The following is a 144,179-nucleotide window of genomic DNA, read 5'->3' on the forward strand; positions in this document are numbered from 1 at the left end:
AGAACAAGTCTGCAATGTCATGCAGTTGAAGGCTTGTAACTTTAAATGTAATTAAATGAAATAAAAAAAAATGTAAACATTTGTCAGATTTTGGGGACCGGTGAGGTAACAGTCTGCAAAGGACCGTGTCAGAGAAAAGGGGCAGATAGTTTGATTGTTTTCTTATAACTAACATCGTCATCTTATGTTATCTAACATCACGTTAAAATCAATGGCTCAATATATATTTGTGCCATTTAAAACCTGTTTTTATCTCCTTACAGTGTTCACATTTTCTATTAATAATCAATGATACTATTTTTTGTTTCTGTCAGGTACAAAGTCATGTTCTTTTTTAAAGGTAATTTTTTCAGTCCAATAGTTAGATCAAACAGGTAAATATATTATTATAAATATGGTTGATATTTGCTCAGTTCATTTGATTGCCCCGCTGCATGAGAGCCAGACTCTTACTTACTGCTAACTTTTATTAACCAAGGCTACAAGCATTCACATTACAATAAACACTCATCATTTTCTGTGTTTGATTACAGAGACACTGTTGTTTTATATATTACACCATCATATCATCGAGGTACTAATGCAACACTGCAGTTTGCTAGCAGCTGGCTGAAATCAGACAGGAGGAGCAGGATTGGGTCAGCTGAAGGTGGTGCGAATGCAGATTAGTTTTACAGTTAGTACATAATGTCACAACCAATAATCTCCATTAATCGCTGGCTTAAATAAAATGGGATGAAAGCTGCTTATGGAGCAGCAAAACCAAATTTTTACTATTTTCAGAGGGGACACATGTCCTATGGGTTTGGAGGTGAAATTGCATTTGGCTTTGTCTAATGCTCATCAGTATTATGGCATGAGATCATTTGGTTCCAGAGCTGCGTCCACAAGGCCTGAAAAAATATACTTTGTATCAAAGTAGTGGTGGCTTTTTTAATGTGGACTTTAAGAGATGACCTTGATATGATAGGGAGATGAAGACAGCTCATGTAAACATCTTGAAGCAGTTAATTTACCATGCTACTAAAATCCTTTTTAATTATGATGGATTATTGTGGTGTTTAACGTCATTATTGGATGGTTGTTTTGACATTTGATTGCTGCTATAAGTATGCCTTTAAATCACAGATGTCACAAATTCCATTATTTGCAACATAACACTAGGGTTAACATAATATTTCTGGAATATCTAAGCGTCAAGCTGTATTTACATCTATCCTTCCCTCTCGTCATTGCAGGCTCGGATAAACTGTTGAACAGGAAGCACTGTACCTAGCATCTATATTGCAAGAAATAAAATACATATATGTTTTGTTCAGAACTGAAATTGACGAAAATATTCTTAATCCTTTATATGGTTTAGCTATGTGGATGTTGTCCCCACTGTTACTACCATCGGCAAACGGCTGCTTGTTCAGTAACCAAACCTCCATTTACTAACTATAACTGTAATCTGAGATGACAAAGAAGAATTTACAGTAAATGTCGGACTAAACAGAACAACAGTCTAACAAAAAATATTCCAGTATTTGACTTTAGCCTCTGAGATCACAGTTTACACTCTGTCTCTCTGCGTTTTCAATAATTAGGTCTCCGTTTTTCAGCCCACTGAATAATGTTGCCTTCACCACAATGAGGCAGTATATGATCAGGATCAGGAAGCAGGAGAAACACCGAAAAGTTGAAAGGGATGAGTTCGTTGGGAATGTCAAAGCAGTTGTTAGACTCCCTGCCCCTGCGTCTGGAGCGGTGTCAAAAACACTCAAAAGCCCACAGTCACGGCACAGCCTGTGAGATATGCACAGGATAACAACTGTGAAAGCCACTGCCATGTGGATTGTATTTTGTTCCCAAAAGGAAGCCATCTTTCTAGTGTTACTGCTCTGCTTTTAATACTGCAGTCGGCCATAAGCCGGTGTGTTCTTTTGACTAAGCTAACCATAATGGTGTCCCTCAGGGAGAAGCCAGCATGTACAGCGTTGGACCGAGATCAAAAAGATGTCCAGTAATAACTTTGAGCTGTTGTGTCGATAGAAAACATCCTAGGCTGCTTCCAGTGCTGGATATATTAACCAAAAAAACAAAGGATCAGTAACTTTGAAATACTACAATATTAGATGAGATTGATAGCTTTCAAACATGATGTCCTGAATACAGTTTACTTTCTTTTTTTAATCACAATTAAACAAATAAGGCATGTGCCAACATTAAAATATAATTGTAGATTGTAGAATCACAAGAAACGTAAACGCTGAACACAAACCTGCATTATGGCCTTTTTATTTTCCCATCCTGATACAACTGTTCAGTGGGTTTATATTGGCCTGCTCTTTACGGCTTGTATCCTTCTGCTTCGTGAAGGCAGTTTAAGTTTACCCTGCCTTTTGAATCATTCAGCAATTTTCAGCTATCTTGGGCTGCAATACTCTTCCTTTACAGGCTGCAGCCAGTGCATGTCATTAAATATTTAAAATGTTTTTTTCTTTGCACAGCATGAAAGGTTGTTGACAAAATTAACCCTTTAAAGTCACAAATAGTAAGAAATTAAATAAGAAATCAGGGAAGTTAAAAATAGGCAAATGCACTGTACAACACATGTAGGTGAACACAGTTCAGCATGACCATAATTCGTCATTTTGCAACCAGAAAACAAATCTATCATTCACCTCCATTTATACAACATTATTTTCCATCTGTTTTGGCATGGAATCTGGAATGTGTTTTATTCAGAAAATAAAGTATTTTTATTCCCTAAATCTGTTGCGCATATACAGTATAGTATGTGACAGACAGATTTACTAATATTTTGTTTGAAACGCTGCCAATAATTTCTTTCAGGGCTATTAACATTCTTTCATATGCATTTGGCTTTGTTTACATCTATTGACCGCTCCATTATTAACCTTGTTCAGTCCAGTAATCCAGCTCTGGATCAATGCATGTAAATAGCATAACTCTGAAAAACCCGATCTGAAACCTGATTTAAGCCGCTTTGCTCCCTGTAATATTAAACTGGTTACTGTGGCATGTGACATCTTTTTCTACCCACTGGCGGGCTTGTTATTGCTGCAAACTCATACTGATGCAGGGTTAGATTCACAGTTGATAGATACTTTTTATGAACAGTATAATTGTCCATAACACCAGGCTTGTTGTCAGGACTGACAAGATCACACAAATTACTGTTGAGATCAACATTGTTTTGGCATGTTGTGTAGAAGTAACCTACTATTGCTCCATCCAAGGAGGAAGGATGAAGCTGGCGGGCACACATTTTCATGTTCTTTCACTTGTAGGTCTTTCTAGCTGTGGGCGTAGCACCACAGAAAACACATTCCATAATATTCCATAAACTGGTTTAAAGATGTCAACAGGGATCCTCAAACGCAGGGTATCAAAGGTTTGTGTAAACAGCTTAAGGTCGTCAATGTCAACCTCACCTTAATTTATTTATAGTGCAGTGTCACACAAAATTTGAAAGAATAAGTGCATTGTTGTATTGCCAATTTTAATGAAGGACACAAGTTAAAACTTGAGCAATGTTGCAATGTTGGTATGCAATGTGTCCACATTTGTTATGCGTGTTTGTGCATCTTATTTTGTTTGGTAAGAGGTGCTTGGGTGATTTGGTTTAAAAATGTTTGTAAGTTTAGAATATGAAGCTTGCCAAATAGATTTATTACAGCAGTTTGTGCATGAAGCCTGCTCGTCAGTTATTCATTTTGGCTTCCTCATTTCAGCGGCTCTTCACCAAGGTGTCAGGTAGATCCACAGGAAGCAGCGTGACACTGAAGGACAGTGCAGGAGATAGCCTTTCATTGCTGACTCGTTTTCTGGCATTCATTTGCCATAGGCCCCCAGGCCACGTCTTCACTCTCACCATGCACCAGTTTCTGTGTCAACTCCTGGTTTTATTGGCATATTTGAGAATGTTATGTTAACATCATGATTAGAATATCAGAAACGGCAGTTTAGGACATTTTTTAGGTCATGGTGTGGTAAGAGTTTTCCAATACAGGGAATCTGAGAAATCTGAGAATTTACTGCGACTGGCATACTACTTTATATTCAGTTACAAAACTATGTTTACCCACATATTATACCTTTACAACCTTTTTTTAAAACATACATACACTAAATCTAGTCTTTTTCAATTCTATTTGTCTGCATCAAGTTTAGCTTGAAGGTATAAGAACATTTCGTTCCAGGTCTCTAGACGCTTGCCAGTGCTTGGGTGTGTTTTTCTTTGGGTAATTGTCTAAATTTCAGTACATTCGCTATAATTCTGTGTCGGCAAGCATGTGCATGTTTTCCTGCGTCAGTGTTGAGATGGCTAGTTTTTCGGCATTTGCGCCGTGTTTTAAACATGATTAGCGCCATGTAGTCCTGAAAAAAATAATCATACGTTAAAGTGACTGTCCAAAAGTGTAATATAACTGTCTTTTATATGTCCAGAGAAAGCTGACAGTGCCCGTGACAGGAACTTCAACAAAACGATCGGGAACAAAAGGACCATGGGAAGGGCAACTGTGTTTGTGTGCAGCGTGCCGAAGTGTTGAAAAGAGGGGCTGCCGGCACTCCTGCTGGGCGCCTCCTGGTGTGTTTAAGGGACGTGTCCGGCCATGTTCACCCCACACACACAGCACATATCCTGAGAGAAGGTTTGTTTCCTCAGGTATGTTGTAGGTGTGGATTGATGTGTGTCTTAACATGAAAAGACTTTAAACAGAATGGAATGGCTTGTTAGCAGTGTTTGGAAGTGGAACAAGAGAAAATAATGTTTCCCTTAACAGTGAAGGGGTCTCCTACTTTGAGCCGGAGCTTTGTTTCAGCAGAGTTAAGAGAAAACATGCTTTCATTGTGGAGCAAAGATGAATTGCTTAATTCTGCGGTGCGCGATTGAGCGTTACCTTCCTCAACGTAACACAGAGGAGGAGCCGATAAAAGATTATGACACTGCTGACTCACAGAATAACTTGTAAACAACTCGACCCACATATTCCTGGATATTTACAGTATGCATGTGGATATTTAGACACATTTTGATTCACAGTCATCCCACTACAGGATGACCAGATACTTGACGCCCACAGTGACCCATGCGTGCTGTCTGTTCCTAAAAACTGTGACGCCATCAAGTTGTAAATCCTGGAGTTTTTCCAGAGTGAATAATTTGGGAATAATAGCAAAAATCCTCACAGGGGCTTCATCTTCATTCATAAGGGACATACTTTAACTTCACAAACAACACACTTGATGCTTCAATTCACATGGAAAGTACAAGGGACAAAATGCTGTTGCCAATTTAGACAATATCAAATTCTGATAAATAAAGATAAAAGCATACGTGTCTGTCTGTGATTACTCCAGCATGTATGTGTGCGGGGGTGTATGTTTTGGTCGAAGGCTGTTAGTTTATCCTTTACCCTTGCTTTCTTCTGACCTTCCACCAGTGCTTCTGCTCATTATTGTGTTGCTCTAATCTGGAGGGGACAGGACTGGGTGCAGAAGTGTATTTATCTTCCTGCACAAATAGGACCTCTTTCCGTCTGGTCCCTGCTTGGCTTGTTGTTGAAAGATAGTGAGCAGCGTCGAGCAAGCTTCAGTGTATGCGTGTGTTTGTGTGTGGTGGGTGCGTGTGAGTGTGTGCGTGCATGGGTGAACTGAGATGTGTCCCAGCTGGCCCACAGACCAGCACACTAACCATCACCTCACTGCAGCAAATGCAGACAAAAGAGGAATATATCTCCCTTGTGATATTGATAGCCCTTAACTCCGGGGGTGTTTTACCCTAAATGAGAAAGCAACATTCCTCACAGAGGTCTGTTGTACTTGTAAAAGCCAGTAAGATCAGTGTTACAGAAAGTCCCTGTAGTGTGAGCCCTGTAGCCCCGTTTCCGCTTTTCCTCCATCACATCTGTTGGGATGTGTACTTTTGCTACGCATTGTCTAGGCATGTTTCTTTTCATTCCCTTGTTGTCTCCATGACATTAGGATTGCAAGCAGGCAGTTATCATGCAGCCAAGGGCCAAGGGCCAGGAAACCGCTGTAAGCAAGCCAGCATTGCAAAAAAAGAAGAAGAAAGTAGCAGACAAAATAATACAAATGATGTATTCTCTTTTTATTCTGTGAAAAGTCTGTAATGCCATGCTGATAAAACTATTGGTCAACAGTTTGAGTTATTATTTTTTGCGGTCAACGAGTTACACTAACCTGTGCTCCACTCTGTCTACAAATATGGTTTAGTATTTATTACTGTATGCCATTTGACCAACAATTAATACTCTGTTGGCTAAAACTCAACTATTATATTTTAGGCTAAAGCTTTTGCACTGCTCCTCCTTCGCTAAGCTGCTCAAACTGGGTTGCCTATTTAGAACAATTACAGCTTGAGCTAGCTTTAACCTCCTTCTTAGTACCGGTGTTGTCAGTCACTGGTGCGCTTGGCGATGACTTTAAGGTGGCAAGGGTTTTGTGGTCCTGTGCAGTCATCCTGTTTGCTCTGAGATGACCCAACCACGGTTCTGGCTACTTGTCAGCCGCGCCTGACTTGCCAGAGCACAGTGGGAGGCCGTCCTGGCACCGTCCACTGGGGCCACTCTCTTGCCCACTTATCAAGCTCACTCAGTTTGAGACCACCTTGATCTGGGCTTATGCCGCCAAAGCATGATCTAAGCTTACACATGCGTAGTGGCCTGTTTTGCAGGAAAAGCCATTGGTGAAAAACAAACAAAGAGATAAGACAGACTGTTGATAGGCCCAAACTCAGCCATGAGAGGCAAAACGCAGAAATGCAAATGATTTGACCAAGAAGCTGCTTTCACTCTGTGTGAAACTCCTCACAATGTCCCCATCGTGACATGTTTGTGCTGCTCTAAAAGCACATTCTGGAGATAAAGGACAAGTGCAGAGCGCAGAAGGAATTTGATTTGATGTGAAGAATGCCAAGCAGAGAGCGGATGCACGCATGTTTTTGAAGGGGGGGAGGGGTTACTGATAAGAGCACAACCTTCCCTTTTTTCCCCTCGTAGTAATTTACACTTTTGCAGTTTAAAGTGTATTTTAGACATGTATGAAATGTTGATGGATGATTGCAGTGACATTTGTCATAGACTTATTTCAATCTACAATTTATATGTTTATTTACTATTGTAGTTATGGGTTCGCTCAAACTAATTTCGGAAGGTTGGTGAATCTTTCCAGAGATTTAGTCATTGGATTGTGAATAATACAGCGTCATTGTGTCCGAGTGTGCATGTACAGACAGTAGCAGACAGTAAAAATGATAACATTCATGGCTATACTGAACATTGAACATTATCTTTTAAGACGCAGTAGCTTCTTGGATTTTTATTCAGATATTTTTTCACACATGATATGCAATGACGACATGTAAGATGTATAACAAGCTTAGTCAGTTGGTTTTTGAATGACAAATGTGTGCGCAATGGAAAAAAAACTCACACACAACAAGCCCGGTGTTATGCTGTGATTCAGGCGTGGTGTCGTAAATGTCTGTTTTGCAAGTGAAATTCAGGGGAATGGTTTGTATTAGGTCCACTAGGAGTGGGAATCAGGTCCATTTTGAACGCATCGATGATCCATGTGCTTCTTCTATTTACTCGTGGATGCACCTGTGTGTTTGTCTGCGTATGCATATGTGCGTGTTTGAGGGGGTATGTTTGTGTTTGAGTGTGACAGTGTATACTTTGTCGGCCTGAGGACACTTAGATTGAGCGTGTGTTGTTCTCTCTGGTGAGAGCACACATATGTGTTTGCATGAAGACCTGGTTCTATGTGGGTGTGTGTTTGATAAACTGTGAGAGCATGTGGGAGACTGTTTGTCTATTCATCTGGGTAAGAAGAGCAGGAGAAAACGAGGAGAACAAGGAGGTGGACGAGATCTGCTTCCAGCCTCTATCTTCAAGTCAATCTGATCACAGTCACACAAACCTCTTTATCTCTCCCTTAGACTGAAGGGAGGGAGACATGCAGAGAGAGAGAGAGAGAGAGAGAGAGAGACAGACAGACAAAGAGGAAGAAAAATAAATAAATTTTAAAGAGGAAAAATACAGAGGGAAAGAGAGATTAAATCAGGCGGCCTTAAGAAGATAGAGCATATTTTTTGTTTCAGGGGATCATCAAAGTCATGCTCAGACAGCATCTGTCATTGAAGATGTTTGTGCTATTTCGGTATCACAGCAATAAGCTATTATTGTCCAAATGAGAGGCTCTTTGTTATCAGTGAAGAAATATGTAAATGAGCATGTAGCATGTCAACTTTGATACAAAGTTGTATCACCAATGAAATCAGCAAGCATACTTTGTTTTATTGTGTCTGCTACTTGAGCCACAGTAGAAGTTGAGTTTCAATTGACATCCTCTAGTGTGTCGTCACACACACATAGGGTGCATACAGGGCACGCTCAAACGCTCCCTCTGGCACACGCCATTACTCAACCATGACTGATTGCAAAAAGAGGCGTCAATTTTCAGTCCTAAAACTAAAAAGCACACACTTGTGTCTCAGCATGGGCGTGTCTGTCTCTCTGTCTGCAGAACATGAAATAAGCCAAAAAAATGTAATAAATCAACATGAGCTTAATTGCAGGTCTGACTCAAATGTATGGCTGTCATTGGTGATGCAGCTCTGGCAGTGGTCCAGACAAGGAAGACGATCAGTAAAAGTTTGGAGGTACAGAGTTCACACCGGGCAATGAGGCAATGGGGTCGTGTGTGTGTGTGTGTGTGTGTGTGTGTGTGTGTGTGTGTGTGTGTGTGTGTGTGTGTGTGTGTGTGTGTGTGCGTGTGTGTGTGTGTGCGTGTGTGCGTGAGTGCGTGTGTGTGTGTGTGTGTGCGTGTGTGTGTGTGAGGCTGCCGTGGCGCTGGCCTGTTATTGCAGTATCATGCCCCATTGGCTGATGAGTTGCTATGCTCATCTCTTGTTCCTCTCAGCCCCTATCAAACCTGTCACAATATGAGTCAGCGTGGCGGTAAGTGGGAAAGATGCCTCTTACCATCAGATCAATCAGTTATCTGACACATCAGTCAGATTTGATACAGCGCGGAGCCACATCTGAAGCAGGGTGAGGCGGTGTGATGTGCTCATGAATAGCTGGATAGTGACAGATGAAGGCTGGAATAGAGCTGGAGAAGTGAACAAACTGAGAGGCTAAAGAGCTGAAATCTAATTTTCTCCATGGCCTTGCGAGTGGAGCATGCTCAGTGCTGATGTTTGCCATGTCTCCCTCTCCGAGATGCTACTGCAGTGCTTCCCAGCAGGCTTGGCACAGGCTTACTCGTGGACATCTCTCTTATGGAGCGATACAGTGGCCAGGCTGCAGCTGCTCAGCGGATGCCTCTCTCTGTGTGTCTTTGTTTCGCTCTCTTGTTTCTTGGTTTTTCCTCTGCCTCTCTTCATCGCTCTCCTGTGTTACCTTTCTTTTATTTCTGCCACTCGCACTTCTTCCTCCCATTGTATTTCTCACACGTTATCTTCTACTTTCTCGCTTGCATCTTTTCTTGTCTCTCTCCGCCTGTTTCTCATCCTCAATCCGCCCTTCCACATCTCTCTCACATACTCTAGTTGCTACCCTTAAGACGGTGGTTACCATGGTGACAGCAATGTGCTGCGGAAACGTCAAAGAGCTGTATCCACCCAGGATCACTTCCTTGTTTAACACTTAAATGCTTTCTTGCTGTTTTCTCTATGATTTCTTCAACCAAACAGCCATGCTTGATTTGAATTCACCTATCCGTTTGATATTTTGTAAACGACACAGAGGATGTGATATTTGGTCTCTTTCTGAGCTCCTGATCTCAGCTGTTGCTGAGCAAAGTCATTAGTAACACAGATTTAGAATTTTAGTTGACCTTGGTACAGACGACCTTGAGAATAAAGCCCCTTCCTCAGGGCCTCCATATGTCACTGACATTGTGTCGTGTCTGTCTGTAAGGGGGCTTCACCAGCCTGCCCAGTGATACAAGTCCTCGGTTTCTCCTCTTTTTCCTGTTGTTCATACAGAAAGCCACTTGCACAGACTCTCAAAGTACATACATTTAAACAAAAAAACAAAAAAAAATGGCATTATCAAGCAGATTGTATTTATGTGTTTAACGCAACCCCCTGTCTGTACTACAACAGATACTGCTACGGGATGTGCAGGTTTTTATTGAAGTAATCGAGCAGCTTGCATGTGTTGTTACAACATCACACTTCAGTGCACGCTGAAGCAGATGCCTTGTTGAAAGGTGAATATTAGCAGGTGAGGCTGTTTGCTGTCATCTGAGGAAGAGGACATTATTTACATTCCCAAATCTCTTTTTCACACGTTTTACTCTCCGTCCTACCCATTCTTTTCCTCCTCTCTTTTTTTCCTCATCCTCTCCATTTATTTCTCTTAGAGGTTGTGACCCCATTCCCCCCTCTCTTCCCGCCCTAACCACACCTCTGATAGTCAAGACTTCAGGCGTGTGTTAAAAGCAGGCACTATACGCTCCTCTAAGCCTCCATCCCCCCACCCCCGCCCCTATACACTTTGTTGGCAAAAAGGCAGACAGATGTAAACAACACAACCTAATGGCTGTTTAGCCATTATGTCTAAAAAGATAAACTCTGGTGCCTGTGAAAGGGCAGGAGTGCTGTTGAGCTGTATCAACGTGATGATGTGCAGGTATGCTGTTGTTAGGAGAGAGCTGTTCAGCTCCATCATGCAGGAAAGCTGTCTCCCCTTTTTTGGGGGGCGGCGAGGGGGGAATAGGAGGCAGGCAGAGATGGGGCCTGTGGAGCATTTATGAGCAGAACTTATAGGGCTTGGCCTCATTTTTCTTTTCTCTTTTTTTGTGGATGTGCTCCTCAAGTGATGCTCCTCCCACACTGGCCCACTGTGCCCCTCCACCTCCAGATCCTGATCCAAGGACGGCCCACGGCTGTTGAAAAACAGCAGATGCTTTTCAGTAGACTTAAAAAAAAATTAGAACGAGATTTAGATGCACATGTCCATGACCATATTTGTTTCTGGGTGTGAAAAATGGTGTCCCTTTCAGTCACTTGTTGTACTCCAGAAGCTCATATACGAAAGCTCAACCTTTTTCAAGGCTCTTCACAAAATCTTGAGGACAAAAAAAAAACCTAACTTAATTTTACTACACAGTATAATACAATCCTTTTCTTGTGTATGTCCACTTTTTGCATATCCATGTTATATGTAACTGCTGTGGAACACAGCTGTGGCGAGTTGTGTTTGGAAAACTCACACATTTTCACATCCATACTGTTACAATTTTAGAATTTGCTCACAGTTTAGCAGCTCGCCAAGTTTGCAAAAACTTTGAGACAAGAGCTGAATATTGATGTCCACACTAACTTTGAGGTTAACCTGTTCCCAATGCTCCTACAGCTATGTGCAGTACACCCTTATAACGCATGTCAGCTGAGGTTACATTTCACTAATTTGCATCTTGTGTGGTTCTGCTTGAAGACACATGTGGGCTCCTCAGGAGCTGGTTGAGAAACGCTGTGAGCGGGACACAGACAGTCTAAATCAACATTCCATCATCCTGAAAGTGCCATTTCTTTAGCCCTGACGTCACAGATACTCACATTTCTGACACATACATACACCACACACCCACCCAGAGACATACAGGCCTGAGAACGAGTCTCTACTTGTTGAATAGAGGAGGAAGTGAGTGTTGAGGTTAGGGGGAGATAGGGTGGCAGAGGCAGCTCTCTGACACACCGTATAGCCCTTGCCAGCCATCAGCTACCTCTGCTGACAGATTAGATCATCGAGATCAACCACCGGGAGGTGAGGAGAGAGGAAAGAGCAATTTGTTTCTGGAAAAGGAAAAGCCCTATATTGGACCTGAATGGTGTGTTAAACTTTGGCCTCGGTTTGACCCCTCCAGTTTTGTGGCCCACAGATGAGGTTTATGCCATTGAGTGTGCTGACCTGCTAAGACATGACCCTTCTGCTGCCCCCTCTCCAATCCCTGCTGCTGCCGCCTCCACCCAAGAAACGTGAAGACTGAACTGAGACCAACCCTGGGAGGGCCCCGCAGATGACTCATCTTCAGATTTATTTTTTCACTCGGCTGTTGTTTCGATGCGTTTTTTTATTTTGTTGCCACTTAGGACAGCCGAGTTCAGTCAGCATGAAATTAGAAAGCCATACTTTGATACAGCATCTTAAAATAATACTGCGATCATCATGTAGTCACAGTTTGGGCTATGTCAAATACAAATAGGCCGCAGTGTTGTAGTTTAATTCATGTTCGCGTTAGATATTGTCTCACGCAAACCTGAGTCAAATATCCTCTTGCTGTGTTAAAGTCAGGCAGGGAGCCAACCACAGCTCTTCGAAAGTTCTGTTCTTAGATTTATTTTTTTTCCTCCAGCCACACATGTGCCGCTGCTGGCCTTCAACTCAGTCTTGCCCCACCTATATATGTGTCTCCCCTTGCCCTACTTTCCTCTGTGCTTTCAAACTGTCTATTGACGTACATAGAAAATAGAAAAAGTGAGAGGCCCACTGACTTGCAGAAGGCCATGGTCTGGTACCATATGCATAAAGCTGAGTTTTAAAAGATAAAAGCTTGTTTTAATGGTTGGTAATCCCTGCTGCTGCGTCGACATTGATGACACCTGGCTAACAGCTACAGTGAAAGAGCGGGATGCAACCGCAGACACGCTGCAACTCGTCTGTAGTACTGAGAGGGGGCTGACAGACAAGAAAGGTGAGGAAGGGGAGCAGCTCGGGAAGCCAGAGATGATTTTGTGTAATTTTGCAAGGAGCAGTCTGTCGCAGATTGTGATCTGACATTCGGCAGCTCACACACCGCTCTCTTGCACATATCCACAGAATCTGTGCTCGGCCAATCTGAACCAGATGTGAAGTGTTTTGGGACCCCGACATCAACCTGGCAAGGGCAGGTTTCCGCCTGAATTATCTGGGTGGGATCAGCAGTGCAGCGAGGACAACTTAAGTGGTCTCGCAGCACTTTTTTTGTATGGATCTTTAGAAAAGAGAAGATGCTCCCCCGTTAGGAACTAGAAACAGAGTTGGCTACAAGCAAGGCCAGGGAGCTTGAATGGGGAGACTTCATATTTCTGTGTGGACCGGGTTTCTCTCCGCCCTCAGCTGTTTCTGCAGGGCCTGGAAGAACCACTGCTTATCTGAGAGATCCAGTAAGGGAACAGTTGATTGCCTTAAAGCAATGGGAAATGCCTTACTTGCTCCCTCCCTCTTTCTCCCCCCCTCTCTCTGTATTCTCTCCCTTTTCTCCTTGGAGTTTCTTGAGCAGTGACTACCTTTCTCTCCCTATTTTTCTCCCCGCTCCCTCCCTCCCTTCCTCTCCCTCTCCCTCCCTCTTTCTCTTTCTCTCGCTCTCTCTCTCCTTTCCTCTCTCTCTCTCTCTCTCTTTCTCTCTCTCTCTCTCTCGCTCCCTCTGCCATGCTGTGAGTAGGTGGTTCCTTGCTTTATTTGATTGGTGTGAGTCTATATAGCAGGAGAGACGCTCTAACAGGCTCAGAGTCTGGTGGTGCCTACTTGCCACACATTCCCAATAGGACTACCTGTTTTTTTTTCTGTGTCTTCTCCTTTGAGGATTTACCTTCTTCTGACAGCATGACGGAGACCAAGAGGAAAGATAGGAAAGGGAGAAAGAAGGGGGGTAAGAAAGGACAAATGGAGAAAGTAGTTGATTTCACAACAGGTACAATTTAATTAAAGGTGTTTTTTGTTGAACATTTCATGTATATACAAATACATATATGTTATATGTTTTGTACACTACGTTTATGTGTGTGTGAGTGTTTGATAGATAGTGAGTTTTGGAGAGAGAATGAGATTAAGTTTGTGTTGCTGTATCACGGAAGTGTGGGACAAAGTAAGTATCCCCTTGGCTTGTCAAAGCTTGCCTCTTGGTTGTCACATGGATTGGTCTCACAATGTGGACAGCTTGTAGAGGCACATCTGGTTTTGGCAGCACTTTGGAATTGCAGGGAAGTGAAACGATTTGACTAAAACTGAAGTTTCAGCTCAACCAGCTCTGGATCTCACAGAGCCAAGGCACATTTGTAATATAAGCTCTCTGAAAAAGTAAGGACTGGCTAAAACCGTGCTTTAAAAGTTGTTTGTTATTTCATGGCATAGTTTTTACGAATGTTCTGCCACATATCACAGGTTTGAACATTTTTTTCTCCATAGAAGTGATGTATGTATAGTAGAATACAATATGTCAGAACACACTTTTTGACAGAGTTAACAGTTGCTCAGTTTCGTCTGAATTATATGTGGTGAGTCATCCAACATAAAAGTCTGTCTGTATATTAGCTGGAAGCTATTTGACTTTGAATTGTAGCGCTGCTTGTCTTTCAGACTGTTGAACGTAGCAATGTGCTGGCTCAGTGCTGGATCCTACAAGCTGCAGCATGTCATTGTAGTTTGACCTCAGGTCACGGGGAAGCCCAACCCCCGTTTCATTGACACTTTAAAGGACAATACCATGATTATCACTGCAGCTATGACTGCTCATTCTTGGTGTGAACAGATACTGTATCTTAGACAGCATCTCTTGATGTTGGTAGCCATTTTGTACCTGCTGATGTCACTACTGTCAGCTTCCAACAGATAACTCTCAAGACTGGGTTTAGCAGGCGTTCTTAAAAGTACATGACTCTTTTCAGTTTAAATGGGCTACTGTGAATGTGAATTGGCATCTGTGGTTAGTTTTTGTGTTTTATTGCTCATAAAAAAATGTATATAAATAATTGCTCTATGGATTGTGATCTATACGCATGTGAGATAAATATTTCCCAGAACTAAAAAGGACCCAGAATGCTCACAGAATATTTGTTCATGTCTTTGTTCATCAATGAGCACAGCTGCTGTACATAGAGAGAAGAGCCACGTGAGCTGTACTTGTCTTTTGTTGAATTTGACCAATACACATGTAACCTTGTAACTGTTGTTGTTCATCTGTCAGCTGACACTTTTAGTTTTAACAAGCTTTGAGAGCTTTTCAAAAAAATTGTTTTCTCAAAGTAGCTGTATTAACAGTATAGCCCCAGAGCTTTTTTCCCCAGATATATCAATAGGAACAGAGTAACTATTGGAGCATGGTGGATGGCAACTGTAAAATACCACAACGTCGATCTAAATCAGCTTTCTCCATAAAGATCTGTCAACACCTTATCAACTGAAATAAAATTAATTCCAGACATAAAATATGTTACTACAAAGGTTGCATGCTGGCTATAAGCAAACCAGGGCTGTACCAATGTTTAGCTAATTGTGCTGTAAATTAAAAAGGTGTTTTGTGGTTTTATGATCTGTATATTTTAATTTCACTGTACATGTACAAGCCCAACAAGGGACAATAGTTGGAAATTAGCAATAGCTATAAACTCTCTTTGCAGCAAACTTCTTTGCTGATATATGTTGTATTGCACTGTCCCTATCAAATAAAATACATTCAAATAAAAAAATATCCAGAGCATGATAATCTGAAAATGGGCCCTTTTTAAAATGGAGCTTTCAAAGTAGGCCATGATGACAACATGCTGATGGGTGATGCTTGTTGTGTCTGCTAGAGTGATACTTCACACGCGTGCATGACTGCATCAGGTGTTCTGGGCCTAAGGCTCCCAAAATGGGTCATCCAAATTAAAAAGTGATGAACCAAACACCAATTTTGAAGATGGATCCTCTACCCATGACTTCAGTTTGATCTGGCTCTGTAATAAATGTCGCCAGCCCGTAATTATCCACAAATTACATCCCTTTATTGAGGATGTGGTGTAGCTATGCATGATCTCTTTCTTAATTAAAAGAGTAGACATGTATACAGCGTCAGAACAGTATGCCAGCTTCCTGTAGATGGCCTTTGTTGTCGGCACTGTTCAAAAGATAATCAAAGATTCTTTAGCTAGCCAGCTTGCTTCACTAGTGTTCTGACGAAGCAGTGCAGACAAACCCAAATGTAGTGAATTCTGCTCAATTCTGCGGTTTTGCATAGACATTGTGTACATCCACCAAAATATATGATAGTTAGGTTTGGACAATTTTTCCATTTGTCTTTCAAAAGTGTTATATTTAAGCATGTGAAGATAAGTAAATGCAAATTAGAAAGAATATAAGATTACATTTGTTGTGTTTTTGCTGAATCTTCCCTGATTATACATTGCAGTCAAGTCATTGCAGTCAAGTTGTTTAGTACTCATTATGACTTTTAGTTTTCTAGTCGTGGCTGCTAATATGGCTTTCATATGCTTTAAATTCTAGGCTTGAGATTCATTGCAAATACAACTATCAAGATGTTATTTCAACAAACTTTTTGCATTAATACAACAGTCTGTCACATTGTAGATAATACGGTATACATTTATGCGTTCACATGTTCGTATGGAGGACATATGTCAAAGTATAATTTTATGTACTTTAGCCCATGGGCGCTTCGGTGAGGGTGTTAGGCTGTCAGTCAGCTATCACCGATGTCACAGGAACAAGACAGTATTGTCTATTGTACTGCACCACACTTCCCCGGAGAACTTAGTTTCATACCTTTATTAAAGAAAATTACACAGCAGGTATTTCTCAGCTATAATTGCCATTCCCTTGGCTATGACATCACCAGGATTTGGACCAGAAAGTACTTTAAAAAAGTGTTGATTCATGGATTTCTGCTGCCTCAATGTTACATGATAATTTACCCTCAAGTCTTTAATTTTCTTTACAGGCATGTGTATTGTGACTGAAAGTTGAGACTCTTTAAATAATGTTGCAGAACTTTTCTAATGAAGCAGGCCGAGGGTTGGACAGGGAAAACCTCTGCAGTGCCTAACAAAGACATCTCTGTCAAAATGTGGGTCCTTGTTGGAAAGAAAAGGGATGGAAAAACTTTGTTGTGAAGACAAGTCGAGCAAAATGCCACAGGCATTTCATCAAATCTGCCGTCAATACAATGCAACATGAATGTATATCTCTCTTTTATCAGAGTCAGAAAGCCCTGTACAATCTGCCTGACCTACATACCCTTGTGTTGGTGATCATTTCGTAATCCATTCACTTCTACCATCCATCTTATATTCAAGACAAAACTCAACAAGTTATTTTCTGACTGGGTTTGCGTGCGTAGTGACGGTGGTAATAATTATATGTGGAAATGGAGAATTGGCTCCTTCATTTTGTGCCAAATGCTTCTTTATCATCTACTAACAGCTACCACTCCTTTATAATTGAAATAAAACAACTAAATTATTCATCAATCAAATGTTTTGTAGAGACCAGTAATCAGAGGTGTGAAGCCTTAGACAATCTCAGTTTACAGTTCAGGTATGATCTTGCTTTATATAATTGCTCCTACAACATTGGCTTTTAGTGGGCTGATATAAAAAATAACTGGAAAACTATTCAGAATTCCAGCTCATACTACTTCAACTGGGCTTATACGTTCAGCATTATAGTTCCTAAAACACACCTGGAAATCCGTGCACGACGGTGAATGTTTTGTGTTAAGTTCCCTGCCATAGTCTCAACGTGGCCACTAATCAAAACCACGAAGCAAAGTCTCTTGAAAGGTGGTTCTCAAAGAAAATGTCAAGGGATAAATTATGACAAGCTTTTCATATGAAAGTTGAAATATTGAAATTCCTGTTTAACCAAAGAGCTTCCATGTAGTGTTGTGAGTGCATGTTATACACATTAGTTTGCAGTGCTGTTAGTGTTGACAATTCTAGCTATTTACTTTAAAAGTTCCCCTCACTTCACTATACTAACAGATAATAAATACACATCCGATGTAACATGTTTGGTGTGCCAATTTTGTTAATTTCCCTATCCCTCCACTTATGTTTGTAAATTAGTCAGCAGTATTACACAATAATGCCTGTTGACTAACATCAGAAGCCTGTGTCGGGGTCAAATGACTGTGTCAATCTGATTACACATCAAGAAACAGAGAAACAAGTGCACCTCTCTGTAACTGTAGAAGTTTGATACAGTGTTCTATCTGGTTTGATCTACCAACTCATGAGAAACATATCTCTTTGTCTTTCTTCACCAGACTAGAGTTAACATTGTCCCCTTGCAGTGAACATCCATTAAACATATAGCTGTTAATCTAAATGTTTTATTGATATTGTTTTACATAACCTGGCTGTCACTGAGAGGCAAGGGTCAAGGAAGTGATCATTCTTATACAGTATAATATATAATATATAATAAATTGGAAGATTTCACAGTGATGACAGTGTACAGAAATACTCAGAACATGTCCTGATTATGAAAGTCATGTACTAAGCAGTAAGACCAGGACACAGCAGATGATGGTTCAAATATGATGTTTTATTTGTTCTACTAATGCACTGTTTTTCATAAGAAGTCACAACAATTATTATTGCAAAAGAGCAATGTGCACTGAGACCACTAAAGGTCCCAAAACAAAACACTGAGACCACGAAAGGCTCTGATTTATACATTTGTTTCTACTTAGGTTGTGCAAAAGTAATGTTATTTTAGTCTTTTGACAGTTTGCAATGAATATTTATTTTGTTTTGGGCTGAAATAATATTGCTGTAAAATGATTGATTTTGTGATGGTAATTGAAGCAGACTTCAGTTTAACACATGGTCACTCTGGACTTTCCATATTGGTGGTTTTAGCACTACAAGACATATGATGTTCATATAGCTGACTGAAGCAAATGTGTTCTCCCCCTGTTAACAGAAATGCTGTTTATAGTGGCATCATGTTGGCTAAATGTTGGTGACAAAAAGATTTAAAAAAATGATTGAGGTCATGTGTATTATTGGGACAGGCCTAGTTGTACTGAATATTTAATTTACTTTAATATTCCAAAACATTCCAAAATAAGTTCACAGTTAAAACTGTAATATTGATTGCTTAACCAATTACAAACTCAGTATGGAGGAATACCTATTTCTCTATGTACAGAAACACGGTGATCATGCTGGATTGGTAATATTTTGGTTTCAACATGTTCATGGCACCGAACTGACCAGTTCTGCTGCTTGTATGCAAATACTAATTATTTGGCTTCTTTTGGCCCTTATTCACCCAAAGGGAAACCCTATTAGTAGCATGTCTGCAGAGTTTAGTAGGAGAGAAATAGAGTGTTTTGATTCACGTGTAAACAATGTAGCAGATCATTATTTGTATATTGGTTGCGGCGGGAGGCTGTTGAAATGATATCTTTGAGCAGATGTTGTGTTTCGGTGACTGCAGTATCTGAAGACCATTCCCACATGCAGAACCCATTTCTCTTGCTGTCTCGCCATGTAATTTGTCTTTTGACAACGTGCAGTGCAGTGACATAACACCAGAGTAATCAGGGATACTTTGTCTAGAAGGGGAAATACAAAGGCATGCCTCAGATTCCTTTTCTAAGCTCCTGGAAGTAAAACAGAAATGTTAACTCAATAATACGAGCAATCCATTGTTAATTCATCAAGTGACTTTGTTTTTTAACCTCTCTCTGGTCTGAGGCTTCCAACTGTTACCCAAGGCAAGAGCTGTTGACACGCCGGTTAGGCTTCTATTCTCAAATTTGGTTTTTATAGTCCATGTCTGCAGCTGCCCCTCCGCTTCAAAAAGAGAGAATTAGGCTGTTGTTCCGGCAAGGGTTTATCGTCGCTGCCTGACACTTTTTCCACTGGTGTAATGGAAAAGGAGATTACCATTTGTCTCAGGGAAATGATTCTATTTCCAATGGTAATGACGCTTTATTATGTTGTTGGAAAACATTAAGTGGACTTTGTCATTTTAGGATGCTTTATCTCGAGTGCAATGGACTTGATTAAGTTTTATCCGTCAAAATATCAACTTTATCATACTTTGTTTTTCACATCATTCCAAACATGGGAAACTACTGTATGTCACTGACCACGCTGTCACAGTGCATTCTTATATGATTTTTAGAAGTTTATGGATGTTGAGATGCATTTGTTTTTATTAATTTATTTTGTGGTACACAGATTAAGGAGCTGGAAATACTTGGCATGGCTGTGAAGACGAATCTTGATGCAGTATAATGTTAAACATCTGTATCTGAAAGCTGGAGTGTCTGATAGACTCCTGTGTCTTCATTAGAACTGCATACTGCAGATGGAGCAGACCCTCTTACACATCTGGCTCGCTGGGCTGATGAGAAGTGCAGTCCTGTGTTTCTGTAACTATTCCAAGCGAGGACACAGTTTGTTTAATTTGCTTGGCAAGGACAAAACTGTGTCCAGGAAAAACCATGTACAGATGGCGACTTGAGAGCGTGGATATTTCTTAAATCATTAGTTACAGAAGTATACTTTTTTTTTCCTTCTACATTAAAATAAAAGTTGTCTTACAAAATTAAGTTTTGAAACTTCAGAGCAGCTCATGAAAATGTGCGATGAAGATGCTTATCAAACATCTTTGTCATTATGTACAGTACAACAGATTCAGTCAGCCAGCCTAATGTGAAAATTAGGAGGATCAGCAGACCACAGAGCATTTTACATTCTGATCTTCATTTAACATCAAGTCCCATAGTATGTTGCATTTGTTAAATACCAGACAATGTCTAATGTAGAACATCTGGAGTATTAGGAGTCTCATGTTCAGTGCATGTTCTTGCTGGAGGCTATCGATAAACCCTCACCACGGAGAGTTGATTTGAAATGGCGATACACGGCATGTGTGCTGCCCATATCATTTTATGATTTCAGCCTTTTTTTATGTTATTGTCTCAAAACTCTTTTGGGACAATGAAATCTCAAACTAACAGCTGGAGCAATCGCAGCACAAATATCTTTCCTGATAATAAGGTTGATAATTAAGATTACTGAGTGTCTTGACACAAATGCACGTCTGTGTGTGAATCTTTGTCTTTGTCTTCCAAACTCCATGAATATCATCACTCACAATTTCCAACAGTAAGCTGCTCACAGATAAAAGTCTACAGTTTTACCAGCTGCAGAATAATTTTAGTAACAAATAGATGCTTTTGAACTAAGAATAGTCCATATTAAAATAATAATTCCATTGATCTGAGCTGTTTTGGAGCTATTTTTAATTTGACATCTTTGACTATCGTCAGTGTTGTCAATGATCAGGCTACTGTGAAACTTAAGCTAATTCCAATAATAGCATATGTATTTCTTCAATAATCTGGGCAAACATCTACATCTGTGGGCACATAAAGACAAAACATGTATGTGCAGTCCAAGATGGATTGTGATGGAAATGAATGTAGAATTTCCTTGAGAGAAACCAAAAGTATTCTAAGCTCATCTGTCTGGGGAAATTATAAAGAGGATACAAGTCATCAAACACGAGCCAACGAGTACAAACGTAGTCATAGTGTCCTATTCAGTTGGATAGGGACAGAGTTCTTCCACCCGGGTGGGATCAAGAAAATTTGACCAAGTTCTCGGTGTTTAATACACGTCAGAGAGACGCACTTTGACGCCCAGCAGGAGATAACGTTTACTTCCATGTTTGACTTGCCAGTTCATATAAGGAAGATGAACTTTAAACAAGAATGGAAGAACATGTGTTCTAGTAAGGCAAACACTGTTGACACAGCGAAATAGGTTCAAGCAATGGAGAAGTTACAGAGTTCATAACATTTATTTTTCTCTGACATGGATGATGTTAGATGTTTGATCTGCATCAACTGAAAGGTCGTTCAATGTCAAAGAGATCCACAGCTGGAACCTCTGGCTCCCATCAGGAGTATTAGTGCCAGGCGCCCAGAGGTGGCTGGTCTCACAAAGCACAGTACTTCATTGCAGAGCTCTAGAACAGACACATGTGCCAGACAAAGCTCTCTGCATGTGATCACGTGCGTGTGTGTGTGTGTGGCTGATACAGTGAGCTGAGTTAGGATCAATAATAAGCATGACATTAACTATTTCCCAATAGCTAACGTATCTGCTTCATTGGCACTTATCACATTGTAAAATGTGATGATTCTGTTTTAGATCCAACTGAACCGCAAAAAAATAACTCTCCCCTTAAATCCACAAAAAAAAGAAAAACGCAGCATCATATAGGTTTTTCTTTCCGTGCAGACGTGTCACCATTACCAGGTCAGTGAAGTAGGACAGCCTCTCAAAAAGGAGGACGACAGGGGATTATTTATGTGCACGTCTATTCCAATGTTTAATTGAAGTCATTACCTGTGTAAACTCTTCACTTTGCTTGTCATGCTTTGTTTGTCGCCATTATCCTTTAGTGATGATGCACAGCAAACAGCTGTAGCTGGTGGGACTGCTCAGTTTAACATATGCATGACATTGTAAATGTTACACATAAAGAGAGAGAATGTTTGTGTGTAAAAGAGGGGGGGCATCTTGGCCAGCCCCTGGTTGACCCTTGTTCACCCCTTCTCTCTCGCTCCGCCCTGGATGAGTCTTGTCCTAAACATGTGTGCAGCTGTCAGCTGGCAAGTGTTGGTGTGTGTTGCGTGTGCATGTATGTGTGCGTTTGGACAGAGATCCTTTTTCATATTTCAATTAGGTTTTTTATTCTGAGGAAAGAAATATATGGAAATTACGAAATATATGGTTTCTTTTAAAGACCTTTTTTTTCTCTCAAAGAGCATAGTGCAGTATAAGGTATGACCAAGCTCAAGAGAATATGAAAGTTGTAAAAAGTCACTGAATCGTCAAAATGTTTGAGAAAACAGGTTTATATCAGGTGTTATAAAATATGTTTCTCTTTTATGTTGTCATCACAACAAACTAGTTATTATAGCATCAATGTTTTATTGGCTTTTCATGCTTACCACTTGCCTTTAATTGCGCATCAGTTTCTGGTTGCAAATCTTCCTCATGAGCCAGTGGATGTTTGCTAAATATTGCTTCAGGTGTTTTTATAGCAGCAAAGATGGAGTGAAATGCAGCCTGTTTATTAGTCTGAGGCAAAGTTGATAATGTCTCTAGTGACAACATCTGGTGGTCACATGAGAGAGTTGTTGGCTCAGTCCATAGAGATGATGATTGCCTGCTCTGCTCTGTCCTTCTTTGTCTCGCTGTTTTTCCTAAAACACCAACACACACAAACCTAAATGTACTGTGCAAACCAAACAATAATCAAGGTTGTGTCTATGGTGGTTAATAACATTGACTATTTCTCTTTCTCTCCTTTTAGCTTCGGCTCCAAAGTTAAAACCAATGAAGAATCCAATAATAGTGGACGAGGGAAGCAAGCTCGTAGTTAAGTGTGAGGCCACAGGGAACCCAGCGAATCCCACCTACAGATGGTTCAAAGATGGCAACGAGCTGAAGAAAAGCAGAAAAATCAAAATAAAGAACGTTGGGTGAGTACAAGTCACCCATGTCCTGTGAACATAACACAAACAGTGTAAGATAAAAAGAGACTGAGGCAGTTTTCAAATTCAAAGATCTATATCAAGAGAGCAGTTAAAAAAATGCATGTGTCTATTGTTTGGTATTGCCACGGTGTATTCCTTATTGAGATGTACTCTCATGATTATTACTAAATCAAGCCAATTCATCAGCCCTCCTTATGCCCATGCGTCTTTCTCATACAAATAAAATGCAACATTTAGGGCACGGGTCACTAACAGGCGGACGACGGTCCGGATCTGGACCCAGACTCCGTTGTATCTAGACTCTAAACCTATGACCGATCGATAATTGAGAATTAATTCCAGCCTTTACCGGCACTCGTTCAGCAGTCCAGGAAACACACCGACCAATAACATGCATGTAAATCACATCACGTGATGCTACTCGGCCATGCATTCATGAACTGTCCAACAATGATGTCAACAGAGAGAATAGAGCTGAAACAAGTGGTTTCAATAACAGATATAGTTATAGCACACACATTTTAGAAGAGGATAATACCGTGGCTTTTTTGGTTGACATCACTAAATTAACTAAATGTAAAGCTACAGGCCTAAGACAATTAAGTTATATTTATTTTTGTAAAATTTGTACTTTTCCATAATGTTTTTTTCCATTTTTAAATTCCGCCTTTATTGTAATTGAAATGAGAGAATCCAGTTAGATTTGAAAACTGATAATAAATATTGTTGAGATATTATTTATTTATTTGATTTGACAGTCAGTTGTTGACTTCATACACATACAGACGTTGGAAGAACTGCTGGCTACTTCAATACATATGGGACTAAATCGTAGTGCAAGTTAGACATTACTGTGATGTTCCGGACCTTTGCATGAGGACATTTTCTCAAACTGGACCTTGTTGAACATTTGTTGAATACCCCTGATTTAGAGGAAAGAAAGCACATCCGCCCCCATTTGTTCTCCTGTTCCATGGATGTATTAAAAACTGGATACAAGATACAAAGATGGTGCCCATTCGTTTGAATAGCCAAACGAGCTGCTGTGGGGTTCACTGCTCAGCTACTCTCAGCCCACGGACTATACAATGGGATGACATCACAAATAAATTAGCCTTTTGCGCTTTAATAAGTCATAACATAAAGTGTCATAATATACCTTCTTTGCCGTTTGAGGTGATCTTTCTTTAATGATAAATATCTTTGGGCTGCAGAGGATTTATTTTGTTGCAGTTCTACAGTCGGCCAATGGGGAAACTTAGCAACACTGGCACCGTCATATTCAGCTCTCTTAATACATCCATGTGAGACAATATTCTGAAATGTTTTTTAGGAGAAAATATCCAGCAGCAAAAATAGTTTAATTAGACAGCATTATAGTAAAAAAAAAAAAAAAAGATATATATATATATATACATATATATATATATATATATATATATATATATATATATATATATATATATATATATATATATATATTATAATACAGAAAGCTAGGTAACAATTGTTGCTATGCTTTCTTATTGTAAGCTGTTTTTTTCCCCTCGTATTTGGCTCCAGAGTAAGAGATTATGTGTACCTATCAAGCAAAGAGTTGTTGCCATGCTGCTGCGTGCCCTGTTGTCTGCCTCTTTGTCCCCCATGTTTCCACTTGTTGCGTTTCCATGCTATTTCCTCCCTGCCCTGATTCCCCTGACTCAGCTGTACAAGTGTTGTCTCCCACAGGAAAAACTCCAGAGTCCAGATCAACAGAGCAAAACTGGAGGATTCTGGGAATTATACATGTGTGGTGGAGAACCCGCTGGGAAAGGACAACGCCACTGGCACTGTTAACGTCCAAAGCAGTGAGTACTGACTCCTAAGCAACAAGTGAAGAGGCACAGATGTACATTGTTGATGTTCTTATGACTGCTCTCTTGCCAAATGAGAGATGAAAAGGAGCCATTGCAAACAGGCGTGTGACAATGGTAACATGCATGCAGAGCAACTGTCCACACATGTGTCTGTGGCTCATTAATCAGTGGAACAGCACATCGTACTTGGAGATGAGTGGAATTTAAATGCAATCTATTTTTTTTTCTTCACTGTAGTCTGCTGGCAATATGAAATCCAATATAACTATACACACAACAAAAGCAGTAGACTGTGAAATGCAAAAAAAAGTATGAAAGTTGTATAAGAAAAGAAAACAGGAAGTGTCTTTGGAGTGTGTGATAGAATCTAACAGGCTCGTTCAGTAGTGGTGTGTGTGCATTGCTGAGTTTTGCAAAGTACTGTAGCAGATGAGAGAGTTTTGATAACAGCTGCTTCCATTTGGTGAGGTGTTGAGTTTTTGTTTGTTCCAAGCAGTGTGGGTAGTGAGTATGTAGCTGCTGTGGGTGGCTTGTTGTCTGAGTGGATGGAGCCAGAATAAAAGATACATATAAAAACATATATACCTTACAGAGTGGATACAATCCATGTAGCTTTGCTTCTTCCTGTATCAGGGGAGGACTTGATGCTATCTGGTTCAGGACTGTCAAAGAACTATCCGGCAGATTGTCTGGCACGCATGAGTCACAAATGAGATGTTCACCTGAAAGACCTGAAGACTACGTAATGTCTCAAGATGTTGATGCTGTGCAGACAGAAGTATGTGATGTTGAGCAGAGTTAGTGCAGATAGCGGTTCTTTTTTACCAAACTCAACGTGCATGACGACATTCATTTTGCCGCAGGTGAACCGTGTCTGAGTTGACTAGATTAATATATCCGTTACTTTTCCTGCTTATGGAGGAAATAAAGTGTCACGAAAGAGGAGATACTCTAATGCTCAATGCTGACCTTGACAGCACGAGGATTTAGACATCCCACATTGGCCTGAGTGGTATAGCTGCTAAGGAAAAAGAAAGGGGCTGGAGTTTAGCCATCACTCAGTGTCCTTGTATTTACATTCAGGCACAATAACCACTCCCCCTTCATCCTTTTTATTTGTCAGGGCCACCCTTTAGAACTATTGTTGACAGTTAACAGATTTAAGCTGAGCTGCATTATCAGAGTAGCAGCTTTTTTCAGATAAAGAAAGGGTCCATTGTGTTTAAAAACCCAGAGATTCTCAGTGCTTCCAACATCCAAGTTTGATTTTCAGCAAACAATAGTGCAGAGAAGAAGTCATCCCTCTTGTATTTAAATAGGGCTTCATGTCGCCTCTTTTTTTATTTCCCGACATCTAAAAAGCTTCAGCTGAATTTTATAGCTGGGTCGTGTGTATACTGTACGCTTGTTTTTACACTTGGCTTTATTCCAGTGCAGTGATATATTTCTTTTTACTCACGAGCCTACAATATTCAAAGGGTCAGAGACGCAAGATTCCAAGCCTCAGACATGCAGCGCAAACATTTATGAAAAATTAAATCACTGTAATCACTGAGTCATGTTTAATGGAAATTAAATAAAATAGGTCAATTTGTGCTGTACATCCTGCAAAGGTCGGGGGAATCCCTGGTGGTAGAACCTGTCTGCCTGAGTGTTTAATGAAGGCTTATGAACATATGACTGGTGGCCCATGAAACTCTATATGATGATCTTAGCGGGCAAAAGGGCTCGTACTGCAACGGTATGAAAGAAAATATAATATTACAAAGCATTGAACAAGTGGGCTGAGGCGTACAGTAGCCACAATGGATAAAACATGACTGAGCAATTTATACGGTACACTAGACACTGTTTCCACTTACAGCGCACATTCTTTAAAACATGATATCCTTAACTGCTAGTGCAAAATATCTGCTGATGTTAAAACCGTGTATATTTGTGCCACACATTTTTGCACATTCGTGTGCATTTTCTTTGCGTGGCTGTCTGTCAGCACTGGTGTTTTCTTAAGTCCCTCTCTGGGGTATTCAAACAATGGCATCACTGTATGTCCTATCATGTGCTGTGTTGTTTGTGTATGTGCGAATGTGCCTGTTCACTGTTAAATAAAAAAAGTCCCATTGTGTTACAGCAGCACGCCTAGTTCTGTCATGCTTCAGGGGAGAAGGCAAGACAGGGCGAAGCAGAGGTGGTATGTCCATAGGCAGGGGGAGGGCTTCACTGAAACTACATACGTCAATAAAAGGAAATAGCAGCAAACTGCATGTTGCTGTGATTGTCATATGCTGATGAAAGACTGAAATCAGCAGATGTTAAGCAAAGAAAGACACGTTTGCAGAGAATGAGTGTAACACAAATGGGCTCTCTCTGCCTACAGGTTGAATTTAAAAACATCTGTTTGAGCGAAATTTGCTATTTCTTGGATTTTGATGCAGAGGACACGTAATTAATTTCCACCAAGAGCTGCTTTTCATCCTAAGGTCATAAGATAAATGACTATTGTGTTAAAGGGCTGCAGTAGAGTACGCTTGCCTGCTGCAGTATGTTGCCGAAGCAGCATGTAGCCGCAGTATTATCTGTGTATGTGTGCCTTTTAGGGAGGGAGAGCAAGGGGAGGGGTGCAGATGTAGATGACAGAGAGAGCAAAAAGAAGAAGAGAGTGTGAATAAAGGCAGGGGGGTGGGGGGGGGGGGGATACAAAACGTGGGAATGCATGACAGGAAGCAGACAAAGACATTACGGTACAGAACAAGAGGGGGATACAGCTAGAGGAAAGAGAGAGACAGTAAGGGACACAGGGAAAAGAGTGGAAAGGAGGAAGACAAGATCGCTGTGTTGCAGAGGAGACTTTCACACACATTTTAGAATGCAGTTATTGCTTGCTAGCTTTGTGAGGCATCTACTGTATCTGACATGTCTACAGTCAGCTCCTAGAGCATGAGCTTGTTCTACCTGTTGTGCAAAGCATACTAACACGGCTTGAACCTGCTTCATCAATGTAAAATCTTTGAGGATATATCGGCTTTCCCACTGACTTGCACAAGACAGAAAGTGAAAGTCAAACAGGAGCATCATCCTCACCCTCACAGTGAGAGAGAACGTAGCACATGGCTGTGCCTGCCTTGCTGTCTGTTCTGGTAAAAGCAGACTTTGGCACTCAGCTCCACCACATGGTGAATGCAGGCCACCACAAGCTCAGCAGCTCACACAGACTGTACCAGTCACTGTTTTGAGTCCTTGTTGTGTTTGTCTAAGGTGGCGCGTGGAAGCTTAGCTCATGATTCATATTCAGGTTTGTTTTTTTCAGGGGCAGGGAATATTTCTGCATTTCTATGTTTTCCAGTAAATAGTCTAACAACAGTCAGCTGTACCAAATTCAGCAAAACTATTTTATTAACTAGTTTTAACATAGTCCCTTTAAGTTGATATGCATAACATTAATCACACCAGGAGTGCCAGGCAAACCTGACACGTAGCCCTGAGCGGTGATTAAATAGGAGTTGCCAAAAAATTCTTTGAATTCAAAGTGATCGTTCCACGTATTGCAAAATGTGTCACGTAAAGGAGTATATGGAGGCAAAGAATCACTGCCACTTGCCATGAAACATATAAACCCTCATTATTGAAACTACACGTAACAGCTGGTCATTACTCAGCCCAGCCAACAATATTTGTGTAACAGTGTAAGACAAATGTGACACCTTCGTAGCGCTGAGCTGAGACGTGGAGCATGGTGTGCAAATTGCCTTGGGCGGAAGAAATAACTAGTGTGTTCAAGGCTGAACCTATACTCAAAGTGAACCCCTTGTGCATTTTAAAGCATGCAGTACATTCTGGCGTAATGCCAGCCATGCAGTTTGCCAATAGCGTTGAATGATTGGACCTGTTTGGGGATTTTACTCATGTCTTTGTTGTTTGACCAGGAGAAGAGAAACACACTCTGTCACCCGGACAGTGCCAGTTGTACAATTATTCAGCACAGATGGTTGGATGTTCTGTTGAGTTGAACGTTTAAGTGGCTTCTTATCAATGTTTCCGCCTCGTTTTAATACTCTCTCCTTTTACTGTGGCTGCATTTGAGCTACTTTTGAAACATGATATGAGTCAGCGGAGCAATTTTTCATATTCTTTTCTGAATCCACAAGATTTTTCTCCCCCTGTTTTTATTGTTGTGTTTTGCCAACTTCGGCATTGTGAGAGAACACATACGGGTTTACAGCATGTGTGTGAGTGTGTGTTTCCTGGAGGTCTCGAATATCATATCTCCTATTAGCCATTTCTGTAACCATTGCTGCCTTTTCCAGAGCGGTGTTTCCAGCCTTATACTCAACCCCCAGTGTAGAGGACCAGGGGCCATTTGTTGTCCATTTGGTATGACCTCTACCCTGTAATCAGTCCAGCATGGTATGACCTGCTGGCCTTCTGCAGAATGGTATAGTATATCATCGACTGTTTTCTATAAGGCCAGTGTGAAGGAGCAACACAAGTCAAAGTTTGCTTGGCTCCACGTGGCTTCAGATTAAGGCCTCCCATTATCCTACAGGCTGCTGTGTTGTGATAAGCGCTTGTGAGGCAGCCATGTGTCTGCAGGCTGCAGGTCACATCCTTGGGGGGTGCTGTGCTCAGCTCCACTGAGAGAGTGTGTGAGCGTCCAGGAATGTGTTGATGGAAATCACAGCTGAACATATGATTGCTCCAACCTCAGCAGTCATGCTGGGGCCCACCAGCAACAATTCTGCGCACACACATGCACACACACACACACGCACACACACACACACACACACACACACACACACACACACACACACACATATATATATATATATATATATATATATATATATATATATATATATATATATATATATATATATATATATATGTACACATATACACACACAGACACATGTGCACACCTTTACATATATGTTTTCACTCCTCATCCTGAAGCCAAACACACACCACACACACACACACCTCATCACAAAACTAATGCTAACTCGAAATGACACAACTTGTATAACCAAGTGGACAAAACAATAGTTCTCAGCCTCAAGAAGTTGAGACTTCACAAGGTGTTGCATCTGTGTTGGTTGCTATAGTTGGATCTTTTCTCTCACATCCCATATGCTAAATTTGACTTCAGGCCACTGCAGGAAGCGGGATTCACATGCACAATGCATTGCATATCTTTCAGCTACAGAAAATCTACAAATCACAATTAAAAGGTATTTGTTGATACAAACCTAAAGAACAAAAGGATGGAGATGATTGATTGTGATTTTGCACTATGGTGTCACGCCATCAAGCGTATGCCAGAAAAACGGACCAATAGCAGAAAAACATCTGAAAGGGATAAAGAATCTGAACATTTTGCACTTTTAGTTTGCAGTAAACTCACCAATTGGCCATTACAACAAACAAAACAATAAAATCATAAAATTGTGCTTCACGTTCTGTACTTCAGAGGACACAGGTAGAAAGAGTCTATGACCACTATTTTCAAGTTAAGCTCGGTTAGACACAATGTGTTACACTTCAGACGTCCTTTGACTGATGTGATGACACTGACTCATGTTTGTAGATGATTCAGTAAACTTTTAGCCTTGAAATGGAAAGACATTACTTTTTTAATTGATATGTAATGTTAACAGAGGACATGATTCAACACAAATAAACACCAAACAAAAAACCTCCCACAGACTTTTCTGTTTCTTTAAGTAATTTGTCATATCAGTCCTACGTAAGTGATGCATTACAGTAAGTAGTACTTTGAACTAGATAAACAACAACTTCCTTCGCTCCTTCTATGTCTCCATTTAGTCTGCGTAGTAAAAACAAAACTCACTCACTCTTACTACGTAAGCGACAAGATAAACTAATTTAAAATGACGCAGAAGGATGTTGTGGTCGTGGCTGAATGTGGAGTATCTGTATGCCAATCAATTATATTGATCAGTGTGGGTAAGCAGCAGAAGGAGCAGACCTTTCACATCTGCCAAGCGTTCTGTATTTACAGGCCACAGGAGAACAGCGTGTCGGGTTCTGTGGATCAAGCCGCTGGGCTGTTAGTCATGCCCACTTTTTCAAAATTATCTTCAGTCCCGGGGTCTGGACAGGCATTCCTCCGAGGTGGCCGTCTGATTGCACCAAAATCCCAGGTCTTGACAGTTGGCGGGTTTGACCACAAAATCAGGATCCAATTTAGGCTTTGTGGAACAAATAGGATGTTGTAATCTAAAAGACACACATGGCACAAAACAAGTTGTTAAAATGCTGCTGAATGTGTGCTGTTTAAAGTTAACAAAGATGACTTTCGGCTTTGGAAGCAAAACAACAATATATCACAAAGTCTTCAGTTGTGCATGGTTTTCACAACAGCCTGCAGGCAAATCTGAAAAGATGTTATCCCAGAGATACATATAAAGTATATATATATATATATATATATATATATATATATATATATATATATATATATATATATATATATATATATATATATATATATATATATATCTGAAGTGATGATGCTCTAGCTTACAAGTGTTGAAAAAAAAGGATGATATTTATTGCAGCTGACCACAGCACAAACAAAAACTTTAAGAAGTGGAAAATAGCCTTGATGTAAAGGGATAAATGTTATATCTGAGTAAATGCAAAACAACGACCACACAAAACCAACAGTTTAAAATGCAATCAATTACTTTCACATTCCAAGGTAAAATGTCACAAACTAAAATGACGTCTTACCTCACAGCAGCTGGCGCGTGTCAGAGTTCAGACCGTGTTTAGCTTTTCATCCACAATAATGTTTACTTCTGGAGGCCGTCACAAAATGGTAACTTCACCCACGCTGCCACTTTGTTTTTGTTTATCGTCAGGGCCTTTCTGTATTAGCGGGTTGCATCCGGTACAGAGGGAGGATCCAAAGTAGATGGAAGAGTTTATGTCATGAGCGGATGAACACCCACAGCATCGTAAGCACGCATGGTGCATTATCGCTGAGCCGCCAGTGCACGGCATGGGATGTGACGAACGGGTTCAGTGTTTACATACAGCGCAGGACTGAGGAGGACTTAAACCAACACTTCAAATGTCATCCAAAGGAAAGATATATTACATTGAAATAGTAATTCATGAAGCTACCAACTTGATCAAACAAGGTTGTTGCGTGCTTGTTTTACCTGTAAGAACACCAACACATCCTTGTTTTGGCTATTTTTTTTTTTGGCATCTATGTATTTTTATAAGCTCATTTGTTTTGACTATATTTAGGGTCATTTTGTATGTCACATTTTGTGAACCCTTCTTTAAATCCCAGATCAGTTTTCAGGTGTATTCATGTATTTTCTCACGTAGCAACAGGAGCATAGTTTACTAAGAACTCCAACAATCTCAATGTATTGTCATAGAAGATAAGTAATGTTAGGTGGTTGACTCATGACACATAAATCAACCCCCTAATATATTGGTAATTGTATCGCTTTTTGAAAAGTGCTATGCCTGCATGGTATGAGTTATTAGCTTTGTACATATATGGTAATGTGGTTGAGAAGAGGCAGCTGCTGAATGCTATCGTTGTCAGAATCAGAGAAAAATAGTAGTACAATATTTTAAATAAAAAGAAACGTTTCTCAGAGCTTCATTACGTTTCGCTTGCTCTCTTAATTCACTTTAATCTCGTCGATCCGACGCGATAAGTGGCCGCCCTCAATCAAGTCTTTGCAAAAACAAGTAAGTCATTCAAAATCAAAACACATCTCACTTTGTAGGATATCCAGTAATCTAGCTGTGTTATGTGGGACAGTTAAGCCCTCAGTGTGAATGAGTGAGGATATTGCTATGTGTGTGGAAGGAAGCAGCTGTTACACTTGAAACGCTGAGTGATGTGAGCAGGAGGTGACATGAGGTATTACTGTGTGCAGGGCTTTGTTAACTCTTCCAGGGCCCGGGACACAACTTATCTGAGACTTAATTTAATAGCATTATAAAAGATTCCCTGTCAGGCCCCCCTCAGCTGTCCTGGTGGTCTTTCCCCGATGGTGACCCCAACTGTTGATGACTGTGCAGGATTCTGTTTTAACTTGCCAAACAACTAATAAGCACTTCTGTGTTTGTTAATACTTTGAAAGGGGCCAAATTCTGGCCCAAAATGTATTACATACGTCATAAAGGCTTGCTTGTACTGGGTAAGTAAGTCATAATTAGCAGTTTCTTGGAGGTCCTGTGAAAAAAGCCAACTCACTGAGAACTATTGTTCACCCACATCAAACAAGATCCCTGCTCCTCCTATTACTTAGCATTTTTCAGAATTGGACATCCTGTGTGTCTTCAAACTTTTTTTCAAACTTTTCTTTGAGCACAGGGGGAACATATACTTACCATTCCATTGCTTAAAGCTTAGAAGTGTATACTATATTTTGGTAACCACAGCTGTCTCTCATCCTAAACCTCCCATTACTCCATCTCGCTGCTTCCTTTTGTTAGTGATGTTGTATCTGTACTCGTCACATCACTACTGGCGAGGTGAGTAAGTCCTTTCCTGGTGACTCTGTATGGGGTGCGTCAGCAGAGTGTAGAGGCCATTTCCTTTTGAGTGTGTAGGTGTGAACTGTGGTTGGAATATGCCTCACTTTTATCACAGGTACACTCACAGGGAAATCATCCTTTAGTATACACTACAGAACGTACAGCGAGTGTGGGTGGTGTGTGTGTATATTAGTGAAGAAGGGCTGCGGCACACACACACAAGCAGACCGTGTGCTTTCTGGCTTTTGGGGAACAGCAGAGGGGAAACCTTTAGTAGCAGCTGGCCACTACTGTAACTGTGAGCACAAGAGCCAAATATGGAGCTGTGGTATATGTCTTCTGTATCTGGTACAAGGTTGCAAAGTATGCCTTTGCTTAGAAATGAGGGCCAGCTGTTGAAGATGAAGGGCAAAGAAAAGCTGTGGATGCTTCAGGTTTTGTCCTTTTAAAGTGATAAAATATGAAGAACCATTTTGCGAAACTAATATAATGATTACATTGTTGGCAATATATAGTTGTTTCTGTAGGTGACTTCTTTGTCTGTCCTGCTCACTAAAACTACCAAAGATGTATTCTTAAATTTCCAAACAAGCTTCTCTTGCTGCTTTAGTGTCCCATCTTTTGTATCCTGTTGACTAATCAGAGTTGTATGTGGAAGTAGACATGACTGACATAAGCTTGTTCTGCAATCAGAGACTGTATTTAAGAAGTGGATCTATCGAACCATTGGTTTGTGAACTGACGTTTTGAAGCCGTGAATGCGCCATCTCATTTTCCCAACCAGAAGTGACACTAGAGGGTGGACATACAAACTCTAAAATAAGGCATTTTCATGAACTGAAAACATACTGTGAAAAGCTTAAAGTTCAAAAGCAAAAAAACCTGAATACACTGTGATAGTGACCTGTCAATTACAAGGTAGCCACGCCCTAAAGCATATCCTGCTTTATGGTCTATTTCAATATAAATTGGATCCTAATTTACAAAATGAAAATCATGATGTATTAAAGACTTGATATTTGTTCACAATGTTTTCTGAGGTAATAAATCAAGTGAGAAATAGGGTCATGTTCTTTTAGACTTTTATACAATCAGACTTCTTTTTGCAACCAGAGGAGTCGCTCCCTAATGGCCGTTTTTAAGGCACTATCACATTGGCTTCACTTTTCAGAACCGCAGGCCGCCTGCTAGTAACTAATATTATCAAATTAATTTAATCAGGCAAAACAGTACAATATTTCACTGTAAAATGAAATGAAGTAATAGTATAAAGGAGCATAACGTGAAAATACTCAAAAACAGTACAAGAACCCTAAAATTGACACTTAAAACACCCACCACTGCATTTAGATCAAGGATTTGATCTATAAAACTTTACACTGGCTTAATGACAATATATCACTTCATGTCGCTGTATGAAGTGTGTACATTCCCCATGATAAATCCTTATCCCCCAAATATAAAAAAAAAAATCCAGATTAAAAAGTGGTAGACATCTGTTGTTGATCACTGACCTGCTTCAGATGTGCAACATCTTGCTAGTATTACTTCAACAACAGATGCTGGCAGAAGAGTGTGTTTTTAGAGTTTAACAAAATATGGCACTAGGTTCAGTTGCTCTATAGTGGATGATGTACTGTAAACATGTGGGGATTTTTTGTGATTCTGTGATTTGATTATTTGGTAACTGCGTGTTGTTTGTGATTCATTTCTAACATATGGTGCCTTTGGAAGTTTTCTGCAGAGTTGTCATCTTGCTCCTTCTCACTTTGTGCTGCTCATCTGTGACTGCAGTAGCCAGAGAAAGATGCAAAGATGCACGCACAAGGATGCAGTAAACAATAGTTTATCAGGTCAGTGTGGGAAAATTAAAGCAACAGGCATCCTCAGACTAAAAACGAGGAAGCGCAGTAACATAACACTGAGCCTGAGCTGCTTTTGAAAGGACAGTGCATGGAGCAGCCCTGTCTGGCACTGTGCCGCAGAAAAAACACCATGTGTCACATTGTTGCCAACTGTACACATTCTGGTGCCCGCCACGCCAGCGGCCATACCAGCACCCGTTTGTGCAACCGCACCATACTCTGCCTTTCCTAAGTGCACTTTGCTTCTTTGTCGTTCGCAGCTGTTGTGCAATCACACACTGGGCTGCTCTTTGATTTCACTTCAGTGCTGAGACAATTGAGGCAGGCAAGACCAGGCATATCAGCTATGTGACTGAAAAATGGTAATAGGAGACAAGAATATAAAAGAAGACACACTTGTTGTGGCAGTGTCAGTCTTGATGAAAAGTGGGTGGCAGATTAATGTTCCTGGCAGGCTCCATTTTGTTCATTTCTAAACATTCCTGTTTCATATTGAAGGTGTTTGAATTGTGGATATTTTTCTATTGAAAAAAAAAAGCCTTAAGTCTGCCCTCATTTATAATGGGTTCGTTTGTGTGTCCTACCTCAAGTAAATAGTAATTTAATTCCTCTTTGGGTATTTGTATGAAATTCTTCTTGCTCATTTTGAACTCTGTAGAACATGCTGGAAGACACAGATGCTGGATGTTGCCATTGATTGGGTGTGCCGACAGTATAGCGTATGTGTGGAAGTTGGTCCGTGCATGTTTTTTGTTGGCTTTGGCAAGCTGAAATATATTTTCCAACTTAAGATCCTGTCGACAAACCTCCTTTCTCAACCCATCTCTTCCCTTCATTACTCCTGTAGCCATCTCTTGTTTTCTTGTACTTCCTTCTCATTGGTTTCTGTTTTTTTCTTTCATCGCCGCGACATCTGTCTGGACTTGAGCTCCTGTCAAAATATGTTCTAAATCTGGAAATGAAAACATGTATTGTTCGCCCTTTATTATTTAATTAAGAACATTATAATAAAGTATACATATTTGATACATAGAAACGTGCAGCATGCAATGTCTGCAAACAAGGTCCAGGCATTTATCTTCTTTTTTATTGGTGCAATCTTTCTCTGTCTCCACTTTCTATAATATCACCATTGAATACCACTACTCTTACAATATAGCTAAAAAAACTGTCTCTTTTATGCAAGCATGATCTTAACCCTCAATGCACATCCTCTTTCACCACATCAGACCAGCTGTCAACAACTTCATATTGAACAAGAACCACACACATTTAGTCTTTTGTGCTTTGTAGTTATCTGTTTATCTTATTAATTCATTCTATCCTGGATAGACATTCTTGTCAGATTGGAGACATGGCCATAATGCAGTCCAAGTGTAGCAAGGAGGCATGCAATATGAATTAGCCTCTAGTACAGAGATAAAAGATCTTGGTCCCAGCTGTAACAGGAGACATGTCAGACATTCCCTGCCAAGTGTCGGGAGGGGAGGGGAAGGGAGTTGAGGGGCGCTCCCAACTTTTTTCTGCTACATAAAACTGTCTTGTATCTGTAATAGCTCTGCATATCTGGGTGGCAGAGCCATTACAGAAACCGTCCTCTTTATGCATCTCCTGAAGGTTCAGTACTTAAGACATTCATCACTTTCTCATCTGACATATTTTAATGGCTTGAGTTTAAAATTTTCGCCTTGTTTGAATTGTGTTGATGTATATTTTACGATGAAAGAAGAAGTTAAAGGCCCTGTGTGGTTTTGCTATATTTTGCCACCTGTTGACACACTACTGCCCAGTTTTCACCAGTTTATTTATTTTTTCAACTGTCAAGATCTTAATGGTAGATGTGCATTTTAATTTTTGGACCTTTGTGTCCCTTAATCTTCCATGCCTCACTGCAGAATTGTAGTACTGGCTGAGACAGACCTGGTCTGCACACTGTTCTCACTCACTGACAAACTCTCAATAAGCTACATAATTCATACATTGTATCCTGATAATATTGATTTTAAGAGTGAAAACACAAAGGCATAACAAAGTCCAGATGGAACCGATCCATCGTCGATTGAATAACTGGTCTTGGCTTTCTTCCTGCGCAGAATCAAATTCTGTCTCATGTTTTGAGATGGCTTTCTGTTCAATTGCAGCGCAGAAGTCAACAAGATTAAGCCAGCCAGAGGTAAATTATCAACATTTGTCATAAATTAGGGGCATATGTGTATAACTCCTCACATAGACAGGCCAATTGAAAATCTACTTAATTACCCAAATTCAGCATTATCGGGCTGGGTTGTGAGGTGCTGCACGGGGCTGGGATTCAGTGTGAGCACTTTTTTGTTTGCTGCATATGCACGGGTGCCTCAAGAGGAAGAAAAACTGTGCTATAGGGACCTCTCTTTTCATTTTTACGATTTTCCTAGAATCCTTTGGAGAGCGTGGAAAGACAGGCATGTTTATGAAGGTTTCCAGATGGTCCTGCCTGCACCCCCAGCTTTTCTTTTCAGTTCTTGGGCCATGAAAGATTAATCAAAGTCAGCGGCAAGGGCTGATGGCTAAACACTGTGGCTTTCGCTAACCGAGAGGAAACCCCTCTTCAACTTCAACTCAGATTAAGCCCCAGGGCTGCAGGGCAGAGGAAAGTTGAAACCCAGGGTAAAAAAAATAAAAAATGCAAACTTAACTAATCCCTGGCCACATAAGTGCAGATAAACAAACTCAGTTTCGCAGAGCCGCTGATCTCCTCCATGGGTTAAAGGAATTTGTGTCCGACATCTATCCAGGAAAGCAGAGTCAACCTTGACGAAAACAACTTAACTCCTTTGTGATATTTATGGATTCTCTGTTACATGTAAAGACTTAAATGGAGTTTGATATCATTCTGGTCGTGACTCAAATCCTTTTGCAGTGATTGAATGCATTCGCACTGCAATGCAAGATGAGTATGAAACACAGAGATTGCTATGATCAGGCCATGGTCTCTATTTAATCAACCGTTTTTAGCCTCACCATTACTGCCTTGCCTCTTGGGGATGCACATAAAAGTGCTGTCTGTGGAAAGAGGATGACAACCAATAAAAAACACTAAAGGGGAGGTAGAACAAAACAGCTAATTTCCAAAAAAGACAGAGCTATTTTAGTTAACTGTGCTGCCCGTTGTTGTCCTTCCCTTAATCACCACTTCAAAACACTATTTAGAGGAAACAATCTTTCAATTGACACTAACTAGAGCAGGTGGAACAGAATAGATCAAGGAGGACAGACAGAATACATGTCTTGATTGGTTCGTGAAATCAATTGTTTGAATTACACAGTTGGGGGGGATTTGAAACCAATATATATTACTGATACATGACTGCAATGTACTGTCTTTGTTGGACACATGCTGGAATCACTGCCACATTAACCCGGCTGAACAGCTGCTCTACATGACGATGATTCACTACACATGTGATATGAATTTCTGTGGTCTGTTCACAGCAGCCTCACTTTATGATCACAAATGAGTCCAATGCTGTTCACATACAATAACTTGCTTTGAATAAAACAAAACAATACAGACCACAAACAGTCAAACACAGATTGAGAAAAGACATAAACTCAGAGTCTTTCAGAATGTATATGTAACCCTACGGTGGTCCAAACAACGCAATATGTTGAAGACAAAAAGGTCCGTGCTAAAAGTTGCCTAACATTGTTGTAAAATCGCAGATTATGTTATATTTAGTTGGAGACAGTTTGAGTTATTGAGGAAATGTATTTTCATACAAGCTTGCCAAAAATCTTCTTGTGAGCCACACTGTACACTAACAAATATGTGCAATTGTTCTTGTATTATTACTGATTGCAGGGTCTGCATGCACCTTTCCTTGTATGGGTTTTACCGGCGATTTCTGTGGTGTTTCTGGTGTGTCACGTTAAAGTTCAACCCGACTCAAGTCCAGGGGCCAAAATACGCTCGGGGTCACTACAACTCTTGCTGTTTGTTCGTCGTTAGATGGTGGAGGTTGTACGTGAAAATATCAAAAGGGAAAGAACGAATGATGGTATTTTGTGAAAGCAAGTGTTTACCTCTACGTAAAATGCACAAATTGCAATAGTTTTTTTTTTTAGCCTTCTAATGTATTGTACAATAATATTGTTTCAAAATAAGGATTTTTTAACAGAATGTTGTCCTTTGTTATTGCAAAAAAAATATATAAAAAAAAAACATAGCATTTCGTTCAAAATATATTGGCTGTTGCAAATTATTACTGTAGTATTTAACAACAAAATGTCTAGGAGACAGGTACAATAATGACAAATAAATCATATTTATCTCTTATACAGAAAGTTCATGGCATCTCAGGGTCGTCAACGTTTTACAGCTGCTCAGCAGGTTTTTACATATTATTGTCAAGTTTAACAGGTTTATTATAAAACCTGAAGAGGGTGCACCAGTGTGATTTATAGATGCTATCTGCATCAGTTTAGTTGTAGTTCCCTCGCTATGGCCTCCAGCTGTTTGAATCAAAGAAGCCAAACTTTAACCTCTAAACGTGACATAATAATCAGAACCGTTGCATCTCTATTTGTTGATAGTTTCGGTTGCTTTCAAGTTTTTTCCGTGATTTTGTGCTCCTAGACATACTGAAAACAGAACTTTTCCTGACGCCTCTTTGTATAACAGCATGTCTGCTATGGGTGAGTAATTGGAGGAAACAAAGGAAAGAAGGGAGGATGGCAGAGAAAAGGAGGAGAGAAGAAAAACATTTCGGCACTTTCTGTGTTGTGCAAAGAATGAATGTCAGTTGGTGACTGCAGGCAAATAGGTTGTTTGTATTAGGTTGCGTGCCAACTAAAGCTAGTTGAATCAGTTAGTTGAAAGTTGTGGTTGGAATTTTTTCTGGAGATATATATCTTGCATACCTTTCTTTACAGTTATGGAAAGTGATAAGATTGTTTTGCAAAATTAAGTGAAGAAAACGTCACCACAAATGCATTTTTTTTTATCACTGAGCTCCACCAATGTCTTTATCTGGACATTTAATTATCTGAAAGTAATGTGCCTTTATCTGGTTTCTGGATCATTCTACTCCAGCATTTCATGCAAATCTGGCAAACTCAGTACAGTGGGTGGCCTGCTGAATATTTTAATCGTAATATAAAGATCAATGCCCATGGAACCGCTGTGTAAAACGGAATCTGTGACCTTAAAACAGACAAAGATAGGTTGTGGTTGAAAAGAATATAGTTGAAGGTCAAAGAGCAAAAGCATTAGGTCATGTAACCTAGCAGTAAAAGTATCATTATGAGATTGTGCAATAAGATATCTTAGAGCAAAAATCACCAAAACTAAAATGCATTCTCGAAAAGAACCAGATCATAGAAGTTATCTTTTTGACAAAAGAAATGATGAGAACCAGTAAAACAGTCAGTACAGTGAAACAAATGTGGTGTGACCAGTAGCCAAATAAACTTGACCAGGGTTCAAACATCAGCCTTGATCCTTTCTGTGTGAAGTTTACATTTTCTCCACCTCCCTGTGTGGGTTTTCTCCGGGTCGTCTGCTTTTCACCCCCAGTCCACCCACATGTAAGCCAGGTGGACTGGAGATGATGTGTGAGCGTGATTGTCTACGTGTTAGCCCGCCCCTGCAGAGGACTGATGATCTGTCCAGGACGTTCCCCTCCCTTCCACCAGTGCATTCTGGGACGGGCCACTGCCCCAGATAGAGAACCACGCAGCTTGTTTCGCTGCCTTTAGTGTAGCGTGTTCTCCAGTTGAAGACCGCTCAAGGCTTCTATTTTGAGCGTAGGAGGGTTTTACAATGTTTTCAGGTTCCTTCCTCCAGACAGCTTTGACTGATCTTTTTTTACGAGGCGTTTTACATGCCAGCACTCTGAGCGAGAGGTCAGGTGTGACGATGAGGTAGTTCTGATTAACTGGTAGACTTGGAAATGTTTTCGGAAAATTTCTTGAGGTGACTGGATGAGTGCTGTGTTATGTTGAAAACATTCAAACATCTTTAGGAAACTTTAACAAAGAATAGCATGACAGCGTATTACTTGTATCATTACGAATATAATAAATGTTTTAACTCCAATAACAAAAGGTTAGTTATGAATCGCAACTCATACCAGCACATCTCATCAGATTAAATCAGTTGTAGATTTATGACTCGGTTTGTTGTTTGAATGGATGTTGGTAATAGGAAACCTGTAAGTCTGCCAGAGCCTAAGAACCACCTGAATACATGCCAACGGAAGCACTAAAAGGAAGCTGACATCCTTTTTTGGTATTATTGGATATTTAAAAATAACTAGCATTTCTAATTTTAGTATTAATAATATGTTTGGAATATGCAAAGTGATGATCCATTTCAGTAAGTGACGCTCAAACGGGTGTCATCTGTTGGCTTTGTTATGCTAACTAGCATGGGAATTAACCTCTGTTGTTTTAGCTAAACCAGGAGTCTGCTTGTGAGAAAACCGACTTCTTAAAGCGTGTAACAAATGGGAGTTGTGAAATGTATTCAGAGCCAACGGCTCAGCTGAGTAAAATCCTCTTGCAAATTTCTTGTCACAACATTCTACATGACACGAGGGTCAAGCTGCTGAAGCTGATGTAATTGTAAAGGTCTTCCAATCTGCTTTATTCTTACCAACACATCCTGCGTAGCTGCTAATAGCGCACACGATTGCATCCATGTGTCGACATCTGACACACGGGGCTCGCTCCTCCTTCCTCAAGCCCGATCCTGCCACTGTGTACCTCTCTCAGCACTCCTTCCTTCAGATGTCCCCGCTTTGGTCCCGATAAGCAGACTTCATCCCAAACATATTGTATCTATTCAGGCGGGGGGATTAAGTGCAGATACATGACATTTAGGGCCATTCCAAGGACCTGAGTCAACGTGTAAACAACTCCTACGCCATGTCAGGGAAATATTTATCCTTCCTCATAGAACTTCTTGAGATAGTGTCAACACTGCTTAGAGGCACAATTACATTTGTGGATGGAAGACGAAGAGTTCTTGTGGAAATACAAGTGTATAATATGAGTAAAGCTGGGAACACTTGTAGAGATGCAAGACTATCATACTGATAAAAAATACCAAAGCAAGTTCATATTAAACGAAAATCCTGTGTGTGATCATGTACCACGATGCCGCCGTATTTTTTTACTAAATCATCATTTTTTGTGTGTGTTTTCTTAGTAACCACAACGCCAGCTCCAGGCTCAGGCCACGCCAGAAGATGCAACGACACAGAGAAGGCCTACTGTGTGAATGGCGGCGACTGTTACTTCATACATGGTATAAATCAGATCTCCTGCAAGTGAGTTACCTTCTTTTGTTTTTTATTCACCTCGATAATTTAACTTTCATTGCCAACCTTTCTTCCTTTGTGTCACGGTCTTAATGAAAGCTCCTTTCATGACGTTTTTACTCCCGTAATAGTTCTAACTATACATTTGTTTTATCCTGCTGTTTATTTTCCTGATAGCACTTGATTTCCGTTCTTCTTTCTTTTCAGCAGCAGCAGCAACACATCACAGGAAAATGCTGCCAGTCTGCCTAACTACCCACCTGTTGTGTATTTTAACACTAATAATGGAGTGAGGCGGCGGTGTGCTCATCCTTTTAAGTCATGTTTAGTGTACTTGCCATGAAGAGCTTTTTCAAAATGTCATGAGTCACTGGTTTAGTAGAGAGCAAATATTTATACCTGTTAGAGGCCCCCAGTGAGGTAAATAGAATCATTGCTTACATTTGAGGGTCTTGGCAGAAGGGATCAAGACCCGTGTGTAAGTGCACTGGAGCAACCTTGTATCTCTGCTTTTCAGGAAGAAAACAGGTTGACATTAGCACTTGTTTTTAAATCAACAGTTTTCTTTCTGTTTATCAGAACACTGAGAAAGCGTGTAGAGATGCATTGATTATATTAGTATTTATCTCTTAAACTTTAAGTCATTTTCAAAACAAAAGTTCCAAACATTAACTTGTTCCCAGCTTCTCAAATGTGAATATTGGCTGTTTGCCATTGTCTTCCATCATGTTAAACTAAATATCTTTGGGTTTTAGACTGTAGGTCGAACAAAACAATCAATTTGAATATGTCAACTTGTTCTTTTGGTAATTGTAATTTACAGACCAAAATATATCAAATTCATCCAGACAATGATCGTCAGATGAATTACGAATGAAAATGATGTAAGTTGCTGATTAATCATTAAAAGCGACCAGTAAAACTGATGTAATAGTGTAGTTATAACAAAAAATATGCACATGATCTCTCGTCATGGTTGTCAAAGATTATGTTGCATGTTCTGTTCCACCAGATGTCATGATCGCAGAAGTCCTCTGGCTGGTTTGATATAGAGCTGCAACATTGGCGAGGTTTCTGTACCCAGTTGGCCCAAGGAAGAATGCTCGACAAGCAATGAGGACATGGCTGCAACAGCCGTCCAATACGCTGTGTACAAATTGGAGGCAGCAATAACTCAATTGCTGCAGCTAATTCACTCACGACCGGGGCATGGGTCCAGAAAAGTTGGATAATGCAGTGAAGGCCTGCAGGGATTTGTTGCCCCACAGCCATCTCATTCAATATAGGCCAGGCTTCAGTGGGTATTACTCACTGGCTAAACAAGTCCTGCAGACAGCTAGCCCTACTTTAATGTCGTGCTCCTTCACTTTGAAGTATGAATGATGTTTTATGGAGACGTCAAGTTAATACATGACCTAAAGTATGTAACTCACAAAAGTAAACACATTGTTTCTGATGATTTCCATCCTGTTAAGGGCTTGTAAAAAAAAGTGATTTAGCCTCATTTGAACATATCAATCATAAAAAGCAACAACTAATTGTCATTTTCCCAAAAGCGTAAGAATGTCTTTTATAGCCTTCACAGTTAGTTAGATCCTTTTTAGTATCATATATCTTACACATTATCTATATGTATATCTATAAGTCTGTATGGTGTGACAATAGTACAGGGAGTCATCATTGATTTCAAAGTTAAAAAAGTATAGTGTTTATTTCTTTCTAATGAAAGGAAATTATTTCTTCAGAAAAAAGCAGAAAAAAAAGCAGAATCATCAACAAGGTTCTTTGGTAACTTTTAACAAATGAACTCTCTCTCGGACTTGAGAGAGCAATGGGTTGTGTAAGTCTACTGTATATACAGTATGTAGAATATAATAGGTCCTGCTATGTGTCTCCTAACACATGGTAAAACCGTCAGGTTTTTCCTCCTAAATGTTTATTTTTTTGATCAAAGAATAATAAATAATGACAGTGATTTATTTTAAACTAAAGATAAAAGAGTTGTAATAGAGTTTGCAGCTGAACCACGCCGGGCATTTGCACGCTCATCTGATTTTTAAATGATGCAGTGACAGTTTATTTCTTTCATCTTTCAGCCAAGTTTCCTTGGTCTAGGTGGTGCTATCCCCCCAGTTAAACACCATCGCTCAGGATGAGTAATTTAATGCTGAATGTTATGGTGCTCCTGGGAGACGTTGTGTGAAACCAGTAAATCACGAGCAATGACCTTTGTTGGACTGGTGGTCTAGTTGTGAATGTGAGTGGAATGTCGGTGCCCCTAAAAGACCAACTGCTCATCCTAATGGGATTATAATGAGGAAATATGGTGTGGCTCAACGCACTTGATGGTGCTGATACAGTAGTCTGTGTGCAGTTACAAAAATATATACAAACTGCAGGTCAGAAAATGTTTCTTGGCTCTGATTTATATCTCAAACCAGATTTAAAGAGAGTTGTCCGGTCATGTTTCCCCTTTAAAGAGATCTCCTCAATGAAATTGCGGTTTTAGAACGGGAAATTCAGGATTGTATTTCTTCTTGATTTTACCACTTTTCCACACATACCAGGCACCAGCAGAAGAAAGCATATTACCCCATTTTCGGTTTCCTAGGTTTGAGTTATTAATCATAAAGCAGTGGATTGTTAATATACAGATGCCTTCAACGTATGTCTTCATATACTAATGATCGTTTCTCTCATCCCCAAAAATACAGGCTAAGCTCTATATATTGCTTTTCCTATCATCTTTTGTAAACATGCCTTTTATTTACTTTTTTATTTTTACGTATAATTTTTTCTGTGTTTTTCTATTATATTATGTAGCATACTGGTCACTTTGAGTCGCAGTTTTTAGTTTTATTGTTTTTCTTTTCCCTTGTCTTGGTTGTTCGGCGTCTTACCTTATATGTATGAGTCAATTAGCCTTGATATTAATTATTAATTTATTTTTAATTGAAATATGATCCTGTGTCCACATTCATCACAAACGTTGGGTCATCTTTGGAAGTGACAACGTTTCTTGCCGTATCCATATGGCTTCACCATGACCGTAAACAATATATTCGAAAACCCATAATATTTACAGTGCACATCATTTCCTGTGTTTTCTCTTTTCATAACACTTGTCTGCTCCTTCCCAGATGTCCGGATGGATACTTCGGCCCACGATGCTTACAGACTGAGCCACTGCGGTTGTACATGCCCAATCCTTTCAAAAGTATGTCCACTTGATATGAGCAGCTGAGAACAGAGACACAGTTGTCACTGGATTACCTGTGTGGACTCCTGCTGCCTCCTCTCGCCCCCCAGTTCTCTTCCTCTTTCTCCTCCTCTTTCTCCTTCTCAGGTCAACACGCAATGAGCTGTGCACTACTCCATGTACACGGTGGTGTCATCCATGGGAACACTCTGCTTCTGCTGTCTTTAGTGGTGCTGTTGTTCTAATTCTCTCTCTCTCTCTCTCCCTCCCTCCCTTCTTCCCCCTCTTCACTTTTTCTTACACATACTCTCCTTTTCACTCCACCCTTCCCTTCTCTCTCTCTTTCTGTTTTCTCTCTCTCTCTCTTTCTCACTCACCCACCACCCTCCTCCTCCCTCTCTTTTTGTGGCTTTGTTTCTTTCCATCAGGTGTCCAAATGACTTTACTGGTGATCGCTGTCAAACCTACGTTATGGCCAGTTTCTACCGTATGTCAATTTCCTCTTCTGTCACTGTCAGACTGTCTTTGTGTCATGCGTGCATGCTAGGTGTAGAGAGATTGCATTCATTTCCTGTTATTACCTAATAGTGTAGTTGCGCCTGTGTCTTTCCAATGACTCATTCGCAAGTTGGCATAGTTTAGTAGAGTCTGTTATTGTGTTTGGTCTGCATGTGATATTGTGTGCCCTTTAACTCGCAGTGTGTTGCATGCACATGCTCGGAATACGAGTTGATAGTTTGATAGCAACAAGTAGGTGGCTGAATTTAGGTGCTTTGTGGTAGTTGATTTGCACAACGTCAGCTGCATGTAACAACACGGTCAAATGGCAAAACAGTTTCTAAAACCCTAACTTTATCTCACTAACTGATGATGCTTGTTCATGCAATCAGCTGCAAACACAAGCATGTCCAATTCTATTGGAGCTGATAGAGAGATGGGCCTGAACAACTAGTATTAAATAAAAGGCATGAAAAATTACTGAATGACTGAAGTGGTGCCTGATAAATAATTGTTTTCTGAGGGGCCAACAAGATAAGCCATGTAGGTTTTCTCCATAAATGTAGTAGTTTAACAATGTGATGCCTTTTAATATGCATCTATAAGAGTGTAGGTTATACATGAGCCAGCATGACAAAATGCCTCTCATTCTTGACTAATTTGAGTTCATCTCAAACATCAAAGTCAAAAACATCATCATGATTGGGTTCTTGCTCAAAGTAGAATATACATGCACAAACAGGCACACAGACCATTTTTTGCTCACTTTCTAATCAACCGCAGAACTTGCTTCAGACATGAGTACATCAAGATAAACACCAGAACATTCAGCGAATAGCTTTTGGTGATGCTCTCACAGCAAATGTCCTCAGCAAAGAGTTCATGTGCTGCATTAGAGTGCCGTGTCAAAGAGCTTTGCCCGGGGTAATAGAAGCCAACCCTGCACCCCTCATCACATCCATCAACTGTAAAATTATACCTTGATTAGATGAAGCTTTGTGGAAAACAACGTCTTGATAGATCTTGCCTTGAAGGTTTTCTGAATTGAAAAGCATCCACTATTACCTGTTGGCGGATTACTTGTAAAGTATCTCAAGTGATATTGAAAGCACTGACTCTCTGAAGGAAGCAAACATACACCACACGGTTAAAGATACTGTCTGGTAATAATATATGATTAAATGTAAAGCCTATATTCATGGCAGATAAAAGCAACAAATCTCCTCATATCAATCTTACTGCAGATTTGGCAATGTCATGTCTTTGCAAGCCCATGTGGTTGCCATTCAAAGTAACATTACAGTTGAATAAGTAGCTGCATCTGCTTTTGGAAGTTGCCTGATGTTGCCTACAGAGTCTCATCCCTGCAGTCTGACTTGTAGAGCTCACACATACTGTTTGTTGTATGTTGGCTCAGAGTACAATGCGAAAACCCCCTTCTTAACTGCAAGTAATTTCATCTCACATTAAGTCGTAATGCACTGTGCTGAAATTACTTGTTTTTTTGGCAGAGCAGACAGTGGTGTGTGGGAGCTACACAGTTTTCTGCATTCTGTCTAACTTCAGTGCAGCTGTGCGACTGCATCAAGGACATGTATTTCCAGTTCTCATCCAGCCACATGAACACAGATCAGGTTTTGATTACTTGGTTTACTTGTGTACAGTATATGTTCAAATGAATAACCTTAAATGGAATATAATAGGAATGAGTATGTTTATTCATTATAGTGTATAATCACCTGAACATATGAATCCATATAACCACATGGAGGGTGGGTCCTCTTTACGTAATCGGCCGCTGTGTTTCTACAGTAGCCCAGAACGAACAAACAAAACACTGGCTCTAGATCGGGCCATTTGCAATTTTTCATGTCTTTGCTTCAGCCAATGTAGTTACCCTACACGATTGGCACACGGGAGAAGTTTGGTTGCAATTTGCATGTAATAAGGACACAAAATAGTCCCTCCGTTCCCTGGCCAGGCTGAGGTATTTGACGCATTGGGAGTGAAAAAGGTTGCACCAATAGTTGCTGTCAAATTCTACAAACTGCTCCTTTAAAAAGAAGATTTGTAAGAACAGAATGAAAACAATCATTTTGAATGTCCCCTGTCCACGATAAAACTACCATCTATGAAGACCTTGTTGTATTTCAGGCATCACCTCTTATATTACACGCTGTAATTTGAAATAGAAAAGCCTCCCTTCAGTCTAAGGGTATGATGTAATATCATCTCATTGGTTCAAAAATGCACTTCCACGTTTGAAATCAGGTTTATGAAAGCCACATTCAGACATGGTAGATGTGATGGATGTAGGATTTAAAGTGAGCTTTATTTTTGGGGAAACTATATTGCAGTCGTTAATGGCCTCTCACATATTTCACATGTTCTACTCAGTTGAGGAGAATAAATCATATATTTTCTCAAAGAGCAGGCACAAATGCACACACATCCTTATGCTTAAAGACCCACCTCCTGGAGGGGCGCCTCCCATCCCAAGGGGATACCAACGAGAAGGAGGATGGCTTCTGCTCCTCGGCCATAAGGACTTGGCTTTACAAGAGCATGTTGTCATAAGAACAGCTGGGACTTACTTCAACTCAAGTAAAGCAAGTGAGCTGCCAGAGATATGGACTCAGCTGGTTGTTGCAGCCTCCCTTTGGCCTCACTACCATATAAAATAACGTCCAACTATAATTCTTCTTATTCAGAGTGATTATACCGATACTGTACACATACACTCCTTTTAACTTGCCTGTCCATGTGATGGGTGTGTTCGGGAACTGCAGCGTTTTTGTAGCGGAAAACTGAAATCACAGGTAATCTCAGCAGATGACGCATATTTTTCCCAAAAATAATGATAGTGGTTTTGCGCCTATCTGTCTAAAATCACGTGCAAAATAAAGTAAGGTGAAAGCAACTTAACCAAGGGACTGTGTTGAGAAATACAGTGGATAGAAACTGCACAAGAGGAACGTCCAGAGCCGAACTAAAAAAATGATATTCATAATTTTTTTTTTGTGTGTAGCCATGTAGTTTCGTGTAGTGTGATTTGAAGTGTGTGTTGCATGCTGTGAGTGTCACGTCCTTGTCGTTACTGACCACTGACAAGTGTTGTCTCAGTTGCCGTAATGCCTATTTTTGTTTGCTCCACTTTATGTTAGAAGGTGCCACTCTCTTAACCTGGTCTTTTGTTTCTTTTTGTTTTTCTTCCAACTGTCAACCCTCTGCAATGGCAGAGCATCTTGGGATTGAATTTATGGGTATGGAACAATCCATTTTTCCTCTCAGGCCTAGCATAGTTACTAAATAGATGTCCTTCGTTTTGACTTGCTCCCGTTCCGTCTGTGGTGTGAACTGTTAATCATATCGTCCCTCGATTAACCAATCAATCTCTCAGCCGATCGTACCATAACTCATTATAATGACAAAGCCTCAGCCGATGCAACTGATCCTCATCAATCATCATTAACATGGATGCCATCACCTGCACCTCTTATAAATGTGTGATGGAAAAGTAGAACTATTAACAGAGTTTCTCTCTTACTCACAGTAGAATACTTTCCTTTTATGGATTTTTCCGTCTGTAACAAGCGTTATGTATCATGTTTGTAGCTACGTACCTGATGTCTTTTCTCAATCTTCAACTCTATCCGATCCTTTTAGTCTCATGCCTAGTAGTCTTTCCCTTTGATATGCCATCTCTTTACTTTGTATTTGTGTGATTTTGTTTCTTGCATCACCCCGTCGTTAGCGTAGTGAACTGTAACTTTCAAGCGTTAAATATAATACCTATGTTGTTTGCATTAACCTTCAATGAGTAGATGCTGTGGTGCGAGCATGCAACGCTATATTTAGAACCTAAAGTCATGTTGTCTTCTATCTGTCGCTAATTCCATCCTCCTTTGTTGTTAGCTCTTGTTTCCTGCTACCTTTTCCAGAAAAGTGCTTAGTTGAGAGTGTAGAATACATGCTAAATGTGTGTAATCATGTAATAAGACAAGTACATGTTGGTACTGGACCATGAGTACATTGTATTGTCATACCAGCAGTACAACCATTTATGAATATGATGTATTTATATATCATATATATATTTATTGTGTCAGAAACTTGACACAAATTGGTATGCCGATGTAAAATGGCTGCTTCAGATGGAAAGAGTTGTACAAATTAAATTACATTTTTACGACATTATTTATCTACCTCTTTGCTCCATCATGTTCTCCAGGGACACAAAGAGTCTGCCTCAACCTCACAAAAGCTCTTCTCTGGAAAAAGAAATAGCTTCGGTCATCATTTCTCTAGTTTCATATTTCATGCTTTTTCATGAAAAAATCACTTAATTACATAAATTACAGTAATATAGGATCTAATTACCGTGCTTACTGAATACCTGAGCAGATGAAGACTTCTAAAAGTAAATGAGAATCAAGATCATGTCAAACATTGTACATTTCCATATCACAAGTGCATTGGTGCTATACTGCACAGTTTGCAAGTTCTACTGGTTAGGGGCCCAAACTTTTACAGAATTGTATATAATGTACAGTTGCTTAATAGTTTAACTCTTGCTGAGCTCCCTGCCCCAAGTCACACCGCCTTACTGCTGCAACAGTATCTTTTGTACTAGTAATTATTTGCAAGGAAAGGTTTGACTGTGGAGAGAGTTGTCAGAGAAGGGACGATGAAGCTTCATACTGCTCTTGATTATTCAAAAAAAGATGTAGAATAACAGGCAAAAAATGTGGGAACCTGCACCTTTAAGAAACTAATGTTTTTCCCGTTATTTCTCTCACTGTGTGTGTATGTGTGTGTGTGTGTGTGTGTGTGTGTGTGTGTGTGTGTGTGTGTGTGTGTGTGTGTGTGGGTGTGGGTGTGGGTGTAATGTTGACAGAGGCAGAGGAACTCTACCAGAAAAGAGTCCTGACAATCACGGGTATTTGTGTGGCTCTGTTGGTGGTTGGCATCGTGTGTGTGGTTGCCTACTGTAAAACCAAGTAAGTCCTGCTGATAAATGAATCAGCTCTTTTTGCATTTCCTTTCCGATTTCTATCATCACCTGTATTTTATTAAGAAAAAACGTATACTCAAGCTGTTGACGCACTTATTGCAGTGCCTGTAATATGCTGCATAGGTGGTAATAATAGATCAGTGTGGGTACGGTTTTAAAATGTATCCTTTTTATATAGTAGTTATAATAGTTATGTATATTTTTTAATAGTTGATCTAGTTGTCAAGTAAAACAAAACATCATGTTAAATCAGTACTTAAACAAATAAATAGTGAGAGAGAATGACCAGGATTTGTTCAACAGGAAACAAAGAAAGAAGATGCACAATCATCTGCGACAAAACATGTGTCCAGAACATCCCAATCGTAACCTTGCGAACGGACCCAATCACCCAGGACCAGGCCCAGAGGAAATCCCTATGGTAGATGTGAGTTTCTGAAAAGATTCCTAACATTATTAAAGTAAATGCACACAGATGTACACCAAATGGTTTCATGCTCAGTTATATAATCAAACCTTCTTTTTTTTTAAAAAATTTTCCCATCTGCCAAATCCATTTTTCCCGAAACAGTACATATCAAAGAATGTCCCTGCAACTGAACGAGTCATACGGCATGCAACGGAGGGATCGTTCCCTGCCAGCCATGCCTCTTCCAGATCTCACAACTCTTCCACACGAGCCCATTCATCAACTCACAGGTAAGCATGCACCATGTGTTTGCCCTCATGCCTCAAATGCAGCACGATTCTTTTATATGAATACACAACCACACACAAGCCTATTAATTTATCTGGTTAATTGGGTAAATACCCTGCCTGTAAAAACAGGTGCATGATACTTCATTGTGAAAAATAAGGATAGAAAAAAATAGGAATCACGCTGGGATACGCTGGGGTGTGTGCGTCTTAACACCTCTTTTTTATTTGTCAGACACGAGGAACGGACATGGAGCCTGGAACATTCTGACAGCATCCTCTCTGACTCGCCGGGAATGATGTCATCATCCGTGGGGACCAGTAAATGCAGCAGTCCTGCGTGCATGGAGGCACGGGCCCGGCGCGCTGCACACTGTGGCTATTCTGACCCTCATCGGCCGGGCCTGCAGTACGGAGACTCCTTTGACTCTCTGGGAGACTCTCCGCACAGCGACAGGTGGGAAATAGCCCTGTGAGGCCGATATGGCACTGGGTTTGTCGTAAACTTTTTGAGAAGTGTCCTCTCTCTGCTGGTTCTCCCTCAGCCTCTAGAGACCAGTTAAGGCACTCTGAGAAACTCAGTGGAAACTGACACAGCAGGCATGATGATGAAATAAATTCAGGTAGGCAAGAGTGAAAGACAGAACTTATTTAAATAGAAACTCGTTCAGTTACTAAAATATTTTCTTATGGCCAGTTTGCAATTCTGATTGGTTACCGTTCCCTTTAATTTTCCTGAAGAAACAATGTGACATTTTAGGAAAGATACTTATTTTCCATGTTGTCTAGATACAATTGGATCTCTGCGTCGCAGAAAAAGGTCCAGTATGAGTTTAGGAAGAAGCAATTAGTTACAACTCTATATTTATCCTACACCTATTTCCAGACTGAAGCCACAGATATGTCAATCTTCTCATCTGGGCAAGATCGCAAACAAGCACATTTCCAAAAATGTTGGAATGCTCCTTCAACATAAACCAGAACATGGCAGTTAAACACAATTAATTGACTCTAAATATTGTGCTTTCAGGTATTTAGGCTCTCTACTTTAGTGGTAATGACAACCATGGCCTGAATTTGAACTTACTTTTTAAGTGCATAAGATACACCCCCTGATTTGGTTATAAGGCTCAATAGTGACCTTCTAAATCCCCAAATGCTATCACTGTTGATGTTTTGAATTCCAACACATTTCACAGCAAAGCATCCACCACTCAGTCAGTCTGCATTAACATTGAGTTGGGGGGAAGATTGGGGATATGGGAGCACAACTGGGCCCTATATTAAATGTATGGAGTGTACGTCTAAGCATCTACACAACACCCATAGAAGAGTTGGCTAGTTATTTTTGCTCAAGATACACATACTTTTTAACAGGAGGGAATGATGGTTCAGTTAGGTAGAGGAAGTCTGTCTTTGTTGACCCTGTAATTGAAGACCCTGTGTTTAAAGTTTGAAAAAACATGCTAAAGGCTATACATGAGGTCACGATGCCCTTTCCTCTGGTATTGCTTATACACAGACCATCATTCGCCTTTGTTTTAAGTCTTTCGAATCACTATTAACCCTAATGTCTTCCTTCGTGGAACCTCAAGTATGCTCAACATCAGTCAACCCATTTCAGATGTGTCACCATTAAAAAAGGGTTGGCCACAAAGTAGACATCCTTTATGAGATTATTTTTTTGTACAAACAAGGAAGTGGTCACATTCTCAGACGAGTGGGAAGTTTGAAGTATTTCAACTCTTGCACAAGGTTGTACTACATAGCAAACAATTGATTGTGCAAATGTAAAGCACAGGTGACAATATTTAAATGTGTCAAAGGAGCACTGGATGAAGTATGAAGTCTTTCCAAATCACACACAAAAGCGGTAATAAAAACAAATCTATGTCAAATGCATAAAACTTACAATCATTAAGAAAAATGTGTATAGTTGCATCCGCTGGATCCGTGTGCATAGTGACCTCAGATCATCTGCAGCAAAGATGCAACTGGATCAGCCAACTGGTGCCTTAACAAGGTTCCATTAGCAGTTTTAGGTACATAGCATTCAGGCCAGCCAGAGGCACATTTGGGACCAGATGTAGACCTGAAACACCTCACATGAACCAATGTTGCAAAATAGTTGGGTTTAATATGCAAATCAGCACATGCCAGCTTCAGCATGCTTTAACAACTTAACCAAAATGAAAGTATTGGAGCAAGGAGGTCCAAGGAGGTTTATAGCTGCATGGATCCATTAAGTGTTTGAAAATACTGACTCTATGACTGACAGAAAAAGACAGTTTGAAAAATAAATTAGACTTTGCAGTGTTGATAACTAAAGCAACTGATCAGTGCATTAAAGACTGTCAAAAACTAACCAGACACAATCTTGTGTCTTACATGTTATGTGCTTGAGCTGCAAGGTATCAACAATGTCAGCATACAGCAATTGTGTATGCACAAATAGAGCCTTGGCCAATGACTTGTTATGCAGAGCCAGATTGCATAACCAACATCCCCTCAGAGTCATACCAGGTAACAAGCTCCTCTTCCATCATGGCGACAGCTTCTGCTTCAGCTGAATCAGCAGTGCTGTGGGAATGTCTCAGGCTTGTGTCTCACACGGCATGTTGTCATTTCTTAAAACCTTTCGCACCCCAAGCCCATTATCAGAAATGAGACGAAGTCAAGCGACGTTACCTAAATGATCTCCGGAACCACAACGTTGATTAACTTCATTTAAATTGCTGAAATACAGTAAAGCCTTATTTATGCAAAGTTAAAAAGCCAGCATGCAACATTCCGAGCATGTTTAGACATAAAGGTTCTAACTTTCACATCTTTGAACCGAACGACACAGTTTTTTTACTGAAACTCCTTGGTAACATCCCAATGCTTTGATTTAATTTATTGTGATTTTCCTTGCAGACTCCGGTTCTTTAGGTCATTGTCTTTACAAATAGGGCTCTTACAAATCTGTAGGTTGTTGTTTAGGCCTTGAACATGGAGTTGAAAAAACTTGAGGGCGGCTCGAGAAGGCCTTTTTGGGGAATGTTGATCAAATTATGCTCAGATCATGCTAGATGTTTATAGTTATGATCAAAATATGGTATAAAACCAAACTGATGACACTCAAACATTACTGATGTTTTGACAACAGACAATCCAAATCTGAGCTACTTGGGTTTAAGCAAAGACAGGGGAGGGATGGAAAAGTGGCAAGCATTGCAAGTGAGTGTGAGGCTCAGACTCCTGTCGGTCTAGTCAGTAAGTAGTAAGTCTAAGATGGATTTTCTACATTGAGAGACAACTCAGAAATCGCTGTGATACTGACTCAAATAGCTGGATGGGGTAATGTGACATTGGGTACCATTATTCTAGTAAATAGCAATTCACTATATTTATAACGATGTATTTATTTGTGATATTTAGTTTTATAAAGTTAGGAAACAATTCTTAAGTCAAGGCATAATGTTGCCTTTCATGTATAAGAATGATCCCAGTCCCCATGCCCCATAATAATATTTAATAGCTGACTGCTTATTGTGCAGAGTTATGGAGCTGGTTAAGGTATTGAAGGGCATTTAGGACAGTATGGAATAGTATGCATGGTGATCAACCGTTACTATAACTTGCTATAAAGAACACTGTGGATAAAATACTGCTTCAAAGTATGATTCATATAAATAAAAGACTAGTGAGGTAAAGTGTAGATCTGTTTTCCAAGTAAAAGCCGGACTTCAAAGGTGTTATAAATAGGACACTGGGTTGATCTTGTTGGGCAGGTAGGTCCTAACAACAAAGGAGGTAGGTCCAGAGCCTCGGGTGGTTCACTTATGAACAGACTTCCATATAGACTTAAAGCAGCCAAAACAGCTGCTCCTCAGGCTGGGCTTTGACTTAAATTGCTTGAGAGGCTCAGATATAGACAGGTGGTCATTAAAAAATGGCTGCAAATGGGTTTTTAGCATAAAAAACTTTAATCTTTTTTTATGAAATGAATATTGGAATAATATATATTACCTTTTACCTTTCCACCAAAAACTTTTCAAAATAGAATTTTCTCTATCATCATTCTAATTGAAAGTATGCAAATGGTTAGGAAAGATTTTAAAAAGTAGCACTACTATGCCCAGCGTGAAAACTACCTTAGAGCATTTCAGCTAAAAGGCAAATCCAAGTTAAATCTATGTATGGACAATACTTTTTTCCTTTGAATATTTTACTGCCCATTTACCATTTGCTCGTAGCTTGGCACTTAAGGTGTAATATTCATTCAGTCTTTCTCACTTCTGTTCTTTGCTCTGCTTTGCTTAACTATTTACTTTCCTCTGTATTTCCTGCAGATACGTGTCGGCCCTGACGACACCAGCCCATCTATCCCCAGTGGATTTCCATTACTCATTGCCCTCGCAGGTGCCTACCTTCCAGATCACATCCCCCAATGCCAGCCATGCCATGTCTCTCCCTCCTGCTGTCCACAACCCCTACCCTCTTGAGGATGACCAGCCTCTGCTGCGCCGCTACCAGGTGTCCCTACACGATGCCCAGTGCCAGGAGCCCTACCGGCAGCAGCGTCGTACCTATCTAAATGACAGCAGGGGCAGCCTGCCCTCCAGCCCCTACCGGCTGGCTAAAGAAGAAGACTATGAGACCACCCAGGAGTATCTCTCCTCTCGGGAGCAACCAAAGAGAAGTGGGTCCAGTGGAACTGGTAGCCGGCGCTGGCGGAGATCCAGACTGAATGGCCATGTGGCCCCCCGTGGATATGAGGCATCGCAGGACTATGGGTCTCGAAGCTGCCTAACGGATAGTGAGTCAGAGGAGGATGGTGAGAGCACGCCCTTCCTCAGTATGCAGAACATGAATGCCGAGCCCTCCACCATCTACAGGCCGGTGGACACTCGGACTTCTCACTCATCGGGGCGACACAGTGGGCATGGAAACATGCATACAAGACTTACACATTCACGCTCCAAACCGGACAATACACCCCATTAAAGAGTGAAAATGAACCAACAAAAATCAATATAGTATAGACCTGCATCTATAAGAAATATTTTTATTTTATATAACTGACAGATATTCTAAACAAATGAAATATTTATTTTCATTTTAGCAAAAGTTGTCTACTAGTTAACAGCAAAGACTTTTTTATAGGGAAAACTCTATTTATATGTACATTTTGATTTACAGCATAAAAAGATGTGCCAGTTTTTTCACAACGTAAAAAAATAGAGTAATATTGTGGTGCCTTTTGCTGTATGCCGATGCCAGAGGGCCAGTGGAGGTTTTTGTAGCCTTTCTTATATGGACGCCTCATTTTTTTATACACGATTATGTTTTTTTCCTCTCTGGTTTCCTGTTTTACTTTCTTTCCAAGTTGCATTCTTTGAGGAGTCTAGCCCAACTGGAACATAACCCCTTCCATGTCACACAATATAAACCACTTCAACATAAAGTGTATGTTTACATTAATATGATTTGCCTGTAGGGTTTACTTGGGATCTGATAGAACACCTGATAAATACAATGTAGATCTTTTTTGCCCTCTGACTAATGTCTACAGAGAGAGAGAGAGAGAGAGAGAGAGAGAGAGAGAGAGAGAGTGTGTGTGTGTGTGTGTGTGTGTGTGTGTGTGTGTGTGTGTGTGTGTGTGTGTGTGTGTGCGAGAAAGCACAAGTCAGTTGGCTTGCATGTATTTGTGATCGTTAGATGAACTTCATTGTTTGTTGTGGTGACATCAGGCCTGTGGGTCTACAGGTGTCTCAGCCTAGCTGACAGAAGAGTGTGGCAGAAGTTCACTGATTAGTGCTTTATCAGAACAGTGACCCCCAGTGTAGTTGGACGGATACGGCTGCTGTAGGGTTGTGCGTTAAGCAGCTCATTGCTTGATGTGTTTAAAGCTATTTTGCCCGTTCGCCAGCCCAGTTAAGTCCCCTTTTATTTCCCAGCAGGTTTGTCCTTATGTTAGTCTGTTATGAGGCCAACAAACACTGAGCCGCCTGGCACAGGGTGACCCTGCCATCAGAGGTGATGGCAAAACAGAAAGATTGCATCTGTTTTCACTCAACTCAGCCCCTAGTCCCATGCCTCATCATCCTTCTGTGTCCATTCTGTTTTTTGTGGCTTGTGTTAAAGGCCACACAGTGTCTCAGGATTTCCACATCCCCCCCCCCCCCCCCCCCTCCACCTTAAACCCTGTTCACCCTCTTCCTCAACGTAAGGTCTACCCAAGACTACGGTTCTCAGTTAAAAAACGGTCTACATGTTAACATACAGCCTACCAGTTCCCCGAACATTCCCTTACAGAGAGAAGGAAAGCCAAGCGGAAGCAGCTCAGTGGAGAACAGCGCAGAACATACTAGACAATATAAACAAAATAGCTGTGAAACTTTGGAGGATCATACAATGCAAAAATATGCAAACTTTCTATTTTGCTGATTGATTACATCATTTTCTAAGAGGTGACTGTAGTGTGTTGTGTGAAAAAAAAACTATGTGATGCCTATAGTGTAGAATGAAATAACATGATATAAATGCATATTTACATTAGTTAGTTTTTAAAACCATTATGCAGCCATCTTTTAAAGTTGTCAGCCTTTCTTGTTCACATACTCACGCCCACTGAATGACTGTGTCCATGAATTGTTTCATCACTTGGTTTAGACCGCTTCACTTTACACGCACACGCACGCAAGTAATGTCAAATAGCATCCAGATAATGTCTCCTCCAATAGTACTGTGTACTATTTTGTCTTGTTGGCAGATCTAGTCATTTTAAATTTACTCCGTAAACGATGATTTGAAAAGTAAACATTTAAGTCCCCTGTCCTCAACTGAAGGAAAAGTTAATATTTCAAAAGAAATTCAAAGAATGTCCAATCCATGAGAAGTGAGAGAGAACAGTAGATGTGTCATCGCTGTTGTATGTTCCTACCTTGTTAAAGCTATGCTGAATTATCAGATTTCTATTGGTTTAAAAACAAAACAAAAAAAGAAGATAGATCTGCAATTCTAACTGCTATGTGGTAAATGCACAGTGGTATTGTTATAGAAAGGTCTTCGGTCACACCTCACTTGCAGATATTTCATTGAGTTTTTCACCTCTGGGTCTAATTTTGTATGTCTGAAAAATGTAAAAGAAGACAGTGCTCCTCTGGTTGAAATGTGATACTCCCTTCACTTTGCCAGTCCTATCACCGAGATGATTTGCTACCAGGCACGTCCTGTCAGTCTCTTCTGTTTGAATGTATGACCCCACCCTCTCACCTGACCCTGCCCTCGCTTGAAATGTTTGAACACCTCTCCTCTGCATGTCCTTGTGGTCACGGTTTGATGGGTGCATGGTAAAAAAGCAGCAGACAATTCTTTTCCAGTCAGTGAAAGTGTATTTCATTTAACATTCAGCAATAAAAAAGACCCTTTCCCACATGTCATTCCTGAAATATGCTAGAAAAAAAATGCGAGATTGTCATAGATTGTAAAATAAAATGAAAAATGAATCCACCTGTTCATATGAGAAAATAAATCTTTATTCATATCATTTTACGATGTAGTTATTTCTGTAGAAAGCTTTGCTCTTAATTTTTATGCATCTTTTGTGTTGACTTAATGTTTGACTCTTCTGGTGTAATGCTTACACTGCACAGTGTGTCTCAGGAGTACACTCATGATAACAGATTTTAAGTTTCATTTAGTTATTATAGATTATATCACAACAGTTTCACATGGTAGTCGTGATCTCTAAAGTGAACACATAAAAACACACACATCCTGCGTGTGAAATAAGCATTGTAACATTATATCCTATTTTTAAAGGAGAAAGTTAAAACTTCGAAGAAACACATGCATGGTTGACTCACTATCACAGGAAGAATTTGAAATAAACTCTTGGATGACCGATTAACAATTGGCCAACTAATTGAATCAGAAGCGATTATATATGCATCTTAATTATGTAAGAATTTTGTGCAAATATTTCATCTTATATATTAGCATTTACATTCATTAAATATAGATTCTTCATTAATTCTGTATAATTTCAATGTAATGCACAGTAGCATATATTATCCACTAGATGGTGCCATAACAACGAGATTAATACATCACACCCCAGATGACTGGCCATTATGCGGGGGTGAGTTGTATTCTTTATTGTATCTAGTCATATTTCCTCAACTAATAGAAACCCACTTTATAGATAATAACAGTGGTGTTTATGGAATCAGTTGGCAGAGCTGGCTGAACATGTACTTCTCTTGTAAATGTTTGAGAGCAAATATGAAAAATCAATAGTGCGCCCTTCCAAATCCTTCCAGTTTGATTTACGGTTAACTATTTTTGTGTGACAAGTTTGTGACGTTGGTTATCAGTAGCAACTTAATGGCATCCTATAAAGAAATATGTTCACCATTAGATGTTAGTGTATTTCATTTTGTTTATTTATTAACAGCATGTCATGTTAATCAGACTACAAGGAGTTTATCGATTGCTGTAAAATCCAAAAGTATTCAACTTAATTTTGTATTTCACAATAAAAAATGTGTTTCGGCTGAGACTAAAATGTCTTTGTTGTGGAGTCAATGAGGAAATGCTCAGATCTCCAGACAAAGCCCTGCTAAATCCAGACCATATAAAATGAGATAACAGATGACTGCATTTGTGAAATATGTTTGCAAAGTCTGATCCAATGCCATCGTTCTCATAGCACTTATCAAAGGAAGAAGTTCAGAAGAGAAACAAATCATCCCATTCATTGCATTTTGCCAGCATGTTCACTGACCATTCATGATTCACTTTGTCCATTAAAGGTCTTTACTCTCTGTGGGTCTCAAAATATTAAATATTGTAATTATTTAAAGAGTGGGAGATATTTGGTTGTCACGTGGAGATAAAGTTAATGTTAACCATGAAGTAAAAGGAATACTTGAGTAATCTGTGTTATGTCGTTATGTTATGTAATGATGGTAATACATTATCCACTATACATGCTTTCTCTGGAAAAACAATGATGTAATATCAGTTAGGTTAACTGATTGATTTCTCAGTGAATGACAGAGGCAAACCAATTACCCTTTTTCAGCTCTTGTATTAATTTTTGCCATCGGGTGGCGCTGGTCATGCAGGTTCATCATTTGACTTGTGTCAGTACAGTACATTTAGCTGACAGTGACTCAACAATTATAATAACAAATCATGCTAAGTAGTTGGGAAAACAAATCGCAAGAACAGAACAGACGCAAAACATACAGTAAATGCATCAGTGTGGATTTTAAAACCCTCTCAGCCACTTAGCTTTTTTTTTTTTCTTCTAATTTTGGTCCGTCTGGTCTCATTTGGTAATAATGCATGTGGAACTTAATTCATATTTGTACATCTCGTTTCAGAACAAACTGGGCTATTGGAATATGTGTGCAAGAGGGATGTCACATAAAGTGTAAATAGTTATATGATCAGAAATACAAAAGAAAAAAAAAGAAAATATGTTTATTCTTACAGATCTTTATTTAAATCAAATGCAATATTAAACAGAGTTTTGGCTTATGATATTTGCTCTTTTAGACCTTGTTGAAAGGGGGAGGAGGGGGGGGAGAAATTAAATATCAGCCAACACAAATCAGAAACATTACATTTTGTCCTGTCAACTCACTATTTGCTTCTTCTCAAAAAAGATAGCTGTGTTGTTCCTAAAAGCAGTTCCAGTCTGAAATGACAGTGAAGGTCACATCTCAGACAGCTTTACCTTCTTGGCTTTACCTTCAGTGTCCACAGGTCTATACAAGACCCTAATTATTAATTCAAGAAGCCACATTAATGTATTTTTCTATTTTTATTAGCAAATTATATATATTTTGACAATATATTTATATTATGACGTGTGATGTAGATAGTCTTTTTCTTTCTTTGTCTATTGAAATGGTATGACTAATTGTTTGCACATCTATATACCTAAATTGCATTACAAAATTACAAAAATAAACCAAATAGAATGTGTGAAAACAGAATAACAACTAAACTATCTCTATCTATCTATCTATCTATCTATATAATTGATGTCACTGCCCAAGCAGCACAGATGTCCATGATACTAAGATTGGATGAATATCATGTTTACCTTCGTGCACGGCCTCCGAGATCAGCACGATGACACGCAACAGCGACACAGCGTCTGATTCAACGCGACAATTCTCAACCCAATGCATCATGAGATGCATCTTACACTCGGTTGACTTGAAATAACAGTTAAGGGCATTAACAACTTCTTCGCTTTGAACACGGATACCTGGATAAACATTTGCAGAAGACATGTATTGTTGAATTTGTTAGTTTAATAAAGTCTCTCAAATACAAACTGTCATGCAGGATGGATTACAAAGCTTCTGAAGCGGACTCTATGGCAACAGAGCCCTTGTTGGAAACATCTGTGACCAGCCAATCGGTCGCAATGTAAGGTGAACGTCTAAACTTAAGTCTTCCAGAGATGCTCTAAAAAAATAAAAATAACACAAATATTTAGATTTAGCAGAAAATATCATGGAACTCTTCATGAAAATACATTTTTGTTTACAAACACAGGAGAAATATACCAGTGAAAGCATAACATAGTGTATGACCTGAAGAAGGCTTGTAAATAAACGCTGATTTTAAAATCCCTTAAAGCCCTCAAAGCTACTGTATAACAAATAAACAAAAGTCTGTTTGTTTTCAGCCTTTCATTCCACTGTATTGACCTGTCCAAAAATAACATTGCAACTTCAGCCGTCACACCACACAATAAACGTATTATGTTCATCAAACAGATTAACAGGCCAAGCAAAAAGCAGCAGTGCCCACTCCACTTTCATTAAAATGTCAGCAAAAACATCAGCAGTACAATCCAGATGCCCTCAGGCAGCCGGCTTCAGGAGATTGGCCTGGGTGTCTTGCAGGATTATTGTTTCTTTTGGTGGCTTTTTGGAGCCTCTTCCAGATCCCCTGTGTTGAAGATAGAAAATGCAAACATGGATAAATCAGTTTATTCTCTCTCTCTCTCTCTCTCTCTCTCTCTCTCTCTCTCTCTCTCTCTCTCTCTCTCTCTCTCTCTCTCTCTCTCTTCGACCGTCTGTGCTTTTTTTCTTGCGTAAACCATAATGATAGATTTACTGTAAATGCTTGACCTAAAGCCCTCCTGTGTGCTGTTTAGCAACGTTATGTTTTGATTTTGGAACATGCAGAGATTTTAAGAAAATTAACAGATCCTGTCTTCTGGAGCTCGATATTACCTGTTCTCGACGTCCTGTATTGTGTCAGGAAGAGGTGAGCCAAGTGTTTCTGGAAGAAATATTGCAGCCACTCCACTGAGAATTGGAGCTCCTCCGTAGATTAAACCTGGAAGCCAGGGTATGTAGTCGGCCGTGAGAAGCACCATAGGGGCCACCATGGCTCCTACACGAGCCATCATGGATACCCAGCCCATGCCATTCTGACTGAGTGAGAAAAAGAACAGCCATTAGGACACTCTTCCTTTAAATCAGTCTGCGTGGTGGTGGTGATGAAGCAAAAAATAAGTGCGGTTACAGTTCAATATGAAGAATGAAGACAGGGACGGGGTATTTAAGTTACTGTTTAAGTGAACTGGAAAAGATGTCTGTATGTGGAGTATTTGGTGGTTTCACATCTCACATTTTAAATTACTGTTTAACTGGACTGGAAACGATGAACAAACGTGGATTATTTATTGGTGTCACATCTCAGAAAAAGCTGCCTCCTATGAATGTTTGTGTACTATGGTGCCTGGAGTTTTCAGAGGATAGTATGATGAGCAAAGACACGCCGTCAGCGGCACTTCTGCCAGGGCACATTTTCGTCAACAAGCTAAACTAACAAAGCTAGTGTGCTAGGACAACAGCTTTTTATTGAATGGACATAACACAGTCTATGAAGATATGATGAGCCGCTGCTGATAGTAAAGTCCCAATGATTCCTTAAACTGGCACCAAAGGCCTAAACTAAATTCCTAAATGTAAACTATATTAAATTGTATCATAACATAAGCTCCTAATGACAGCTGGGATTGGCTCCAGCTCCCCGCGACCCTAAACAGGATAAACGGTTCAGATAATGGATGGATGGATTACATAAGATAAAATTCCTTAAAAACATGAACTAATTGACATGTATCTTTGCCAAACAAGACTTACCGAATGATGGTTGGGTAAAGTTCTCCAGAGTAAAGGTAGCAGCAGTTGAAGGAGGCAGCAAGAAAACCTTTACCCACTACCGCCAGACAGGTACGTGTCATCTGTTTGTCTGCACAAGTGAAACATCCATCAGATCACTGTTGTTTCTGGAGTGTAATATTTAACTTCTATGCCTGTGTTCGACCATACCATGAGGTACCAGCAGGTTGATCAAAATAGTGATTCCAGCAATGATGAGAGCACCACTTTGTGATGGTCGGCGTCCAATATAAGTCATAGACACAGTCATGACGATTTTAGCAGGGATGTCAACAGCACCAAAGATTACTTGGATTACGTAGATGTCCACCCCAAACTTTTGCAGGTCCATAGCAAGACCATAGTAAGCAAAGCTGGTTGATAACCTAAATAAAAGTAAAATAGGGGGGGAAACAGCATGCGGTGTTATTGCAATTTCATAGGAGATGCATAAAAACTGGCATTGAGTTTTTCTTCAACGTGTACCAGACAGCACTGAGGTAGATTGTCATGGTCCTCATCGTGGGGGTACGGAACAGATCCAGAACCGAGTAGGAGCCCTTCACACAGGACATCTCTTTCTGCATGGACTCCTGCAGCATCTATGCAGAAAGAGGAAAGTTTTCTCTGTTCAAATTGATTTGATACACAATTATGAACACAGATACATTGTGCACCACGCTCCCTTACATTAATGTTGATTTTTTCTCCCTCTTCATGCCGCCCGTTAAATTTAGCCACACTTTTAAGGTTCTTGACGGCTTGTTCAGGCTTATTGGTCAGAGCTAACCATCTTGAAGATTCATGAAACCACCTGTTTGAGACATTTGTTTAGTTTGTATCTTAATAGTGCAATAACTATAGCTCTGATCAGTACATCTTTGCAATTTTTTGAAGTTAATCAGTAATTCTGGTTGCAACCTTTGGTTTTATTAGCATGTCAGTACTGGGCGTCTCACCATGCAATGAGGAAGAAGACATAGAAGGGCAAAGACACAGCCAGGGTTAACCACCTCCAGTCACGGAAAAAGTAGGCTATGAGTGCCAGGAGCAACTGCCCCAGTGTGTAACTGTAACCTGTTATTGTGCCCACCACAGTTCGCACATGAGTGGGGATCCACTCCAGAACTTGGAATAAAAAGAATCACAGAACAAGAGATATTCAATAGAATGTTGAAAAATTAGTACTATAGTATCATCAGCATGCACCTGCATCAAGTCAAGTCATTCTCCACTGATTGTGCTCTATCCAGCTAGGTGTAGCTCACTGAGCGAGAAGGTGTTGAGCCCCAGCCCAGACAGAGCCAAGCCGCAACCAAAGCGGAACAGGCAGTAGAGGGGGAAGGAGGTAGAGAAAGCAACACATGTTCCCGACACCGCCATCAGCAGGTTGGATATGAGCAGGAGGATGCGCCGGCCATATCTGGAAACCAGGTGGATTTTCAAGTGGAGTCAAATCAGACTATATCACATCATATGACTTGAAAAAAAAATACTGCATGATGAAGAGACAAGTTGTCTTTCGTGATGCTTATTCATGTTTAAAAGACACATGTTTGATTGATTAACTTATTTCTACAACTGTAAAATTAGTAGGATACAATTAATGTTACCTGTCTGACAGACTTCCGAAGACAAGAGCTCCCACAAGCACACCTCCCATGTAGACCGTTTGTCCCATTTGCTTCAAAGAGCGCTGATCACACACCAAATCCCACTGGCAAAAATGTAACACAATTTAATACACATAACAGGAAAACATTTACACATGGGAAAAGAAAAAATATTCCTACGTCAGATATGATCGTGGAGCTCATCTCAGTCATGTTATAGGACCATCCATCTGTGCATTCCTGTCGGTCAACATCCAAACCATCTTTAGTGTCGCCCTCCTCCCCTGAGCTGGAAGTCCCATTCTTAGTCAGGAGGTACCACTGTGGAGCTACGTAACGCTGGCACCTCTCGGGCTTTCCTTTGTGGTCCAGCGGCACTGTAACCAGCAGCATTTCCTCCGGGCTCAGATGGGACTGAGAGAGGTTTATGTGTGCGCTGCAGTAGTGATGAGGCATGGCGGCCACAAAGTTCTGCAGCAGGTTGTGACTGGCCATCATCATGACAGGTATGCAGAGAAGGGTCACATGCACGATCTGGAAGCGTCCTTTGCCCCCCACCTGCTCTAGGAGGTCACCAAACGGCATAGTTGTGTGCCACCAGAACTCCACAAGGTGACTTGATGTTAATGGAACTAGATCCTTTTGTTTGTAGTTTCTTTAAGAGTTAGATGGGAACAAAAAAAAAAACAGTTGTTCTAGCACCTTTGAAAATATTAAGAAAAACATCAGTTGCTAGAACTAACCAGATGCACCAGATGATGTTATGCATTTCAAGGTGTATTAATAATACATTAATAAACAACATTTCATAGACTTACCTCCTGAGTTAATTTTCTCTTGTTCCATAAAATATTGACAAATTACGATAAAAATGCTGGCTCACAACGTGTAGACCTTCATTAAAAAACAACACACAATTCAAATAAAAGCTTTCCAGTAAAGTTCCTTAAGAAAAAGCCCAAAACATAAAAAAAAAAATGTAAAAGTGGTCTTGTTGCTGCAGTGTGTTAAAGTGAGTAATCAGCTCTCAGATTCCAACAGCTTTTCAGAGTTTTTGGATTATTAGGCGTGCAATGTAACCTCGAGGTATTAGCAGCCCGTTGACTGAACACTGAGGTAGAAGGCTGGGTCCATGCTGTGCAGGAGCAATGTCTGCTGGAAGTGTTTCAGTGGTAGTGAGCTCCAGCACTAAAGTGGTCACATAACTATGGTCCGCTCTTTTTCACTCTTCCACTTTGCACTGAGACACACTCCCTCGAGTTTATTGATTACTTAACACGAAGGTGTGTGTGTGTGTGTGTGTGTGTGTGTGTGTGTGTGTGTGTGTGTGTGTGTGTGTGTGTGTGTGTGTGTTTGTGTGCCTGTAAACGCCTGTGCACACACAAAATGTGTTCCCTACATTTCACTTTTGTTTTCTCTGTCAGTTTATTTAATGTTTTCTTGTTGATTTGTTTATGAATGAGCATATGGATTTGTTACTTGGATTAAACTCAAACAAAAGGCGTTAAGACAGATAGAAAAGAAAAACAATAAGTTAGTGTTTAACATGTATTGCAAAAGATTTTGAGAAATATTCAACTATTGAAACGCACTGCAAAATCATAACCTTTTAACACCCTCTGTTCCTCTTGTTGTAAAACCGTATGCAGTCAATAAGTGACAGTTCAGACAGCAACAGTCGTAGGTTCAGACGGTTCAGACAGCAACAGGTGTTGGTGTTCTGATAAATAGTCACGTTATGCTGACGTGGTTCTGAAATATATTATATATATATATATATATATATATATATATATATATATATATATATATATATATATATATATATATTTGTGTGTGTGTGTGTTGTATTGTGTATTCAGAGTACATGTAACTAGTGTTTTTTTTCTTATGTTTCCAGATGATTAGTTGTGAGGAATGTGTGCTTATGTAATGATCAGCATGAGATGTCAGACAGAATGAATCTGCAGGTGCACCAAAGCAAAACAATAAACGTTTTGTTTTTTCAGCTGCCAGACACTAACCAGAAGAAGATTTGTCCTTTTATATTCCTCCTTCTTCTGCTATGTAGTTTGAGCCTTTAGAAAAATGTAAAAAGATACAAAGTCGCACATGGACTTCCTTCTGAGCTGAAGACAAACCGAAGCAGCCACAACATTTAGAAATGACAGAAAAGGTCCTGTCACCTCCATCTCTCTCCTCCCTGTGGAGCGCCCAACACATTGGGGCCCTGAACCTGAGCCCCTTGAAGCATGAGTTTTAAGTAGCTGTCAGGAATATTCTTAAGAGGTGAACTTTATTTTCCTGGTATACGTGGGTCCAGTTTAACACCTTCAACCCGTAACATTCCAGACAATTTATGATAATGGGGGTAACAATACCTCTTTTAGCAAAAGACAGCCCTGAAGTGAAATTTTAGATCTCTAAATAATCAAAACTGCATGAGAAAAGAAATCCCTTTTACAGACTGAATAGTCTACAGTGTAGTAATATGCTGTTTAAATAATTAGTTGAATGTACTGCTGCAGTTATCTAAAGCTATTGTTTTATACAAGTTTGGACTTTAAACTCATTAAACTCACGTCCTAAAGGAGTTATCTTACTTATTTATTACACCTGTGAGCTCTCAGGTAATGCTACAATCACATTGACAACAGCGACACAGCTGTCCTCATTTGTTGTGCCTCTTGTTCAGTTAATAGTTACAAACAGACACAATTGAACTCATAACACTTTGATCTTTCATCTCCAAGGAAAATACATGGTTAGGGAGCAGTGCAGGTCTGAGTTAATCGCAGACCTTTTTTATTTATTCAAATTATTTACAGTAATAAAAGCTTTCTCTTGTGGAAGTTTATCATATCGCTCTTTTTAGACTAAAACTTGTATCGCTTAACCCTGAACATGCATGAGAGACGACGCATCCTGAGAGATACAAAGTAATGTGCATAAAGAATCTGTTAAACCTTTTATTGTGGTTAGACCTCTGAACCATCTGTCGGGAAACTCACTGTACTGCTGATCCGCCAGTTTGCTTCTCAGTCATTGGTTCATTCACATCTGTGAGGCGGGCCATCCTAACCGGATGCATCACACCTCATCTCTATTACACATATTTATTGTTGATTTGACCTTTATAATTGATTAATTCTTGATTTTATGAAACATGATTTTGATCACAATTCCCAAATAAATGTATTAAGATTGAGATTGGAGTTTTAATAGCCGTGCTGTCACGGTTCAGCGCCACACTTTTCTTTAAGTTATTTTCACCCTGTCTGCCTGTCTGTGTACTAACTGTCCTGTCATTTCAGATCCTGCTGCACGCCCCCTTCATCAGTCACTCCCTTCTTGTCAGTCCTCATTTCTTGCACCTGGCCCATCCCTGTCTCACCTGTAGCACATCCCCTCATTAGTCCTCACTACTTAGGTCCCCTCACTTGCACTTGTCCCCTGCCAGATTGTCTTGTGTTTTTGAACCTAGCTCTCCAGCATTCCTTGTGTGTAACCTGTAGTTACCTGTTAAGTAGAAGAATCATATTCTGTACCTCTGCCTTCCTGAGTTGTGCGTTTGGGTCCTTGGGTTATCCGGCCGTTACACGTGCATAAGAGCAGGGAACAGGGAGTTACTGACCCCAAGCGCAATACTATGCACAGTAAGTTTACATATTGTGAAACAAAAATGATCTAAATTTCTGAATAAGAAATTCACAAATTGAAAATGCACATATTAAACATCCAACAGCTATATATCTAATGTAATAAAAATAGTTCATGTTCATTTTTTTTATTTGTTCACCTTCATCAAATAATCAAATATGGAAGTCCAGTTTGTGTCAAATGGAAGAGATATCACTTCAATACTACTTTACATGTTAGGACAGAAGAAATTAAAAAACTAGTTTAGGAAAAAAAAGGAGTTGATTGTGCAATTATCATTATGGATTTCACACATACAGAAATAGAGTCTGTGAGATCGCTAACAATAAGGAGTACAAACCAATGTCAACAAAACACCAGGGTTAAGAATTCTATTTATTCCGGACATTAAATGTCAGTATTATTAGCCAAGTACTGAATTTTAAACTGCTCGAGTCCACTTTCCGTTTTGGAGGTTTTTGCGCCAGTGCTTCATTTGTTTGAATGCAATACATTCTTTTGCTTGATAAGTAGTACATACTTTGTCATAAGTACAAGGTTTCAGCTATTATTACCAAGGGTAAGTCTTGTTTGTATGTGTGTGCTATCACAATAAGCAATGTTATACTGTCATCAATCATTGCAGAATCAAATTTAGGCAGAGTAGAGCCGTGGACAGCTGGATAGCAAGACTGTCTTTCTCACCAGATCCCTCTTTGCTGTTTTCTGTGTTTGTTGCACCACTTAACTCTGCATTGTCCCTTTATTTACTTTATTTAAAGCTAACTTTTATTACCTTTCCAATATGATTAGTTTTAGCGGCCTACACTCAACATTTCTCAGCCGAGATGATTTCAGAGGAGGGGAAACATGATATCTGTATCTGACATACAGATAATAAAAAGGTTTGATGTCTTACTTAGGCTAATATAAATCTGATAGTATACATCCATATCTGAGGATTATAGAAATATTGAATATATGTTGACTTACATTTTTTGCTTAATCTTAATTAAAAGTTCATCACAAAATACAACAAAAGGCCACGTTTAATTAATTGCATAGTTCACTTGCTTAGGATAATTACACATGATCACTGAGGCTGACAAGTTCAAGCAGTCGTGAATCTTTTTTCACCTTTACAGATCTTCATCATCTGAAAGCAGTCAACTGCCACACACACATCAAAACATGGAGAGGTGGGTATTTACACTAACATCACTGTTTTCTCAAAATACAGGTATAACTGGTGGAGGATTAAGTGTAGTATCTAATTACTCTTTTTATATAGTCTTCCCCCTTTTGGGTTTTCCCACCCAACTGTTGATGTCATCAACTGGCCAACACTGACCTCCAAAATATGGCAAAGGACTCACTTGCGAATAAATACAGAAATAAGATTTGAGTTAAAGACTTAAAAGATATAATTACATTAAGCGGCCTCAACTGAGGACGCGTCTCTTCTGTAGTCCTCAGGCCCTGTTTCCAATGTGGCCTGTCCGCCTGGTAAAATACTCCCAGTACCTAGGTGGTATTTGGGGGCCTCGGATGTACGATCAACTAGGCATTATTCCAGGTACGGGGTAGTATAGGGGCTGCTACTTGGGCTACAATCGGTGCATCGCAGCTACAAGGCTGCGGTAATGGGACGGTGGTCGTCCTCTACTTTCCCTCCTACCTTTACCCTGACCTCAACAGCATATTGGTGAATCATAGGTCCTTGAATTCTTACACTACGTGGTGAGTTGTACATATAACTGGTGGTGGTGGTGTGCGTTGCACTTCTTGACTGTCGTGATTGATGCATTGTTGTTAATTGGTGTACGGGCGTATCTCGTCCGGCTAAGGGACCTGAGGACCTGAGTCTTGTTGAGTTTGTGGGTCCACAGTGTGTGCCACATTAAAGGTAAGCTTTCTCTTTTCCTGCTTCTCCGTTGCCTGACTTAAACGGTTCTCCCTGCCTTCTCTGGTTTACGTTGCCCGGCTTAACGTAGAGTTTCTACTTCTCTGGTTGACGTTGCCTGGTTTAACGTAATAGTTTCTGGTCATTACAGGCGTAATGGGTCTGTTCTTAGTTTCCTATCCATACCAAAGAGGTAGGAAAACTACCCACTCTCGTTTCACTGGTCTTGAACGGGACCCATCATAGAATGACACTCGTCAGGTCTGGCACGTTCACCAGGTGTTGTGGTGACCCGGCAGGGGAGGACTGTCCTGGTCCCGACCCATCATAGGTTGACAGGCGCTGGACCTGGTCGTGACGTGTCAGAGGGACAGGCGCTGGACCTGGTCGTGACGTGTCAGAGGGACAGGCGCTGGTCCTGGTCGTGCCCTGTCAGAGGGACAGGCGCTGGTCCTGGTCGTGCCCTGTCAGAACGACAGGCGGGTCCGGGATGTAACACGTCAAAGACAGGCGTCAGAGAATGATGGGCTCTGGTCCTGGATGTGCCCCGTCAGAGAATGACAGACTTGGGTCCTGGTTGTGATCCTTCAAGTACGGTATGTGCCGGTCTGTGTGACCCGCCAAAGTTTGACACTCGCCGGTCTAGCATGACCCGCCATAGTGTGACACTTGCCGGCCTTATCGTGTCCCGTCTTAGTAGGTCACCTTCTCTTTCCCGGCATTTCTGGTTTCGCGGTCCGTCTGTGACCGGTCATACAGGATATGACACCTCTCGTTTCCCGGATGGACTCCCTGGCTTGGAGTGTCATGTGTGGCGGTATGCCCCGGCTCATCTGTCCTGCGGTCTGAACTTGACCCCACTGTCCTGTTCTGCGGTCTCATAATAGTAGTCAGTTGTAATGGTAGTCATTAGTGATTCGTATAATGCATTAGTTATATCGCTGTTAGCCTTATGCAGCGGAGACCCCCGTTAGTCTGTTCTGCGGTCTACACCGGACTCTACCTATACTTGTCTACGGTCTCCCTTGACTCAACCTATCCATTCCTTGGGTACGACGAGACCCCCCTCTATCAATTCCGGATCTTAATATCCCCCTGTACTTTACTGTGGTAGTTCTGATCCACCCTGTTCTTTTCTGCGGTCTACACGGGACCCTAATCTATCCTTGTCTGCGGTCCGTCTTGACCCCAATTCTAGCTGCCTGTGGTCTGTCCGAACCCCGCTGTCACTCTTCAGGATCTGTTCGGATCCTGCGTTGAGTAGTGTAGGATATCTAGATCGGCACTATTAGCTGCTGCGGTCATTGGGGACCCCCGTATCCTGTTCTGCAGTCCCTTGAGACCTTTTCCTGTCTTTTACTTTGTTTAACTAGACCCTCTTCCCTCGGGTATGTGTACGTGGGTATGCTCACCCTAACCCTGGCTACGCCCGAATGATGGGACGAGTTGTTGCTGTGTTGCTTAGGTAACCGTTGCGGCTGGAGGTAAAGTATTGATTTATTTTATCACTCTAAGAATAAATCCTTTTTCTTTGGGGGATTCTGCGGGCGCAGATGTCAGCATCACTACCCCTTGCATATCCTAATTCAGGATGGACTCCAATCGCCAAAGACTTTGCACAATTTGATAGTTGCACAATTTGATTGTTTGCAATGGTAATAAATTCTGGTTAAAACTCGGTGACTAGTCTCTCCTGATTGAAATGAAGCTCAAGCGCAAGTTCAGTAAGGAAGACATTATTTACCCGCTGGTTCATTCAGGAGCCAGTCTGTAGGCTCACAGCGATGACTCCATCAGCTGATTGGGGGGCGTGTATGTTGAATGAACCAGCCTGGCACAGCAATTCCCTAAACCAATCACAGCGTTGTTGTCTAACTTGTAATAGTTTCTCCGCAGGGCTGTCAGTTGTCATTTCAGCTCTAACCGATGCGACCCTCCGCCACCCCGGGCACCGCCAGTCAGCAGTCGGTCCTGCTTTATTCATCGACGGGTACAGCAACTCTAGTCTTCTTCTTCTTCTTCACCACCACCAGTGTCTGGACTCCAGGGGGGGATTCTGCGGATGCAGATGTCAGCATCACTACCCCTTGCTTATCCTAATTCAGGATGGAGTCCAATCGCCAAAGACTTTGCACAATTTGATTGTTGCACAATTTGATTGTTTGCAATTGTAATAAATTATGGTTAAAACTCGATAACCAGTCTCTCCTGATTGAACTATTTTTACCTGATGCGGTTCAGTTTTCGGGTGAGGTTTTTTCTGTTTATAATTCTATTTCTTTTTTCACTGTTTCTCAAACCTGATTCTGGGATCTGTACTCTGCAGAGACACAGTCCTGAAATTCACTGTCACACTATATGTCATAAACCCAGTTAAGGGCAAATATAAGGGCTCGCTTCTCAGTTTCTCATTGGATTTGTTGGCAGCATTGGCAAAATCAATCAGTTCCACCTAATACAACGTTTACTGTTGATTATCAAAGTGTGTTGACAGGGTGTGATGCTTGAACATACAATTATGACCCAACGATAGTTACCCTTGCAAGAAAATTAAATATGTGCACATTTATTTAAGATTTGATGATACTTAAATAAATTACCTGGAAATATCTGTTTTTCCCAGAAATAGGATCTGATCAGTTGGAAGAAGTCACCCAGGCTTAAGATAGATTTTATTCAGAATGGGTCTGAGCAGAAATACAAGATTTTGTATTTTTCAATAAAAAATATCACTGATAAATTCACAAAGCTCACCACAAAGCTCTTGTATCCACTGTAACCTGGTTATTGTGAATCTGCAGGTGTGAAGAATGTAAACTCAACCAGAGCCAAGAGATTGTGTAAAACACAAGGCAGTAATACAGGAAGCATTAAATACTAATCCCTTTTGGATGCAGGTTTGTGGGGCCTTCTACCAGACGCACATGATCCACCATGTAGCTTCTTTTGGTGTTCGTGTTGCGATACAAGCGGGGAAAGTTGGGGAGTGGTGCCGTCATGTGGACAGTTTATTGCTTGTCATCAGGGGGAGGGAGGACCTCAAGTGAGGGTTCCACGCCCCAGATCTCACGAGCATACTGGGCGATGGTGCGATCACTGGAGAACTTGCCACATCCTGCAATGTTGTAGATCACCTTCTTGGTCCATTCCTTGGGGTCCTGATGTGAGAATGAAAATTATTGATTAAGTAATCAATCATATGATATTAATATGATCAGTAATTAAAGAGATTCCAAGGTTATAATTGTAATATACCCATACTAATTAAAATCCTACTATGAATGCTTTAGGAATGGTGTGGTTTATGTAGCTTTTTAAGGAACATACCTTGTAAAGAGCATTGACTTTCTCCTGGCATTTTATATATTCTTCATAATCAGCGAAGACCTTATATCTGTGCAGGAAAAAAATGCAATTATCTCAGATATGTAGGTCAGTGCAAATGCATATGGTGTGAACATGTGCATGTGTGTATTCTTACATCTACTGAATGCTGGTGTGCATGCAAAAGACTGTAAGTTGTTGTATCTCTTTCATTTAATGCGCCAGCATGCAAGTTTATACACGTTCTTATTTGTATGTGTATACGCGTGTGTGTGCCTCAGGCTGGTAATGTTAGATGTGTCTTTACCTGTCATGATGCATCAGCATGTTGACAATTTCTTTAAACAGGTCAGGCTGCTTTGGGCTAAAGAAGCCTCCAGCAATCTGGTCAATAGCTTGTTTCAGCTCAGGCAGCTGGTTGTAGTACTCATGAGCGTTGTATCTAAGCGGGACCAGAAAATAATCAAAAAAACAGAAGCACAGGGAAGAACCTTTTTCATCCCCTTAGCTCACGCTCAAATTACTTTTGAGTTAGTAGAAAACATTGTTTTGCTTGACAGCACTCCAACAGGACACATGTGTGGTGGAGAAGTAATAGCATATGGTGGTGGGATTTTATGAGCTACAGAACAAAATATGTTGGAGGTACACGTGGAGAATGTAGATACAAAGTCTGGACTGATGATGGTTCCTTCCTTACCCTTTCTTGTCAAGTGCGTCAACGTCATCCACCAACATTCCGAAGATGAAAAGGTTGCCGTCGCCGGCCTCCTCAGCCATCTCAACATTTGCTCCGTCCATGGTACCGATGGTTAGAGCCCCGTTCAACATGAACTTCATGTTGCCGGTGCCAGAGGCCTCTGTGCCAGCTGTGGAAATCTGCTCCGACAGGTCAGATGCGGGGATAACTGAAAGACACAAGTAGAGAGTTGATGACTCCAATAAATATGTTTGTGTTTTATGCTGCGTATCAAAATGTCCTGATTGGGGTCATTTGCAGATAAAGAAAAGGACAGGATGACAAGCTTGAGAGGGGGCAAAACACGGGAATAGGGCTGTGATGTGGGAATTACCTCTCTCTGCCAGTGTGACTCTGTAGTTCTCCAAAAAGATGACTTTGAGGCGATCTCCGACCACAGGATCGTTGTTGACCACCTCACCAATAGCTGTGATCAGACGGATAATCATCTTGGCAGTGTGATATCCAGGAGCCGCCTGATTGAAAGGAACAGTTGGAGAAAGATGAATTTAACATGAGTTGTGAGGGTGGGTCCGTTTTTTTAAAGCATGCCGTTAAACTATACAAACCTTTCCTCCAATCATCACAGTTCTTGGAGTCCACTGCTTGTTGGGCTCCTTCTTTATGCCTGGCGCAAATATGAAAAGATTACAGGACTGGGTTGTGTGTGTTTTTGTCTGACACACACACACACACACACACACACACACACACACACTCTCTGCCCTGAAATGATCTTAAAACTCACAGTATTTGAATTGGACAATAAAATGTGTCAGGCAGCATATTTTGAATGTGCACTTACGGTTGTAGTAGGTGATGATGTGCAGACAGTTGAGCAGCTGTCTCTTGTATTCGTGGATTCTCTTGACTTGAAGGTCGAACATGGAGTTGGGGTTGATCTTCACCTTGTAGTGCTCCTCCAAGTGAACAGCAAACTTCAACTTGTTTTCCTACTTTATCAAAACATTGACTTCATTACAAAAAGGACAGCAAGTTCAACATTCTAAATGCTATCAGATATTAACATTAAAAAAGAAAACAACATATGTTATGTGTCAAAGAAGACAAACTCCTTGACTCTCATATATGCTGATAAGCTGTTCTTGGATCACAGATCTCTGCAAGTTGCCTGATAGAAGTCCAGTATATCATTGAATAATCTCTGCATGTTATAATTAAGGCAATAATAATTTGAAGATTTGTGCTATTGCCAGCGATTATAAAGCCAGATCATCTATTCACAATTATCTCCAAACTAACTGCAAACTGAGGATGAAATAGTACTTCACCTGCTTCACTTTGGCAACATCACGAATGAAAGCCTCGTCATTAACAAAATTGCGGAGCACCTTCAGCTGGTCGAGGTCACGAATGAAGTCCTCACCGATTCTCTGTTAACAACAATGGAAAATAAGCAAATCAAAGATAGATAAGCCACGGTGACAGCCCCCCATACATATATATATAGATATAGATATAGATATCTATATATCTATATATAGATATCTATATACATATATATACATATATATGTATATAGATATCTATATATACATATATATATGTATATATATATATATGTATACATATATATATGTATATATATATAGATATAGAATGTATATATCTGTTTATACGGTCTCATCATATTATCCACGACATTGCACTGCACCATAACTGCTTCTTTTGCACTCTGGATAGATGCAAACTACATTTCGTTGTCACAGTACTTGTACTATGTATAATGACAATAAAGTGGAATCTGAATCTGAACAGTGTTGTTTGTGTGACTTTTGCACGTTAAAACACAGCTGACCTCGGCGATGACTTCAGCCAGCCCAGGGTTGCACATGACTAGCCAGCGGCGAGGAGTGATGCCGTTGGTCTTGTTTTGGAACTTATCTGGCTCCATTTCATAGAAGTCCTTGAAACTGCAGGCAGAGTGAAGCGTCACATATATCAGAACACACACAGACACACACACACAGACACACACACACACACACACAGAATGCAGCAGCCCATGAAAGCATAGAGGCTGGGGATTTATGAAACAGATACTACAACTCTACACATACATGTACTGTATTTAGGTTATTTACCACTTCAGAGTATTACAGGAAAAAATATTGATTTAGCGGACATACACAGTAGCTTTGAGGATGTCAGAGTGGATACGGGCCACTCCGTTGACAGCATGGGAACCCACAATGCACAAATGAGCCATGTTGATCCTCTTCTGTCCGCTTTCCTCAATGAGGGACATGCGGCTAAGACGATCATTATCACCAGGGAACTTGGCAGCAACTCTCTAGAAAATTTCAAAAGAACATGAGGCAAAAATTGTTGTTTGTAGATTTATATTGTCATAATTGTCAACATTGCCAATCCAAAATAATAAAACAGATGTGATGATGAAAAGCTCATAAAGACATGTTGTTCTTTGACTTCCGACATTTAGGCCCTCATGCTAATATGTGGTCATTCATTATCATTTATTACAGTGGCAAGAATACTTTGCAAGATATCTATTCATAATCATAATGTAATATCTGAATTTGAATTATTGTGCTTCTTTTTTTCTGCCTTCCTAGTCTCACGTATTTTTTGTTTCATATTGTTTTAACATTTTACTCTGTAATGGTCCCACTTTAAAAGTAGTCCTTGATCGCACCGAGCTTTGACATCATCACACTTCCCTAACTTGAACCTTGTTTTCAACCATGAAAGTGCAGAGCTTATATCACTGCGAGACTTTATTACTATGAAGCTTAGCCACAGACAATATTGACGTATGCGATCCCTCTGCTGCCATAAATATGCATTCTATGCCGTGCATTATGGAAATGAAAACATGTTGCAATGTGCAGTACTAACCTCCAGGTGGCGACGGTTGATCTCATAGACAATTTCCAGGTGGCGAGGCAGCAGATGAGCAAACAGGTCGACCGGCCAGCGCTCCAGAGCTTCAGGAAGGACGGTGTGATTGGTGTAGGCACAGCTGCGCACGCAGATGTCCCAAGCCTGAACCCCAGCAAAAGGAAATACATATCAATATTTTACTATTATATACAATTTATTTTGTAATGGTGGTGGTAAGTAGTTTATGTCCCAATCAAAAACACTGCAACATGAAGCAAAGCCACAGAAGTAAGTTCTAAATAAAGAGATGAAGCCGTGAAGCATGAAGCTCTGTTGGTACAGTGTTGCTCTTCCTCACCATGTCCCATTGGAGTTTCTCCTCATCAACCAGAACCCTCATCAGCTCGGGAATAGTCATGGCTGGGTGAGTGTCATTCAGCTGGATGGCGACCTGAATATGCAACAAATAAAAACATGTCAACGCAGAATTAGAATATGGCATGACATGCATTGAACTGTTAATTTCAATAAGATACTATGAAAGCCACCTACAACCTGTTTATTTAACACACTGACAGAGGCAATTCAAGAAAAGCAGAGAGAACATCGGATGGGGAATCTTTTCATTTTTGACAGAAAGTATTATGTTGAGGTTTTTTCGCTTCACCTTGTCAGGCAGTTTGCTGAAGTCTGTGCGAACAATCTCCCTGGAGCCAAACTTAGAGACCTTGAAACGACGGATGATGTCTTGCAGGGTGGCAGACACCACAAAGTATTCCTGCTTCAGACGGAGCTCCTTTCCTTCAAAGAACTGAGGAAAAAGACACACATCTGTTCTGTTCCGGTTCTGCAGGCAAACATGAATCATTTGTTGTATTCATTAAACATAGCATTTTGCATATTTGTGACGTGGTATTAAATGGACAACTTAAATATGTCAATATTTATGAAATGATCACCCAAACTAAAGGTAACAAGAAAGAAGTAGCACAGCAGTGGCTCTGTGTCTAAAATATAGTGTTTTTTAACATTCAATTGTAATCACTTTTGTATAACATCCCCCATAGTATACAGTTGCAGGTGTTGCATCCGTGTATTGTGTAAATTTAAAGCTTCTCCCATCTTTTTTTCACATTTATTAAGCTACCAAAGTAGAGGTGACCACAGAAGTGTTGAAGACAGTGTTTTCTTTGTCAATGATAAATATATAGGTGTTAAAAGAAGCGGCTAAGCTATTACCTTGCCCCACCTATTGGCAACAGAAAAAATTGTGATTTTAGTGATATTGTGATAAAGAAATGATTATATTTCTGGATTAAGGCATGACATAAAAACCCTTTGTTGGTGTAATTTACCATTGTTTACAATGTCTGGTCAGTTTCCAGATACAGTATAGGCTCGTAGAGTTTTAAAGTGGGATTTTAATTGCATTTGGCTCGAGATCGAGGCCAGTAATTGGGGACAGCCTCACGCTCATCAATATGTCAAGTGCCTCGAGTGTGGGAAAACAACAATGAGCATGGCCAAAGCTTTGCCTTGCAATTAATGTGGATGGCACCATAGAGAAGATAGAGATGGTACAGGCCTGATGGCCGGTTGCCCCGCTCCAATTTGATTGGCTGTTTGCCAAGTAGCTCACTGTTTATGTCATTTTATCGTAGTGGCAGTAACTGTAACTGTGGTCAACATGAACAATGTGGATGAGCTGCAACAGGACAAATTTAAAAGTCTGTTTCTTGAAAGACAAACTTGTGACTAAACTCCTCGGTGACCATCAGCCCAGAGACATTGTTGTAAACCAAACTGCTGGTAAATATGATCAGAATAAACATGCCGTGGCTCCCCAGGAAAACGGGTATCGGAGGGGATGGTATCAGGCCAAGGACAGGCTTTAAGGATCTCAAGCATCTTTCTGAGAGGATAATTGTTACCAAACATGCAAGTAGCACGACAGCAAATACGAACAGTGAGTTGAGCACAGTAACAACAAGTGGAGGAGAACAGGTACAGGTATGTGCTTAGTCACCTGCAATCACCTGTGGAAGTGAGGGAGTTGTGAAAGAACTGCAAAGTTACTACCCCAACATTTTGTCCCCATAAAAACGTTCAGAATTGTAACAATTGGTCTGTTAAAATAAATAAATAATGACAAATTAACTAATATGTTGCAAACCCTGATATGAAATCTCTAATGATATTCACATGAAATTGGTGAAAGTGGAACCTTTCTGATTTTCAATGATTGAGATTGTTGTTGTTGTTGGTGTTAAACTACTGAAATAGTTGCAATGAATGTATCAGGGAATCCACTAATTTGCTCAGTTTAAAAATAAATAATGTTAATGTTAAATTGTAACACTGACTGGATTGAATTTAAACAAAGCTGTGATGTCGGGTCCACCACGGCTTCTGCTCTTACTTGCACAGACATAAATTACCAGACCTGACATAAGTGGTAGCTGGAGCTGGATGGTTATCTCCAAAAGCCTTTAGGGAGTCGGCACATGGTGGGCAGCTCTTTGCTGACTATAAAAGACAGCTTCAGAGGAAGCTGAAAGAGCACACGGTGGCTCTAGCTGCAGACAAAGGACACTAGTCGGGGTCCAAATTATGGAAATCCATCTGAGTTAAGATGAGCCATGCAGTCATCCAGGTGCCATACCGTCTACAGCTCCCATAACGTTTAAGATTTCTTATTTCTTATAATCAGTTTCCATGTTCACCCTTGTGCCGTTCTGATGAATTAAAAGGTACAATAGTCATGTTTTTCACCTACATTATCGTTGGGATACAGCACGCGGGAGATGTTCTCAGCCAAGTTTCTGTCCAAAACAGCCTGAATGTAGCCACCAACATTGACTGTAAGGGGAAGAAGACATACACTCCATTCATTCAAGCTCTTTTGACAGCTGTTGAATGATTGAAAACATTTTAACACTGGCAGACACCTACAGTCTTTAAGGTTAAACTCGCAAGGAGCCTTCGCTGACCATAGTCTCATGGTGTTGACAACGTTGTTTCTGTAGCCAGGGATCGGGGTGTCATATGGCAAAGCCAGCACTACCTGTCAACACCAACACAGGACAAGACCCAAATCAATAAATCACCTCACTTCAGAAAGCCTCAATAACAATTCCTGATTATTTTTTTCTTTAAATAATGTGTTTACCTGAGTGTCAACCCATTTGACACCATCGGCGTGATGCTCGGTTCTGCCATAGAAATGCACTGGACGCATGTACTCAGGGCGTGCTTTCTCCCAGGGGTTGCCAAAGCGCAGCCAATCGTCAGCCTCCTCAACCTGGGTAATGACAGACATTCATAATGAAGGGAAAAACACTCATTAGTGGCTTTTGAGCTGAGCCAGACAGAAAATAATCATGAACATCAGGACATGATAATAGTGATGAAAACAGATCCAGTAGGTGATTTAAGGTGAGAAGAAACATAAGCAGCTATTTTTGCCCACTGAAACCAGACTAAAAAGTTTTACATCCGTTTTTATTTTTCTTCATTTCTAACCTGCCAGCCGTTGACAATTTTTTGATTGAAGATACCAAATTCATAGCGAATACCATAACCATAGGCAGCCAGACCTAGTGAGGCCATGGAGTCCAGGAAACAGGCTGAAAACCAGAGATAGCACATGAAAGAAAAAAAAGAATCAACATCTGACAGGCTCTTATATAAAACAATGCATTATTTAAGTTTGTTGGCAGGGGTAAAAAGTGAAAAGATGCTCACCAGCAAGACGCCCCAGGCCACCATTTCCCAAACCAGCGTCTTCCTCCATGTCTTCCAGTTCCTCCATGTCCAGACCCAACTACAGGACAACAGAACACATCATGGACTAATGAGATGATGCCCCTTTTACAGTTGAAAGAGGGGAATAGACAGAGAGTCTTTGTCTCACCTGGTACATGGCCTCATCGCAGGCGTTCTCCAGCGCCAGGTTCACCATGGTGTTTTGGAGGGTGCGGCCCATGTAGAACTCAAGGGAGATGTAGTACACGCGCTACAGTTTGGGAAGAAGGGGAGAAATAAACAAACTGAATAAACATTGAGTGTCATTGTCTGATTAGGATTACAGCAAGGTCTCCACGGGAGCATGATGGGTACAAATCTGTGAAATCATATGCCAATAGTCACAATAACATCCACCCCAGAAGTTTAATTATTTCGCTTCATGGTTTGGAGTGCATGGAAATATGCCACCTGAGCCTGTGGTTAGCCTTTGCCATTTAGTTTTTTTTTTCCTTCTCCTCTGACATGGAGGGGGCGGGCACAGGCTGAGGAGAGGAGATGAGAGAAGGGAAGGGGCTGGGGGACAGATTGCTTTGGGTGTTACATAACACCAAAATGTTGGCCCGGGCAAAAATAGCTCCTGTAGAGGTCGCTGTAAAGGTCAGCCTAAGCCTGATACCCTTTCACTACGAAGTTCAAGTCAAGAGTGAACTGGTACAGATAGATGTGTCGAATAATAAGGTCCAAAACTGACAGAGCCATAATACTGAGTAGCTACCTGTATCTATTGAACTATATACAACTATATATATATATATGTATATATATATATATATATATATATATATATATATATATATATATATATATAGACTTATCAATTGTTTTACCCCCGATAATGCATATTAGCATTGTCAACAATAAAGTTGCTGTAACAGTGACTTTGTAGTACACCATCTTACATGCAACACAAAACTCCAGCGTGAACTTGGATGTCCACCCTCCTCAATGTTTCGGTTTAGACCTTTAAGGGATTCACCTTTGACCTTTCAGTCTAGAGCACCAGAACAAGATGATACAGGTCATCCCCCCAACATCTAATTAGACAGTATCTGAAAACTAGCTTAATGTGAGAAGTAAATTACTCCCTACTGAGATCAATACGTACGGGCTTTGGAACTTAAACTAGAGAACAGTAACCCTGCGGAGTAATCCGAGAGGAAAGGGGACATTTTCTTCCCATGTTAAAAAAGGAAAAATCATCCTCTTTATTCAATTTTTAATAATCTTACAAGGAAATGTTTCTCCTGCTAAGTAGATAAAATGTTTACTCTGTCTCTAAAACCTCTAGTGAGATATTTTCAAGGAATAATGTGGTGTGGCTTGCAATTTTTTTCTCTGCTTTATTCTACTGACGTAAGCTTCCTATTGTTGTTTTAAGGTTTTGTTCTGTTAACAACACTGCACTGGCTGAGAAATAGCTTCTCTGATAGACTATATGACTGCTTATATGAACTCTGATGCCCTTCCAGGCATGTGCTCATATGACACAAGTAAGGGATATGTGCTTTATGGTCAGACAGGATGGGAACTGAAGGTCATGGAGAGGTTTAATGTTTCAACACACTGTAAGAACGGTAGCATACCAGCAGAGTGCTAAGCAGCCCTGATGAAGTTTAAATGCCATGACCTTACACTGACTTCAGGCTGCTGGGAGTACAGTGGAAGAATATAAATCTCTCGTTCTTATGAAAATGATTAATGGCGTTTTGTTTAATGTGTGCAAAATGTGCAGAAGTTATTTCATGACGCGGTATAAGATTCAAGTTATGGCACAGAGTGGCCTGGGTTTACTGAGCAGGCAATTAGTGCAGAAACAGACTTTCTTCCATGTCCTGAAGGTGTGAACCAGTTTCTTAGATGACATATAGTTGCCTGTGTTCCCCTGTACCGTGTATGTGAGGCAAACGATACTAAATGTAGTTTTTATTTTACTTATTTACTGTTTATGCCATTTTTTGTCATTAAAAGAATAGCACACCTTTTAAGTAAATTATTAAATCAGTATACTCTATATAAATCTTGGTGCTGTTGTGACTTACTTTGGGGTCTTTCTCATAGTAGTGCTGCTGGGTTCTGATCCACCTGCCAATCAAGTGCTCCCGCACAGTGTGGGCGAGAGCAAAGAAGTAATCCCTTCTGGTCGCCACATTTCTGTCTTTGACCAGTGTAAAGTGGAGATGTCTGTTGAAATCTTGCTTCAACGCTGAAATGTTTTCAACGCCGGCGAGGCCTCGCACTGAAATCTGTTTCTTTCTGTCATGGTCAGACAAAGGTTTAGACATGGTGGCACTAGTTGTGGCAGCTTAGGGCTCTGACTCTGGCAGAAGGTGAACAGTAACACACGCCACCAGGCCCAGACACAGCAAGAGAGGCGCCCACACCCGAGCTCAGGTTCAGCATTTTAAAGGCACAGCTATGAATATTAAGGAGAGGGTGGAGCAGATTGTATATATTAGGTAAAGGGCGGGGCATACGTTGAGGATAGAGGTTGTAACTTTTCAATTATGTGACACATGATTAACTAAGGGGCCCATCTTGGATCCAAAATATAAGGTTGGCCTTGGCAGCACTACATGGCAACCCAAAAGGATGATGTCTTTTACAGTGCATATATATATAATAACTTTTCAGCTTTCTTTTTTGATTCACACTGGTTAAAACCAATAAATCACTGATCATTATCAGTCAACCTGATCAAGCAGTACAAACAATTTGAATATTCCCATTTAGAAAATGCCTTTTCTCTTTGTATTCTGGGTAATGCTTGTATTTTACTATGCAATACTCTCGTGACACGATTTATTTTCATCGTTAAAATAATAACATGACTTAGAAACTGATTATTATCTTTTTCTAGTTGTATTTTTAATTATATAATTACTCCACTGCCCACATGTGGAAAGAATTTTCTGATATTGTACAAAGGAACATATGCTGGTGACAATATTTGGCAGCTACAGTGGCTAAACTATTTTTCTCCCCATATTTGGCAGAGGGTGCCATGGACAGCAGATGGTTACGATACATTAGATTTATTTTGTTGCACCTAAAAAGCAAAGCACTGCAAAAATCTGTTAATTCTCATATTGTAGGATGCAGTATATTTATAAATTGCTGCATCGGGGGGAGGTTACAGGGCTTATGTTGTTTTAACAATCCACATTGGATAAGGTGCCACATATCTGACACCCCAAGGTGCCACTGATCTGACACCCCAACAGCAGTATTGCAACGTTTAACATGTCCTTGCTACTGTATTCATAAGTACTGTAAGCAGCGGTACTAGTTATAAACCAGCGATCCAGAGTCTATGTAGATCACATCTGTTCAAGAGCCAGGAGCAATAACAGACACAAAAGCAGCTGCAGCATAGCTACTAAAACTCGCTCTATTCTCAGTTATCACTCTGGCCAAACTATCATGAAGTCTTGACCTTCTATAAATAGCAACTCTGACCCAGTCCCAAAGGCCATGATATTTGAAAGGCATATCTTGTTAATGTCAGCAAGAGCCAGCAGACAACACTATATTACTATGAGTGGGACCGCAGCAGAAGGGAGAAGGCAGTGTTTGCTGAGCTGTTCTCAGTGGGACGCAGAGCATGCTTATCATTATCTTGTTAAAAGGGGGGTTCTGCCTTTGGAGGGAAATTGGTTAAAAGCTGGATGAAAGAGTGACTGTTACTTTAATGTCGAGATGTACTAGATTGCGTTGCATTTTTGGATATATGTAGACAGGAAAAGTACTGAGAGCAACATCATCACATCGTTCTAGCCATTTGCCACTCTGTTGCATGATTAGAAAATATACAAAAAAAAAAGGGAAGAATGTATAAAAATGCTACTGTCAAACACCACAACAGCTTAATAGAAATCAAATTGCCTGTGGTGGTTGGCATTGCTTAATGGCCCTTTCTGCATCATTTGAAGATATTTTTTTAGAACTTACACATTATATAAATGCTGTCTACACCATTTCCTGTTATGTTGCTTTTAATATTCCTGCATGCCAAATGACCCCCAGAACAGAGGAACCATCACACAACACATGACAGAGATTGAAGCTGGCATGGCCCCGATTTGTCCATTATGATGAGCAAATTATGTTCTTACATGTCTACTGGGTGTTCTGTCAAATGGTACATCAAGCATTTCAAGACCACACTGAGTGAATGCACTGCCTGATGGAAACCGTGAAGGGAAAAAAACAATATTCTTGATGTGAAGGCAAGTTTTCAACAACAAATGGAGTTGTTAGGACAGCCCAGTCACTGAACCATGTACACGTGCCAGCACAATGTGACCAGTTCTTTCTTTTTTTAAAATATTTTTATTGTCCATCTACAGTATCTGTCTTTTTAGTTAACAGTTATGTGTGATCTCTTCATCAAATGATCAAGAAGACGCATGGAAATTTAATTAATTTAGATTTTAAATTTACTCCGAAGAGAATATGAAGTCAATTAACTATGATGTTAATGAATGCTCTGATTGCCCAACAGTAACCACAGTTATTAAGGCGCCTGTGTTGCCAGGCATACATTAGAAAAGGGTGTAGATGCATGGCAACTGATTGACAGTGGCTTATCGGAGGGTGCTGCAAACTGGGATTTAAATAATGTCTCACACTTTTTCTTGGCCTAAACATGCATGTTGATTTTTCATCACTCTGTAATGCACTATAAATATAGGCTGACACTATACAGTATGTGCAAGCATAGCAGGGAGTAAAATTGGAAAGGAAAAAGATCCTTTTGCTTTGCTTTGCTTTGATGTTGACATTTAAGATTTGGTGTGGAGTTTCCAAATATATAATAATTTTCATAGCAAGAATCGTTTAGCTCTGATCCGCTGCTCACGTCATTGCTATTTGAGTGTAGTGAACATATGTTTCATACAACTACATTCAAAATGTTGAGTTCAAACGTGTATCATGTCAACTGATCTGGATCATTTATTAATGTTAGGCATATATGTAATTTTAAAAACACATTTGGACATATTTTTGAGGATCTTATCTATTGATCAGGTCTGTTTTAGGCACTGAACAACAAAGCCTGGGGAAATTTTGTTTTTTTCTCAATACTGTATTGTACTGACAGTAAAGCAAACCCTCCCTTCACACAGTTGTAAATGTATCTGAAAGCTGTCACACAGAATAAGGTGTTACATTTGCAGGTGCAAGCTACGTCTGGCACCTCCATGTCCAACAGCATGTTGCACTGCATCCTTTTCATAAGCATTCGATTTTGTTTTATTGATCTCTTTTTTCCTTATTTTTTCCTCCCTCAGTTTCTTAGTATTTTTCCATTTGCCAGCTAATGAATACAGCTTTTTCCAGGCTAAGAAATGAGCGTGAAAAGATTGATGTGAGATTCGATAATTAACAAGTAAAAATAGGTAGCACAGGGCATGTGGTTCATGGAAAATGAGCCAACACATATTGAACAAGGTCAGATGAATATTCAGATTGTGTTCCAGTTAAATGTCCCTTTTTTGTTTGAATGTTTTTTCACATTCAATGAAAACCATCGGCTGCTGTCCAAACATATACTGTGCAGCAGCTAAGCAGCCAAATAATGGCATCTCGTGTTGATGGCTGTAATTCTCCCTTGCTTTTATTCACACATTGACTACCAGACATCCTCATTGTTACGCTCAGCCTGTTGGTGGGAAAGCTGTTTCTTCTCCTTTGCCTGATGGAAATGAGCATCTTTGTTTACATCTCACCAAAAATTATGGACTTAAGGTATTACACCTACTACTTGGCACACATTCATTTCTACACATGAGGCTACAACAAGCGATTGTTAATCAGCCTCCGTGTTTTCCTATTATGTTGTATTGCATTTAATCTAGTTACATAGTTCAAATATGTATGTAAAATCAATTAAATGTCATGGACCGTGAAAATATTTATCTGGAGTTTCCCTGCAATGATTTCTAATAGTGACAGAGAAAATAAGAATGATTGTTTTTAATCTATGATGGTGGAAAAAGGCATTTAATTCCATCCACACTGAGCATTTCTGTTGTGTAGAGTAAAACGGGTGTTGGGTTTGCAGAATACCAATCAATGATTTGCATTGTATTTCCTGATGGCAATGAATCACAGCCGGTTCACAGGGACATTGTTATGTTGGAGTGTTTTACTCGGGTCAAACGCTATATTTGGTCTCTCTGTGAACCTGTCAACATGGGGCCAACACAGGAGGAATACTGTCACCTGCTGGTAAATGTGGTAACGTCACATTGGAAACCACCACCTTTGTTGTGTATTAAAGGGGTACTGCACATGCTTGTTTAAGCTGTAAACTAAATGATATGACTGCACTTTGATGAAACGCATCAATGCTAGTGTTAATATTGACATTTCTTACCAAATGTATAACAAAATCTGCGTTTCATAGGTTGAAAATGGCTAAAAACAGCATCTATTGATTTTGCTAATACTTTAAAACAAAGCACAATAATTTATGTGATTGATTACTACACCACATTCAAAAGATACAAATGGTATGAATGATACTGCACATTTGTATAACTTAAAACTTGATTTGAGACACAAATCCAACACCAACATAAATAACTCATCAATATTTCATTCATGGTCACTGATGAATCAATATTGCAAGCTATTGCAAAGCAATTTATATAAAACACAGATTAGCTTTTCGTCAGTTGGGTACTCTGCTGACTTCATGTTATCTGGTTTGTTATGCATATGAACTGAGTAATTGTACTGAGCAAACGGGTTGAACTGCACAACAGAGTGTATCACATGAACGGCACAAGCCACAAAAATGTTGTGATCTGGTGGATGAGTTGTTTTTTGGACACAACAAGAATAGCTCGCAGTTTGCTGCTGAATCCCAAGAGCATGTTCAACAATATGCATTATTTACTTCAGTCCCGAGGGCTGAAGGTTGCTCAATATCCTAATGCAATTGTGGATATGTATCGCTTTGCACAACAGAAGAGCACCTCTATTTCCTCATGTGGGCCGCAGAGCTTCACTCTGACTTAGACCAGAACAGAAATCCATAATTGCCTCAGACAGGTCACTAAAACACTCATACAACTGTTTGGTAAGGTCTTCTGGGGCAGAAATACCACTGATGTTGACAATAAAAGCATGTTTTGGACAGCGTATGATTGTGTCCCAAAAGGAAGGGATAAACAAATGTACTACATTCAAGTAAAACACACTTGTCAGTTCTACTTTTATTCCCTTTTCGTGTGTTGGTGATTTGTTCACTAGTTCTGCATTGCAGGTTTTGTCAAAAAACACAAAATCACCAAAGGCCTAATTATGGACCAATAAGACGAAGGGTCTGAGCTTACACACAGCGTAAAGCAGTGCAGAACACAACTGAACTGTCGTTGCAAGTTTCAGACTGGTGCAGTTGTCTCTTTACCGCCCCCCTTGTGTAAAGTATTTGTGTTCATTGCTAAAGGGGATCACCAAAGTTGTCCCAAATAACCCTCTGGGAAACATTAACCACATTTCAAAGCAATCCATTCAGTTTAAATATTTCACTCAAAAAACCCAAAAGCCATCCTGCTGGTGGCACTAGAGGAAAATTAAAGAAATTCAGTGGGATTCATCTGCTGAAGACTTAGAATATCTGCACAAACTTTCAACTTATCCAATAGTTGCTGAGATATTTCCGTCCAAACCGAAGTGGTGGACCAGCCAATCGGCAGACTGTCATCCTGACATGGCCGTCCATAGAGCTGCACCGCAAGTGTGGCAAGAAATGAGGTGCCTGAGACTGCCTCACTTTTAAATGAAGATACATTTTACTGATTCATTACTGTGCATTGTTCTAAATAACAACTTAAAATAAAAAAGAGAGTATGATGCGTGTATGATTTAGCCACATTAATACAGGATGTCAGCTTTTTAATGCGTAACACAATTTCCCCGCAACATACATATAAAGTATATGTGTGATGATTATGATCTAGTTGCAACAAAGTTGTTGGCAGCTTAACAATTTGCAGATGCCTTAGTGTCAGAAGTGTGACATTGATTTCTCTTTTAGACTCTGATAACATTTGTGTTGTGAAAAGGAACATTCAAAATGGTAATTTAAGTCAAGCTTACAGCTCATAGAATGTACTGTACAATAACTGAAAAACATATGTATGTTAGTCAAACCATGCCAAATTGTAATACAGAGCCAACAGTCACAGCTGAATCATCATTCAGATATTGTAATGCAAGAGAGGCTGAAGGTTTAAGATGACCACGATGAAGACAGGAAATTCATAACCACTCGACCTCTGCTAAGTAGAAGCAGCAAACCATCCATGGACATTTAACCTCTAAAATGTATATTAACTTCACTCTTCAGTGGAGGGTTTCAATCAATCAGCCCTTTGATGAGGACATTGTTTGGATTTCAGTGCACCATCTCTGTTATGTGACTGGCAGGCAGATGCTTTTAGTTCAGAAAATGGCTTGCGTTGATGAGCTAAATGTCTGGGTTTCAGTTATACCATGAAGATTTGTGTTGTTAATACAACTTATACATATGTGCCACTAAATATTGTTTAAATATTTCTATTCATGCAAAAAAATCATACAATGTGCTCTTTTATATCATACTAGAATGAAAACTCTGTCATAAATTCCAACTATTGTTGGATTTTAAACTGGTATAGTTGATTTTTTTTTACCAGTGAAGCTTTTGAAATAGCTGTAAAAGTATTCAACCCCATTTACTTGCTCAGGATGAATCGCTTCGCAGGAAAAAACATTTCAGAACATACATTTTTCATACCTCGTCCTCAGATTCAAGATCGCTTTGATTTTATCTCTCTCACATGGGGGCTTAGACCCATACCAGTTCACCTTAACACGCAGGAGAGTGACTCACAAGATGATACATTTCAGGTCATCTAGACGTCAGTTAACATGTCCAAACTAAACATATAAGACGTAAAAGATGGGACAATCATCCAAAACATATATATTTCCCCCATTGGTTAAAAGGATTATATTCTCAACCATCAGAATGTTATCCAACATGATCTTACATTCTGAACTCTCCACTATTTATTTCGGCATTTTCCGTGTGTTTTGACTTGCTTTTGTGAATGAAATGTGCAGTAAATAACCTACTTGCTTCATGAATAATTTAGATGTAAGCATTCTTAGCAAGAATAATACATTCCAACCATTTTAGTTTGGTCCTAAAATGTTGACATTTCCGATATCCATTTTCCATCTCCACTATATTAGAGAAACCTCTTTCTGCATAATTTCCGAAATCCAAAACATACATTATACTACTGTTTTAACTGCAGGTTATGTGTACTCTAGCTCAGTGGTTCTCAACCTTTTTTCAGTGATCCCCTAACGAGTGCAAAGCATTTTTGGTTTAAACAAACAATGTAATACACAGCACTGTGCCATCAGTGTCTGATTCAATATAGAATTTAAACAATTCAGTTTAAGAACTTACACTAATATGATTGAATATTTATTAAATAGCTATTTTTAAAGGATTTTTGAATTGATGCTAACTTTAAATACATATTGTTTAAATCTCAAGTACCCCTTGGGGTGCCTTCAAGTACCCCCAGTAGTACTAGTACCCCCATTTGAGAACCACTGCTCTAGACTAGCTCTGCAAAATACAAAGTCACGCACACCCTAAAGGCTACCTGCTAGGTCTGCTGCATGATGGCAGCTTCAGATATTTATGTCATTTTATTGCATTTTGCAGAATGTCTCCATGCAATTGACGTGATTGTGATGAGACACACCTTGTGAGACAGGTTCAAACCAAGCAACAGTGCACTGTGCATCGGGGCCGGCAGCGTGAGTCATTGAAGAAAAATGGACTTGTCTCAAAAAACGCGGGGAGGTTGTTGAACAGCTGGTGCGCCTTGCTCGAGGACACTTCGGCGAGTGAAGGAAGGGAGGAAGGGCAGGGTGGGGTAGATGAACCTGCGCCTCTCTTGGTGCGATCTGTTTGAAATAAGATGGCACTCTTATGTTGAGATGCCGTTTCCAATATGACACACCTGCTTTACTACCAAAGGTTACGAGCGTGTTGGTTAAACGCTGTTAGTTTGATGGGCAGCGGGATTGGTCAACGGCGGCTGACCGCGCCCTCAACCCATACGAGCTACCTACCAAACTATTACCATCAAGTGTCGGGGGAATGACGGCTCTGCTGCTGCTGCTGCCGCTGCTGCTGCTGCTCTCGGTGCGGCGTAGGAGAGAAAGCATCTTTGTCTGCACGGAGAAGCTGTGGGCTTCCCTGCCTGCCTGCTTTCATCGACACAGCCACATCTAACACACAAGAAGACTCTCCTTTCTGAAGACAGAGGTCGCATATTCATCTGCCGCATTCATCTCTGCTCAAATTAGGATTTTTTTTTTTGTTGGTGTTCTCCCCACACCCCGTTCCTCTTTTGTGCTTGCGTCTGCCCTGCCGGAATAATCAAGCCCTCGCGCCGTATCCATGTGTCGGATCGCTGGGTGATGCACAGGTAAATGGCACCGCGCACCTCCTACACAGAAACGACCTTATGGATAATCATCTCTAAAGATGCTGCGGTAGAAGGCTACAAGATAAGCCGTGCGTATATCTGTGTCTCTGTGTGTTTTTCAATGTCAGTGGTTCGGGATTGTTTGTATTCCAGTTCAGAGGATGTTGGAGCTGCTGCTCACCAATTATTGACACTTGTCTCGAGATGTCTTTGGGAGATTTGACTTCATGCAGCCAGATATAATCAGCTTTTACCCCAACCGTCTTTGTTACCAGTGTTTACAGTCAGTTGAGGTGGGTGGAGGAGAGGTAGGGGTTTCTAATTCAACACGGTTGCGGATGGGGTCGCTTAATTGCATGCCGGAAGACATGTCCTGTGGTTGGGCTACAGCACCTACAGTGGTGGCTCTTCCTTTGAATAAAGGCTGCATCCCCGGCAGAAATATGGAGAAGAGTCTCACAACCTATTGTTTGATTTTGCCACGTTTCACATGCCGGGTTGGCTAGGTATTCATTTTGTATATAAAAGTGAAGTTGAGGTGCATGGTGTTTGGGTCATGCAGCATTCAGGCCCCCTGTCTCTGAAATGCTTGAGGTAGCCTATTTATTATTAAGAGGGATTTCATGTTCTGTGCCAGAGGATTGTGCAGTTTAAAGATGGGAAGCAGCGAGACAGAAGCACAGTGAAACAGTAGTTGAGTCGAGCAGCTGCCACATCATCTGCAACAAAGGAAGCTCCCTCGTCTAAATGGTTTCCTTAAAATAAAAGCAGGGGAAAAGTTGTGAGCTGGTAAGAAAATGTTTCCTACCTGTGTGATAACATAATGTTTCTTATAACCTGCAGCCCAGAATGCTTATATAGGAAGCTGCTGCCTCCATACAGCAAATGATCTGGCATCAGTTCAGCAGGGTTGACCACTGAGGGGGTGGTGTGGTTAAAATTAAAGCTCCAAAATACAAACTGTTTTTAAAAAAGACATACATGCCCATCAGTTCCCCACACTCTTGTGTAACTCTGCATATTCTAAGTGGATGAATGTGAATGGGCAAAGAAAGACAATTTTACTTGGCTGTTGTTCCTTGATTGCATAATATGGACATATTATAATATTATTCAAGGATGTGTTTTTTTTATTTTTTTTATTTAGACTATCCTTTTGTGTTGTTGCTTGACATGGTAATGAGTCCATGGGGGGGAGGTGCCCAAGATTGTGAGCTACACCCCTGCACATCTCACATGCGTATGCTGCACCTCCAGTAAACCATATTTGCTTTGCAAATTCTACTCTATCAGTAACATTGTACATTTTGTTGCTGACTTCTCTGAGGAGGGAAACTGAAACCACTGTATTAACAGGACAGACACGAGCACTACTAGCTCAGATTTCCCATTCACCAGAATTAGGGGACCAACTGTGCTTGGCTACTGTTGCTCGCTATCTTTCAGCCCCTCACTGGTGGTGAGCACAGAAGGGTTGCGTCTCGTATCCGTTGCATGTCCTCTCATTACCACTCGCTATTTGGCTGCATCCTTAATTCCCTGCCGGTTTAGCTGACAGACTCATTTAAATGCTGCTGCTTTCTTGAGCCAATTGGTTTTCTAAATGAAAGCCACATTGACAAAATGACGTCATGCTAAAAACAAGAGATATATACTTGTGCAATTCTGAACATGACTTTTGTGCATACAGTGTCGTTGTTTTGATATTTTTAGGCAGCAATACAACAGCAGGGTGTGTCACAGTCTTGGCTTTTTTGTTGTTGTCACTTTTTGTTGTATTTTTGCTATACTGCCTTTAATTTTCTCTTGGTCATGCTTCATTTATGTTTGCAGCTTTACATGTTTATTTTTACTTCTCATCTGCTCTATTTTGACACAGGATACGCCACTGCCAAGATTTTACTCACCACTCAGTATTTTTGGTGCCTTCAGTGCCATCTTTACCACACTCCTGTTGCTATGGTCTGACTCACCAGACATCTGTCTCCATCACATGCTTCCAATGAGATTTAAGGGTTTGGGTAGAATTATTTTAGAAATATTTTTAATAAGAAGATCTCACTGCTGCTACAACAACAACTAGCACAATAGTACTAGTACAAATATTGTAAATTGTTTCATAGCTCTTGATAGAATTAAGTATGTACATCATCGTACGCCATGTAGTTTACATACAGCTCAATGATTTAAATTCTTTAAGCCATTATCTCGTAAAGCTGCTCTCATGTGACTTTTACATTAGCAGGGCAGCTGCTGAGTTCAAAATGGAAATGATGTTTTGATATTAAGATATCTGGTACAAAGAACCAACCAATATGCAAAGAAAGATAGATGATTGGATGACATAAAGGTTGAGACGGAGAATGTTTGAAATAACGACAGGGCAAAGTTGGGGTGTGTGTGTGTGTGTGTGTGTGTGTGTGTGTGTGTGTGTGTGTGTGTGTGTGTGTGTGTGTGTGTGTGTCACAGCTCAATAGCTTCAGCATGCATACTGGGAAAGTAGAAGGTTACAGATATTGTGGGGCATTGTGAATTGTGTCCCTTCCTCTCTATCATACCCCATCAAGGTCATATCCACAGACTGAAAGTGGTGGCCCTGGCCTTTTCCACTCCTGGCTCTGGCAGAGGAAGGGGGCCCGCGGACCACTGCTGCTTCTAATCAGGGCTGACGCATGACTCAGTTGCATGCCAGCTGCACAGCCAAACCGGGATTATGTCCCTGGATGGTGAAGACAAAAAATAAAGGTCACTGTTGAGATCTTTGTCTCTCTACACCTTTGGCGAGTTTGGGTTATTTAATTATTTCTGCATTATTTCGAATGAAAACGAAATACTTAAATAACTGAAAATAGCCAGAAGCCTTTTAGTCAGAGTTGTGACACCAGCAGCACACTGTTGGTTATGTTTTAATCTGGGTCATTGTGCCACTTGTTTTTAAGAGTAGATTGAATAGTGTAAAACAGTATTAAAGTCCAGATATGGACACAGGAATTTCTAGAAAAAGCAATCTATATACAGTTTTGGAAAAGCTTGATTGATATTGTTCGACATCAGTGAAATAATAATCCCTGAAATTGCCAGTTATTTTCACCACAGGTGGTACAGTAGGTGGAATGGAACAGAAGGTGGTCTATAATTTTCTGTATGCAGAATGCTACTCAGGATTCAGTGAAGGTTGCCACATTGGAGCTGTCATACTGGGTGACATGTTCTTTGAAATTCTCAGCTCTGATTTATTAAATATGCGAATGACATAAAATGTACCAGATAACATTTTAGCTTGAGACAATGCAGCCATTGTGAACAGTGAACAAAGTTTACTGTGCAGCCTAGATCGGTTGGTTTGTTTGTGATAATGTGTGACTTTGGTGTTTTAAAGGGTTAGTTTGGATTCACCAAAATCCCACATTAACACAAATAAACTTACTAAATGGGGCAGTGGTACACCAGCAACTTCCGTGTTCTGCAAGATAAAAATGACTGCTTTCTGGGTATGAAGTCTTGCGGCGGAGCATAGATGGATATAGTGGAATGGAAAGGCAAGTAAAAGTGGTAAAAAAAATGATTAAATATAGCTTACACTGAAACTGAAATTGTTTGTTTTTTAGGTGAGCCTACTTTTTAGGTGGCTAAATTACGTGTTGCCGCAGCAGCTGTCCACGGCTGAATGTTGCTTTGCTCTATAGCTGGTACTGTCTGCTTCTCCAAACTGTTGGTGTGCCAACCGCAATCTACTATAGTAACACACTGACTATGGGAAAGTACCTCATACAACCCCACTTTAAAAAATCCCTTTAAGTGACAGTGTTATCATAGATAAAAGCTAATTTGGGTAAAGCTGAAACAGCACAGCTTTTATAACTGATGGCCTCCTAAGATTGGTCCAATTAGCTTCTAGTCTTGATGAAGAGGATATTGTAATAACAAAGACAACATAATAGAAGTAATATAACTGTTCATAATCACATGGTTGCACAGGTCTGTTGTAATTTGACCAACATAGCATACAGAATAATGAGTCTATATAAAAATGCCACGGAAGGTGAATAAGCATTCACTATTAAACCTGAGATATGTGACCCAGCAGTTAAAGAAAGTAGGGTTGTCTCCCTGCTCCATACAGGTGTCTTTTGCACATTCAGAAGTGTTGCATTACATTGCAAACGTAAGTACTTCAGCTCATCCATTGTTGTTACTGTGTGACAGCATGAGAAAAGGAAGCTGAAACCGCACTGTTAACCAAAATATGCCCAGGCAGCATAATCAGTGCCCTTAGAGATATAAAACACAATATCACCCTGTCAGGATATACATTATGCAGTTACAGTGCTCAGAAGCCGGCAATGCAACGAGGCCCAAATCTTACTACACAGCCCTGGTTGGGAAAAGCTGTACTACTCTGTATGCTCTACTGTGTCATTTTGAATCTTCATTTGTTTTCTTTAATACAAGTAGAGCTGGGCGGTGTGATATAGATTGTAGGTAGTCTTCAAGTAACTTTGTGTGTATTTTCTTCATCCCAAAGGCTCAATTACAGCTAAGTGGCCCAAATTGGGGAGCTTAATTGACTGTGAAAGAACCAGTCTTTCCTAAAATACCATCTCATTACTGTATATTGATATACTTTGCAACAATATTAAAGTATTTGATCCAGAATTCTGTGCTATTTGAGTTTGTCAAGTTTCATATTAATGCAAATTATTTATTTATTTATTAATGAATGTCAATGAAAAACAAGTCAAATAACAGACCGGTTCAATACTGCAATATTCATGATAGAACCGCAGTTAGCTTCCTTTACTGTGCAACGGTGTCATCTTTCAAAAAAAGCTTAGCCAACTTCTTTTACTAAAACACCATTGACCAGAGGAAGGTCAAACCTTCACCTTGACTGTCAGCCTGATAATACCCTTTATCTAAATCACCTCACCAGCCGCTAACTTTGAAGAGGGAAAAAATAAATCCAAATACAGTTTGGCCAGTTGAAACGTTTTGAATGAACTTGCATCAGATCTGTTGCCAGGGACTTCTGACGGGGCTGCCGAGGTCTTACACTATCTTAGTTGCAGATCGCTCAATGAATATTTCTCTTTCATTCCAGACGCTACTCTCACTAGCACAGGCATTCATCTTTTTGGGGTAATATCCACGGGACTCAGTGCACGATGAAAGGTAGCTTCTGTGTGGGGGGAAAAAACCTTGTCGGCCGTTGTAAAATGCTGTAAGAGTAGAGGTTAAAGGAGCACAGTCCTGTGTGCTTTCCTTTCTCCTTATCATGTCACATTAAGGTGGGTGGCAGATTTACGTGGATGCAATTGATCAGTGAGTGGCATATCAGGCTGGGCCTGGATCAAGAGATTTTTAGCAGCTGCCTGGCTGTCCATCCATCACGCTGATCTCTGCTGTGCCTGAACCAGGCTTGTCACACTTAGATGGCCAACTGACTGCAGCATAGGGGGATGGTGTGGTAAACACTGGGACAGTCATTTATTTCAATTCACTCTGTGTCTGCAGGCGTCTCTCATGGGGAACAGATTCATGCTAATTCGTTATAGTATGCATCGAAAATCTCATCTAATACTGCATTGCAAAATCAATCTTATCCCCGAGGCTGCTTCATCTATAAAGGCGTTTGTCTCGTGTGTCCTACCTGTGTGAGGAGGCTCCATGCCGTATCAGTGTCAGCATTCATTGGGTCTTAGTGGAGCTCTCTGATCCCGGCCAAGGAGCGGTTACCCAAGATTAACCCAGGCTGTTCTGTTGCATAGCGGCTGAAGAGGAGGGTGTGTGTGTGTGTGTGTGTGTGTGCGTGTGCGTGTGTGTGTTTGCGTGTGTGTCTGTGGCAGTGTGTGTGAAAAAAAGAGAATCAGAGAGTAGGATGCTTGCTCCCACTCTCCATTTTGTCTGGTGGCATCCTCTTTAGGATGCAATGTGACAGCACTGGATGATCTAATCATGAATGTCATAGCATAGCTGCTTATTAACGGAGATTTCAAGGGCAAACTTTTCCATCAGTAGTATACAGTATAGTTCTGAGTGATGGCTCTTGGTAATGTCACTGAAGCACAGGAGGGACTAGTTGTCTCATTAGATGTTTTGCATGTGGAGATAATTTATAGAATACACATTGATACGTAATGTACGAGAGGACAACATCTCTGCTGCGATTTAAGTATTCTTTGAGAGCTGAGGGGGGAGTAAATGTCATTCATAGTAAAGATCATTTGATTTCATTATGGTCATGTTTTAGAATATTTGTATATTCCTTGTAGACTCCTAAAGAGGCAGTCTGAAAGATGGGCAAGTTTATGACGTGTCTCAGTAACAGAGGGGCTTCACTGATCTTTGATATGTGTTCTGTAAATGTTAACTCCCCTACAATGTATTTCCTTGATTGCTTTTGGATCAGGATATGTTTTGACAGTCTAGATGAAATATAGATGTATTTTAAAAAACACACAAATCCTACATTTTGACAGTCAAAGTACAAGTACTTACATTTGGGTACATGCCGATACAGAGTACCGATATGAGTACTTAATAATACCATTAAAGTGCTAACATTGACTTTGAGAACATTTTTATTAATTTTTCATTTCATTTTTATTTTCATCAGATGTTCCTCACTTTCTCACTGGGAAAGTGGCTGCATGTGTCCACGATGATGCACACTGGTATCAGGTGCAGTTTTTTTCAAAGTAGTTTTATGATTACGAGTACATGAGCACAGTATCGGACCAATATCCAATACTGGTATACCGCTAGTGGCAGATTCATTACATTCACATTACAGGTACATTAAAGTAATATTAGGTTTTGGACTGTTGGTCAGGGAAAACAAGACATTTGAAGAAGTCTACTTGACCTCTAGGATATTGGAAGAGAAATTTGTCCAAGATCAAACAATTAGATGAGAAAATAATTGTTATCTTGGTGAATTACTATGGAACGTGAACGCTGTTTATTGTGCAACAACCCTCCCGTTGTCTTGGGGTCAAAATTACCCGTGTACGAGTGTATGTGTGTTGATGGGTAAAATAATTACCTCTGTGATAAGTTGTAAAAATGGGGTCTCATTTCATCATAAACCACAGTGCAGTGTTTAGAAATCTGAGAAGCCTTTAAAATCTTATCTCTCTGACTCAAACATGTTTTTATTGTGTCATGGACCTGCAGCAATACACCCCCTCCAGTGCAGTGCCTTGCATTGTTTTAACGCAGGGCTGCTTTTGGTCTGAACACCCGTTTGGCCGGGAAGCTATTTCCTGAAATATCAGCACACTGTATCATCAGAGAGAATATCAAATGCATCTGTGAGGCCAAAATATTTTCCCACTCATTCCTGCTTTGGCTTACCTGCGTCGGATTGACAGCGTCTGACTAAATTGCGCTCCATGCCGTCCTCCAGTCGTCCACACACATCACTCATGTCATTATGTGCTGAAACCGTGTAGAGTGGGTGGCAAGCGGACTATGTCAGTCTTTTAAAAAAAAAAAATTGCAAGACAAATAGTTCTGTAGTGAGGATCATGTTCTGTGTGGAATGAAACACACTTATAAGTGAATACATTCAATGTTGACAGATACACAAGGGCTGAGGTCTGTCTAAGGATGAGCCACCACAAACCTCCACCCCTGAGTGTGTGATGAGGGTGGTGCTGTGATCCTGCTGGACTGGACTGATACTTTGATTACAGCAGTTTCATTTTGCAATGCTCATCCATATAAACTGGGTGCTGCCTTGTGTCTTGCCATTTAAATCACATTTTGCTGTAACCTGACCAAATTGCATCTATAAGGAAAGCGTTCCAAATAGTATTACAGCTATCGCAAACAGATGTGCATGCATTTTAACCTTTACTACGCCTACACTACATTTACATTTACCTAATGAGGGGAGTCAGGGACTGTGTGCACAGTACCATGGTTATGCTTGTAGCTAGTGTTATGCCGCTACCTAATTACCTGGCTTGCTGGTTTGTGAAAATGTAAGCTGTTACAGTGGCCCTGAGTCACTGAGAAAGAGTAACTCCTGTTCTGTCAACATGAACTGTGGCAGTGTGTATATAGTATAGTGTGTGTGTGTGTGTGTGTGTATATATATATATATATATATATATATATATATATATATATATATATATATATATATATATATATATATATATATATATATATATATATATATATATATATATACATACTTTAAATCAGTTGTTCTATCCGTGGTTAAAGCCAGAGCATCATATCTGCTCATATTTATCACACTAAAATCTACAAGTGGGGTAAAACACGTTTTCTCTCTGTATGCCTGTATTTGTGAGCTCACCCAGCAAGACAAATTGGTCGTTTGCAAAGAAACAAAAAAGGCACAGGCACACATCAACAGCACGACCATGACCACAGATGTTGCAAAAACTGTGTTCATACAATTGTTATTGTTGATTATTTACAATTAAGATCTATATTTTCAAACGGCTACTTTCATGTCATTGATAAAACACAATTTGTGCATCACACAGTGTGAAGAGAGTGTGTTTGTACAAACATCTTATTTTTATCTCTACATACAGTTTATTGGAAGGGTTATACATCCCTCTAAATTATACAACACATAAATCATCAGGATAACAGCTGATGCCGAGATATGAGTTAACGGTCAAGAAGAGGATCAAGTGGAGGATGATAATGAGGATAATGACGGCTGTGTTGTTGACGAAGAGAACCCTCTAATGGCAGGGGTGATGATGCTGATGAGGCCGGTGATTATATCTCTTAAGCTTGCAGCTGAAGTAAAAAGCATTCCACAGATGCAAAACATCTGTAAAAAAAATATGCAGAGAAAATCACGACTGACAGCAAATGTGTACAGCATGGTTTGACATTTTTCATTGCTGGTGCTGCTGCAGTATGCCTAATTAGTACCAATACCAATGTCCCCCCCAATATTGGATTAGTGATATCATGCCCTTTTTTAAACTAGAGAAGATTAGATATTCTGTCAGAGCTAAGTCTGATAAATGATATAATAAGTTGCAATCTTTTTTTACATTCTTCAATTCTCTGCCATCTCTGTTCCCTGATTAATGGACTGATGATTTGTCTCCCGTTTAGCTTTTTTTTGTGGCATTGAACTGCATAATTACATCTTTAAAATGCATTAGGTATTGCTTTTCTTATGATCCTTTGATGCAACTACTTTGATTATATTATTATTTGTGTTTCTACTTTTCAAATGGGATTCTCATTGTTAAACGGACATTGTTTTCTCTATTAATGCATCATATTTATTTATATATACTATATGCTGTATGTCTGCAAGAGCTTTACAAATGATCAATAGCTGAATAGATAGGGATCTGATCAACCACCTTTTTAAAAGTCTTTATATGTGATGCTACAAACACATTTTGGTCAACGCTCAAAAGTATTGAGTTTCAATATCAAGCCTGAACTATTCTCAATAATATTAGACCATGTTGTTTATTTGTAGGAAAATGGGCATTGTAATGAACACAATTTAAGAGTAACACACAAAATGACCAATCCTAAGTCACTGTTGGAACAACACATCCAGATCCCCCATATACCTACAAAAGAAGACACATTTTCAGTAAAAGAAAAAAAAGTAAATGTCATCTGAGTAATTAAAGTTTCAAGTCTCACACCAGCCACACAGAGGAGTGCAATGCCATCATAAAAGATTAAGTTATTCCAATGAAGTTGCCTCCAAAAAAAGACTGAGGACTGAGGAAAAAGTAGAAGGAATAAAATGTAAGATTCATAAAGCTGGGAGAAGATAGTGTTGTTTTCAACATGACATACATTTGAAGTCGGGACACTGTGAAAAATATCTCACGACGAGCACTGAGAGCCGGAAACTTCAGGGCAGATGCCCAAAGGAATCATGAAACAACATCGCTATGTTTTAATTACGACCTCCATCAACTATTCACGCTTTACTTCATGTTATGTGTTAATCACTGTATACAGTGAGAGCTGCATGACAAAAGTCAAGGTGACACGTGAAGAGGTGTCGTAGCATTACCTCAGTGTTTCATTGGCACACTGCTGGAAGGAAAACTGGATCATATAACTGGAGACATATTAAAAGATGGCCCTGTTGACACTTGTGCTACACCTAATACGTGTGAAATGTATAAAACACTAATTAGCTTCCTTGTTGGTAGTCAGGTGAGAAGATACTACACTCATATTTATATGAACTATGAAGCTGCAGCCAGGAGTCAGTTCGCTTGGTTTAGGGCTTAAATTAGCCTCAGACTGGAACCAGGGGAATTGGGAATCTTGCTCTGACATACGGTAATAATAATAATATATATATAATTACAAATAATGTAATGATCTCTAACTCCGGCGGGTGGATGTGGTAGAGTTGATAGACTAAGGAATCCCCAACTACAAACCACAAAGCCAAACCAAAATTAGTGATGAATATCCAGAAATGTTATCATATAGCATATCTCATGTGGTGGATGCTGTTATCTCACGATGCAACAAATCATTGTCATTTCATATTACATTTAATTACACCTTACTAGTATGACCATGCTCTTCTTTTTCTTCAACAATAAAACACAAACTTTCTAGGATTTAAGTGACGCTTATGCTCACAAACAAGTACATTCAGACAGCTTGACCTTTACGGTTTAAATATCCTTTTTTTTTTTGGTCTTAGTTTCTGTTAGTTCAGTAGTTTTGGAGTATACATAGATTATTACTGACATCCGGGAGATTGTGTAATGGAAGATTATACTTTGATGTGCATCCTCTGTTGATGCATTTACATTCAACATTATTGAAATCTATGAATCAGCCTGAAAAAAAGCAAATACATTGTTTAATATCTAATGACGTTGCAAATATGGAGGATGGCCTCAATTCTTCAAGTCTTCAAAATGCAGACATGCAAGACGGCAGGCTGCCGTGGTAACCATTCATTATCCAAACGACTTTTCTGGATTCAGATCGCTCTTTAAAACTTTACCTTTGTGCCGTTAACAGCACTACGTGTCAAGCTTCATGACTTTTCCTTTTCTTTCCTCTCACTTTCGGTGCAAACCTCTTTGATTTTTTTATCAAGCAAGGAAAATAGTAAAAAAAAAAGAACTAATGAGTAACTTGCAAACGGTTGTTGTGTCCTCCATATTTAAAAGTTAAAAGCCTTTCCGGCATTATTTAGAAAATGATTTGGTATTCGACAGCCTGGTTGATCTGTTATGACTTTTTCATATTTGAAATGTGGACTTCAAGAGAATTAGATCCTGAGATGGGACACAGCTTGTAATAATGTACAGGCAGCTCATTCGTATGACTTTAATTGGTATTGTGCAGATCAGATTACAAAATTTAATTAAAACAAAACAAATCACAGCTTCTTGCACGTGTGCAAACAGAGCTGGCCAAACACAGAATGCATCATCTTACATCATATTTCAGTGGAATCGTAGTAACTCGATTTGATCAAAATGATTTCACAGAAATGTATTATCTAAAATAATGATACCAAGCAAACTAACTAAAAACTAACAAAATGAGTTCAAATGTATGATTATATTTTAAGTGATTCAGAATGTGGCTCACTATGTTAATATAAATTGAGAGATTTAAGCGCAATGTCCATAACATAACTGCAGCTCTGTTTTGGATACATTTGGTGCCCTAAAATAGTATATTTATATAAGGTAATCTAAATAGAGGAGATAGATTAAGAGTTAGAGTGTCTCACAATTCAAGTCCTGGATAGAATTAAGAAGAAGCGAGGCTGGATTCACTAAAGAGTCGCTGGCATGGGGAACACAGACAGCATTTATTCCAACCTAAAACCCAGCAATAACAGCTCACTGTGGCTGCTTTTCATAGGCGCCTAGTGAACAGCGTAAGAAGCTTCAGCTGGGCCAGACTGAGGTAGCAGCTTGTTAGAGGGATCCCACACAGCTGAGCAGCCTTCTGCGGCTCCGTCCTGGGTGCTGCAGGGTGGAGGGCGGGTGCTGTCCTTGTAACGGTGCTGTATGTCCCCAGGCTGCATCAGTGCCCGAGTGACAACCCCCTACTGCCTTTCGCTTGCTTATATTTGCATGCATCTCCTATTTATATACTTCACTTTTAATGCAACAAAATTCATGCTTACATTTTTTTTTCCAACTGACCAGAACCATGAGCTTATTATTCGTGAAATAATTGGCCTTTATATTTATATAATATTTATATTGTTACTGCTCTTTGTCAGACTTTTAAATGTATATCGAACATGTACGGTATTACTAATTATTTATCCTCACACATTTGCATTAATGTACACACATGAAAGATACTTGTGAAACATGTGTGCATGTCACATGTGTACATGTTTTTTTTCTCGATTAATTGTTTTGTCAGAACTGTCCAAAACCCAAAGACAGTCAGTTAAATATCATACGAGACAATGACCTGAAAAAATAATTGATTTAATAATAATAATAATAATAATAATAATAATAATAATTCAAGCAAAAACGATTCATGGACATATCATAGCAGCTCCAGCCAGGGAAGACACATTTGGCATACTGTCTGTCTGACTGACTGTCTGACTGACGGTGTTATTTTGAAAGGCGGTTGGAAAGATTATTAGTATTCTTGCTGTACTTCTTTGCAATCTCTGCGAAGTCCAAACTATGCAAATCTTGAATGCAATTTTGACAGTTTTTTTCTTTTGAAAGCCAAAGTGCTGACATGCTGTGGACTTCGGGTTCGGTGGAGCATTGAAAATCCCCTGGTCACTGTCTTTGTCTGCTATGCTTCAGTATTTCTCAGTGTGCCCGTCCAGGGTCTTCAAAAGGGGAATACTGTTGCTCAACTACATTCAAGATGGCTATCCTTAGGTCTGTTATCTTAAAGATTTATGACTATCTTTTTAGGCAATGTTTGTTCATAGAGGGAAACATGGATGCAATTAAGGGAACTGAGATGTCCTGTCTCCTGGGGAGCACAGATTAAATATGTAAGTAAATGCATTCTTATTTGGAGGCAGGGTGATGTTTTAACAACCAATCTCCATTCTGAACTATCAGCAGGAATCTGAACTCTTGCCCTCTACTCTTAACTGTTGGAAAAAAAAACTTGTATTTGTATTTGTGTCTTTGGGTTATTTGCAGAAATCAATTCCCAGTTATGCACTGTAATTAGTAAAACATGCAACGAGACAGATGCATAAATGATCCATTATGAGCCTGCAAACAAAGCAAAACAGTTTTTTGTTTTGTTTTAGTCAGCTTAACCATTAATGAAAGCATCGGCTTAACAATTTTGAAGCACTAAATTGATTAATTAAAAAAGTTGATAAAAAATAAATAAATTTGAGCTGGAAGACAAAGTCAGCAACCCTTATGTATGATGTCTTTAATCTCTAATCCAATGTCTCCATCAAAGAGAACGTCTCAGTGTATGTAGGTCAGGCCCATCTTTGTTCCATACCAGGCCAAATTATATTGAACTTTTACATTGCTTTAATTTAAAGTGTATATCATTATTGCAGTCATTGTTTCCTTCCGTGATTAATGGTAATAAGCTCTTTTCTTGTTTGACATGAAATTATTTTCAATGACTGTACAGACTGTACTATTTTCTATTCAGAAGACACTTTTGCTCTGTTAATCGTACAAAGTGCTGTGAACTTGATAAGCTTAGAACATAAATACAGTTATGTGAAAGCATATCTCTAGACAAGTTTGCTAATTTAGATCAGTGTTCACCGAAGAACACTAGGAATACAGAAGTATGTTTATAGACAATTATAGACAATTCAGGAGATTAGATTGGGGATGGCTTTGAAGGTTTATGGTAAATTCTTCAGGTACATAGCAGCTTGTGTAGTTATTTGAGAGTTAATCAAGAGCTATGCATCTCTGCATTAGAGGTTATTTCTGTATAATATCATAGATATATCATAAGGGATGACAGTCCCTCACCTTGGCAAATAGCAGCCCTGTTTAGCTTCCAGCATCATTCAGACTGTGAGCACAAAGTCTGAGGGGCTAAAAGATTGCAGAGGTGTGGAACAACTTTTACTTATTGCACAGACCCATGCCTCAAGTAGATTGGGCGTGCATATAGAGCGTGGTTTTCTTCACGTTCGCTCCTAAAGGCCTATTAGAATTGCTTTTAAGGTCTTGCAGGCTCCATTTAGAGAATGACAAAGCATTCAACCTCCACTGGTCTTCTAATAGGAAAATTGATGATTGGAGACTTGAGCTAAACAGCTGGTGAACAATAACAATGTGATACATTGGGTACAAATGCTGCATTCTTCTACAACGTAAGCCTACAAACCGCTTGGGGAAACTGTAAGACTGCTGCAAGACAAGAAGACCTTGAGCTCTGTCTCCTCTACAGACTCAAACAGCATACTGTTAAATCCCTCTGCAACAAAAAACATTACATCATAAATGTATATGGTTAAATATAAAAGTATTTTAAACACGGTTATAAATACACAACTCCCACAGTAGCACGTGGAAACAGTGCATGCACTTTCTATTGTAACAGTTTATTAGTGCCATTATCCATCAGATTTGTCAAGTGTTCTTGCGGCAGGTGAGTGAGTTACTTATTTGGTCCACTTCCTGTTTGGCTTTCCCAACTGTTTGTACGCTTGATTCTGCAGAGCAACGCGTTAAGATCACTTACTGTGTTCACTGAAACGTTACTGAGTATCACACCAAGCTCCCTGTTGTTTGATGTCAGCCATGGATCCAAGTAAAAGCTGTTTACTTCAATCTCCTGCAGTGTTGAGTCTGTGTGATTTCTGCACATGCACAATCAGTAACTGTTGATCCTCCAGCCCTCGTTGTGCCCCTCTGTCCTCTCCCGGGATAGCAGGTTGGCTCTCATTCATGCTGAATTACTTTGGCAGTGTAATGCTGGCCCTGAAAATCTAGATCCTGAGAATGTTCCATTTAAGTGAATATATTGATTGAGTGGAGAAAGTTGAATGGTTGAAATGGTGTCAGGTGGACAGCCCTCCACTCTCACTTTGTCAGCGACCATTCATAGAGGTTCCATATATATATATTCGATAAACCCGTCTGTCAGAACGGTTTTCTCCCAGCCTGGAGCTCTCTGATACTTTGAGGAGGAACTTTCATTGATTTGCTGTGATGCACTCTTTCTTGCGACATCTACCTTTAGCAAATAAACCCAACTTTGGCAGTCCCTCATCAGCAGGAGCCCCAAAAGAGGCGGTAATTCCCTGCAGACTCTAACACACATTATATTTCTCTCTGTGGCAGAGATGAAATTGGGCCAAACTTGCATGAAATACCTCTGCTCCTAGTTGAGAAAGGCCTATAAATAAGAGTGCACTCAGTGTAACATAACATACAGATTATGTCTTGCTTGTGGACAAATTTGATCTTTTGTGGTTCCTTGCAAACCCCAGAGCTTTAACTTGACATATTATCTACAGTGTTTTGTATTTATTGTGGACTAATTAATTGAATTTGAGTTGATCAATACCTTGTATGTAAACTGCTACAGTATCTGTATTCCTTGTCGGGGGTGACTTTGGTACTTTTTGTGACTGTTGAGAGATCAACATTCAGTGTTTACTCTGCTCTAAATCAAACATATGGTGAGTTTTTTTTCCGATATGTGATGTATGGTATCATGCAGTAATGTAGGCATCCTAGGGATTGACGGTGTTGTTCCACTCCTTTGTGCAAATTGGTTGTAATAGATTACAGCTGCTGATTTAGTTTCTGATCACTTAATTGGATCACACCACGGTATAGCTCTTTTATGTGTTTTTAATAGGTTTTGGACAGCACTGGAGTTCATTGGCGCAGAAGCACGAGCTATAACAGGCTGTGGCTACACAGACACCACTTGTCTGTAGAATTAACTCAGTATTGGCTTTGCTCTCAGTGGGGAAATTGTTAATAATGAAAAGATAAATAAACACCACCATCATCCTTCGAATATAAATGTTGTCCCTAAGAATATGTGTAGTTTCTCTGGACATAAATCAACTATGAGTAGTCACCAGTTGTATTTTAGTCTTTGTGAATGGTGATAATAAACAAAGCAGGTTCCCATTTCAACTGGAGACTGATATATAACTTTGTTTGTGTCCTTGGGACACCTGGCAGGTGCACCTTCTTTTGTTATCACAAAGTATTGCATGTTCTGTTTGTTTGTTTGTTTGTGTGTTTGTAACGCAGACCTCTTCCATTTTCATCACTCCCAGTCTCTGGCCTGCATGTGCTTGCTGTAATATCCTAGTTTGATCCCAGGGAGCACTGAGGGCTTAAGGGGCTCAACACCACTGAAGTTAGTGAGGCCATGGGTTGTACCAAAACATCTGTAGGGGTGCTTATGAAACAAACCAACAGCTTTCAGGAAGCAGCTCAGGTCTCAGCAAACCAATGAGACCCTCTGTTTCCCTCTTTGCCTGGATGCTAAGACATGAGGTGGGGCGCCCCAATTGTGATGCTTCTTGGCTAAAGCACCGTGTTGATGGCCTGCTGCTGGAATATCTAGGCTGTGGAGCCATGATCTTAATGAAAAAAAAAAAAAAAAGAACAATGGCTCACTAAAATGTGAAGCATTGCTGAATGCTGAATTCTTCCAAACTATTAAACCTTTCTATCGCTCTTATTTCCACATTTGCATCCCTAACATTGTAATAGTCTGTTAGATTGTGTAATGAATTTTTCATTCATAATGATTGCATAATGATATTTGTACAATCAATTGTTGATAATCTTCCCAGCTATTCATTACCAATTCTTCTTTTATGTTTTAGGATGTTGGGAAGCTGAGAAGATTGGAGGCTGTACCTAAGCTGCGTGCCTAGCTAACCCATGAAGAACTGACAGGAAAAGTGCTGGATGGAGGCCAAGACACTGGATGGTGAAGACGAGGGAGCACACAGTATTGTGGATCACTTGTGTTGTTTGTTCTCTTTCTCAGCCGATCCAAAGTAGATGCAAAGTGTTCTGCAATGTGCCTCATTTGTTCACTCTGTCACATGTCTCCCATGGAGAGATGGCAAAAAGATTCAAGATAGACAGTCAAGGCTAAAGAAACTCATTTTCTGCATGTGGGAGTTGCAGTCTTATTTCTGCCAGTTTTAGGGTGCTAACAAAAGAAGTGTAGACACTAGATAACATTTCCTCCTTGCAGCTTTGTTGGATTCATATGAGAATATATATATATGTGTATATATATCTCTAATATTAGAGATCACAAGGGAGCTAGTGGTTGTAGATAGTAACCATCATGGGCAGGTGTAAAGGCACGGCTTCATGGTTACTGTTGTTAGCTGGGTTGCTGCTATCAGCAATGGCTTTGGAATATGAGGGGGTCCCTGGTCAGTGGACACGCTATGGCCAGTGGGATGCCAAAGCAACAGGTGAGCTCAGCTTTATTCTGAAAACCAACATCAGCAAAGCCCTGGTGCTCTATCTGGATGATGGAGGGAACTGCGACTTCCTGGAGCTTCTGATTGCAGATGGGAGGCTTCACATGCGCTTCACCATCCATTGTGCCGAACCAGCCTCCCTGCACACAGAGACGCGGATCAACGACCTGCGCTGGCACAGAGTCCTTCTCTCTCGTGATTACAGAGAGACAAGGCTGGTGGTGGACAACGAAGAGAAAGTGGCTGAGGTGAAGTCTAAGAGGAAAGAGATGGTTCTGGCCAGTGACCTCTACGTAGGGGGAATCTCCCCTGATGTGCGTCTCTCCGCCCTGACGTCCAGCACTGTTAAATACGAGCCACCGTTCCGGGGCCTAATAGCCAATTTGAAACTGGGGGAGGCACTTCCATTACTGTTGGATGGCCAAGCTGTTCTTAGTGATTTGGAGTACATATGTGCCTCACACTCTCCATGCGGCAACAAAGGCCTGTGCTCTGTCAGCCAAGGAGAGGTCCTCTGTGACTGTATCAATACCAGCTACAGAGGGATGTACTGCAATGAAGGTGAGAAAAATATCCTTCTCTTTGTAGCGAGATGTATTTTTGGCTGTATGATTTGTGGACATTATTCTACTAGTTTAATGTGTTTCTTTCTCTGAATATAATTAACTCACTAATTATCATACCTTTTGTTTTGGTCAGACTAATTGCATTATTTAATGCTCATGTACTCTGCTACTGAAAATGTTTGCCTGCCTTGATGATTAGAATTAGCTTACAAATGGTTAAAATACAATTTCTTATTAATATCTCTTCCTAAGTACTGTGTATGGTCTAAACCTCATTAGGCTTTAGAAAATAATCAATAAAGCCCACTTCAAATGATCCAGGTCAAAGTGTTCCACAGTAGTACTGAAATGCTGCTTTGGTGGTAGTCCAGCTCTCAGTAATTATCTTCACAAGTCAACAAGATAACGGCTTCCTTTTGTGACAGACATTTGCACATTTACAACCCAGACATATAACAGGCTACCAAATGGGTGTCATATTCTTTTTTTGGAGTGTCTACAGAACAGTAAGGACAGAATTTGGCATAACGTGAGCTTTGAAACTCTTAAGGTATAAACAAGAAGCATGAAAATCAGTAATTAATGATGTTTGCCAACAGACGTCAGGTTTTCTCTAAAACAATACATGTTTGGCTTTAAAGCTCTGCTGCTGTCTTCCACAAGGGTCTGGCTGATAAATGTGTCAGTCAACAAGCATGGTTTGGCATGGAAGGAAGCAGCAACATTTAGCTATACATTAATATATATTTTCCTTTATCCTCCTGCAGCTGTCCAGAAAGAAGTAGAAGGTAAGACAATGCTTAATGTAATGAGCATAATGATGAACGTAATTAGTTTTTTGTGATGCTCTTATTTGAAAAGGCTATTATCACAGCATCAGTGTGTGAGAGTGTGTGTTGGTTATTATCAGGTTGTTATTGTCGGTTTGGACTGCAGTTCTGACATCCAACAAATTAAGCTGAAAGGCAATATACTATCACTGGTCACAAGGTCACTATGGGAAAAGCGCTTTATGTGCTGAATGCTCATTGTATATACAACCAGTGTGCTGAAGGTGAATGGAGAGGTCTGCTGAGTATGTGGGTGTTGTACAATACTGGGAGCATTCATATACTTCATAAAAATGACTGTACAGACATGCTTTGTTTTATTATTTATAACTTGTGTATTTTTCCTCTCTCTGAAGTTCACATTTTCTTCATCTGAACTGGGCTACTGTGTAACGTTACAGTTTACTAAGTCATCACGCCGTTATATGCCATTATGCTCTAAATTAAATATGTGGATCAAACTCAAAACATGATAGCATCCCATGGCAAAACATGGCTGATTACTGAGGCTTTTGCATTCATTAAATTGTATTATGTTTTTCCATAGATGCATTTAGAATGACTTTCTTAAGAGGAACACATCTCTTTTGGCAGGAAAAGAGACACTTGTCTTATTATTGGCAGCATTTTAACTGACCATGATTCAAGGGGATTGGTTTCTAATGAGATGCACGTACTGAAGTTGAAATGAAGATTGAAAGTGAGGATGGAGATTTGTTTAGTCGGCATCGGAGCGAGACATCCATCTCCCCAGTAAGGACTGCTGGTTCTGGTGAAAGGGCAGCCAACAGGCTCAGGAGACCAGCGAAATGTGCACTGATCCACTGCACATTATAAATCACTGTTACCGACTCAAAATGCACCGACCCATGCGCACCTGCTCTCCGAAATCCTGCTTCTTAACACTTACGTTTGGCGCACGACAGGAAAATAGGCTGAAGATTGCGAAATGCTAATGTCTTCATGTGCAGTGGCTCAGTGTAGAATGTTTTTTATGACAAAAATTCAATAACATTGGTATACATAAAATTAGATTTAATATTTTGTTCAAGATGATGCATGTTTTTAGATACATTCTGCATTTTAAACAGCACATAAGGAGGACTTGGTGACTGTGGTATATGGCTGTAAGCCTCAGTAATGTAGGTTTCATCTCAGCAATATTTTGAAAAACAACCAGTAATCATTGTTAATAACAGCAAAGATGGCATGGGCTCTGCTCACAGCAAAAAGGCAGCCATTACTAGATGACATGCTGCAAAGAGAGCACATCAGAAGTTTCAGTTTATTGGATTAAAGCTTGACATGGAGACAATCCCCAATGCAGACAGCATGAAAACAACAATGACAACAGTAAAATCACTCTAACCAGATGCCTTTTTTTCTATCCTTCATACAACTCCATGTGCTATTCGCCAGCAAGTCTTTGATGTCCTTGCCGCGACAGAAATAGAAGTATCTATGCGTTAGCTCCTCTCCCCAGAGATGGCAAAGATGGTAACCCATATGCTATATTTGGTTTTGGCTGTGGGTATTAAGTGGTGCAGGAATTATCGTTATTTATCTGATCAACTGCATTTAGTCAGTAAGCCTTGGGAACAGCAGGTGAGTTATCTGAGTTCAACGGCAGTGTGCAGCACGTGGGCTCCCGTTGATCTGTGCGGACAACGGCCATGGTGGAACATGCTCTAATACCCAAAGAGCGCAGCATTCTCCAATGTCCTATATGCAACAAAATAAAGGTCTGTGAAATAGAGATAAGGACAGCCACCTCAGATACAGAAGAGAGTGACATCTCTCCAACATACATGGAGAAAACCGTACACAACACTCATACAAGAGCAAACTTACTGTCATTGTTTTTCCCCCTGTAGATTGTCATGTGCAGGTACACAATGATGACTTACCAATAACTACGGAGATGACAAAGCAAGTAGAGAACTCTTTTAAAGAAAGAACGCAGCTGGTCCTGGTGGGCTTGCATCTTTCAGCAGCAGTGACCTTGGTCTAATCCCTCATTACAGCAGGCTCCATTATACTGTACTTTTCAAGGAAAAACAAATTTTGCAAATCCTAATCCTCGTGCAATGGCACTTTCTTCTTAGATGCTCGCTAATTAATGTCATATTAATGACTGAGAGGTCCGTCAACATCTGCATTAGTTTTTTTCCCAATTGGTTGTATTAAAGTTACTTAGACAGCAGTGTTTGTCTGGTTAGGAGTGTTCCCAAAAGTTCATACTGGCATAAGCAAAGTGAAATTAAGATGTATTTAGTAGCACCACTTACCTAAATTATCTTCCTCAAGTGTATTCATAGAACATTTTATACCCTCCAATCTATATAAATATGCTAGTTTCTTTTGGAAAATAATTGTAAAAGGTAAGGTAAGTATAAGATAAGTAAAAAAAGAGGGCAGTAGGAGACTTATATTTGATACATAGAACAAATAGCAAAAATGATATTATGCTGGTGTGGCAGCACTCTTAAGAATCTATCTGTCATTGTTTTTATGTATTTAAAAATGTATTTGTTATAAATTGAGGCCAAATCATAAGGATCGAAACGCAAAATACTAACATTTCCAATAAAATGAGCTTCAATCGACTGGTTATACATTTTTGTTTGCATCTTATCTGAAAATAGAAAACTAGTAGATTAGTGGTAGGAAAGGCGGTTTATTTTCATACAGGCTTTCCCAATGGGATTCTACAGGTCGAGCCAGTTATCTCTGCATTCCCACACACTGAGATTTAGATGTAAGGCTTAGCCAACTAGGATGAGCATATTCAATGGGTGGCTGCCTTATACAAGGGCAGCAACAACACCACTCCTTCTTCACTTTCCCTCAACTCTTAGGATGACAACTACACTCTCAAAGAAGACTTTGTTGGCTGAGGAACTTGTTAAGTGCTGCCTGCCCTTTTGGTCACCAGCATCAGTCTCCATCAGTCATGGAGGCAGCTTCCGTTTACCTCGCCTCACTGCTCGACAAAAATCTAATGTGTGGAGTCATCGTAGTTTCGAATCCTTTGGGTCAAAGCTCCTTTTTCCAGCTCCATAGGGAACACAAGACTGAACAGTTAGACTTGGCATTCCCCACTTGACGAAGCGATGGCTTTGTGACTGCTTTTTCGTATTTGTTAGATAATAGGAAACCTATACCTCCCTACATGGACAAAAGAAACAGAAAGAGATTTTCCTCCTGCTGTCCCAGCTGCTGGGTATGTCTTTGTCGCTGTTAATGATAAACAAGCACCTCTTGTAGACCCTTGTTGTTACTGCAGCATCATAGTTCTGCTGAGTGATGTGCAGGAAATACAGATACCAGCAGAAGATGAGTTCAGGTCCGGTGAGAATGAGATCATGATGTAACGCTTGTTATGCCTTGCTCATTCATACGTTGGCTTGTCATGTAGAATGCAGTGCCACAGTGGGGGGGTGCACACGGCAGCTCTTTGTCTGCTGCGTAGACATGGTTGTGGTCGAATCTTGTCAAAGGAGAGGCTCAGTCACTGGTTTTGCAATGAGACACAAAAGCCTACGTGTTGGCAGGCAAGGACCTTCCCAGGGGTAATCATGTCCATTCCACAGCAAGAGCTGCAGCATGAACAGCCTTGTCCAGGGGAACGTGTGGAGGAGATTTGTTTCCGGCCTGCCCTTTCGTGAGATTTCATCTAATGACTGAACGGGGGACTTGAACTGTGAGTGAGTGACTTGCTGTATGAGTCTGTATGCTGATGCCCAGATGAGAGCTGCTTGTGTTGGCTGGCACACTGGGGCTCGTGTGCTCTGCAGGAGTGTTGCATTGTGTCATCCCGTCTCCTTTTTGGCAAGAGGAGCATGTGAGGTATGCCATGTAATTGCTGGCTGGCGTATTGAGATATTTGTCTGTGTTTCTTAGGGCAGGACATAAGAGGGAGAGACTTGGAGGTGGTGGACAGAAAACAGAATCAAATTTGGCTTTGATTGCCGCAGTGTGGGCTGGCCGACCAGCTGGACTTTTATACACCGTCACCTGAAACTGCTCAGCAATATTATGTGATTGATGGGCTGCAGTGCATTTTCAGTTTGCTTCCATAGATCTATGGAGGTATTAGTGTTGCATTGCTGAAGTACACTGTCTGTTGCACCGCAAAGTGCTGCATGTTTTGGCCAATGCAGATAGCCCCCATGTTCGCCACAGCAGCCACAGCAGCATCTTCTAATTGGCAGAATATGGAGGGAGGTTGAGGCATTTTTGTCTTGGCTGGCTGCATTTTGATAGTTTATAGTCAGTGAGGTGAAACACAGTCCAGCATCAAGTCATCATTATGCTTCTTTTTTTCAAAATTTAAGGTTAGGTGGGGCAGATCATTAGTGGTCGACTGTTACATGATGGTTGTTATGTCATTGTATGAGTGTTCCACCACCTAAGCCTATTGAGCTCCATTAGATGGTAAACCCTCTGTGAAATAGAGCGATGGTCGCTAAAGATTTATTGGATAAGGAATGGTGTCACTTCTGCCCTTTTACAAAAAGCTGCCATATTGAATGTTAAATAGGCTCAAGTGGATTTGCGGACCACTTACATGCAAATATCAGTGCATAGAGACAAGTGGCTGAGCCTATAGAGCCCTGCTGGAGATTGTAGAACTAGTGTTACCAAGTGTAACGTATTTACACATTATTACATAAAGTAGTATTTATGTATATATGGTACATCGCGAACGCTGTCGCCATCAAATAAACATACAGTATGTGTTCCATTTAGAAAAAAGCATCTGTGCGAGCAACTACCTGTAAGGGTTGCACCAATCAAGATGTTTTTTTCTCTCCTTGCTTTCCCTCTCCTCCCTTGAGATGTTTGTCTGTTTTTAGTTTGATTTCCCCTTTATATTTTAGTTTCAACTTTGACATCCGTACCTACCCCAGGATGTCTGTCACAAACTGCAGTCCAACATTGTGACAATGCTTTTGTTCTCCCAAACCTCTTTATGAACTTCCTGTTTTCGTATCCTTTTTTCTGTTCTTTCCCTCAAGGTCTGGCGCACCTGATGTTAAACCGCCAAGGTATGGGGTCTATTGGTTTGCTTTTCCTTCCCAGCCACCTGATCACAACATTCCCCCCCCCCTGAAATCATTTCAGTTAACTGTGCAACACTAATATTTCCTCTCCTCTTTTTTCATATACTTGCCTATTCGTTTTTGCTTCCTGTCATGTTATACTCACTACTCACTCAATCTGTGTCCGTCAAACCCTTGTCCTGACTACTGACTGAGCTACTGGAACATCACCTTTGACCTCTGCAGTTTTTCGCCAAGGTAATGCATCTATGCTCATAGCATCTCTTCGGTTTGGTTTCATGGTGTTTTCAAAGAAAATAAACAGGTGTCCAAAGTAAAGAATAAACTTATTTTATGCCTCAGGTAAAAAAAAAAAAAAGCAAGTTTTTGCAGCCCAATTGCCAGGATAAGATTTGTTGGCATATTACTTTTCTGGAAACCACAAATACATTGAACGTTGACGCTTATTTTAATTTTATAATGACACACGTTTGTTACGTAACATTATCAAGGAAAGTCTTCTAAGGGCGGTTGTTTATTTGCTGTTAATTATTAACGATAGTTACGTTATATTGTTATGTCATTATTTGAACACAAACCATGAGGTTTTCTAACCTAAACCAAGTAGTGTTGTTACGTTAACATAACCAATCGTGTCACAATGTTTCTGCAAGCATGACGCGACAGAGTATCAACATATAACAATTGATGTATCCCATGGTTTGCATACAATGCCAACATCTTTTTCTGGCGACTGCGTTGCTTATTGTTGAAATAATCAGAAGTAGACTCAAACATACTGTGTTTCTTGAAGGAAATTCTTTTGCATTTTTTCTGCATTCTGGAGGCTGTTGTATACAGAATTTAAATGTGCGATTATTAGGTTGTTAATAAAAATTGATCCGTGGGTCGCAAATATTTCTTCACTGCAGTAGTGTTTATGTGTTGCATATTCATACGAGCACATATTTCAATCTACTGATTGAAGATATAATACAGGAGAAAGCTTTTGCCAGTAAACAATTAGGAATCAGGAAGAGACAGAACTACGATGTCCAGTTCTTGTTCATAAAAAAGATATCATTTTGTCTCACTCTCTAAACTGTTTTCACTGAAGTACGGGAACATCTATGTTCTGGTTAAGGTTCTGTCTGGGATGTAAAACCTTGGAAGAAAAACATCAATTCAATGCAATAAAGGTAAAATACTTTGAGGGGCATTTTGACTGAATGGGTATAACACTAACCCCACTGACCGAAATCTGCAGTATTTGTGCTTTGTGTTTTCTGCTACGTATTGTGCGGTTCAAACAAAAGTCTCCATCCTGTCTCCATGGCAATCAGTGTTGTCTCCAGACAGAGACTTTGCTGACCCACTCTGCCAATTTAAATCTACTGCTCCTGCTAATCTCTCATAAAGTTCTCATTTTCCTCATCAGCGAAATGTTACTGAGACTATTATCTAGAGATACAATATTTTCTTGGTTGAATCTTGACATAATAAACACTTAACGATTTTTTTTCTAGAAATGACTGAGCATATTTGGTTATTGCCACAGCTCCTTTTTACACGTTCATAGAAACCACGTTCATTCATTAGGATAATCTGTTGTGATTTTCAAAACACTCAGTGCTGAAAAGTATGTGTAATCATTCTAAGGGATCATTATGAATACCCTGCAGATGTTAGCTGAAATAGTTTGGGATGTCATTTTTGGATTACACTCTGTTTCCACTCTCATGGGACACAAATTGGAGAAGATGAGAAGAATGTGTGGCAGTACCCTGGGTGTTCTCATACACATGTTCTGGTGTGCAACTGATAACACTAATATGGAGGTCATTTATAGTAGATGGAAAGGCTTAAGCGAATACTTCACAGTATGATTACACCACTTTTTCACCCTCTATAAATAGTGCAGCTTGAGGCTATACGGGACTGTGACATTATAGATTAAGGTTTGGATTCTTCGGTTACTCGCTAGCTATGGGACAAACTTGTTCATGTACAGAAGTAGTAATCAGTTTTTACAAAGCCAAAAGATAATTTTAATTTCAGCTTCTACTTTAATTGATATGTATGCTGACAGAACAATGCAATTGGATATGCTGTATGCTGCTACTGCTTCAACAATGATTAACATTTTCTTCTGTCTTCAAATATTTAGTAAGTCATACAGCAAATGTGTCCCAAAGGCCGACCACACTGGGATCTGTCATGAAATTAGGCCTACACGTAATTGCTCCATTTCATGCATCAATAAGAGGCAGTTGGTAATTGATTATTGAATGAAGATTTATAGAAATACGCCTCAAAGCAACGCATAGCACAGCAACAATTTGTAACAGAGTAAAGTGCATCTGGCTTCATGGGATATACATGAGGCATCAACGTTAATTTAATGTCACGACAAACATTTGTTATTAACTTTGACAATGTCCCAGATTTAGCCTGAGGGGACACTCAAAGGAGTAGTTTGATTTGACCTGAATTAATTTCACAAATAATTTCAAATCAAATATACTCTCACAGTTTTTAAATTAATTAAAATATTCCTCCAGGCTTCAGGGAAAGTTGCTGCTTTTTGCATGGGCTTAATAATGCATTGCTAGTGTGTACACACATATGTAATATAAATAATGAGAGTATTCAGGCATAGGTGTAGCTTATTGACTACCTAGGGTGCTGATGCACGTCCCTGCCTCCAGACAAATGGTAATACAATACACATGTTTGCATTTTCATGTGGTGCTGCCACTGCAGCATGGTGTGATTGCAGCAAAGACTGGAACAGGTGGGCTAATAGGAAGTAGTAGCAGATAATGTCTTCCCTCCTGATGGCAAGACCCTCTTCCTCTACACAGTGTTTGATGTGCATCAAGCTGTGACGGTTAGCAGCTAATGTATAGCTCTGGGCGGTACCTTTACAGATAATCCTGTTTGGACGTGGGCATGGGGGCAACACCAGCTGCTATTATCTATTTTAAAGTGAACATGTCCAATGTTCAAGTGGCACCCAGGATGCTGCAGCTCCCTCCCTATTTTGTAGCTGCACACTTCCTTGGATTGCCATGAGCAGCGCCCCAAGGACTCACCCCACCTCATGTTAGTATCATGAATTTAGAAGGAATTGGTTGCAAGTAGATAGGAGATGGGCTTGTGTATAGTAAGGCTGAGAGAGGCAGGGATAGCAAAAAAGCTGAAAGATGTGAGAATGAGAAGAGAAGCAGGAGAGACATGCCAAGATTGTTGTCGCTGCCATTATATTCTGCTGAGCCTTGTTTTTCCTGCCGATATGGGCATGTATTTTCAGGTTGAAATAGTTTAGCGCAATTTTCAGCCAAGGTAGAAGGTTTATGGCTCTGCCCCAAGTCAGCTGCAACATGCAGAAAGTCCGAAGCTGCTCCAGCAGCCTCTCTTCGCTGGTGTAGTGACTGCAGCCAGTGTCTCTGATGGCATTTCCTCTGAGTTAGAGCCAAAGTCTGGTGTCAGACCGAACACAGCCAGTATTACCTTTTTCACAAGCTGGTAAACATTGTTGCTGCAGACACCTCTCAGGAAAGCAGATATATGGCTCGCAGCCTTTCTAACCACCCACACACTTCCACATTGACATCTTCATTGTAGAAACCTTGGAATGAAAAAAAGACGATTGCATCGGATGTGATCAACATTTTTTAATATGGACTGTATGAGAAAAGCTTTCATGGATATTACATTAAATGGTTGCTGTGCATGAGGTATTATTGTCTGCACCGCCGGGTGTGGTGGCTAACACCAGAGCATGAGAGGCCGGGGTTCGATTCCCAGGCTAGTTGGGCCTTGTGTGTGGAGTTTGCATGTCCTCCCGTGTCAGCGTGGGTTCTCTCTGGATTCCTCCCATGGTCCAAAAACATGCAGCTTAGCTCACAATTGCCCGTAGGTGTGGATGTCTGTCTCAATATGTCGGTGACCTGTCCAGGGTGTACCCTGCCTTCACCCAATGTCAGCTGGGATTGGCTGCAGCAGCCTCCCGTCCCCCGTCCCCTCCAACCCTGAACAGGACAAGCGGTTAAAGATAATGATGGATGGATGTACAGTAAGCTCTTTGCTAAATTAGGCCACAATACTTCTGGTGTCCCATAATCATTTTTCTCAACGACTATAAGTTGACTTCATTGTTCACTGCACTGACTCTGCACCTCCACTCGGTGGTTTACATTTTACCTACAACATCAGTCAAATGGCAAACTTCACATTTAAGCTCAGCAACAATAGCGTAGCAAGTTGCTGTCTGCTCAGTAGTTGAGTAAGTACACGGCTCAAACAATAGGGACTAATGGGACCACTGATCCTGTTGGCTTAAATTGGCCCCAGAGTTCAGAAGCCGACGTTTACTGTACAAACAAACACAGGCTTTGGGGCTTATCTCTCTAGCTTGAAACGGCTTGTTCCGTAGCTTTGAGTCTGTATCTCATAAACAAGCAAAAGAAGGGATTGCTGTACTGGCTTGAAACAGCCCATTCATGAGTTCAAGAAATATGTTATACAATAGTTAACATTATGTACCCCTCTGGTTTATTGTTAAAAAGTACAACCCTGGAAAATGTACTTTGAATTTCAATATTATTATGATATTATTGTCAAAATACATAAAGTCTGTGTGCAAGGCCTTAGTGACTCACGAAGCCGAATTGACACAGTTTGTTTTGTCATTCAGGATACAATACAGCCAAGACAAATCCCACAGGACGAGTTTGCAAAATCACAAAACCACATTTGACACAAAGCTCTTGTGGCAAGAGGTCACAGTTCAGTTCAGTTTTCAGTTCAGTCTGATGTGCTCATGTTGTTGCATGACTTCACTGTCACAAGATTTAAAACTTGCTCCGAAATAGTTTTCATTTCAAAAAGCCATATTATAATTTATATTGTACACATGTTTTCACGTGAGAAAGGTTTTATATGTTTTCACATATAAAACCTATCTGTCTATCTGCAATATATCTTTTTTCATTTATTCAAAATCTTGTCATTTTGTTAGTCATTCAGCTTATGTTGGCAATAACTGTCAAAAACTCAAACAAATCAAAAAGCTTTATCTTGTTAAAGCGTCATTGTTGAATCGGATAAACAAACAATACTTTATAACTTCCCTATCCTGTATCGTCCTTTTTTTTCCTACGGAAAATGTAAATCTTTAAAAACAGGTCCAGGATGTACATTTTAACCGGGCACTGTAGTTTTTTGCAAACTTTACTGAAATAGAAGGACATTTTTAATTAGCTTGAGGCTAATTTCAGCTGCAGATTTCGTTTGCTGGGAAGTATTTACATTACTACGGTAAACGATCCGTGCCCGTGTTCATGTGGAACATGTCTCCAAGTGTACACTCTGGCTCACTTGTGTTTTATAGAGGTCTGCAGCAGAGAGGAATTAGCTACATCAGGCTTTGGCTTCACAATAGGATCATCTTATTGTTGGTTTTGGTAATTTCATGGGATTTGTTAACAATAAGAAAGTATCACTGGAAATAGTGATTTCGTAGCACATGTGAATAGCTCCACAAATGTGAACAGTACAGTACATGGTTGGTTCAAGTTAGTTTTGGTGTTAGTGAATTGGATTCATTGAATAATACTACACTGTATTTTGCTTCGCTCACCAAAGCCTTACCTATTGCAACATGTCACTGAAGTAGTGAATGTACTGAAGTAGGTAAGTCAAACGTAAGTCTGGTGACTGAGACGATTATCTAAGATGTTTCTTCTCCCCTCTCAGGGCAGGAGGAGTCAGTAGCCACCTTCAAAGGCAATGAGTTCTTCAGCTACAACCTGTCCCAGAGTCCCATTCAGAGCAGTTTGGATGAGATCACAATGTCCTTCCGAACCCTGCAGAGGAACGGCCTGCTGCTTCACACAGGCAGGTCAGCCGACTACGTCAACCTGTCCCTGAGGAACGGAGCACTGTGGCTGGTCATCAACCTGGGCTCCGGTGCCTTCGAAGCGCTGGTGGAACCCGCCAAAGGGAAGTTCAACGACAATGTCTGGCATGATGTTCAAGTGACACGCAACCTGCGCCAGGTGGGTATACATCCATCACCTGTGACTTGCGTGCATCTTTCTTGTATCTTTCTGGTACATTTACACACAATACATACTTATCTTTAACATTTGGATGAGATTCTTAAAAGATCAAAATAAAACCAGTCTTATATGAATAGGATTTATAGTCCACTATCATTGAAAACGCTAACACAAATTGTGTTTGCTTCTGTTTAATGTTTAATATTTCTGCTCTGCTAGACTCCCGATCTCCTATTTTCCATGTTCTGACACTGTAGCTATTACACGCTCATATTAGGTCATTGCCCTCTTTCTCATGAAATAGATTGCTTTGGTGGAAATCACAGAGTCCATTTTTAATCAGGCAAGTTTTTTTCTACACCCACGAGAAAAAATGACTGCTGTAAAGGTCTTTTTACCTTTGTGAAAGAAAGACTCGACACATCCATCACATTCATGTATCCTGCAGCTGCGATGAAATCTCTGCAGCCTGGTCTTTTTTCAACCTTTACAGAAAAATAATTGTCTCCTAGATTTTAAGATTGTCACTCCACTCAAACAAAAAGCCAAAAAACAAATACAAATGCAATCTTGCAGCAGTATCAGAGAGGACATGCAGGAAAGAGTGGGGCTTTATATAAGGAAGACAGTCATTGCATGTGTCCAATATTGTACTGCTGTATCTACTGTACTGTACTCCAGCCAAGTACAACTCGGCCCTAAGGTTTCATATTCATTAACGTTTTTCACTGGACAAAGCACAGTGCTGCTTAATTTCCGAATTAATTTAAAGCCTGCCAGGATGTGTCAGTGTTAAATTAGATGTTACCCTGCTGGCACTCTTCTTTGACTGTGGTCAGTGTGTGTGTGTGTGTGTGTGTGTGTTTATTTATTTATATATATATATATATATATATATATATATATATATATATATATATATATATATATATATATATATATATATATATATATATGGTTTTCAAAAGTTTTCTCTTTTAGGTACCTAATAGAAGTGGCACATACTGGGGACTGTGTATGATATGTTCAGGCAAATCAACTGAAGCTGATATCCTTTCAGCCGAGGAGCAAATTATTGGTTAGGAGTGCATTTAAAAAACCTACAGGACAATAGCACAATATTTAAAAGGGGGTCTTAGCATTGTATTGTCAAATGAAGTGAACACTTAGTAAATCTACCTGAGCCATAGCTAAACTAAATATGTTTTGTTTACAATGAGCTTTGCCATGCATAATGCATTTACATGTTAGATTTTCTTTGCTCATTTTGTGTCTAGCTCTCTCATCATCACCAATGTATTCTGAACCTGTCACATTAGGCTGCATATAAAGTTGCATCCTCCTCCACATCTATTTCCTTACCCCGGTTTCCAAAAGCGCAGCAATCCAATGCTCACAACGTCACTTATGCTTTCAGCCATGCATTTGATCCCTGTGTAAATTGCTTTCCCTTCAGATAAGTTACCCCACTGACATGTAGATAGGAGGAACTGTAACTCTCAAGAGAGTGCTGGTGGAAACATTTTATTAGATCCGGTGGTGCTTTTTTCAGCAGAATTCCTTCTATTACTGGCTCCCCATCCGTTTGACTGATCTTTTCCTGTTGTGGGCAAATGTATTGGTGCTCATTCTATCTCAATTTCTGAACCTTAAACATGCATCTACCTATGTGTGGCCCTGAACTGTACACACTCACACACAACACTAATATGCACACATTATCCTTAATACTGCACTCAATTCTTACTGTCACTCTCGAGCTCCACTAACAATCAGAAATATGTGTTTCCCTTTAACGAGCTTTGTTTAACACCAGCAGTGTAGAAATCCAACAGAAATATTGTTAGAGTTTATTCTCGCAGTGTACCAGCCAGGACTGGAATCTGAATATGATCCTGCTGTGTGCTTCAAATTAATGATGGTTTTTCGTTGTCCAATAACTGTACTATCATCTCTGATTCTGAATTGCCAGTAAAGTATCTCAGGTGTCAGGATGTGGTGTAATACTCATTATTAGAAACTGGTCGTGCTTTTCTAGATGTTGCGAGATGAAAAAGAAAGCGGCATCGGTTTCCAGGCATAAAGGCACTTTGATTTTCTGAATTTTTCAACCCACATTTAAGCTCTGGCATTGTCCACTGTCCAAGCCAAAGATACGGAGGGCATCACCACTAGATAGACAGAAATCAATAGCTGCCAGTACCAGTGAATGGAGAGGCAGGACCTCGTTTCAGAGACCTGACACCTGAGCAAACCCTGTCAGATCGTTCCTTTGTCTCTTATCCTCTTGCTTTCAACATAACAGTGATTCTGCAGAATAGACACCACAGATTTCACAAAGTTAAATTCCCGAGATATCATGACCACAGGTCCTACATTTTTAATTAGGTATTATTTGTATGCTCACTGAGAATCAGGCCATACCACTACTACACATATCTACTAAAGTCAAGATATGGTGGTGGTAGTGTAGTTTTTATCCTACTGTCTAGAATACATATATAATGCTAAGGTGCGGGGGCTGTGTCTTTAATAACTGAGAGAGCAGTTTCCTCCACCTTACATATTAATTGGTCTCTAATATTGTACTAATTTACTGGATTGAATTTGAAATGATTGTATGTATGAATGACATCTTTCGACTCAAGCCTTGCATTTATAAAAAATAATTTGGATTGGTCTGAAACATTAGAACAATTAGTTGGCATGTCCCCTGGTATTCTTTTTTTCATTTAAACTCAATCACAGGAAGTACAGTATATTAATTAGCCTTTCTCTCTAGATTTTTTTTTCATTCACTAAGAAATCATTACTGTTCTCACTTATTACCCCAAAGTGGGAGCTGTTACCTTCATGCAGGAATACATGTTAACTGTAGGCTTATTGTCATGGCAACAAGCATATCATTTATTCTCCTACAGCCCTATTCAGTCATTTATTTCCTTTGTGCACAAATGAGACTGATATGGGAATAATCTTGTTTTGTTGCTGACAACACTCAACCAATGTAGCTTGCCATTTTGATATCTTTAATCTCAAATTTTGTACACTGTAGCATTCATATAACTTCTAAACAAAAATAGCAGTCGAAGGAATATTTACGGTATATTGACTGCTAATATCCTGCTAATATATCAGAAAGAGGCATCAGCTGAGATTAGTGAACCCTTCAAAGTTGTACTTGTAATTGCCTTCAAGATCCAACGTTAAAGTAAGCTCAACTAAATCAAGAAATGAGGCATGAAATAATTAGGACAGATCTTTTTCTTACTGACTTAAAATCTCTCCATGTCTTATTTTTGTTCATTATACCCGCCTCTAGGTAACGATCTTGGTGGATGGGATTCTCACCACCACCGGCTACACTCAGGAGGACTACACCATGCTGGGCTCGGATGATCTCTTCTACATAGGGGGCAGCCTCAACACAGCCGACCTGCCAGGCTCCCCGGTCAGCAACAACTTCCTGGGCTGTCTGAAAGATGTGAGTACATCTTGACCTCGGTCCCAGCAGAGCTCTGGAAATACTATCCTACCCTCCTTAGATAGCACTACCCCTTCCTACAAGCAGAATATGTTCTGCATATAGAAAATCACCCCTCACATTCATATTGATTCTCCCGTTGTAGGTTATTTGAAGGAGAAACAATCAGCTGCATATGCGCTGTGCAGAGCATATGCATTTATAGACTCCTGAGGGAATCCCTTTGAGAACTTAGCACTAATACCCATCAGAAAGAGATGCATCTTCTTCATTCCTGAAACACAGTCTGAACATTTCATCACTATTTCCACTTTTTTTTTAACCCTGGCATGTACCTGTCAAATTGATTACGTTGAGCAAGCAAGTAAAGATGATGTACTCCGTATTTTAATTAATATAGACAAAGAAGTGAATAATGGATTAATGCCCAATTTCAGCCTGGCTTTACAAATTGTTAATGAAGTGAGCAATCTCATGAAAAGCAAATGACATTCTAGTGTAAGTGCATCAAAAGTGAGGGAAATGCTTTCCCTTCCCAAATATGGATTAGGAAGAGGCATTACTTAAAACAGTCAGTAATTTGAATTAAAAGTGTCAAGGTGGCAGATTGGTGTATATATGTATATATTTTCTTGGGGTCAATACCCGGCCGGCGCAAACAAATTAGTTTTCTTGGCAGAGACACTAACGTCAAAGGATATAAGACCATTTATTCCATAAATGCTTCTAAACTGTTATAAGGCTCCGCTCTTGATCCCCATTAAATCCAGATGCATGGGATTCAGCAGGGAGTACAATGCACCAAGGACAGAACAGACACGTCACTTAGAGGATGCAAAAGGCAAATAGAGTAGAAATAGCCTGACTAAGCTGGTAACAGCAGCAGCAAGTTGGAGCAGAGTATCACAAGCAGCAGCTTCTCTAAACTTTAGAGTATGTGTGAAAGGGAGAGATTGGCAGATTATAAAGACGGTCATAATAGTCTGCTTGAAAGTAGATTGATGATTTATTTGAATAGTGATGCAGACTTTGTGCTTGACTTCAGGGCTCTGCCAGAACTATCATAAAAAGATTTATTTTTTAGTTTCAGATTTCCTTATTGGAACCCAATCAACAAAGCACTTTGCCAAGCTCGACCCACAAAGCATCTAGTTTGTCACAGAATGTATTTATGGTGGAGAACTGAAATCTAAGTAATCTGTGTTTCAAAGTTTATGCACAACACATAAAAAGAGAAGTTACAGACAAAGTCTTGACATCATCTGCTGAGCTACGCTGAACATGAGGGATGATAATGTCAAGCGTCTGTTGGCCTGGACGGAAATATCTCAGCAATTTGGATGGATTGCGTTGGAATTAGGTGAAATCATATAGGCTTTGATCCCCTGACGTTTGATATATAGGATGTTATTGGTAGTTTTCAGTGAAATGTCTCAGGAGCTATAACTAGATCGATTGCCGTCAAATTTGCTAAAATCAATAATTGAACAGTACAGTACGGTAGTGTACGAATGATCAGCTTCAGGTGAATTTTATGTTAAGAGCTAATAACAAATATGAGCATGAACTAAGATATTGAACCTGGCAAATATTACCTGCTTAATGTCAGCAGGTTAGGATCGTCTTTGTAAGCATGTTAGCATGCATATGTTAGTATTCTGTTCAAAGCACCGTGTGCCGAGGTACAGCCTCAGAGAGCTGTCAGCATATGTTTTGGGCTATTACATTTCCTTGTGAAGAATTATACATAGTCTGCGTAATTTTGTGGATTAAACTCAATAATGGAATGTGTATTTGTTTTAGTATGAATAAAGCACATGGCATCAACATTTTAAAGCACTTAAGAGTTAACTGAATGTTTTTAAACAGAGTGTATGCATAAATACCCTGCAGTGTGAATACTCTGAATGAAAATTAGATGTTATTTATGGACAGGTTATTGTCCCAGTACCCTGCCAATGCTGCAACCCCCGCTCTGTGGGTGGTGCGGCTGGTGGTGGTGTTTAGACCTACGATTGCTGTGCATAGTCACACAGATGTACTGTATAGGCATGCAGGGAGAGTATGACGGGATAAAGCGTCCATGGGATGACAAACCCGAAAAGTCCCAGTAATGAGGGCGAGCGCCGGCAGAGGCAGAGCTGATCACATTTGATCAGCTCTGCCTAGAGATCCAGGAAGCCAGTTCAGAGACGGGTCAGTCAAAGCCAGAGCGCTGAGTTTGGTGATGAAGTACAGGAACAAAGCTCGGATGTAAATGGAAATAATTCAACCAATCATCTCCATGCATGCAGGAAAGAAAAGTGACTAGAATATGAATTCTATAAGCAGTGTGTGTATTCAGAGGTATATCTGTCTTTTTTGATTGATTGTAGCGAGTTTCGGCCATGACTAATCTCTCAAGACGTCACATGTTCTGCTGGGTAGAGGCCATCAGGTTCATCAGGTACAGGAAAATAATGGCCACTTACAGACGAGTGCCACGACCACAACAACAAGGAGAGATTAATTTGTCTTTGAAGTCACCAGGTTATTGGTCTGTAGTATGTGTGCCCACAGGATATCGCACACTGCATCATTAGGTCCGTCTGCTTTAATGCTTCAAAGATTGTACCCAATTTGGTTATGAAGGATATGCTCTCACGGCTGTTAGCAGAGAAGGTCTTCATTCTCCGGCTGCTGTTATTCTTCACCACTTGAGCATAAAAGACATGAGGGTTTTGTCAATCGACACTAGAGGAGCTTTATTCTTGCGTTTTGGGATAGTCTGTAATCCTTGTCACATACAACAGGCGTCTGAATTGGTGAAATAGGATTCCACTTCCTGTATTGTCCCCTGGCTTATATAATAGCCCTGCAGAGGTCACAGTGTGCCATTTCGTAGCCGGCTATGTATTTCTGTTAGATGTGGGGCTCTTAGTCGGAAACAATATCTGTACATGACTGTTAACGCACTGTTCCGCTTTGTATACGTGTGTTGATTGACTGTCTTCCCATTTAAAAATTGCCTGTTACACTCCTTTCTCGATGGTCAGTTTCACCATCTGATTTCACTGTTTAATTAGCCACATTGAGGCAGTGTGAAGTGTGATATTGGCTCAAATTGCCTCTCAGCTCTGCTGTTAGTCCTCGGTGCAATGTGGTGTGTCACCTCAGGCAGGGACTGGTCGCAGAGTGATGTGGCAGATAACAGTGGGCTCGGGGTGACTTACAACTAATACAAAATGAGACAAGGATTGCTGTTTCCTGCTGTGCATACTGATGAACCCAGAATGAAAGTAGAAAATAATACAATAATGGCACAGAGAAGCCCACACAGGCATTATACTGAAGTATGCTTTTAGTATAAACAGGTAGGTGTGTATGCCGTGCAAGTAGATATCTTCAGAAAGGTTTTTGTATTGCTCCCCGTTTCCTGTGATTGATCTGAATTTTTAAATAAATAGCCAGGCGTTCCTCCAAGACAGAAGGAGGTCTGTTGTGTATTATCAGATTTGTTATACCACTTGTTCAGATGTATCTGCATCGTGAGCTAAGCAGTGTTTGGTGAGTTTGGGCCCTTTTACGTCTACTAAATTTACCTATTTAAATACTGAATTGTGTGTTGAGCCTCTCTCCCACCCACCATCTCTGCTTGGACTTGATCTCTCCCAGTTTCACTTAGTGTACACACATATAATTATTTGCCATTGTGTAGGTGCTATGACTGTGATTCCTCCTCTTCCAATGTAAGATTATTCTACCGTCAGACCCATTGTACGTTCCTTAGTGACTCAGATAAATGTCTAAAATGTAAATGTTTGCATTTGCCTCCACATCTAAATGCATTTCCCGATGTCAAAAGCATTTCAGCTCATGCTGCCTTTTTGTCTGTGTTTGAGTAGCTGTAAAATACAATGCGTTCAGTTCTACATTCTTTCACAACCTCCGCACAGACACACAGCACGGGTCCGGAACAATCTCAACGAGATGTGATTATTTTTTCAAGTGCCTCTACATCTGTTTAATTAAAGGTGCCAGTTTATTGGAGAGAACTCTGGAAATGAAATCGTCAGGACATTTTAAATCTGAGCTCTGAGTTGAGGGATGATTCACCGTCTTCAGCTGCATGTCCTTGTGAATGCTGCTGTGTTATATTGATTATAATATTTATTGATGAGTAAAATTCAACCTTTGCACTGAATTTATTGCTCTCTCCAGCTGTCATCTCACCACGACGTCTCTCTTAATCATTAGGTGGTCTACAAGAATAATGAGTTTAGACTGGGTCTGTCACGACTGGCTGAACAGCAAGACCCAAAGATCAGTATCCATGGTGACCTGAAATTCAGCTGCGAGGATGTGGAAGCCCTGGAGCCGGTCACCTTCGACACACCGTCTGCCTACTTGACATTGCCCAGGTGGAACACAAAAAAGACGGGCGCCATATCTTTTGACTTCCGCACCACAGAGTCCATCGGCCTGCTGCTGTTCAGCCATGGCAGTCTGCAGGGCGCACAGCCGGACAAGAAGCCCAGGGCCGACTTCTTCGCCATAGAGCTGCTGGATGGATTCCTTTACCTGGTCATGGATATGGGCTCTGGCAGCATCAAGATGAAAGCCAGTAACAAGAGGCTCGATGACGGCGAGTGGTGCCATGTGGACTTCCAGAGGCGAGGGCGAAACGGTAAGAGAATTGTATTTGTGAAGGCTGGGGAAGCCTTCTGTCTGCTTTTGTTACTGTGTTTTTCCAGATTTAGCTGTGGAGCAGAGCTGTGAAACCTCCATATGCCAGCTTGGATTCAGTCACATCGGCACGCTCTTGCTTTTTATTCACCACATTGAAACATGCATGCATATTAGGTTTTAATTACAATGATATTTGCAGATGTTATAATATATGTATGACATTTTGAAATATGTGTTAACCTATTTCACAAGTGGCCAATTATTTGGTCACCTTCCTCAAATTGGGCCTTATTAGTACAATCCAAATGTGGGCCTTATTGGCAAAATACACACAGTTTCTTCTATTTCTTCCTACACATTTCTATAAATATATTCCTTCTCAAGCAGGCTAATATGACACAGCAGATTTCTTCACTTTTCCAGAGCAAGTTTTAGTTTCAGCTCCTGCTTTTTATCATAAAATCACCTCCCAAGGACTGACAGTACAGTTTCTTAATCCATCTTTAAAAAAGGCAGGGACTTATGCCCACTTTCTCACAGTTTGTTCTCACTTCTCACTGAGCACAGCCCACACACACCTGTCTTAATTTTCTGCAACAAAAACATTGTGTAAGTACAAATTGACTCACTGCCCACCCTACAGGCTTCATCTCTGTGAACAGCAAGAGCGTCCCCTTTTCTGCTAATGAAGGCAGTGAGATACTTGACCTAGATGGGGAAATGTATCTTGGAGGTTTACCAGAGGATCGCCAAGCCCTCATGCTCCCCCCAGAGGTGTGGACCGCCTCCCTCAGCCTCGGCTATGTGGGCTGTGTGAGGGACCTCTTTATCGACGGACAGAGCCGTAACCTGTGGAGGCTGGCGGAGGTTCAGAGCGCCACAGGTGTCAGCAGCTTCTGCACCAGAGAGACTCATGTCAGGTGTGCCAGAGACACTTGTGCCAATGGTGGACACTGCAGAGAGGGCTGGAACCGCCACATTTGTGACTGCAATGGTACTGGCTACCTAGGTCCCAGCTGTGAGAAGGGTAAGAGTTTCTGAGACCGATGTTAGTGGATGGGGAGGAGAAGTGATTTCAACATGCTGCTGCAAAGCTTTTATCACATTTTGGCTGGTATTTTATTTATTACCTCAGCGGTGTAGTGGCTGGAAAGTGCCTTAATGCTCAGGCCTCCCAAACAATAATAATTGAATTTGCAACTGCAGGATGATCATCTACATACTGTACAATGACATACCTAATAAAATAAGATTTGAGTGCTCTCAACTGAAAGTAGCCCTTCAGTTAATATATACTATATATATATATATATATATATATATATATATATATATATATATATATATATATATATATATATATATATATATATATATATATATGTGAGTATGTGTGTATAGTGATTCATTAATGAATTGTCAGCATCATGAGGTTGCCAATGTGCAAGTGCTATGAGTGCATATTAGAAATGCAGTGCTGCCTCGATAGAGTCATTCGGCCTGAATCACTCTGCATTTACCATGCAGATGGTTTTCTCACAGAGAGGCCAAATTACGCAGATCCATTGGCTAACAGTAAAAGCTAATAGAATGAGGGATGTATGAAAATCCCTCTTGTATTGCACTCTGATGGGTATAAATCCTTCAGAAATTTGATTGCTGCTGTAATCTCGCTGCTGTCTCCACATGCTCCAGGCTTTTTCTGCCATCTGGTGCGACTGATGAAAACTGCAATCTAAAAATGATATCATGCCATACCGGAGATAAGCTCAAATTCAGGTTTCATTCCATAAACGCCACTTTGTGTTTTTAATGTAGCGGTGTGATTCCCTCTGGGGTTCAATGTCTGCGAACACTTCTTCTTTCCGAAATCCATAGAGGCCACCATGGTGAGCTATGACGGAAGCATGTATCTGAAGGTGGTGATGCCAAGGACGCTACACACAGAGGCCGAGGATGTGTCCCTGCGCTTCATGTCCCAGAGGGCCTTTGGCCTTCTGGTGGCCAGCACCTCTCAGCAGTCAGCGGACACCCTGCGTCTGGAGCTGGACGGAGGCAGAGTGAAACTCACTGTGAACCTGGGTAATGCTGCTGCGGCAAATACGGGCAAATAACACAAGTTGACCTTTTAGGGCGCGTCACCAAGCTTGAGTTCTCATGATATTAGTTTTGTCTCTGACTCTCCCATATTCATCCCCATACACAATAACTGCAGTTGCTTAAAAATATCAGCACATCCTTTGAACCTTTTGCATGTTGCTAGAATTTATTTGAAATTTTTCAAAGATTTATTCAGTGCAATTCTATTTAACTGGATTAGTGAATTAGATATGAATGGTCAGTTTCAAATCAAGGAGAAAACATAAAATCAAAGTGAAAACATAAAATATGGACATATTAAATAGTTTAGAATGTAGGCAAGAAATATTGTTCTCAACAATTTACTAATTTTTTTTTTACAATAAAAACATTCCTCATACCAGGAAATAATATAGTGATGAATCTATGGATAGGATGTAAATAGATACTTTAACCTTTTAGTAAGCGCACCTTTTTACATTGCGATAGTTAAATGAGAAGGTTGTTTCTACTCTCATATCGGTCCATTAAGTATAGCCCAGCAGAGTTTTAGACTGGAAACCACTAGAGACAGATAGACTGGCCCTGTCAGATGGCAACAAATACCACCACTACCTCGAAAGCTTTCTAATTAATGTGTTAAGTCTTTGTGTTGCGAGTAAAAACAACGATTCGCTGTTTTATAGAGGTTTATGTGTCAGACTTTTTTTCTGCAATGCACAGTAACTTCCTGGAGTCTTTACTGTGTCCTGGCACCCACTCGGGGGCCAAGAAAAAGTCCAATACACAAACCCCTGTAAAACAGCAAATGATTGTAGTACAATTATTTACCATTTGGGAAGCCCCAAAATGTTTATTTCTATACAGTAGGAGAATTATCACCATATCTTATCAACATAAGAGTACAAAACTGAACAATTGATGAAGAGTGCTGTATCTAAATTCATAAAATGATCTTTAAAAACAATTTAAAGAAGTAATTTTTCAAAAATAGCTATGAAACACAAGAGATTGAATGACTTTTTAAACAACTGTAGGTGTGTATGCATATTCTGCTTTTCTCTTCTCTTCTCGCTCTCCCTCTCTCTCTCTCCCTGTCCCTATCTCTCGATCTCTCTTTCCCTCTCCCTCTCTCGCTCTCGCTCTCTCCCTATCTCTCTCTCTCTCAGTTCATCCAATGGTCAGGTCTCATCTGACCGTCTCGGCTCTTTCAGCCCTTCAATGGCTTGTCTGCAGTTCAAGGAGAAGGCAGTCAGAGACCAGATCCGCCATTACCCTGAGATATTACCATCACACCATTGATGTGACCATAGTAGTTCCCTCCCCTCACATTTACTGGCCTGTCCAGTTTAGAGTTGCTTCACTGAACAGAGGGTGCCAGTGATGGCCACACAGTTTCTCTCTCTCTCTCTCTCTCTCTCTCTCTCTCTCTCTCTCTCTCTCTCTCTCTCCCCACCACACACACTTGCAGCAGAAAGTCACTCTGGTCTCTGGTTGTCTGTATCCACTGCTCTGTGATGGTTGACAGCTTGAGAGCACGCCTCAGCCACAGGACTTACACCAATATATTCATGTTACTGCTGGATAAATTGGTTTTATTATTCAGAACATGGAAATGAGGAGTGGGTGAATCAACTTTGAGGAACAAAATGTGAATATTGCAGATGTATTTAGAATTAGTTGTAGTAGACATGTGTAAATTCTAAAAAGCATCATATTTAGGCTGGTGTCATTATTTTCCTGGTGTAATGTTAACTGTGGCTGCAGGTTGTGCAAATCGCCTCTTTCCTCTGAATTTAATTTAGAAAATATATTGTCATCAGATCTGCAGAAACAGCAGGAGACTGGAGCTGCACTAAGAGTGAAGACAGATCAAGGTTTGGGCTTTTTAGTAGAGGTGCATTAGTAAAAGAGTACATACCCCTTAGACACGTCTCACTTAAAGTATAAATGTATGCAGATTGACCTAAACGAATGTAATACAGGAGGCGATACTGTACATCTCAAAAACTGAGATGATTAGATCTCACAGGAAAATATATGTATTGCAAATTCAGCATAATCCCAGTAATTGCTCTAATTTGAGTATTGTTTCGTAGCCACGCTTGCTTGTTCTTTGAAGTAAATGAATGATGATCCTTTGGGTGATAGGCTTTTAAGATGCTTTATCCGGTTTCAAAAACCCAATCCAAAATACCAAAATGCCAGCACAGGTTCCATTTTTTTGTTATCTGCTTCAGACGATTTGGCTCACAGCAGTGCATGTTTGCTGTATTACCCAGGAGCTTGTGTCAGTAATCAGTCGAAATATCTGAAACAGGTGAACTCCGTTGCAGACGCCTGAATGTAGGCAGCCGTATCCAAGACCATACCGACACTAAAAATACTACTGGTGCACCTCCACTTTTACGGTCAATAAAACTCTTATTGATCCCAACTTTGATCTGATCTATTGTTCTACCAGCATCTGACACATGTTGAGGTTGTCCTTTTACTCACTATTCCTTTTTCTAATGTCATGCACACTAAAGGGAGGAAAGTAGCGGTTTAGACTCTCGAGCCTGTCCCCGGATGGTGGGCTCTGAAAAGCACTGAACTTTCTGCAGAATGTACCTTGAAGGATGTGAAATATTCTCCTCTTTTGTGCTGTTCTTTTTTCTTTTAACCTCACCATCTCACTCTCTCTCTCACCAGATTGTATCAGGATAGACTGTAATCTCAGTAAGTGTTTCCTATGATTATTAACTGTACCATGATTAAGAGAACATGCACTGTGGTATAATCATATGCCTCTTGCTCTATTCTGTCATGAAACAGAACATTATTCATTTTTTTCTGCCCCACAATGCCTTTGTTTACTGGTACTGTTATGCAACCAAGATAAGAACAAGAGTCACACGTCATTGTGCGTTTGATATATAATTGCAATTTGTTGGCTCTTCAATCATGAACTCCACATTAAATGACACATTTTATCATTATTACATAATAATCTTGTAATCAAATGTAGCTTGAATTGACATACAGTAGTCTGCTATTGTGCTGCCAATGAGCTTGTCATTAATTTGCTTGTGACTAATTTGCTCACATAGCTGATAATTGGGTACAGTTCAACTACAATCAGCAAATATCTGCAGAAAGAAAAACAGCGCTCAGTCTCAGTTTAGAGAAAAACATATTGTATTACTGAGTAATCTCACTGCAATAGGAAGAATATGTATTGGCAGAGCTGATATTCATTTAAAGGTCAGCCTGATATCTGACCAAGCAAAAATGTTTTTGCTTTATGTTTTTTGCAGCCTTTCCATTTTAGGAGAGTACATGTTGTGGAACATATGATGTTTATGTAAATTAAATGACCAGATTCAGTCAGTTTCTCGTGGCAACATTTGAATACTAAGTCTAACTACTCCTCCTATATCAACAGACACTTGTAATCTTGCTTTGTGGCACCACAAAGATAATTGTAAGAGGCATCCTGGACCATATGTGCTATAAAATGAATGTAAAAATGACCGAGCAAAATGACAGCGAATCGTCAAATACATTGTCATGAGCCATAGGGTATTTACACGAGCAAACATAATTCCATTGATTCAAAGGAAGATAAATGCCAAAGGCAGATTTGCCTTTGTGTCAACAGAATAGATTTTCTGGTATTCTCTACTTCTGAAATGGAATGGTACTTTAGGGTTGTACCACGCTGATTTATGATGTAGATTGTCGCGCTCACCTGATTGTGAGAGACAGGCATTTTAAGTTTTGGATCAGACTACAGCAGGGGGATAAAAGCTATTGGCAGTGGAGAGGTGAACGGCTCTCCGATATAGATCATCCATTACAGAGGAGGCTTACGAATGCTTATGCAAGTTAGCACTATAATCGTGTGCTGGCTAAAAGCTTGTTTCCACCCCTCATGTATGAATAATTCCTTGATTCTCTGAAATATAAGGTTTAACTGTTAATGTTCAAGCTGCAGCCTGAATATTAGTAATTCTATTTTATTGTATGTACTTAAACATATTTTATATAACAAATCAATTAACAGTAGTCTGTACTGTAATTTTGTCTTATGTGTATCTATTGACCTGAGATGTTGATTTAATAGCTATAAAGCAACAGGGGACACTTTAACTGTTACAACAGATTTACGGCACGAACAGTATGTGAGCCGATAAGCAAGAGTCCATTTTATTGAACGGATTACATTGTTTTTCTCAGGTGAGTACTGTGTGTGCATTGTCGAGTGTGTGTGGATGGTTGGAGAGCAGTGAGGTGTGCATGTACTGTCTCTGGAACCAGTTCAATGACCCACCTGCAGGAGAGCAATGTATAGCCATTTTTTAAATGGTTCATGACACTCAATAGAAATACAAATATGCTTAAAAATAATTATGTAAATAGCAAAGAGAAATATTGAATGTGGCTATTTAAAAGGGACTGTATGTCCTTTATCGGCTTAGCTATCTGCCTAATAAATTGCATTCTCTACCAGCAGATGGCAATGTACCATCATGCACTGTCCACAGTTTATATGTAGTGTATGTGCATCTCTTTTTGTGCAAAATGAACCATCATACTGATCAATTATGCTGCTTGTATGCTTCACCAGTGACCTGTGGCAATCTGTTTATGGATGGCTTATTGATGGGTTTTATAGTTGATAACAGAAAATGGAGCCAAATTGCTAAATTATCGTCCTAAATTATTTAAATGATCATCATTTAGTGAGCGCTACCATTGAGGATAATCACAGTTTCCATCATGGAAAATAGTGTTGCTTTGACTACCTTTAAGGATGCTCTTACAACTCGATTCAGATTTCTCAGTTGAAGGATCTAGCGAGTGTAGCTTCAAAGAGACGGCTCATCTCCAGCAGCTGCTTGTAAGCTGTCAGTGGGAGGGAAATTGTTGTAAGAACAAATGTTGCTGCAATGCTCTTGATTAATCCTCTGGAATATGGGGAATAATGGCACACAACACACTTTTGAAAAGAAGCATTTGTTCTACAAAATTACAGTATTACCATAACATGCTTTGATTACCATGCACTTCCCGCGTTCAAAGTCTCGGCTCACTCATAATGCTGACCTGTATAACTGCACCATGCCTTTGAAGTTATCCTTGTTTGAAAATATGAATCAAATTCCATTTTAACTGAGGATCAAACTGGACGAAATAGACCTTTTACATATGCAGCTTGCTCTCGAGCCTCTGGAAGTTTGTGAAGCAAAGGCACTTTGATAGGGACCCACATTTCAAAGGCTTTACAGTCAGATGTCTGTGTGAAAACATATTTTATTCCCGTCATTTTACTCCCCACTGCGGTGTCAGAGGTGGATTACTACCACTGATATGAAATACAGGCCGCACAGTCAGTTTTACTATGAGTGCTTCATTTTTATTTACCGAGACAAAATTCTTTATGACCTCACTTTCAAATTAAACTACATCAACAAATAACACTGTAGAAATGATAGTAAATGTTTTATTAATTTAGAATCCATGCAGCTGAGCCATCGATATATCGTCTTTCTTATTCCACACGTCTTCCTACATTACTCACAATGTGACTTGGCCGCTGACAGTTTGGTCGGAGATTGAAGTGTGTTATGAGAGTAGCGTCGAGCCGCTAGACTCTGAAGCCGTGTGCTATGAAGGTTTGGTCACTTTGTCCCCACTATACACCATTCCACTATCCTTTTTCATTACAGTACATTTGGTTTGCATCTCTGTTTTCATGATGAAGATTTACAAGATAAACATTTCTGCTTGTGTGTTGTGCGACATTATTCCAGCGATTGGTTTGTTTTTTTTTTGTTTAGAGGGAGCAGGATTTGATGTGATAGATCTGTCTGGTGGGCACAGTCGATATTCAGCAGGTGGATTGTGGTATCATGCGGTGTGCTGTAAAGACACTTGATATGCAGCATTGGACAAAGTCTCCAGTCGCAGTTTTATTTCCCCGAGGATGAAACAGTGCAGTGTTCGGAAACCAGTTGATGTTTTCCATTTATTGCCCTCTGTACGTCCCCTGTAATTCTCCTACACCCTGAGCTCAATTAGACAGACAAACCCCTAAAGGCGCAGTCAGCTTAGGCATGGCCAATTAGTTTCCCAAGCGATGTCAGAACTCCTTTGAACTGCCGTGTCGGCCTGTTGCATAGGCACTGATTCGGGATGACGGTGCTGCAGTGGCAAGCTTCTGCACTGTGACCTATTTTGAAACCAGCGAGAAAGGCAGAGGATAGTGTAGACATCTTGAAACTTAAAGCTATATGTTTGAGCCCGGTCTCTAGATAATGCCATTTTACCCCAGATGACATCTCTCAAACCACTCTATAAAGAGAAAGCATGCATCATAATATTTCAGACTAGTCAACCTGCAGAACAGGAGCTGCGACTGCAGTTTCTTTGTTTAATTTCTCCTTTAACTGCGGATTGAGTAAGTGCAAAGTATTGGTTGCAGGTGAACGTTGACGGCTGTATGTGTGTGTGGGTGGTTTTGTAAGTGAATGAATGTATTGACCCTGAAGAGAGAGCTTCATGTGCAAAGGGTGTATACTGAGCTGATGTGGTATGATTGTCACTTGACGCTTTCCTCCTCTTAGGCAAGGGACCAGAGGTACTCCTGGTAGGCGAGAAGCTGAATGACAATGAGTGGCACACAGTGAAGGTGGTGCGGCGTGGGAAGAATTTGCAACTCTCTGTGGATAATGTGACAGTGGAAGGTATATAGTAGGAATAAAGGAGCTTGCAAAGGTACAGGTATTGAAAGGTATTTGAAATCTAAGCTGCATTCTTTGTTCCTTAGGCCACATGTCGGGCGCCCACACCCGTCTGGAATTCAGTAACATTGAAACAGGAATCATGACCGAGCGGCGTTTCATCTCTGTGATGCCTTCCAACTTCATCGGCCATCTGCAAGCTCTCTCCTTTAATGGGATGCTCTATCTGGACCAGTGCAAGAACGGAGACATCTCCTACTGCGAGCTGAATGCTCGATTTGGCATGAGGCATATTGTGGCCAATCCTGTAACCTTTCTAGCGCAAGCCAGCTACTTGGCCTTCTCAACCTTGCAGGCCTACGCCTCCATGCACCTTTTCTTCCAGTTCAAAACCACCAGTCCTGACGGCCTGATACTTTACAACTCTGGAGATGGCAGTGACTTCATTGTGGTGGAGCTGGTCAAGGGGTAAGCGCTGCGGTGTTAGGATTGAGCTGTAATCTGCATTCAGGGCTTGGCTGAGGAAAGATAGAAGGGTCTATTTGGGACAGAAACTAACTATTTATATCTTGCTACTTTTGTACTTAATATTTGACTTGCAAAGCTAAAGGCATATGAAGAGTGCTTTTTTTACTTTTCTTCTTTCTTGGTCACAGAATGACTCAATCATGATTAATATCTTGATAGCGAGACACAATATAGCTTTACAATCATGTGCTCATCATGAACAATTTTGTTAAAGGGAGAGAAGCAGATAGAGAAAGCATGAGTGCAAAAACAGAAACTGCCATTACCACAGTACTGGTATCATTCTCACACTCAGTACTACTCGAACACATTGGGCTACAAATATGTTCCGAATGTTTTATTCATTGTAGATAATTTCTGTTCCAGAGAGAATAGGAAACGGAACATTGAAGCAACAATTGTAGCTTCCCACTGTCAAACCTTGCACAGACTCTCTCCCAGTAAGCAATTAGTCAGCAGGAGGTCTTGTTCAGCTCTAGAGCCTGCAGCAGTAGCTCGCACAGACAACACAGACGAAAAATGGCTTCCAACACTTCTGTCAGAGTTTTCAGGCTGCTCAATGTATTGTGTGAAGTGTAGCAGCTTTGTCATAGATGTTGCTTGAATTTAAAAAGATTTAGTTTTTTTTAAACTATCAACAGCCCCCTCAGTGGTTTTATCCCAAAACAGACTTGTAGACAGAAGTGCACACAACGGCATGGCTAGCATAGTTTGAAGCATAATCCCATAACAGCATATGGTATGTGGAGAAATGATACTACATGAGAAATACTGAATGTAAACATCTGCATTGTCTTGTAGGTACATCCATTATGTTTTTGACTTGGGAAATGGGCCGTCGCTAATGAAGGGAAACTCTGACAAGCAACTTAATGACAACCAGTGGCACAATGTGGTGATCTCCCGTGACAACAACAATGTGCACATCCTGAAGATTGATTCTCGCACTGTCACCCAACACGCCAATGGAGCCCGCAACCTGGATTTAAAAGGTCTTTTTTTTCTAAGCAATTGTTTATGAGAGGACACACTGAATACTTGCTAACACAGGACATTCAGTGTTTCATCGTATAAAACAGGCAATACATATTTTTGGACAAAGTGTGAGTCACTACAACCACAAGAAGTCCTTAAGTATGGGGCCATAACGGGACACACAAAATATTCCAGTTTCCTGCTGCAAAATGTGAGAGTAGGCTCACTTACGCACGCAAGCAATTGCATGATTCTACTGGCGGAGAAAATAATCATAATTTGATTTTCATAGTGAATATTAATTTTCTTTCGTTGTTTTATTCTATTATATAATACAGTCTGTTGTTTAACTCTTTGAAGGCTCAAACTACTTTCTTTAAATTCCACATGTTTAGCATGCACCAACAGCTAAAGTTAAAAAAGTGGGCAACGATCTTAATGAAAAGGATGGACTAGATGTTAAGATCTCGAATACCCTAATAATGTGGCCACTGGGTGTACTTACTCATATTTGCACTATACTCTCATACATCTTAATGATTTTTGCATTATTTATTAATTTACTAATTGTTTTTAACTTTTACCATATGCATTGTCTGTGTTGCCAGCCAATGTTTTAAGGCATACACCAACATATCCCTGGCTGTGATTTTCCCCACAGGGGAGCTGTACGTTGGTGGCGTTGGCAAGAGCATGTACAGCAGCCTGCCCAGGTTAATAGCATCCCGGGAAGGATACCAGGGCTGCCTGGCATCTGTAGACTTGAACGGGAGACTCCCCGACCTATTGGCTGATGCCCTTCACAAAGTGGGAGAGGTGGAGCACGGCTGTGGAGGTGAGGCTGGCAACATACTGGGAAGTCTGAAACGCCTGTGAATCATTCCTGTAATCTGATGTCCTAGTATCAGAGCCAGAGGAACTCAGAGGGACTGCTCACAGAAAACTAATCACACCACATTTGTTATGGTGTTTAACAGCTTTGTTGAATGCTCCAGTATGATTGGCCATTAAAGACATTCTGTGCTTTTATTATTTCTGATTATACACGCTTACATGTAATAATTTCTCTCTTCAGTCAAGATGTCCAGCTGCTGGTGCTGAGCAAGAAAGTGCTTAGTAAATCGCAGAGTTTTGCTATGACTTAATAATACCAAATAATCTCCCCAGGTAACCATTTCTGTTACAGGAAACATTGCACAGGTTATGACAGAGTAGTTACATAAGTGCACCAAAAGAGTTGAGGGTGACAATTGGGTAAAGGTTATGGAGTCAACAAAACCTTTATTGGTCTTCCTTTTTGGAGCCAACTTTACGCTACTCTGTGTTATCGGTGAGGAGATTTGACAACTAGTAGATGGTTGTTGCCTTGTAGTGGTCATGTGGAAATAAAATAAATCATTAATCCTTCTTTTCAATGTGATTGTGCACAGCATTTTACTGTTTTAGATGTTTAAAGAGATGGTCACAGTGACTCAAACAAAGTCAGACGGACAGACAGTCCATCACATGTTCTCTGATCATTATGGAGTTAAACTTTGTTTATATTTGCGCTTGGCGTCGTAGCACGAGCCTCCTCAGAGGCAAGATCCGAGCCAGAAAAGAACCATTTATACTTATACTCTCTGCATTATTCTCCGAAACGCCAGAGGGCGTACACACAATATGAACTGTGAAAAATCAAAAAGACAACAAGTGTAACCGATAGATATGCCCATAGACTGTAGGTGTAATGGAAGAAAGCCATAAACACAACTTCCACAATGCTGAGGAGGGTATCAACTGTAAACTCATATCTCATATTTATGGACTACTTTATTGCTTTTGTGCAAGCCCTGTATAGAAAGAGGTCAAGTATTAAATGCATTATAATGAAACAAAGATTGAATATCCTGTAAACAATTTGATTTGAATGGCAAAATAAATACTCAAATTAAGCATTTTAAGATCCCTTGTTTATATATGTCTCGGGACCTATTTTGTATAATCCCGAGGCATGTTTTTATCAGTGAACTATTTGTGACAGTCACATTGGCACGTGCAAAAATTCAGAGGTGCCGCGACCACTTGCTATTAATTAATTAGCAACCGGTTATCAGTTGTATGATACAATTGATGGTTAAACAGCTACAATAAATAAAATCACTTCACGCTAATATTTTCTGTCAAAAGACGAATATCTATAGACCTACTGTGCAGTAATGACTGAACTATGAATAAGTACAACCTATTTATTCCTTTTGGATAGTAGTGAAGAATAAAATGAAGAGAAAGCACCTGGTAAATCTGCTGTCAACACCCTGCAGGTCCCAGCACCACCTGCACCGAGGACTCCTGCCACCACCAGGGAGTGTGTCTGCAGCTGTGGGAGGGCTTCTCGTGTGACTGCACCATGACCACCTACGGGGGGCCGTTCTGCAGTGACCGTAAGTGCAGATGTATTACACCTGATTGGCTAGAATTGTGGGGAAATATTGTACAGATAGATCTCTAGAGGATAAATTATGATAATGATCAGATACCACAATGAGTTGATTGGTTGACAATTGCAAATATCTGTAAAATATGAATTCCCTTATAAAGAACATTCAGTCAGACAACAGATGTCATTGTAGATTACAAATAATTGTGCCCTCTCAGAGCCACTTACTGTGGGTTTTTGGGCTAATTTGTGTTGGTAACAGGTTTGCCAAAATTCAAAGAAATGCATTTTTCTTATATCACTCAGTGGTTTCAAACGTTTTGGGATTGTGAAGTTTTAGTTGTGGCTTCTCCTGGCGATAATATTTGTTTTCTGTGATAATTAAAATTTTAGAGCCACGAAGAGGTGAAATTGTGTAATATTTCACAGGGGGAAAAAAACTATCTTTTTGCTTTAATTAGTTGTGGCCTTCTAATTTGCATGCAT

At 40.2% G+C, this 144,179-nt stretch overlaps 4 protein-coding genes across 4 annotated transcripts in view; 2 read left to right on the forward strand and 2 right to left on the reverse strand.

Annotated features, from left to right (window-relative positions):
• Positions 1-23,173: 23,173 nt before the first annotated feature.
• On the forward strand, positions 23,174-57,287 carry LOC306733302 (pro-neuregulin-2, membrane-bound isoform-like; the record flags this gene model as incomplete). The annotated part of the gene is made up of 8 exons (XM_079214520.1): positions 23,174-23,319; positions 25,063-25,181; positions 42,780-42,900; positions 46,032-46,108; positions 51,486-51,588; positions 51,906-52,029; positions 52,174-52,301; positions 56,633-57,287. 8 exons carry the CDS (start codon positions 23,174-23,176, stop codon positions 57,285-57,287), a joined length of 1,473 nt encoding a protein of 490 aa, XP_079070646.1.
• A 5,888-nt stretch (positions 57,288-63,175) lies between these two features.
• Positions 63,176-66,684, reverse strand: slc22a6l (solute carrier family 22 member 6, like; the record flags this gene model as incomplete). Its single annotated transcript, XM_079214210.1, has 10 exons — positions 63,176-63,263; positions 63,551-63,754; positions 64,469-64,577; positions 64,658-64,872; positions 64,973-65,088; positions 65,177-65,300; positions 65,446-65,614; positions 65,755-65,909; positions 66,100-66,203; positions 66,280-66,684. The coding sequence occupies 10 exons, from the start codon at positions 66,682-66,684 to the stop codon at positions 63,176-63,178; spliced, it is 1,689 nt and encodes a 562-aa protein (XP_079070336.1).
• Positions 66,685-74,296: 7,612 nt separating this feature from the next.
• On the reverse strand, positions 74,297-84,739 carry pygma (phosphorylase, glycogen, muscle A). The gene is made up of 20 exons (XM_079237441.1): positions 84,416-84,739; positions 82,483-82,584; positions 82,314-82,392; positions 82,092-82,195; positions 81,739-81,870; positions 81,522-81,633; positions 81,346-81,428; positions 79,237-79,380; positions 78,928-79,020; positions 78,585-78,731; positions 77,855-78,018; positions 77,524-77,638; positions 76,997-77,098; positions 76,510-76,657; positions 76,274-76,332; positions 76,039-76,180; positions 75,666-75,873; positions 75,273-75,407; positions 74,969-75,035; positions 74,297-74,799 (listed from the first exon to the last, which is right to left on the reverse strand). Exons 1-20 carry the CDS (start codon positions 84,656-84,658, stop codon positions 74,650-74,652), a joined length of 2,529 nt encoding a protein of 842 aa, XP_079093567.1. The 5' UTR covers positions 84,659-84,739; the 3' UTR covers positions 74,297-74,649.
• A 25,425-nt stretch (positions 84,740-110,164) lies between these two features.
• The window catches only part of nrxn2a (neurexin 2a), a gene marked incomplete at both ends in the record, with an annotated part of 86,605 nt that continues 52,590 nt past the window's right edge, over positions 110,165-144,179 (forward strand). The window contains 15 exons of the mRNA XM_079214159.1: positions 110,165-110,867; positions 111,640-111,660; positions 116,724-116,753; positions 116,994-117,005; positions 122,508-122,809; positions 126,135-126,296; positions 130,533-130,962; positions 131,608-131,991; positions 132,843-133,046; positions 135,738-135,764; positions 139,655-139,774; positions 139,858-140,239; positions 141,101-141,291; positions 141,936-142,109; positions 143,578-143,697. Coding sequence (XP_079070285.1) covers positions 110,165-110,867; positions 111,640-111,660; positions 116,724-116,753; positions 116,994-117,005; positions 122,508-122,809; positions 126,135-126,296; positions 130,533-130,962; positions 131,608-131,991; positions 132,843-133,046; positions 135,738-135,764; positions 139,655-139,774; positions 139,858-140,239; positions 141,101-141,291; positions 141,936-142,109; positions 143,578-143,697 — 3,262 coding nt within the window. The remainder of the gene's footprint in view (positions 110,868-111,639; positions 111,661-116,723; positions 116,754-116,993; positions 117,006-122,507; positions 122,810-126,134; positions 126,297-130,532; positions 130,963-131,607; positions 131,992-132,842; positions 133,047-135,737; positions 135,765-139,654; positions 139,775-139,857; positions 140,240-141,100; positions 141,292-141,935; positions 142,110-143,577; positions 143,698-144,179) is intronic.

This window comes from Taurulus bubalis, assembly GCF_910589615.1.
Source record: "Taurulus bubalis genome assembly, chromosome: 2".
NCBI lineage: Eukaryota > Metazoa > Chordata > Actinopteri > Perciformes > Cottidae > Taurulus > Taurulus bubalis.

Excerpts from the sequence above, each read along its gene's own strand:
- pygma (XM_079237441.1), bottom strand. The coding sequence starts at position 84,658 with ATGTCTAAACCTTTGTCTGACCATGACAGAAAGAAACAGATTTCAGTG. Across the intron at positions 82,196-82,313 it reads TGGCCTGGGGCGTCTTGCTG|CCTGTTTCCTGGACTCCATG; the intron begins GTGAGCATCTTT and ends TCTGGTTTTCAG. Across the intron at positions 78,019-78,584 it reads TCAACCGTCGCCACCTGGAG|AGAGTTGCTGCCAAGTTCCC; the intron begins GTTAGTACTGCA and ends GAAATTTTCTAG.